The sequence below is a fragment of the Callorhinus ursinus genome, unplaced genomic scaffold (genome assembly GCF_003265705.2).
Source record: "Callorhinus ursinus isolate GAN/ISIS: 27379988/994484 unplaced genomic scaffold, GSC_fseal_2.0 scaffold15, whole genome shotgun sequence".
NCBI classification, from domain to species: Eukaryota; Metazoa; Chordata; class Mammalia; order Carnivora; family Otariidae; genus Callorhinus; species Callorhinus ursinus.
In genome coordinates, this window is record NW_027397077.1 from 45,400,900 (window position 1) to 45,542,302 (window position 141,403).

Below are 141,403 nucleotides of genomic sequence, written 5' to 3' on the forward strand. Positions count from 1 at the left end.
GACTGCAGCTGGCAGCCCGCCCCAGACCACTTTTGCTCCTCTCCTACGCTTGCCGGTCGCCTTCTGCGGCTCCTCAGCCAGCCGGCAGCTCGGGCTGCAGGCAACAGCTGATTTACTTGGAAACTCCTGTCTGGGGGAGCTCTTGCTTCAAGGGGCTCCGATATCATGCCTCTGCTTTCTTCTCCATGGGGCCCCCCCTCAGGAACGTGTTTCCCACAGGGTAACGATTGGCCCCAGCCACTCCAGGGCTCTTGTCCTCCCGGGTTCAAGTCTTTGTCTGAGCATTGCCTGCCAAAGTCCTGATCTTCGCCCTGGTTGGAGCAGCTTGGCTAGGTTTCTACCCTGAACCAGCTACTCTGGGGTGGGGGTGGGGAGCACAGGGTCTGGGGGTGGTGGGACCCCTGAAGGCAGACCGGGGCTTGGGAGGCGCTCAGTAGATGTTGCATGAACAACTGGATGAAGGATGGAACACGGGGGCCACTCAGCCTCAGACGCTAAGAGGAGATGGATTCCAGAGGCTTAGATCTGGTGTCCCTTGTGCTTGGGGCTGGCGTGGGGGAGCCAGGCCCGGGACAAGAGGCCAAAGGGGCTGCTGGGGAGCTGTTTCCTCTCTCGGGCAGATAGGCCCGTGCTGGGGAACCTGGGCTCTTTCTGCACCCTGTGCGTGTTCCCGTAAGGACCACCCCTGTGGCTGCTTCCCCTCAGAGGTAAACAAAGTTCTTGATTGAAGGACACTGTGGCAGAAGTTTGTTCCTATGTGACCTCGAGTATTGTAGGTACATGGGGTAGGCTGCTGGTATCTTCTTTCCTCTTTCCACGGTCACAGAGCTCTCGGTGAGGCACATGACCCCCTTCTGAAGTCACATCCCCACATCCCTTTAGCTGGGTGTGCTCACGGGATAGGCTGTGAGCCATCTTCCGCCCTCCCTCCATCCTGCTGCCTGGAAGGCCGCTGTGGAGATGGGCCATCTGGGACCACGCAGGGAGCCTGGGTCTCTGACACCATGGAGCTGCCGTAACAGCCCAGAAAGGCTCTGCCCGGACTAGTAGTGACGGAATAACAAACTTCTATATTGTTAATGCCGTTCTTACTTTGGGTTTCTGTCCTATAACCTAACTAATAGATCAAGGAGGCGCCTCCTGGGCTGGATGTCACCGGGACCAAGAAATCTGAGAGAGGGACTCCCCCATGGAGGAGCTGCTTCTCCACCCAACAACAGGATTCTTTGCCTGGGGATCTTTCCATCTTGACAACGCCACCCGCCCACGCTCCTCCCCTAACCAATTAAAGCCCCTCTGGCCTTCCTCTCTGTCCCCTTCTGCTCCAAGGACCCTCTTGGCCGAAAGTACATGTCTTACAAGGATCCCACCCCCAGTCACTGCCCCTCCAAGTCTGCCCACCTTCTCCTGTCTGTCCATGGCCACCCCTCTTGGAAGCCCACTGAGGAGGCGCCTATGACCTCTGTCTCTGTCCTCAAGCAGGAACTCTCCTGCCCTCCCTCCCCCACCTGTGCCCTGGCATGTGCCCGGAAGTGCCAAGGATTCCCCATCTCTGAAAGTGCTGTGCAGTGAGGCCCATGGGCTAGCCTGCCAGGCCTCTCCAGGCTGCCCTTCCAGAAACTCCCAGCCCCTTCCTGCCTGGCTTCCTGCCCAAACCCTTCCTGGAAACTGGGCCCACCCTGCCCCCAGTCCAGGGCGCCAATATTTCCATGGGGTAATTCAGCCAGCCTTCCCCCGGCAGGGCCCCTCCTTTTACTCACAATATTGAAAGTTTGGAAAACAACTTGGGGGATGGGAAGGAGAGTCTGGACAGCACCCCCTCCTCCTGAGGTCTCCAAAGAGGGGGTGAAAGACAAGGGAAGAGAATTGGAGAATTTTTATTTAAATGTCGTCTAAAATGAGGAATTAGTGAAGCTTTATTAATACATAAAATGCGAATAGTGTCGCACAATATGTAAATAAACATATAGATGTTGGGATGCTTGCTCAAAAGTGTTTTCCTGACAGGTGCGTGAGCCACAGTTTGGTGACCATCAGCCTAAGGCTATTTGTGCTCAGCCCCATATCCTGAGCCTGTGGCCCTCTGTGGGGAGACCTGGTCTTCATGGAAGGACAACTCAAGAGCCAGACTGGGTATCAAGGGAGGTGGGCGGGGCCAGCATTGCTGCTGGGGAACTGCCATGTTGTGTGTGTGTGGCGCGGGGAGGGGGTGCTCAGGTCAGGAAAAGGTTGGGCAAGGCCCTGGGAAGGCGCCAGAATGACTGGAATGATGGTTCTGGGTATGGAGGATTTTATTTGCTTACTTGATGAGAAAGGGGCCAAGTTTATGCCTTGCAAAACAAATGGAAGCCTGACTTGACTTTCATAGTTTATTGTGTTCAACAGGATCATTTGACTGCATGTGACAGAAGCCCAACTCAATGCAATGCCTTAAGGACAAAAGAGAAATTATTGATTTATGTAATTGAAAACTCTTCCAGGGGCACCTGGGTGGCTCAGTCAGTTAAGTGGCTGCCTTCGGCTCAGGTCATGATCCCAGGATCCTGGGATCGAGCCCCGCATTGTGCTCCCTGCTCAGCGGGGAGCCTGCTTCTCCCTTTCCCTCTGCCTGCCACTCTCCGGGCTTGTGCACTCTCGCTCTCTCTCTCTCTCTGTCAAATAAATAAATAAAATCTTTTAAAAAATTTCAGGACAAGAGACATTGGAGATATAACGCATTCCTTTAAAAAAAAAGAAAAAGGAAAAAGAAAACTTTGCCAGTTTCAGGAATGGCTGGCTCCAGGGCCTCTGTGTTGGCTTCTTTCCCTAGAGGCTTTCTCCTTATGCCAGCCAGCTAGTTCCAGTGGCTTTAGGCTCATCATGAACAAGCTCAGCAATTCCAGTGGAATGAGAACTTCCTCTTCCCATTAGTTCCAGAAAAAAACCAACAACACAGGGGTGACTGACCATTGGCTCAGATTGGGTCATATGTCCACCTCTGAACCAGTCATGTGGACTTTGATTGGCCAGGCATGGGTCACATGATATAGTCTTGGTGCCCGTCTGAGGGGTGACGTCAGCCCCCCTCCCCCTTCTATCCTAAGGGATTCTCCTTAGGAAAAGTCTGTTCTGCAAGCGAGGGGAAATAGAACTGGCAACGTCCCCACATTTATATAGCTGACTACAGGGACGTCTGGTTGTTATAGCATATTTCCAACAATTACACACTTGTTTTTCCTCTAGGAATTTGGAGGGAAGAATGTGTCCCTCTCACCCAAGGCATGTTTGTGGGCAGCAGAGGGGGGTTTGGTAGGGCCTCTGCAGAGGGCTGATTACAGGACCCAGCACAGGCATCCATGGCTTGGGCACAGAGGCAATGGGTCAGCATGGTCCTCCCTTGGCGTCCTGGTCCTCAGTGTAGGGACTGCAGAGGGTAGGTATAGGAAATGCAAGCCAGGTAAGCTGTCCAGCGCAGTGGGGGAGGCTTTCATATCCCTTTGATTTGGGTTCAAATCCCAGCTTGGTTAGTCTTTCATAGGTGACTTTGAGGAAGTTACTTCATCCCTTTGAGCCTTGGCTTTATCCCCTATAAAATGGAGTGTTCCCCCCACCTGAGGGGGTTTTGGGGATTGAGGGAGATGATATATCTAGACTGCAGAGCACAGTTCCAGGCACGCAGTAGGGCTGGTGACCAAGGTGATTATTATAGTAGGTTCTGGGCCTCGGGAGTGTGTGCTGGGGAGGGTGGAGGGGTCTGGCCAAGGCATGGGGGCTGCCTTGCCCCTGTTGGGGTTGGTTTGGGCTATAGCTGTGGCTGGCCTGAGTCAGAAGGTAGGAGGCCTCTGGTGATATGGCTTAAAGGAGCTGGAATTTGAGGCCAACGGGTAGGAGCTGTCTCTCCTCATGAAGCACCTTGGCATGAGTAGATATGAGTGACTGGTGCTCAACATCTCTGTCACCACCTTCTGGCATCCTTTCCTATACTGCAGAGGTTGGGAAGCAAGAAAAGAACCTTTTCCAGACTCCTTTGCAGCTAGAGCTGTGGCAGTGATTGAGATTTCAGCAAATACTCATCTGGCCCCTAACAATGACCCCTGGGGAGGGGGTTCCACGGGACATTTTCTTGACCAGAGCTTTGAGTAATACATTGGTGAGGGGAACATCGGAATTTTGAAAGGCCGTGTCATGGTTATTCTCTGCAGGATGGTGATGACAGTGGGAGACATCCCCATTGAAATGAGCTCCCTGCATAGATTGTAGAAATGGCCACAGATTCTTCCCACTGTATCCACAGCACTCTGCAGCCCTTCCCAGGTGGAGTCTGGTTCTCTATATCTTGTATCTGGGTTCCAGTGTTTAATCTGCTTTGGACAATGGAACAGTAATAAGGGTGGCCCAAGCCAGAGCTTGAAAAATGTTTGCACTTTGGAGTTTGTCTGCCCTTTCCTCCTGCTTTGGAACCTGGCCTCTGGTTAAAAATTCTGGGCTAGCCTGCTGAATGATGAGAGACATGTGGCCCATTTGTCCCTGTCTCTCTGGCCAACAGCCAGCCAGTTGCCAGATATGTGAGTGAGGATGTCCTAGGTCATCCAGCCACCAGCTGACTACAGGCACATGAAAGGCTCAGCAAGCCCACTCAGACCACAAGAACTACTCAGCTGATCACAGAATTGTGAGCAAAGTGAAAGGTTGGTGTTTAAGCCACTAAGTTTTGGGGAAGTTGAATGATTCAAGGAAGCAGGAGAGTATGGGTGGTGGCACCTAACCACCAGAGATAAGGTGGGCAGCAGGGCCAGAGCAATAAGCAGGATGCTTGGCCCACAGAAATCTTCAGTGGTGGCTAAATGATCATGGTGTCCCTGAGCTAAAATACACAAGCAGCCTAGGAAAGTCTTATTTGATCTGCATGCCTCAAATTCTGATATGCCATATTTTCATTTCTGTTATTCAAATATTTTCTAATTTCCTTTGTAGTTTCTTCTTTGACTCCTGGGTTATTTGAAAGTGTATTGTTTAGTTAGTTATTGACTTCTAATTTAATTCTATTGTGGGCAGAGAAAATATTTGAATCCTTGTAAATGTATTAAGACTTGTATTATCATGCAGAATACAATCTGTTTCGGTAAATGTTCCATGTGTACTTGGAAAAAAATGTATATTCAGATGTCCTTGTGCGGAATGTTCTAAAAATGTTAATTAGGTCAATTTGGTAATGTCATTCAAGTCTTTTATATCAGGAGATGTCATGTTTTTGGTCTTGCAGGCCATACCATCTCTGTTGCAACTACTCGACTTTGCCATCGTAGCATGAAAGCAGTCATCAACTGTATGTAAATAAACGTGCATGGCTGTATTCCAAGAAAACTTTATTTACAAAAGTGAGGCTGATCTGTTTGCTGACCCCTGTTCCATATCTGTACTGATTTTCTGTCTACTTTGTTCTATCAGTTATTGAGAGAAGTGTGTTGAAATCTGCAACCATAATTGTGGATTTGTCATTTTCTCCTTTTAGCTCATCGGTTTTTGCTTCATGTATTTTGAAGCTGTGTTATTAGGTCCATTAACATTTAGGATTTTTATGTTTTTTTGATCAATTCACCCCTTTGTCATTATGAAATGCTCTTTTGAATTCCTGGTAATAATCCTCGTTCTGAAATCTACTTTGTATGATATTAGTATAACCACCCAGCTTTTTTAAAAAGTGTGTGTGAGTGTTGTGTATATATATATTTCCATTCTTTTACTTTTCATCTATTCGTAGCTTTTATATTTAAAGTGGGCTTCTTATAGAGGACGTAGGTCTTGGCTTTTTACCCAATCTGATAATCTTTGCCTTCTAATTAGAATGTAAAATGTTTACATTTAATATGATTATTGACATGGCTGAATTTAAATCTAAGATTTTTTTTTAAAAATTTATTTTATTATGTTATGTTAATCACCATACATAGTTTAGTTGATTTCTATCTGTCTCATCTGCTCTTCATTTGCTTATCTTCTTTCCCTGCCTTCTTTTTCTTCTGCAGTGTCTAATGTGCTGTTAATCCTATCCAGGGTATTGTTCATTCATACAAGTTTGATTTTGGTTTCTTTAAAAAAGGACTTTATTTATTTATTTATTTATTTATTTGTATGAGAGAGAGAGAGAGAGAGTGAACACAGGCAGGCAGAGGGGCAGAGGGAAAGAGAGAATCTTCAAGCAGACTCTGAGCTGAGTGCAGAGCCCAATGCAGGGCTCAATCTCACGACTGAGAGATCATGACTAGAGCTGAAATCAAGAGTTGGATGTTAGCTGACTGCACCACCCAGGCCTCCTGACTTTGGTCTTTTTTATATTAATTTCTATCTACATCATGTTCATGTTTTCCTCTCCCTTCTTGAATATATTGAGTATATTTATAGTAGTCAACTATTATAAATATTTTGTTTTTTAAAAAGATTACTTATTTATTTATTTGAGAGAGAAAGAGAGCATGAGCGGGGGATAGGGGGCAAAGGGAGAAGAAGCAGCCGCCTCCCGGCTGAGCAGGAAGCCTGATGCGGGGCTTGATCCCAGGAGCCTGGGATCATGACCTGAGCCAAAGGCAGATGCTTAACCGACTGAGCCACCCAGGTGCCCCTCAATATCCTCTTAATTCCACTGTCAAATCATTCTGTCATCTGTGTTATTTCTGGGTCTGTTTTTATTGATTACTTTTTCTCCTTACTTTTTTTTTTTGCTTCTTTGTGTGCCTGGTAATTTTTGACTGGATGACAGGCATTGTAAATATTATGTTCTTGAGTGTCTGATTTTGTTTATTTTGTATTTCTTTAAATATTTTGGAGCTTTGTTTGGGATGGAATTTAGTTCTTTTGAGGCATGTTTTTAAGCTTTGTTAGGTTCAGAACAGCCTTTAGTCTAGGGCTAATTAGGCTCCATTACTGAGTTGGGAGAACTTCCCACTCTGGCTGGTGGGAACATAATCTGTGTAGCTGTGTAGGATTAGGAGAAAAAGAATGAGTAGAAGAACAGAAATGAGAAAAAAATGGTGTTCCAGTTATCTATTGCTGTGTAACAAACCATCCCAAAATATAGTAATGTGAAACAACTATTCTACCATGCACATGGATACTGTGGGCCATGCATTTGCATTTGGTCAGGCACAGTGGGCCTTTTCTGCTTCCGGATATCTAGGCCCTCAATTGGGATGACTTGAATGGCTGGGGGTAACTCTGACAGCTTCAGGGCTGGAACAGTTGGGGCTGGAGGATCCATTTCCCAGAGGGTTTTTTCATTCATGCATGCATCTTGCACCTGGGCTGGAAAGACTGAAATATGGGCTCAGGTATGATTGTCTACTAGATCATCTATACATGGCCTCTCCAGTGTGGCAGAGAGATAGTTGGACTTCTCACATGGTGGCTCAGGGCTATGGACCAAGCGTTCCAGCAACAAGGCAGAAAGCTGTATGACCTTTTATGACCTAGCATTTAAGATTCCTTTGTATCATTTCCACCATACTCTATTAATAGAACTGGCCAAAAGCCTTCCCATACTCATGGGGAAAGGGTTAAAGGGGGAGTGTGTCAAAGGATGTGCACTCATATTTTAAAACCACCACAAATGTTATCTTGGACCAGAGGTAGAGATGAATGATTAACAGTGTTAGATGATGCTGAATGAATAGGTACATTGAGGGAAAAAAGACAAATTGTTGGATTCAACAATGAGGCCATCATCATGGGAATTCTCTCAAGGGCCTAATAGGGCAATGGGAGGTAGGAGAGCCAAAAGAGCCAGTGTAGATTGCAGGAATGCTGCACACACACTTTCTACATTAGGTAGACCCAGCAGAATAGAGATCTTCAACAAACACCTCTTAGGAACTTCTGAAAAGAGTTGTCTACACTTCTGTCTTCCACTTCTTTACTACCTGCTTACTCCCTGAGCCTTAGAAATCTGGCTTCTGCCTCCACTATCACTGAGACTTCTCTGGAAAGTACCTCTCATTTGCTTGGACCATGTGATGTGTGGATCCCTCCCTCCTCCTTTGATTTTTTTTCTATCCCCTGTACTCTTCTAAATTCCTTCTGATTTTTTGGCTGTTCGTTCTCTGAGCCAACTGTTCCTTCCATCACTGAAAAGTCTTCCAAGGATCTTCCCTGATTCCTCTTCTCTTCTGACCCTCTCCTCCACCCCCATGGTTTCAGTTCTCACCTCTTTTTTGATAACTTTCAAATCTCTCTGTCCCCACTAGGCTTCTCTCTTGCACTTCAGACCTCAATATTGCATTGCCTCCTGGACATTAGAATGTCACACAAGCATTTTAAATACAGAATACCAATATTGAATTCATTATCTCCCCTTTTCATCATATGGTTCCTCTTCCTGGATCCCTGTCTCTGTGAAGGGCCCCACCAACCATGAAATTACTAGATCCAGAAACCCCCATATTGTCCTGATCTCTTCCCTTTTCTCACATCCAATCAACCAATCAATAGGTCCTGTTGATCCTACCTCCTAAATGATTCTTCCCCTCACATTTTCTTCTCCATCTTCATTGTTAACCACTGCAGTTTGTGTTTCTATCAATGGTAGATTATATTGTTCCAGACCAACCCTTCCTCTGAGAATAGCTAGAAAATATGAACTAAGTATCTAAAAACCATCTCTCTGAAGAGTTACCATGGCAATGAGGGATTGCAGAGTTAAAATATGGGAGGACACCCAGAGAAGTCTGTCTGGAATTTGGCTCCATTTCCTTGTCAAGGCAATAATTGATTCTCCCAGAGGCTGGGGCTAAAGGTCAGATGTATTTTGGGGCAAGTAGTTAAATTCTTTGCTACACATTATTTCCTTCAAAGAAGCCTGCATTTGATTGGATCAATTTGTGGAGCACTTATGCCCCAAGGCATTGAGGAAAACAATAAAACACTCAACCCTAAATAGTGAAGCTTGACAGCTGGATATGGTGAGGGAAAGAAACAATCAAAATGAAATCTGCCCACATGATTTTTATCCCAGGGTGACTGTGGGTATCTTCAAGGCTGCAACCCCTGAGGAGCAACATCAGAGGCCTCACACTGCAGGATGGCAGTGAGAGATGATTTCACTAATATAATTCGGTCCAACACTAAAAACACAAACACAAAAACAAAAACAAAACAAAACCCCCTCCCCAAAAAACAAAACTAAACAAACTCCAAAAAACAAATGAATAACAATATCAAGTCTGGGACAGTAGGGAGACCAGTACCACAGAGACCAGTACCCAGAATTGCTGTACTATGTCATCTAAAATGTCAAGTTTCCAACAAAAAATTATGACTCATGCAAAGAAACAAGAAAGTATGACCCATACACCAGGAAAAAGGAAGGCAACAGAAACTACCTGTGAAAGTCATCAGATATTGGATTTAACAAAGATTTCAAAGTGTCCATTATAAATAAGTTCATGAAACTAAAGAAAACCATGATTAAAGAAGTAAATGAAATTATGATGATAATGTTGCATATTGCATTAAGTAGAGGATATCAATAAAGAGAAATAATTTTTAAAAAATAAATGAAAATTCTGGAGTAAAAGAGTAAAATTCTGGAGAAAAGTACAAATAAGATGAAAAAATTCACAAGAACTCAGTAATAGATTTGAACTGGAAGAAGAAAGAACCAGTGAACATGAGGATAGATTGATAGAGATAATGTGATATAATGAACAAGGAGAAAAAAGAATGAAGAAAAATAAACAGAGCCTCAGAAAAACCATGTAAGCACACCAACATGCATATAATGGGAGTAGCAGACGGGGAGGGGAGAGGGAAAGGAGCAGAAAAAAATATTTGAAGAAGTAATGGTTGAAAATTTCCCATATTTATTGAAAATATATTAATCTATATGTCCAGGAAGCTCAACAAACTCCAAGTAGGAAAACTCAAAGAGATCTACAACAGACATATTATACAGTAAAAATGTTGAAAGTCAAAGACAATGATGGGATGCCTAGCTGGCTCAGTCAGAAGAATGTGTGGCTCTTGATCTCAGGGTCATGAGTTCAAGCCCCACCTTGGGTGTAGAGATTACTAAAAAAGATAAATAAGCTTGAAAAAAAAGTTGAAGACAAGGAGAAAGCCTTGAAAGCAGCAAGAGAAAAATGACATCACTTACAAAGGAATCACAATAAGAATAACATCTCGTTTCTCATCAGACAAAGGAGGTCACAAGGCAGTGGGATAACATATTTAAACTGACAGAGAAAAAATTGTTAACCAAGAATCCTATATCCAGCAAAGCTAGCTTTTGAAAGCAAAAATGAGGTAAAGACATTATCAGATAAACAAAATCTGAGAATTTTTTTGCCAGTAGACCTGCTTTACAAGAAATACTAAAGGAGGGATGCCTGGGTGGCTCAGTTGATTGAGCGTCTGCCTTCAGCTCAGGTCATGATCCCAGGGTCCCGGGATCAAGCCCTGCTTTGGGCTCCCTGCTTAGCAGAGAGCCTGCTTCTTCCTCTCGCTCTGCTGCTCCCCCTGCTTGTGCTCTATTTCTGTCTCTCTCTTTTGTAAAAAAAAAAAAAAAAAAAAAAAAAAGAATAAAGAAATACCAAAGGAGCTTCTTGAGACTGAAAGCAAGTTACCCTGGACAATATTTTTGAATCCACACAAAAAACAAAGATCACTGACAAAAATAATTATGTAATTACAAGAAACAGTATAAATGAGATTTCTTCTTTTTCTTCTCTTATCTTATTTAAAAAGCTATTGTATAAAACAATATGTATATAATAATGTATTGTTGGGACTATACCATCTTAAAATATAACATATAGCACAAAGAAGATGGGTGGAACAAAGCTATATTTGGGGTAAGAAAATGCCTCCAGATAGTAACTTAATCCACAGTTGAATGAAGGGAGCTAGAAATAATAAATAAGAAGAGTAATGCAACTAAACCTATAAATATATATTTGATCTTCTCAGTTTCTTTTTTTTTTTTTAAAGATTTTTGTTTATTTATTTGACAGAGAGAGAGACACAGCGAGAGAGGGAACACAAGCAGGGGGAGTAGGAGAGGGAGAAGCAGGCTTCCCACCAAGCAGGGAGCCCGACACGGGGCTCAATCCCAGGACCCCGAGACCATGACCCGAGCTGAAGGCAGATGCTTAATGACTGAGCCAGCTAGGCGCCCCTCTTCTCAGTTTCTTTAAGAGACATGACATTATATAAAGTAATAATTATAACAAGGTATTGTTGAATTTAGAAACTTTATAGATATAATATGTAACATAATACCAAAAAAGAAGGAAAAGGGAATAGTATTTTATAGAAGTAACATTTCTATATCTCACTGGAATTAAGTTAGTATAAATCAAAAGCTGATGGTAAGTCCTAGAGCAACCACTAAGGAAATATCTCAAAAACATATAGTAAAAATGTCACTAAAGATATTTAAATGTTACCTTAGGAAATATTGTTAATGCAAACAAAAGGAGGAAGAATACAGGAACAAAAAGATATGAGACACATAGAAAATAAAAAGTAAAATGGTAGATGTGAATCTGGCTATATTAGTAATAACATTAAGTGTGAATGAATTAAACAATCCAGTAAAAGGCAGAGATTATCAGACTGAATTAAAAATAAAAAACAACAAAACCCAAGCTCCAACTCTATGCTGTCTATAGGAGACACGCTTTAGATTCGGAGATACAGATAGATTGAAAGCACAAGGATGGAAAAAGATGTATCATGCAGACAGCAACCACAAGAAATCTGCACTGGCTCTACAAATATCAGACAAAATGGACTTAGAGCAAAAGAAGTTCTTAAAGATAGAGAGGGACATTTTATAACAATAAAAGGGTCAATCCATCAGGAAGATACAATAATTATAAATATATATGTACTTAAAAACAGAGCATCAAAACACATGAAACAAACACTGACATAAATGAAGGGAGTTGTAAACAATTCAACAATAATTGTTATTAGAGATTTCAATATCCCACTATCAATAGTGGATAAAACAACTAGGCAGAAGATAAACAAAAAGCCCAGAAGACAACAACACTATACACCAACTAAACCTAATACACATCTATAGAATACTCCCCCAACCAGCAGAATACACATTCTTCTCAAGTGCACATGAACATCCTTCAGTAGAGCCCATATGCTAGGTCATAAAACAAACTTCAGTAAATTTTAAAGGGTAGAAATAACATGAAGTAAGCTCTCTGGCCACAATGGAATGAAGTTAGAAATCAATAGCAGAAAATAATTTAAGAAACTCAAAAATATGTGGAATTTAAACACTACTCTCCTATATCACCAATGGGACAAAGAAGAAATCAAAGAGAAATTAGAAAATACTTTTAGATGAAGAAAAACAAAGACACAGCATATCAAGACAGCCAAAGTAGTCTTAGAGGGAAATATATGTTATCTCAAAAATGCCTATATCAAAAAAGAAGAAAGATCTCAAATCAATAACCTAACCTTCCATCTTAAGACACTGGGAAAATAAAGGCAATGAAACCTAAATCAAGACAAAGGAATGAGGAAGTGTCTGCCTTAGGCTCAGGGCATGATCCCAGTGTCTTGGGATCGAGTCCCACATTGGGCTCCTTGCTTGGCAGGGAGTCTGCTTCTCCCTCCACCTCTCCACCCTGCTTGTGTGCTCTCTCTCTCAAATAAGTAAATAAAATCTTTTAAAAAAAGAAAAAGGAATGATATAATGAAGATTAAAGTAGAAATTAAGAAAATAAAGAATAGAAGAACAATAGGGACGATCAGCAAAACCATAAGCTGGTTCTTTGAAAAGATCAAGAAAACTAGCAAACTTTTAGCTAGATTGACCAAGAGAAAAAATGAGAGAAGACTCAAATGACTAGAATCAGAAATGAAAGAGACATTACTACTGACCTTACAAAAATAAAAAGGATTATAAAGACATATGATGAGCAATTTCATGCTAATAAGACAACTTAGATGAACAAATTTCTAGAAAGACGCAAAGCACCAAAACTGACTCAAGAAGGAAAAGACAATCTGAATAGATCTCTAATAAGTGAAGAGATTGAATTAGTAATTAAAACAACTACCCACAAAGAAAAGCAGTCAAGGCCAGATGGTTTCACTGGTGAATTCTACCAAACATTTAAAAAATTAGTGCCTATTCCTCACAAATTCTTCCAAAAAATAGAAGAGGAGGGAATACTCTCCAACTCACTCTATGAGGCCAGCATAATATCAAAACGAAAAGCAATACATGAAAAGAAAACTACAGACCAATATCTCTTATGAATATCAGTGCAAGCATCCTAAGCAAAATGCTAGCAAACAGAATCCAGCAACATATATAAAAGAATTATGTACCAGATCATGTGGGATTTATCTGAGAATGCAAATTTGGTTTAACATCTGAAAATCAATCAGTGTAATAAAACTTATCAATAGAATGGGGGATAAAATACACACAGTCATCTCAATAGATGCAGAAAAATCACTTGACAAAATGCAACACCCTTTTATGATAAAAACACTAAACAACCTTGGAATGGAAAAGAACTTCCTGAACCTGATAAAGGGCATCTAGAAAAACCCCATCACTAACATAATACATAATAGTGAAAGACTGGATACTTTCCTTCTGGGGATAAGAACAAGACAAGAATGTCCACTATTGCCACTTCTATTCAACATTGTTCTAGAGGTTCTAGCCAGAGCAATTGGATAATTAAAAGAAATAAAATGCACTTATATTGGAAAGGAAGAAGGAAAATTATTTCTATTCACAGATATGACATTTTATATAGAAAACCCTAAGGAAACCACTAAAAGACTATTAGAGATAATAAACAAATTCAGCATGGTTGCAGGATATGAGATTAATATACAAAAATCAATTCTATTTCTATACACTTGCAAAGAACAATATGAAAATGTAATGAAGAAAACAATTCAATTGACAATACCACCAAAAAGAATAAAATACTCAGTAATAAATTTAATAAAAGAGGTACAAAAATTATGCCTTGAAAACTACAAAACATTTTGAAAGACAATAAGTAAATTCCAAGTAAATGGAGAGACATTTCATGCTCATGGATTGGAAGACTTAATATTATTTAGGTGACAATACTCTAAACTGATCTACAGATTCAATGCAATCCCCATCAGAATCTCAGATGACTTCTTGGTAAAAATTGAAAAACCAATTCTAAAATTCATATGGAATTGCAAGGGATCAAGAATAGCCAAAATAATCCTGAAAAGTAAGAACAAAGTAGGAGGACTCAGATTTTCTGATTTCAAAACTTACTACAAAGCAATAGTAATCAAGACAGTGTAGTAGTGGCATAAGGACAGGTGCATACAGAGCAGTGGAATAGAATTGAGAGCCTAGAATTGAACCCATGTGTCTATGCTTAATTGTTTTCAGACAAGTTTGCCAAGGTGGAAAAAGAATAGTTTTTTCAACAAATGGTACTAAACAACTGGATAGCCAGATGTAAAAGAATGAATTTGGGCCCTTCTATCACACCATATGAGGCAATAGATTCTAAGATGTGACACCAAAAACATGAGCGATGGTGAAAACAAAAACCATTTATATTGAACTCATCAAAAGTTAAAAATTTTATGTTTTGAAGTACACTATCAAGAAAGTGAAAAGACAACCCACACAATGGGAGAAAAATATTTACAAATCATGATTAGGAATTTGTATCTAATACATATATAAAAAAATCTTATAACTTGTTAGTAAAAAGACAACCCATTAAAAAAATGATCAAAGGATTTGAGTAGGCATTTTTCCCAAGAAGCTATACCAATGTCCAATAAACATGTGGAAAGATGTTCAACATTATTGGACACCAGGGAAACGTAAATTAAAATGACAAGATACCACCTCACCCCCATTAGGATGGCTATAATAAAAAAAAAATCAGACAATAGCATGTGGAGAAGTGGAAACTCTCATACACTGCTAGTGTGGATATAAAATGGAGCAGCCATTTTGGAAAACAGTCTAACAGTTCTTCAAATGGTTAAATACCATACGACTCAGAAATTCTACTCTTAGGTATCTAACCAAGAGAAATGAAAGTATATATTCACACAAAACACTCGAACACAAATGTTTATAGAAGCACTATTTATAATAGCCAAAAGGTAGAAACAATCCAGGTATTCATTAACTGATGAATGAATAAATAAAACGTGGTCTATCCATACAATGGAATATCATTCAGCCATAAAAAGGAATGAAATACTGATACATGTTACAACACAAATGAACCTCAAAAACATTTGTGCTAAGTGAAAGAAAGGAGGTCATACATAATATAGTTCCATTCATATCAAATATCCAAATAGGTAAATCTATGGAGACAGTAGATTAGTAGTTGCTTAGGGCTGGGGGGAGTAGGAGTAATAAGAGAGGTGATAGCTAAATCCTTTGGGATTTCTTCAGGGGCTGTGAAAATGTTCCAAAATTGACTGTATTGCATTTATGCGTGAATACTCTAAAAACATTGAATTTTACACTTTGAATGGGCAAACTGTGTGATACGTGAATTATATCTCAACTGAAATGCTGTTAAAAATAAGAATGGCCCAGGGGCATCTGGGTGGCTCAGTTGGTTAAGTGGCTGCCTTTGGCTCAGGTCATGATCCCAGGGTTCTGGGATGGAGCCCCACATGGGGCTCCCTGCTCAGCGGGGAGTCTGCTTCTCTCTCCCCCTGCTCTTGTGCTCTTGCTTGCTCTCTCTCTCTCAAATAAAATAGTAACAACTTAAAAAAAAAAAAAGAGTGAACCAGAAATAGACCATCCTTCATAGGGACTGATGCTTAGTTTTGAATCATCTCCATGGTTGGATTAGATGATCTGGGATTGGAAGTGTTCCTAGCTGTTCTCCAGAAGCAAATGCAAATTCTTTCTGAAGAAGAATAATGTCACCCAGAACCTTATATTATCTATGATTTTTCACATGCAATGTCTGGCACTCAATTAAAAATTGCCAGACATATGAGAATACAGGTGACTAAAAACCCAAGAGAAAAAACAGACAGTAGAAACATCTCATTATCCTTCAGGGTTCAGCTTAAACATCACTTTCTCAGGGAAGCTTTTCTTAGCCCCCTGGGCTTCTTAAATCCCTGGAAAAATTCAGCCCCATTTCAGCCTATGCATCTCCTAATTACTTGTCCAACATCTGTAAGCAAATTATTTCACTGTGTTCAGTTTGCAAGTTTTGCACAAATTAGGATTTAACTTGTGACAGAGCTTCAGTCCTATGTTGCTTTTCTAAGCAAAACATAAATATGTCCTTTTTTCACTTATTTTTGAAGTAAAATTTTAAGTTGTAGCATAACATACATACCGAAAAACGGATGACTTGTAAGTGTACATTTTTTTTTAATTTTAGAAAGAGAGAGAGAAAGCGAGTGTGCATAGTGGGGAGGGGCAAAAAGAATCTTAAGCAGACTCCAGGCTGAGCGCAGAGCCCAGTGCGGGGCTGGATCTCACGACCCTGAGATCATGACCTAAGCTGAAACCAAGAGTCGGTGCTTAACTGACTGCGCCACCCAGGTGCCCCATTAATGTACCTCTTGCTGAATTTTCACAAACTGAACAGTTCCACGTGTGCAACTAGCACCCAGATCAAGGAACAGAACACTGCCAGCACCCTGGAAACTCTTGTTGTGTCCCTTTCTAGCCACTGGCCTTTGCCAAGGGTAACCAATTTCCTGTCTTCTAACACCTGTCTTCAAACACTTCTAAGATTAATTTTGCTTATTTTGGTTCAATGTATTTTCAGAACACACAAAGATGTGTGTACCAGGGTATTCACTACAGCTTCATTTATGATAGCAAATGACTGAAAACAACCAAAATGTCCATCAATTGTGGACTAGGTAAGTTTATTATGATGCCTCTTCCAATAAAATTCTATGCAACCATTAAAAGTAAAGATCCAGATATGCATATGCTGATATGGAAAGATGTCCAAGATATGTCAGTAAAGTGGAAAATCAAGTTGTACATCCATCTGTCTATATCTCATTCATATAAAAAAAAAAGTCTGTGTTTGTTTGTGCTGTTTGTGTGTTTGTAAATGCAAAACAAATGACCTGAAGTATATATACCAGCTATTCACAACTGGGAGAAGGGATGGGATAGGAAGGAAAGGCACTTGCACTTAAAAAACAAACAAACAAACAAACAAAAAACTACACCTGGGTATCTATTTTTACAAGAAGCATGTATTCCTTTTGTATACAACTTTTTTTAAAATATTTTTTAAATTTATTTATTCATGAGAGACAGAGAGAGAGAGAGAGAGAGAGAGAGAGAGAGGCAGAGGGAGAAGCAGGCTTCCCACTGAGCAGGGAGCCCGATGCGGGACTCGATCCCAGGACCCTGGGATCATGACCTGAGCCGAAGGCAGACGCTTAACCATCTGAGCCACCCAGGCACCCTGTATACAACTTTTTAAATGCAATTTAAATATATAAGAAAAATCACAATGCCTGAAATTTGTCTCTGGGATTAAAGTAACTGAATTGAAAGTTGTGTTCATTTATTAATGAATTTTCACCCATCCATATATATTAAAATTACAAATGCACATACTCTCCTACATCAGGGTTCCACTTCTTTGGAAATGGAATCTTTGTTTATATACCCTAGAAAGCATCACTGAAGATGTTTACTGTTTGGAAGGGTGAAAAAATAGAAGTAACCTCAGTGTCCATTCACAGAGGAAGAGCTAAATAAACCATGGTATAATCATTCCCTAAATAATGCAAGAGAACTGGGTAGATTTATATTCGGTAGCATGAAGATGCCTCCAAGATATATTGTTGAGTGAAAAAAGCAAGGTGCAGAATAATATGCAAAGCATACAACTTTGATCACATAGCCCCTCCTCAGTGAGTATACATACATATGTACATAGGACATATGAAAATGTCTAGAAGGATACATTCCAACCTGATGTCAATTTTTGCCATCCTTGGAGGTGGTGATCCTTAAGAACATGGTTTCAGTTTGAGGATTTAAGGCAGCCAGGTGGTAAGATTGAAATAAAACCAACTATCCTTTCCTTGAACACTAACTGTGTGCGTGCCAGGGGCCCTTCTGTCCTTCATCCCACATAATCATCCGAGGGGCAACTGCAGGCTCCAGGAGCAACTGCAGCCTTGGAGAAGGTAAATGACTTCCCTGGGGTTACACAGAGGGTAAATAACAGAGCTGAGATTCATATTCAGGTGGGTTTGACTTCAAAGCCCATTCTCAGTCATTTCTCCATGGTGGAGGGAGATGTGGGGGCCAGGGGAGCAAGAGGGGTTTTGTGGGGTCTACTCCTCACCCGGTTCCCTGCTTGATTGGCAAAATTCTTTCCATTACTCTACTTCTCAGGAATGGCCGATGCTGGCCCTGTGCAGGGGAGTGGCACCTCCAAGATGGGATAGAGATGCTGCTTAGCCTACTTTTGTGATATCTGGCAGTTGGTTCTCTAGTTCCTTCCAGGATGATGACCCCACTCCCTTTTGTCATTCCATCCCATCCATGGGGAGCTCTGAACAGGAGGAAGTTCTTTTTGATAGGGAATTTGGCTCTGTCTCCCTCTGACTTCCTCACGGGCCCTAGCTTTGTCATCAATGCCCCTGAATGCCACCCGCTTTCCCCCTTGGGATAGCCCTGCAGAGCCTTAGAGTCACTGGCTAGATCCCCTTGTCCACAGTGAGCCACTTCAACTCCTTACAGGATGGAGTCTCCATTCTCCTCCCCATTCCCTCCAAAAACGTCCCCTCCAGACACCCTCTCAAGGTTGGCCCTGTCCCTTTGTAAGGTGGGACCTCCTGTGGAGGATCTGGGAGTCTGAGGGGCAGCTGATAGCCAAATTAGACTGTTTTCTGGACTTTGTAGAGTGTGAAAGAGAGAGTGGACTGGAGCCCCTCAGAGGAGAAGATGCCAGTGATGCTGGGTCTTGTGGCTCACATGCTCCCAGGTGGCTTCAGGGAAGATCTGTCACAGTTCTTGACACCCCACAGGCTGGGCCACTCCAGACCCCCAGTGTGGAACCCCAGCCTGTGGCCAGGGTGGCAAAACCAGGCGTCTCTCCTCCCAGAAAGCATCTCACGGTGGTTTCCGTAAGTTGATGGCGATTGCATAACTCTTTCACCAACTGCCATGCCGGATATATTTTGCAACCCAGGCTGCTGTGCCACACGTGTTGACTGGCATGGCCAAGCCTCCCACACAGGCCGGAGGAAGTCTGAGAGTGAAACACAACTGACAGTGCCTCCCAGGAATCTGCCAGCCACAGGACATGCTCCTCGTTCCCCTCCATGCACACAGTCTCCTGCTGGGCATAGCAGGAGGCTCTCGGGGCCCCACTCTCCTCCAACCAGAGTGGGGAGCCATGAATTCCACAGAGCAGCCAGATGGAGGTGTGCACCTCTGAGAAGCCACCATCGTATGCCAACAGCTCGTCTTGGTGTTCATGTGAAGATAAGCCCCAAAAGTTCCATTGGAAGGAGACCCCCACCCATCACTGCATGGGCAGAATCCTACTGGGGCATGTGCCAAGAGAGGATCCACAGGTGTATCATTCAGAGAAGGCATGGCAGAGGGTGAGTTCCAGAGTGAGTTCTAAGGATAGCGGAGGAAAGAATGAGGGGTCCACTGGGTGACAAAAGAAGGGTAAATCCCACCAGCCTAAGCACCAAGGACACCTGTGAGGGGCTGACTGAGCGGTCTTGAGGCTTGGCCATTTGCCCACAGTTCTTTGGGCACAGTGTTTCAGAGATTGGGGAATGATCCAGATGGCTTTACGGTGCTCCCAAGGTAAAAGCTAGGGATCTCTGAGAAAATGGAGCCAAGTATGGAGAGGACTAGGGACACTCCCACTTCCTGACAAGGTTTCTGGTAGAGTCAGGAGTGTAGTGGACACTGTAATGTGTCAGGGAGATCCCCAAATCACCCCCCAGCTGCCTGGAGAGCTGGCTGCTAAAGGCTCTCTGCTGAGTTCCTCTCCAGTAACCACTCGCAGTTAAAGAGAGTTACCTCTACCAAAGCCAGACCCCCTTCTTGGGGACAGCCTGCATCTAATGACTGGTCAGGGTAGGAGTCTAAAGGCTTAACCCCCTTGCTTCAACTTGGGACAACTCTGAAGGCCATTTCAGCCCCAGGGCTCCCCATGAGTTTGGCTGAGTCTTTGTAGTGACTGTGCCATAGCCCATCTTCTCTCTACCCCATCTTGCTTCCCTTGTTCGCTCACAAGATGCTGATTTTCAGAGCTCACCAATCAACCTCTTGGAACCTTAGGACCCAACCTGGGAGAGTATGTGGAACCTCCAGTCTTGCTGTACTCAAGGGTGGAGACCAGACTAATTTAGATATTTGCCATTCAAACTAATGGTTTCTCTGCTCTTTGGAGCTAGTCTATTCCAGCCAACTCTGTTCTCCTGGTCACCCTCGTTCAGGCAGTCTTGGGCCTGCCTTAAACCAAAAAAGGTACCCTCCGGTTGGCAAAAGAAAGCAATTGGCCATTAAAGAAAAGATTTGAAGACATAGCTGTGCCCAGTTGACTTTCTGTGTGTGGGGGGGTACTCAGAAGAGTAGAATGAACATTGAATATTCTTGGGTTGGGTATAGTCACTTGTGAATTACTTTATTTTGTAGAATCTCTAGAACATTTTTGGAACAAGGAAACCATCTTATTGCTTTTTTTTTTTTTTAAAGTAGGCTCCACACTGGGCATGGAGCCCAATGTGGGGCTTAAACTCATGACCCTGAGATCAAGACCTGAGCTGAGATGAAGACTTGAGCTGAGGTCAAGACGAGCTCAGATCAAGAGTTAGATGCTTAGGGCGCCTGGGTGGCTCAGTCGTTAAGCGTCTGCCTTCGGCTCGGGTCATGATCCCAGGGTCCTGGGATCGAGCCTCACATCGGGCTCCCTGCTCCGCGGGAAGCCTGCTTCTCCCTCTCCCACTCCCCCTGCTTGTGTTCCCTCTCTCGCTGTGTCTTTCTCTGTCAAATAAATAAAATATTTAAAAAAAAAAAAGAGTTAGATGCTTAACCGACTGAGCCACCCAGGTGCCCCCATCAGATTGCCTTTTAATTTCCACAGCGAAAGTGACCATTTACTGCACCATACCCAGGCAGAGCAAAGCCAGTACTAGCCATCAGCAGTTTTACTAAACCATCCAGCAGGAGTGATTTCATACACATATATGGGCTCACCTATTTACCAAGTTGTATTCTGTTATTCATCATAGCAGTTGCAAATCCCAAACCTTCTTAAGAAAAAAGGAGGAGGAGCTTCATGTAACCGGAAAAACCTAAGAGTGGTCTTTGGGTATAGTTTGATTCAGGGCCTTAAATTATGTTATCAAAACGCTGTTTTTTTTCTCTCTGAGATTCCACACTCAGACAGTCTTTCCTCTTGTGTGGCAAGTTAGCTGCAGCAGTTCTGGACTAACACCCTCTACAGTTGAGGAGTTGAGTGGGAAGTGAATCTAATTTCCAGCTGCCTAAGCAGAAGCCTTGGGATTCACTTTGGTTGGCCCAGTTGGCTTGGCTTCAGTCAATTCTGAACTAATTATTGTGTCTCAAGAGAACTGCTGTGCCCTGATTGGTCATATCTAAAGTTCATCTGTAAATATTTACTGAGTATCTGCTTGGTGTTAGACCCTGTCATAGGTTCTGGGGATTATACAGATATTGCCATTCATTTGTGCTCAAGAACTCACGTTCTAGTAGGATAAACTGACATATGACAAACTTTAAAAATAATCCATTACCTAATTTAATTCACACAAAGATCTTGTAAGAGGGGCGGTTAAATATATTAACTTATTTTGCAGATAAGGGAAGAGAGACTCAGGGAATTTAATAGCTCACGTACAGCTTAATGGACTGACGGATGCCTAATAAATCCTGATGTTGGGAGGGGTGGAGCCTTCACAGCGCTCGGCAGGTCTGGCCAGAGAGGGATATGATGAAGACTGGAGATCCTAGAAGAGCCACAGCACTTTGCACCAAGGCAGGAAGAATGCAAAATCCTGAAGCTCCCTCCAGCATGGAGCCTGGGAAGGTTTGGTTGAGCCCATGAGCTACTGAGGAAGCTCTCCAAATAGCTAGAATTTCTTTGGCTGAAAGCAACAGAAAAACTGGCTAGAGGTGGTTTTAGCATCAGACAGTCATTATCTCATGTAGCAGGCAGTCTGGAAGTAGGCATTCTTGGGTTAGTTTGTACAGTGGCTCAGGGACAGCATCCAGTACCCCTGGACTGCCCCCTCTTTCCCCTTTGCCAGCCTTGGCAGGATGGCTTTCATTCCTAGAATTGGCTTTTCAAGGTCAGAAGATGGCTGCAGCAGCCCCAGGATTCGTAGCTTTACACAGCAATGTCCAAAAGTCAGATGGAGACAGGGTCCCTTCTTATGCACCTCTGGAAAGAGGAAAACATTTTCCAAAAACACTCCAGAAGACCACCTCCCATGTCCAGTTGGCCACAAAATCATGGCACATATTCATGCCTAGTCAATATAGGACTCAGGTTTAGTGTTGTAACAAACATCCAAAATAACAGTAGCTTAAACAAGAGAGATGTTTATTTTTCTCTCAAGATAGAGTCCACGCAGGTAGTCCTAGGCTGATTTCTATGTCCACATGAACAGAGACCCAGGTTCTTTCTACCCTTTGTCCCTGCTATCTTTAACTTGAGGCTTTCATCTTGTGATCTGAGATGGCTGTGCCAACTTCTCCCAGCATGTCTTTGTTTCAGCCAACTGGAAAGGGAGGAGGTACTGGAGGCATTCCACTTTCCCTTAAAGGCATGACTCAGAAGTTCAGATGTGACTTTTGCTTATTTCCCATTGGTTCAACTGAATCATATGTCCACTCCCAGGTGCAAAGCAGGCTGAGTAATGTAGGCTTTATTCGGGACAGTTCTGCTACAACAGGAAGAAGAAGGAAATGGAAATTAAGGAACAATGAGCAGTCTCTGCCACAGAACGGAATTATTAGAGGATTAATCTAGGCTAGACTAAAATTCACCCCCTGGGACTGGAGAGAGAACCGGCCCCTCTCAAGTACATGGTTTCCCAATACGTAGGCAAATTTGGGACTTGATTGGAAGAAGAGATGGGAGAGAATGATGGTTCATAAGTATGGTAGCAGAATAATGGCCTCCTGAATATATCCATGCCCTAATCCCCAGGAACCAGGAAAGTTAACTTAAGAGGATGAGATTTAGAACTTTAGAGCTGATGAGACTTAGGTGAAATTTTGGGTTTGATAGTGGATTTAATGGGTTTAGGGACCTTGGGATGGGATGAGTATATCTTATGTGTGGGTTGCATGTGAATCTTTGAGGGCCAAGAGACTGTGATAGGCTGAATAATGGCCTCTAGTTATGTCCACATCCTCATCTCCAGAACTGTGAATGTTGGTTTTTATAGCAAAAGGGACTTCACAGATGTGATGAAGTTAGGGAGATTATCCTGCATTATCCAGGTGGACCTGAGTAATCACAACAGTACTTTAAGGGGGATATAAGAGGAGTCAGACTTAGGAGAATTAACATAGCAAGGAAGCAGAGATTGGAGTGACCTGCTTTGAAGATGGGACAAGGGAGAATACAGGAATACAACAAGGAATACAGGCATCAAAGAAGCCACTTAGAGAGCTTCAGGGAGACAGATTGGCTCCTCATAGCCTTCAGAAGGAATTGCACTGCTAATGCCTTGACTTTAGCCCAGAGAAACTCATTTCAGACTTCTGACCTCCACAATTGTAGGAGAATGAGCTTTGTGTGTTTTAAGCCACTGTTTGTTGTCATTTGTTACATCAGCAAGAGGAAACAAATACAGTAGGCAACCAACAGTGGTCCACCACAGCAGGACTGAGGAGCTGCAAGTCATCTGATGGCTCCAAGCTGAAGGGCAGGGAAGGAAGTGACAGGTGATGGTGGGGGTGGGGAACAGGAAGCAGTCCTTGGTGTCCCAATCCCATCCTGTAGTGAGGGCTTACTGTGTTCCAGACACTGTGAAAGGCAAGTTTTCCATGTCAATCTTCACAACTCGTCAAGAAGTAGATATTTGAATGACATGCCTGAAACCGCATAGTTACTAAGTGATGGAAACAAGATTTGAATGGAGATCTGTCTGACACCAACATCCAACAGTATACCCCGGCATCACATAGCTTCCCACATTTACAGAGATATCTTCTAGGTGTTCGAGTTGGAGGAGGAGTCAATGGACTAAACAATCTATTCATAATAACAGCTATTGTTTATTGAGAACCTTCTATGTATTAGAGACTTGGTATTATTGTTGGCATTACACATAGTTTTTCTGCAAATTCTTATTATTTTGTTCCATATTATAGAGGTGGAAACCAAAGCTCAGAGCAATTCATTGTCTTATCAAAAATCATACAGCTAGTAAATGACAATACTAGGTTTTGAACCCAGGCTTGCCTGACTACAGCGTCATTGTTCTTCCTGTGGCACCAGGGAAATTCATGAGATGGCTGAGAGTCACCAAATTTTGAGTTCCTTGAGGTCACAATCATTGTTTTATCCAGCTCCACATTCCTACTATCCAGCACTGGGTGTGGCAGGTCAATTTGTTGATTTAATCTGTATGAAAACCTTTCCCCCCTGTTTTAGTTTGTAAAAATTTTTAAAATACAGAAAAATATAAAGAGCAATCTAAAAACTCTCCACAAGGAACATTTTACTGTATTTTCTTCAGATCCTTTTTTTAAATAAAAGAAACAAAATATAACAGATAAAGTAGAAGAATATTTTGTCCTACTTTTTTCTCATCCTCGTGCTTTTTGCCTGTTATAAACAATACTATAATGAACATCTTCATATGCAGGGAAGCATTTCCGTGGGGTCTGTACCTAAAGTTATACTATGGAAATATTGCTGCTGGGTAGAAAGGCATTTCAATTTCAACTTTACTAGATGTTGCCAAATTATCAAAAACATTCCCATTCATCTTCCTTTTTTTTTCTTTCTTTAACATTAAAAATTTTAACCAAACTTTATATGTAGAAATAGCATTCTCTTTCCAAGTTGTCTCTTTCAAATGTCCCGACTTACTCTTTTGTTTAAAAAGATTTATTTATTTATTTTAGAGAGAGAGCACGCAAACAGGGGAGGGGCGGAGGGAGAGGGACAGAAGCGGACTCCTCACTGGGTGGGTCACCCACCTCCAGGCTGGATCTCACAAACCAGAGATCATGACCTGAGCCGAAACCAAGAGTCAGATGTTTAACCGACTGAGCCACCCGGGTGCCCCCTGACTTACTCTTGTAATATTTACCTCCATATCTCTAAATCACATACTTGCCATGCTACTTGAATATCAGCTTTTAAATTATTGTCATGTAAGGTGAGGATTTAACCCTCTCTTGTCCTCAACGCTCCACCCACCCCATTTTCTCCCAATCTCCCACTGCAGTTAGAGCATAACTTTGGTTAGATCATTATGATGAGTAAGCACTGCTTGAAATAAATTATGCTTATATTTTCTTGCTTATACAACTTTCTTTTTTTCTCAGAGTTGGTTTGTCTTGGGTTTCTGTTCTCTTTGTTTGGTTTTCAATGTACATTAACTACTAAATTAACTTCAGACTCTCAGCACATTGTCTAGCTACCCCATCAAGATGTTTAGATGCATCACACATTCTCTTAGCTTCAACTTCTTGGTAACGCATCCCCTGAAGCCCTTAGACTCACTCCAGTCCTCCTCCCCTGACTTGGTGCATATCTGGGGCGTGGGAATTCTCTTCATTTCTCTCAGCCTTCTGTTTCCTCTGTGCCAGGCCCTCATCTCTCTTGGTTTCCTTCTTCATTATGGTGACACACATCCTCCAGTAATTTCTGAAAAGGGCTAAGTGGAAGACAATTTTTAAAAATAACTTGCAGATCTGAAAATGTCTTTGTTTACCTCATACCTGGTTGATAGTTTGGCTGGGTATAGACTTTTAGGTAGAAAATAACTTTCTTTATATTTTTCATCCTTTTATCCCAAATTCCAGATTCAGCCAGTGCTGCTCCTTCCCATGCCCTGAGGAGTCTGTGGTTCGGTTGGGTGAGTTTTCAGCTTTCCCTGCTTCTGGTTTAAGATTCAGCTTTTTGGGTTTGCCATATCTTTGCTCTCAAGACTCTGCAGGGTTGTCTTGCTGGGGCTGTGGTCTCAGAAGCCAGTGGCAGAAGCTATAGGAAGAATTTCAGGAAGCTGGGTTCAACTTTACGTGAGGAAGACCCTTCTGAATCAGAGCTCTGAAGGGTCTTCTCAGAAGGAGGGAACCTCCCGGGTGCCTGGGTGGCTCAGTTGGTTAAGCGACTGCCTTCGGCTCAGGTCATGATCCTGGAGTCCCGGGATCGAGTCCCGCACTGGGCTCCCTGCTCAGCAGGGAGTCTGCTTCTCCCTCTGACCCTCTTCCCTCTCGTGCTCTCTATCTCTCATTCTCTCTCTCTCAAATAAATAAATAAAATCTTTAAAAAAAAAAAAAAGAAGGAGGGAACCTCCCATCAAAGGAGGCATACAAGCAGAGTCTAGAAAACCACCTGGTAGAGGTGTCAGTGAAGGACTCCCTGACTTTCTGAAGGGTTGTCCTTAAGGACCCTCTAGGCTCCTTCCAGCCAGAGTCTGTGAGTCCCTGAATTAATAACCTCTACATTCCCAATCAGGGTCCTTTCCAGGGGAGGAATGCTCCCCAGAACCCAGGAGTTGAGTTCCAGGAGTTGGAGTTGAAGGTCCCAACAATCTGACCGCAGAGATGGGCTTACCGATGGGAGCAAGGCCCATCCTTTGGGGGCAGCATTGGCCTTCAGCCTTCCTGAGAGCACTGAACATAACAGCCCTGGGTCACTTCCCCCAAATCCATCCCTTAAGGCTGGCTCTTTTGAGCATCCAATTTGCCTAAGGATCAGCTCACTAAAGGTCACATTTCTATTATCATATGTAAAGTATAGTTGCAAGAGGAACACACTCCTTAAAAGTGTTCCTTAGAGCAAGAAGACAAATTGCTAAGTTTGGTAAAATTGGTGAGATAATTGATTTAAAAAAATGCTTCTTTTTTTCTTGCTGGCAGATTGGTCTACTTCTGAGGGACATCAACCTGGCAAAGACAGCAGGGCATTTCTCTTCTCTACCCTTTCAGAGGTGTCCCTGGGTCCTTGGCTTCTTTACCCATAAAGGGAGAGAAACGCCAGTTCCACGATTTCATAACTACTTCCACACTTAGAAATGTCCTGTCTTGCTACGTCGGGGAGGAATGAAGTGTGAAGATGCAGGTTGCCCCTACTCACTTGTCCCAGCATGGACTTCTCTCTTGAGCTCCTGCGGGTCCGACAGCCTCAGGAGCCCTCCCTCCTAGTCTACTACACAGACCCTGGACCTCTGTCTCAGATCAGGTTTCCTAGAAGCAGAGCCTGGGACAGGGATTTGGCTGTCTGTGGCTGATTGAGGGAGTTCTCTCTGAAGAATTCTGGAAGGGAAGAGGGGAGCAGGGCCAGGTGGGGGAGAGAGGTGAGTAAAAAGGTGCTCTCAGGTGGAATAGGATTTCAGTCTGATCCCATGAAGAGCCTGGGGCATAAATGGCACCACACAGAGTTAGTCCCCCTTGAGTAAAGTCGCTGGCTTTTGGTACCTGTGTCCGGTAGTCATTTGTATCCTTCACAGGGAGGGATGGAATCAGATAAGAGCTATTCTGTGATGCTGCAGAGAAGGGACAGCAGTGAGTCTTAGCAGTTAAGGCTCACAGCAGCTGGGTGCCCTGGCTCAGGAAAGGGGGTCTAAGGCAGAGCCCTAAAGCATCCACTGCAACATCCAAAATTAATTCACCTCCTCTGTGGCCTGAATTTGCTTTCCTGGTGGTGTTGGCATCCTCCTCCCAGACTCTACCTTCCCTTCTGCGCAACCCACTCCCCCCCAGGCCCCAACTCCTCTCCCATCACCCCAGACATCCTTAGTCAAGGAGCTCCCTCAGCAGAGGGAACCTCCTAGAAGGGATACTCCCGGCTGCTGTAGAAGAAGTGCTTGGTCTTGAAGGGGATCTAGGTAGCACACCACAACATCTAGTCTACGTAGAGATCGTTTGCATTTTATAGAGGAAGAAACTGAGTCCAGAGAGGTTAAAGAACATGTCCAAGGTCACACAGTTACTAAACACAGAGCCATGACAGGTACCAAATAGTGAAATTTCTGAGTCATATGCAGTGGTGTGGTAGAAAATGTGTAATAGAATAAAAACCCTCATTTGTAGTGCTTGCCAATTTCCACAGCTGATTTTTTTTATTTTTTATTTTTTTTTTGCTTTGTAATCAGTATATTAAGGAGACATTCATACATTTCATTTGCTTAATTCTGATACCCATATTTAAGCTTTTGAACATGACTTTTAAACATACAATTAAAGCTATTCATCATAATTTGCTATACTACCAACATTAAATTACAGTTACTTCGGAGCATAAGTTAAATGGTTTAAAGTAAGCCTGTAACATACCTAAAAAACACCTTCCTATCTCATACATGCAAATTAACTTCTCCACATAAATGTCTCTTCACTCTAAGTTAACCTGCTCCCGAAGTCACTAGTCTGAAGCTTATCATGGTCCAAAGAGAAGGAAAAAAAGTGTAACCAGGACTGATATTAAAAAAAAAAAAGATGGCATAGCAGAAGGCAATGCAGTTCTACAAGTGCAAGCCCTCAAGCAGCAGTATTATGATAAACCCCTTCTTTAAAGAGGTATCCTTTCTGTCAATGATACCACAGGCCAAATTACATAGCATGCCATCTTCAAGTAACAGTTGAGGCAATAAATGCAGAGGCATCACAATAAATCCCACTTAACTATAGACCAACACTTCTCTACAAATGCTTTGTCTGACTGCCAATTAAATACAAGTTTTAACTTCATAGCTTAACAATTAAGGGTCATACACTGAAGTCAATACATACACCTAGCATTTCAGTCTGAGCTGTTTCATATACATAGAACTGAAATTAATTACAAGGTATGGCCTAAACAAATGCTAGGGGAGATTTTTTTTTAAAGTAGTTTTTACAAGTATTAAACTTTATCTTGCACACTGAAGTCATCATACGTACAGGGCAAAGTCAGAGCTTTTATATTTGGGTTTATTCTTCATTTAAAACACTACTATAGTTGAATATTAAAACAAAAACAATAGCAAGTAGTGAGCTATGATTATAGTCCTTCACTCATTCACTACTGCATATAAAATGCCAGCAGTGTTTTTCACTGGCCCCATTAAGAGGTCTGACACTGAACACCACCCCTGGGATGATGTTCATCATCCTCATAGGCTTCCCCATTGTAATGGTGCCGTCTTTCCTGATTTGGATCAAAGTCCACCAGTTCTACCTGGTCCATTTCATCAGTCTCTTCTACTTCCTTCCTCTCAGGTAGGAGTTTTTCCAGCAAAGAAAGTTTATCAGGAGAGAGAAAGCCATTCTCAGGAAAGTTTACCTTAAATTCAATGATTAGGCGACCCTTCTCATATGGTCTACGATAAATTGGCATGCCTTCATTTAGCACACACTTGATATCTCCATGCTTGACAATTAGACCTGGGTGAGAGGTGATGACGATGGTTTGGTTGTCAAGAGTAGATATTGGCTTTTGAAAGCCACACAGTGCTTCAACCAGCTGTATGTCCATACACATGAAGAGGTCTTCTCCTCGCCGAGTAAAAACAGCGTGGTCCTTCTGATCTAAAACAATGATAATATCTCCTGGTTCCAGTCCTGGTTCTTGGCCTCCTTCACCATGGAATGTTATCTCCTGGCCGTCCTTCATGCCTTTGTCATTATGAACTTCTAGAATCTTCTTCTCTCGAACTATCTTCCTCCCATTGCAGCTTTTACATCTGTCTTTGGGACTGATCCGTTCCCCATGGCCCTGGCACTCCATGCACACAGACTGAATTTGCTGAACCATTCCAGGTCCTAGCTGATGAATTCTTATTTGCATTCCAGTACCTCGGCAATTGGGACAACATTCGACTGCTCCTTTCTTACCACCTCGGCCTTCATATTTATCGCAAATCACATTCTTTTGCAGAGCTAGTTTTCGTGTTGCACCATTATATAAATCTTCTAAGGTTACTGAGAGCTGATGCACAACATTTTTACCTCTCCTTTCTCTCTGCATCCTTCCTCCTCCTCCAAAACACATATCAAAGATGTCCATGGGGGAGCCAAAACCACCACCAGCTCCACCTTCTTTAATTGCCTGTTCTCCTCCTTTGTCATATAATTCCCTTTTCTTTGCATCAGAGAGTACTTCGTAAGCTTGAGAAATCTGTTTAAACTTCTCTCCTTCATTTGGATTCTTATCAGGGTGGTACTTCAAGGCCAGTTTCCTGTAGGCCTTTTTCAATTCCTCTTGGGTGGCATTGGGTTTGACCCCCAAAACATCATAGTATGTGGTTTCTTTCACCATTTTCTACAACCGGTGAGAGGGCCGAGGCCGGTGTGGGGGAGCGGGAAGGAGCGTGTTGCTGGGCGCAGCTCGGGCAGCCGCCGCTCCTCCGCGTCTCACCGAGCGTTCTGGAAAGTTCCCCCACAGCTGATTTTTTTTTTAAAGATTTTATTTATTTATTTGAGAGAAAGAATGAGAGAGAGAGAGCACATGAGAGGGGGGAGGGTCAGAGGGAGAAGCAGACTTCCTGCCGAGCAGGGAGCCGGATGCGGGACTCGATTCCGGGACTCCAGGATCATGACCTGAGCCGAAGGCAGTGGCTTAACCAACTGAGCCACCCAGGCGCCCTCCACAGCTGATTTTAAGTGATGTGATGTCGCCGAGTGCAGAGTTGGGAAGAGCTATGCATCACTGTATGGCATTTCTGCCACACAGGCATGAAAAACATAAATGATCTTAAGACCACATGTAATAGTAAAAGGTAATAAAACAGGACTTGGTAAATCTTGAGTATTTTTACCTCTGTTTTTAATATAAGTTATTTAATTATAAGTTTATGTAATTTAATTTTTAATAGTGGTGTGTTTAACAATTGGCCCACAGATTTCCAATACATTTAACTATCAATCTTGTGAGCTGGTAGGAGCCAGCTATGGCATGCCACTGGATGGTTTCAATTTTATGGGGAAGCAGTCCTTCCAAAGCTCAAATCTGATCATGTAGCTCCCTCACTCAATTACTTTCCGTGGCTCCCCAGCACCCCAAGAGAAAGTCCAGAATCAGCTTAGTTTTCCAACCTCACGCCTATACCCATGTCTCCCTGATTCTCTTCTTGCCAGTCTGTGCCCCGAATCTGCTCCTTTGTTCATTGTGGTCCTCCTGCCCTGCTCTCAGCACCTCCTCTCCTCTGACCCATCCTTTGATGTCCAGAGTGGGCTCACATCCCTGAGCATGCCTCTGAACTCAAGGAGCACTTCCTTCTCTGAACACACACTTCCTTATTGATCTCTGATTTGTGCGGGTCACACTAGCTCGTCTTACAGATCTTACATTATGGGCTTAACGTGATAGAAGTTTATGGCTTCCATTCATGGCCCAGGGTGTGGAGGCTCAGCTCTGTGCTGCTATTTGGGGATCCATGCTGACAGAAGCTCAGCCTTCTTGGACAGGGAGTTTCCAAGGTTGTCCCAGTTGACCGACATCCAGCTGGGCAGAGAGAGTAGAGGAATGGGGGTCGAGGCTTTTTGAGAGCTGGCCTGGACTCCGCTGACATCACTTCTGTCCACATTCCTTTGCCCAGAACTCAAGCGCATGGCCCATCTGACTACAAGGGAGGCTGGAAAAGAGAGTCTAGCCAGTGTGCAGAAGGAAAGGGAAATCGTCTGGATAAAGAGCTAGCCTGTCTTTGCAGTACCCTCCATGCCACATGCCTGGTTTCATTCACTAACCTTCCCTGTGCCTCTGGGACATGCCTTCCAACAAGGGTGGGAGCTCTTCAGGCTGTAGAGACCGCACTTAATCGTTTGTACCCAGTAGATGCTCGCTGTGAGTGGCATGGAAATCATTAGTTGATTCTCATAACAACCCCACGAAATAGGAACTCTTATTCTCCTTCTACATGTGAGAAAACTGACTTTTGAAGAGGTTTGCATCAGAGCAGGGCTCAGCGCCTGGTTTCTCTGACTACAGACCTTGGGTTTTCTCCCTTGCACCACAGATGAATAAATGACCAAGTGCATTAGGTAAATTGGTGTGTGCGTGGCAGTTGTTATCCTTCCTCATCAACTCAGGGCCAGAGATGCACCCAGGAGTTTTGGTGGCTGGATTGTCTGTGTTGGTGGAGCCACCTCCCCCCACCCTCCAGCCGCTGGGGCTTCCCACTGTGCTCTCCACACCCCCTCTCAGCTCCCCTCCTCCTGATGGGTTTGGTGTGAGTCCCACAATTCAGGAAACCTTTTTTTTTTTTTTAAGCACCAACTATATGGCAACTTTGTTCTAGACTCAGAATCAACTTATATCAAACATATATTTAAATCATATGTTCATGGGACACCTGGGTGGCTCAGTCGGTTAAGCATCTGCTCAGGTCATGGTCTCAGCGGGAGACCTGTTTCTCCCTCTGCCCCTCTCCCTGCTCATGCTCTCTCTCTCTTTCTCACTCTCTCACTCTCTCTCAAATAAATAAATAAAATGTTAAAAAAAATAAATCATATACTCATAATGAAACTTAACAACAACCACCTCACCCATCACTACTGGAGAGCACTAGGGAACCAACTCTATTTTGAAAACTGGTTTTTGGGGCGCCTGGGTGGCTCAGTCGTTGAGTATCTGCCTTCAGCTCAGGTCATGATCCCAGGGTCCTGGGATTGAGACCCACATCGGGCTCCCTGCTCAGTGGAAAGCCTGTTCTCCCTCTCCCACTCCCCCTGCTTGTGTTCCCTCTCTCACTGTGTCTCTCTCTCTGTCAAATAAATAAAAAATCTTAAAAAAAAAAGAAAACTGGTTTTTAAAAAATGGAAAGAGGCAAGCATTTATTCTGTCTTTCCTATATAAACTGCCCCTCAGGGCCATCAAACGGTTAATGAATGGAAATGTGTCTTGATAGAAGTATGGCAGCTCATGAATGATGAATGAATGATAGAATTAGAATACCATCCATCAGTGTGTAATCAGTAATGAAGAAAAAGATCTAGGCAGCCATCATCAGTGGCTACTAACATCAGAAAAGAAGAGACAACCAGATGTTACACGTCCCTGAAGGAAGGAGACATCACCATCTATGAAAGAATTTTGCCCCCCAAAATCAAACCTGAATCTCATCAGGATCTAACAGGAAATAGAGAGAGGAACATGGTAAAAGACACCAGCAGGAATGCAAATTAGCAAAATGTAACAAGTAAATTACAAGGCACAAAAGAGGAGCATCACAAGTTAAAAGAAATCTGAAAAATATATCAATCCACTGCAATAGACAGATCTTATCTGGGTCCTTATTCAAACAAATAAAGTGTAAAATAAGAATTATGAGACAATCAGGAACACCTGGGCCTAGATATGTCATATTATTAAGTAATTACTGTTGGTTTTTTAAAGTGTGATAACTTTATTATGGTAAGGTTTTAAAAGCCCTTATCTTTTTATAAATACACATTGAAATATTTCCAGATAATAAAGATGATGTGATGTCTGGGATTTGCTTCAAAATAACCCAGGGGAGAGAGTGTGTGGGGTGGGGTGTTCAGGCTGGCTGTTTGTTGATCATCGCCGAGGCTGGGGGAAGGGTACAGAGGGGAAATTACTTTTCTATTGTTGCTGTAACAGATCCACAGATCCACAAATCCAGTGACTTAAAACACCACAGACTTATTATCTCATAGTTCCATAGGTTAGAAATCTGACAGGTCTCATTGACCTAAAACCAAGGTGTCAGCGGGGTTGTGTTCTTTATGGCGGTTCTGGGACAGAATCATTTCCTTGTCTTTTCCAGCTTCTAGAGGCTGCCTGCATTCCTGGGCTCGTGGCCCCTTCCTCCGTCTTCAAAGCCAGCAACGTTGCATCTCCAACCCTACTGTGACTTCTCTTTCTCTAACTATAGCCAGACAAGGCTCTCTGCTTTTAAGGATTTCTGTGATTGGATTGGGCCCGTCTGGGTAAACCAGGATAAACTCCCATCTCAAGATCCTTAACCTTAATCACATCTGTACAGCCCCTTTTGCTGGGTAAAGTAACATATCCCCCAGGGTCTGGAATTAGGATGTGGGCATCTTGGAGGTGGGGTGGGGCATTGTTCTGTCTACTATGGGCTGGAGTCATTATCTTATCTCTACTCTTGCGCGTGTTTGAAATTTTTCACAGTGATAGTTTAAACAGAGTTTGCTAGATGTCGCTGCCGGGGGTCTGCTATTTGAGGAAAGGAGGGAAGGCAAGTCTGGCTGAAGCAGTGACATCTGAGCTTAGATACGATGCACAAGGTGGAGGGGGCTCTATAAACAGCCCATGTAGCTCGGGTGAGCAGCGGGGAGCAGGTGCATCTGAAGGATAGTGAGACCCTGGCTTTGTCACTATCTCAGCTGTAGAGTCACTGGGCAGCCCAGGAGCCCCATCCAGTTGGAAACTCATCTGCTCACTTTATCTGGTAGGATGGGAACTGACAGGTGCTAACAGGCATGAACGCTTGCCCCCAGCTTAGGGTCTGTGTTCTACATCCCACTGGAGCCAGCCTGCTGTGGCATCTGAGTGGGACAAACAGAGCCCTTGGCTTCACCCTCTGAGCAGAAGCAGATTGGGGCAAGGTCTGACCTGGGCACCAAAGTCATCATAAAATGTATGCTCTGTAGCCTCTTTGTACTATGAACAGTTTCCTAGAGCTCACTTTAAACCAGGCAGGCATAATTTTAGACACTTTATTTATATCAACTCATTTACTCTTCACCACTGTCCTGTGAAGAAGGTAGTACCCATGGTCCATGAGCCAGGATTCAGCCAGAGAAAAACCAGTGGGAGATCTTCAGTAAGAGATTTGTTGCAAGGGACTGGCTTATGTGATGTTGGGGCTGGCTGGGCAAGTCCCAGATCCTTGGGGCAGGTGGTCAGGAAGGACAGGCCGGAACAGCAGCTGCTATGCACAGGTGAAACTTTTAGAAAACCTTTGTTCTGCTCTCAAGATCTCTCAACAGATTGAATCAGGCTCACCCCGATTATCGAGGATAACCTCCTTTACTTAAAAGTCAACCGATTATGGACCACTTTAATCCCATCTCTGAAACACCTCCGTAGCAACACCTAGATTTGCATTTGATTGAATAACTGAGACTGCAGCTTTGCCAAGTTGGTATGTCAAACCACCATCACAGATGGGGAAACTGAGGCATGGGTTGGTGAAACATCTTGGCTAAGGTCTCACAGTATGTCAATGACAGACTTGAACCAAAGGGTGCTGGCTCTGGGGTCTATCCTCAACACTCTTCCGCATGTTTCTCTTAGCCACTTGCTGGTCATGGAGTTAACCTTGGCGCTGGCTGCCTTCCTCTATCTTGTTACGTGGGGAATGATGGCTGTGCTGGGGTAGGAAGTATGTCAGATTTTAAGATGTGGGGGCTTGGGGCAGGTGGCACCATGGTTGGGAGGACCAACTCTGCAGCAAGACTTTCTTGTCTTAAGAGCTGTGTGATATTATCAGATAGGTTTCTTAGCCTGTCTGTCACAATTTCCCCATCTGTAAACTTTGCATCAAATAGTATCTGGCTTATAGAGTGTTGAGGAATTAAATGAGAAAACAGAGGTAAGATACCTGGAATAGTAAGCAGTCAATGAAGGTCAGCTCTTAAATTCTGGCCGAAGAGCCCATTGTGCCCCCGACACCCAGCTGCTGTGGGCTCAGCCTGAGGGCTTCCCCAGAGCTGCCTGCTTCTGAGCCCTGCAAACCTTTGGCCCATCAGGGGCCTGCTAACTCTGTTTCATGGGAGGCTGTCCTCCTGGAGGGCAGACAGGTGGAGGTGGCTCCCCTAGCCATAGAGGCTTCTGAGAGACGTGTGGCCTCTGGTGCTGCACGGTACAGAGCTGTGTGCTGGCAAGAAGTAACACACAGTAACCTGGTCCAGGCCCGTCCTGCCCTGGGGACCAGCAGGTGTCCCAGGCACAAGGGAAGCCTAAGGTGCAGGAGAAGGTCCATGGCGGGAAAAGCAGGCTCTCAGGAAGTGGGACTGGCCAGGGAACCACAGGTGTATCAGAGATGGGGTGCTGCCCAAGTATGCAGAGGCCAGGGACTCTGGTAGCGTGGGCTCCAGCAGCCTTTGCTGAGGGAAGGAGAAACAGACTGATCCCCAGGGCTGACCCCGAGCCTCAGGAGCTATCTGCTCCCGCAATCTTGGGACAAGATTGGGGTCAACCTGAGCCCCCGAGCTCATCCTAAGTCTCCCTCCACCCCCCACTGCTGAATCAGCCTGCTTCTGCTGGGTAAGAAACCACCCCAAGACTTAATGGCTTCAAGTGACAACCATTTATTATTGCTCACAAGTCGGTAGGGGCAACTGGGTGGCTCTGCTGATCTGGACTGGGGTGTGCTAATCTTGTCTCTGTCCCTGTAGTTTTGCCAGGATGTCATATAAATGGAATCACATAGTATATGACCTTTGAGTCTAGTTTCTTTATTGTTATTATTATTATTTATTTATTTAAATTCCAGTTAGTTAACATACAGAGTAACATTAGTTTCAGTTGTACAATATAGTGACTCCACCCTTACATACAAGACCTGGTGCTCATCCCAAGTGCGCCTCTTAATCCCCATCACCTGTTTCACCCATCCCCCACCCACCTCCACTTTGGTAACCATCAGTTTGTTCTCTATAGTTAAGAGTCCGTTTCTTGGTTTGCCTCTCTCTCTTATTTTTTTCCCTTTTGCTCAATTGTTTTATTTCTTAAATTCCACATATGAGTGAAATCATGTGGTATTTGTCTTTCTCTGACTGACGGATTTCACGTAGCATAATACCCTCTAGTTCCATCCACATTGTTACAAATGGCAAGATTTCATTCTTTTTTATGGCTAAGTAAGATTCCATTATATATATACACACACACTACATCTTCTTTGTCCATTTATTGATTGATGGACACCTGGGCGGCTTCCATATCTTGGCTATTGTAAATAATATTGCTATAAACAGAATTGCATACATCTTTTTGAATTAGTGTTTTTGTCTTCTTTGGATAAAAACCCAGCAGTGGAATTACTAGGTCATACGGTGATTCTGTTTTTAATTTTTTAAGGAACCTCCATACTGTTTTCCAGAGTGGCTGCACCAATTTCATTCCCACCAACAGTGTAAGAAGATTCCTATTTCTTTTAAAAAAAAATATATTTATATATTTTAAAGATTTTATTTATTTGAGAGAGAGAATGAGAGATAGAGAGCATGAGAGGGAAGAGGGTCAGAGGGAGAAGCAAACTCCCTGCTGAGCAGGGAGCCCGATGTGGGACTCGATCCCGGGACTCCAGGATCATGACCTGAGCCGAAGGCCGTCGCTTAACCAACTGAGCCACCCAGGCGCCCTAAAATATATTTTATTTTTAAATAATCTCTATATCCAACGAGGGGCCCAAACTCACAACCCCGAGGTCAAAAGTTGCATGCTCCCCCGGCTGAGCCAACCAGGCACCCTGAGTGTTCCTATTTCTCCACATCCCCACCAAGAGTCTAGCTTCTTTCATCCAGCATAATTGAGATTCATCCATGTTGTTGTGTGTATCAGTAGTTTATTCCTTTTTATTGTGTATTTGTTTCCTATTGCTTCTGTAACAAATTGACACAGAGGTTTAAAATAACACAAATTTATTATCTTAAAGTCCTGGAGTTTGTAAGTCCTAAAATCAAGGTGTTGGCGGGCTAGTTACTTCTGGAGGCTCTGAGGGAAGAAGTCACTTCTTGGACTCTTCTTCTAGTAGTCACCTATACTCCTCGGCTCATAACCCCTTCCTCTATCTACATTCCAGTCACTGCTTCCAACACCACACAGCTTTCTCCTCTGACTGACCCCTCCTGCCTCCCTCTTGTGATTACATTGGGCACATCCAGATAATCCAGGCTAATCCTCCCATCTCGAGATCCTTAACTTAATCACATCTGTGAAGCCCATTTTGCCCTGTAAGGTAACACATTCACAGGTTCTGGGGATTAGGATGTGGACATTTGTGTGGGGACCATTATTCCATTATTCTGCCGACCACAATTGCCCAGTAATAATCCATTGTATGCTTATACCAGTGTGTTTATCCATTCAACAGTTAGAGGACGAAAGCATATATTTATAGATTCTCTCGTTGACCAACTTTAGGAGAAAAGTGAGAAAAATATATTTCACCTTAAGGTGAACTAAAAAGATTTAAAAAAAGAAGAAGAAGAAAAAGAAGAAGGAAAACTCTTTTATTAGGTTTAAAAATTTTTAAGTTTAAAAAATAACTTTATTGAGGTATATTTACATACAATAAATTTCTTTCATTTTAGATGTACTGTTTGATGAATTTTGGTAATTGAGTAGTTACGTTATCGACCATACTGGAGATCTATACTGTATTGTTTCCCAAAGTGACCAAACCATTTTGCATCCCCACCAGCAATGTGTGAAAATTCTAGTTGCTCTATGTTATCTTCAAGACTTGGTATTGTCAGTCTTTTTAACTTTAGTTATTTCAGGGGGTATATTTTTTAAATTTTTTATTTAAATTCAATTTAACATATACTGTTTAGTATACTGTATTATTAGTTTCAGAGGTAGAATTTAGTGATTCATCAGTTGCATACAACACTGATGAATAAAACCTATCTGATAATATCACAGTGCTCATTACTTCAAGTGCCTTCCTTAATGCCCATCACCCAGTTACTCCATTACCCCAGCAAACCTCAGTTTGTTTCTTTTTTTTTAAGATTTTATTTATTTATTTGAGAGAGAGAGACACAGCAAGAGAGGGAACACAAGCAGGGGGAGCAGGAGAGGGAGAAGTAGGCTCCCCGCTGAGCAGGGAGCCCGATGCGGGGCTCGATCCCAAGACCCTGGTATCATGACCTGAGCCAAAGGCAGACGCTCAACCGACTGAGCCACCCAGGTGCCCCCAGTTTGTTTCCTATAGTTAAGAGTCTCTTATGATTTGCCTCCCTGTTTTCATCTTATTTTATTTTTCCTTCTAGTAAGTATATTTTTATACCTCCTAAATATTTTCATATTTTATAAAATTTTTATGTTTATACAAAAATATTTTTATATTTTAAAGTGCCTTTAATTTGCATTTCTTTGATGACAAGTGATGTTGAGCATCTTGTCATGTTCTTATTGACCATTTTCTGAAGTGACTGTTCAAATTGTTTTTCCACTTAAAAATAATCAGATAATTTGTTATTATTGAGTTGTAGGAGTTTTCTTTAAAAAATAAATTCTGAATACCCAAATCCTTATCAGATATAGATTTTTCTAATCTAGGGCTTGATCGAAATTCCAATCTTAAAAAATTAGAAAAAGAATAAATTAAACCCAAAATGTTGAAAAAAGGAAATAAAAAAGAGCAGAAATCAATGAGGTGAAAAATAGAAACACAATAAATCAATGAAAACCAAAATCTGGTTCTTTAAAAAGATCAATAAAATTGGTAAGCCTATGACTAGCTTGATCAAGAGAAAAAGGGGAAGGATACAAATTTCCAGCATCAGGAATGAAAGAAGAGGCATCACTATAGATACTGACAGAGGAAAAGAAGGGGCGCCTGGTGGCTCAGTCTGTTAAGCATCTGCCTTTGGCTCAGGTCGCAATCCCAGGGTTCTGGGATCGAGCCCCACATCGGGCTTCCTGCTCCACGGGAAGCCTGCTTCCCCCTCTCCCACTCCCCCTGCTTGTGTTCCCTCTCTCACTGTGTTTCTCTCTCTGTCAAATGAATAAAATCTTAAAAAAAAGAAAAAAGAAACAATTTACCAAAACTTGATCCAAGAAGAAAGAGAAATTTGGAATAGCTCTATATAAATTAAAGAAATTGAATTTATCATTTAAAATCTTCCTACCAAGAAAACATTTAGTGAAAAAGTAACATAAATCCTACACAAACTACTTTAGAAAATAGAAGATGGGAGAACACTTCTCAAATAATTTTATGAGGCAAATATTACCCTGATGCCCAAAACAGACAAAATATCTCAAGGAAAGAGAAGTATGGACCAAAATCCCTCATGAACATAGACGCAGAAGTTTTTTTTTTTTAAGATTTTATTTATTTATTTGAGAGAGAGAATGAGATAGAGACAGCATGAGAGGGGGGAGGTTCAGAGGGAGAAGCAGACTCCCTGCCAAGCAGGGAGCCCGATGTGGGACTCAATCCCGGGACTCCAGGATCATGACCTGAGCCGAAGGCAGTTGCTTAACCAACTGAACCACCCAGGGGCCCTAGATGCAGAAGTTTTTAACAAAATTTTAACAAATTGAATATGGTGACATATAAAAAGGATAATATATCATTACCATGTGGGGCTTATCCCAGGAATGCAAAGGTGATTTTCATATCCAATATCAATTCATGTAATCTTCTATATTAGTAGAATAAGAGGGGAAAACCTTATGATTATTTTGAAAGATACAAATAAAGCATTTGACAAAGTTTAACACCGATTCACAACAAAAATTCTCAGCAAACTAGGAACAGAAGGGAACTTCTTCAGCTTGACGGAGGACATCAGGGAAAAAACTTAGTTAACATCATACTCATCTGTGAAACACTCAATGCTAAGATTAGGAACAAGATACAGATGTCTGCTATCACAACTTTTAGTCAACATTTATACTAAAGGTCCTAGCCAGTGTAATAGGTAAGGAAAAGGAATAAACGGCACACAGATAGAAAAGAAAGGTGTGAAATTGTCTTTATGTGCAAAAGCATGATTGTGTACACAGAAAACCCTAGGGAATAATAATTTTTTGAAAAGCCACTAGAACTAACAAGTGAATAAAAGCAAGTTTTCAGGATAAAAATCAATATACAAAAATCCACATATTTCTTTTTTTGTAGGCTCCACGCCCAGTGTGGAGCCCAACGTGGGGCTTGAACTCACAACTCTGAGCTCTTGAAAAAGAGGAACAGGGTCAGAAGATTTGCACAGTCTGATTTCAAGACTTTCTATAAAGCTATAGCAATCAAGACAGTGTTTTATTGATGTAAGGATAAACCAATGAAATGATCAATGAAAGAGTCCCAAAATAGATCTACACTTTTACGGTCAATTGATTTTTTTACAAAGGTAATTACCAAAGTAATTCAGTGGGGAAAATCCTGCTTTTTAAACATGTAGTAACAAAGTTTTAGTGCTTAAACAATTGAATATCTTTATGGGAAAAGGGAACTTCGCTGTACTGAAAAATTAACTCAAAGGGATCATAAATCTAAGTGTAAGAGCTAAAACTCTTAAAAGTCTAGAAGAAAACATAGGGAAAAAATCTGTGTGACTCTGGGTTAGGCAAAGATTTCTTAAATAGGACACAAAATGCACCATCTACAAAAGAAAAATAATAAAATAAACATCATTTCATTTTATTATTTTTAAATCACAGACTCATTACACATTCTTTTTTAGGTTAAGAGTCCTTATTTTTTTGGATTATGAAAGAAATATGTCTTTTATTATAATTCAGATGCTGCCGCTCATAGACGACCTTAAGGAATACATGCACACATTATCATATAGGGTTTTAAAAAAATAGTAATGGGATTACATCTATTACTCTATAACTTGTTTTTCTCTACTTGAAATAAACAGTGGAGGATGTTCCCTATCAGCACGTTGATACTTTTGCTAACGATATTGTACATTTATTTTCTCATGTGCTACTATTTCTGCATAAAATATTACTAAGTGTGTGATTGTGGGTAAACACACTTTAAATTTAGATAGATCCTAGCTAATTGCTCTTGCTAAAAGTTGCATCAGTTTGTATTCCCACCAATAGTGGAGGAGGGTTTGCTTTCTGATAGGCTTGCTATCGATGGATGTTATCACTTTTGTTACTTGTATAATTTTTTGTGTGTGACCCATCTGCTAAATGAACAATGGTACCTCATTGTTATTTTTAATTATCATTTATTTGATTATAGATGAGGGCATGCTTTCCTTTCATATGTTTATTGACCATTATATATCTTCTTGTGCGAATTGCCTATTTTTCTGTTGGGTTGTTTCGCTTTTCCTTATTGATTTTTAGGAACACCTTGCATATTATAGATATTGACTGTTGCTTCATTATAAGCATTGCAAATGCTTCAGTCTATTGTCCCCTAAGTCTGTGTGTAGTATCTTTCACTATAAAGAAGTTGGAAATTTTCATGTAGTTCAATGAATCAGTCCTTTTCTTTATATTTCCTGCTTTCTGTGCAATGCCTAGAGAATCTCTCCCTACCCCAACTGTCCCCAAAAAAGCTGTACTTTTCCAAGTATGTAGTGAATTCCTGTGCTTCAACTGTATTGGTGCTGTTTTAATGCTTGATCCGGGTATTGGGGACATTTTTCATATTTTTCTGTTTAATCTTTTGTGTGCCTGACATCCTTTACAATATGTTTTTGTAAAGAAATAAAGAGAGGGGAAACCTGATACGTTTTTGATGGGGTTGCACTGCCAAAAAAAACCCTCCAAGTCTGGCAAAAACAAACAAAAATAAACAGTACAAGACTGTGATATTATCACAGAGTCTAAGCAACCTCCAACATCTGGAATCCGCACCCTCAGGAACTGGCTACTAAAGAGATGAGGGCCCCAGTGCCCATCTCAGACACGGCCACAAAGAAGGATGGGCAGGAAACCGCTTTCAGAGAGCAGAACTGGGGCAACTAACTGAACTTGCTGTCCAAGCAGCTGGCAAAGGCGTCGTGATGCATGCTACACATGAACAACCTTGCTAACATCATGCCCAGTGAAAGATGCCAGTCACAAAAGACCAGAGTGTATGGTTGCATTTATATGAAATGTTCATAAGAGAGACAGAATGCAGATTCGTGGTTGCCAGCACTGGGGGGAGGGAGAGATGGAGAGTGACTGCTAATGGGTTTCTTTGGGGGAGTTTTTAAAATCTTCTCAACTTAGATTGTGGTCGTGGCTCTCTTAACTCTGTGAATATACTAAAAACCCTGGTATCCCATTTACTGCTAATCTGCTTTTCCATGTTGTAGCCTGAATCAGTATTTCATTCCTTTTTACGGCCAAATAATATTCCTTTGTTGGGGATAGACTAGTTTATCTGTTCACCAGTTGATTGGCATTTGGGTTGTTTCTACCTTTTGGCCATCGTGAACAATGCTGCTTTGAACGTTGGTGCACGAGTGTCAGTGCCTCGGGTACATATATTGGAGTTGCATTGCTGGGTCATATGGCAACTCCATGTCTAACAGTTTCCAGTAATCTGACTTGTGCTATGAGCTAGTGCCCACTGCGGTGGTCATGTACTCTCCCCTTTCCCACGTGGGAGTTGATACCATACTTCTCCTTTCCTCTCTGCACAAGTCATGTGGGGGTGGCGGGGGGAGTTAAGATCTCAACCCGGGGTCACTGGAATCCTGGTCCTGGGGCTGGACGTGTGACCAGAAGAGACAGTGTGTTGCCTCCAGTATACCTTTCCATTGCTGCTATCACAATTTACCACAAACCAAGAGGCTTAAAACAGCCTCCCTGCAGTGTCTCACAGTTTCTGTGGGTCAAAGGTCCAGGCAGGGCATGCCTCCACTGGGTTTTTTTCTTAGGGTCTCCCAGAGCTGGTCAAGGTGTCAGCAGACTGGACTCTTTTGCCAAGGCTCTGGAGGAAGAGCCCGTTGCTTGCTGAGGTTTTTGGCAGAATTCAGTTATTTGTTCTAAGACTGGGGTCCCCACATCTTTTTTTTTTTAAAGATTTTATTTATTTATTTGAGAGAGAGAGAATGAGAGACAGAGAGCACGAGAGGGAAGAGGGTCAGAGGGAGAAGCAGACTACCTGCTGAGCAGGGAGCCTGATGTGGGACTCGATCCCAGGACTCCAGGATCATGATCTGAGCCGAAGGCAGTCGCTTAACCAACTGAGCCACCCAGGCGCCCCTCCACTTCTTTGCCAATATTTCTCTGTAATCATGTTTTGGACCCTCCGCTTGCTTTGCATCTCTCTTCCCCTTGCCTACCCGACTCTAACCTCCTCTTTGGCTTTCTTCTTTGGCCACCTGCTAGAGAACACTCTGCTTTTAAGAGCTCATGCAATTACACTGAGCCCACCGGGATAAGCTAGAATCATTTCCCTACTTTAAGGTCAATGGATTCATAACTCTAACTACATCTACAAAGCCCCGTTAGCTATGTGAGGGACAAATTCAGTTTTCAGAGATTAAGATGGGCATCTTTAGGGGCCGTAATTCTGCCTACTACACTTCCCTCAGGAATGAGCATGGAGTGAAGGATGTTTATGGATATTGGATGGTCAAGATGTGAGCTGAGTGGACTTCTGTGTTTTTTTGCCATGCAACATCCATTCCCGTTCTTCTGAAGTCATATCTTGATCTTCCTCTAGGGTCACTGCCAGGCCCCCTATCAGTTGCTGAGGGTGGGTTCCTGGCTCAGGCCGGGTCAGTCTGGCCACTGTGTCCTACTGGCCACAGAGGCCCCTTTCAGGGATGAGCACATGACCGAACTAAAGTTAATGAGAATTTTCAGAAGCTTCTGGAAAGAGATCCCATGTTCTCCCCACTGGGTTTGGGCATGAAGGGATGTAGGGGCTGGAGCTGCTGCAGCCATCTTGCAGCCATGAGGATGGAGCCTGTCTGGGAAGGGACCCACCGTGGAAGCAAGAGAAGCCTGTGTGGAAATAAGGATGTGATCTCTGTCCTGATTCAAGCCACCCAAAGCATTCCACCTTGGGATTTTCAGTTCTGCGAACCCATGAATTCCCTTTCTTCTTAAACATATACAATCCAGTGAACACCTAAAGTGTGTGCTTGATGATATACATCTGTGGAAATATATGGTCTTTGAGTAGTGGATGTTAAGTGGAGCAGACAGATAAGAACCAGAGGCATGGGCCCAGGATATCCCATATGTGGTGAGAGGTTGTGCTGGGGGAGAAAAATTGGGGGGCTATTTTTATAGAAAAGATTTTTTTCATGTTGGATAACTCTTAACTTTAATATAATTTCCCATATACTTTTTTAAAATATTTTTATTTATTTTATTTTTTCTTAAAGAATTTATTTATTTATTTGACAGAGAGAGACACAGCGAGAGAGGGAACACAAGCAGGGGGAGTGGGAGAGGGAGAAGCAGGCTTAACGACTGAGCCACCCAGGCGCCCCTACTCTTTTTTTTTCTTTTTTTAAAGATTTTATTTCACAGAGAGAGACACAGCGACAGAGGGAACACAAGCAGGGGGAGTGGGAGAGGGAGAAGCAGGCTTCCCGTGGAGCAGGGAGCCCAATGTGGGGCTCGATCCCAGGACCCTGGGATCGTGACCTGAGCTGAAGGCAGACGCTTAACGGCTGAGCCACCCAGGAGCCCCTCCCATATACTCTTTACCTAGATTTACCAATTGTTTATATCTTGCCCCTTTTGCTTTATCATTCATCATTCTGTATTAACATGTACATAGACATATGTATATCAAAGGTGAACCATTTCAGAATATGTTGGACACCTGACGCCCCTTTCTTATTATATATTTCAGTGTGTGTTTCCTAAGATGAAGGATATTCTCTTAACATAAATGCAATACACTTATCAAAATCAGGACAATATGAGACAGGACAAGACTATTCTCTAACCCACAACCATATTCAAATGTCATCACTTGTTTCAGGAATATCCTTTATAGCTATTTCTGTCCTGGTCTAGGATCCAGTGGAAGGTCACATGTTGCTGGGTCCCTTGTGTCCAGGAGATGATATATATATATGTTTTTAAAGATTTTATTTATTTATTTGACAGAGAGAGACACAGCGAGAGAGGGAACACAAGCAGGGGGAGTGGGAGAGGGAGAAGCAGGCTTCCGCGCTGAGCAGGGAGCCCGATGCGGGGCTCGATCCCAGGACCCTGGGATCATGACCTGAGCTGAAGGCAGACGCTTAACGACTGAGCCACCCAGGCGCCCTAGGAGATATTTGAACTCAGCTTGACTTCCCCAGGAGAGGAATCTGTGAGAAGAGTGAGAGCCTCCGTGCAAAGGGGTTCTGCGGCTAGCCATCTGTGCGCCACACGAGCGGAGACCCCGGCTGCTTTTAAGGCAACCAGCAGTGGCTCAGGCAACACAGACCTTCAATTTCCTCAGAGAACAAGGAGTCTGAGGTGGGAGTTCCAGGCACAGCACCGCAGCTTCGTGATGTCATCGGGGGACCCAGGCTCTTCCTGTCTTTCTGATTAGCGTGTGTCCTCCAGGCAGCTGCCACACGCCCGCATGTCATGTCCTCACACGAGTTTGTTCAAAGAGCATGTATTCGTTTTCTAGGGCTGCCGTAACAGGGACCACAGACCGGCCGGCTTAAACAACAGACGTTTATTTTCTCACTGTTCTGGAGGCCCCAAGTCCAAAATCAAGGTGTCGGCAGGGCTGGTGTCACTGAGGCCTCTCTCGTTGAGGCCTCTCTCCGTGGTGTGCAGATGGCCGCCTTCTCCCTGTGTCCTCATGTGCTCATCCCTCTGTGCGTGTCTGGGTCCTAATCTCTTCTTTTTATAAGGACACCATCAGAATGGATTAGGGAGCACTCATATGGCCTCATTTCACCTCAATCACCTCTTCAAAGGCCCTGTCTCCAAATATAGTCGCATCTGAGTCCCTGGGGGTTAGGACTTCAATATATGAATTTAGGGGGGACCCAATGCAGCCCATAACTGGGAGAAGGGAATGATCCTCCTCATGTTTCTTTCTTGTCTGAGAGGACAATTATCCCAGAAGTCCTGGGCCAACTTGAAATGCATAGATTATTAAGTTGCAACTTTGAGGGGTGGAAAGAGCCAGAAGGCCTGGGTCACTTCCAGCTTTGTTATCCACGAGCTGCCAGTCTCTGTGCAGCCTGCTTCCCTCCCCGCAGCTCTGTCCACCTGTAAGATGAGGGGCATCTACTAATGGCAGTAATAATATAGCTACTATTTATGGAGCTCGGTGTCAGACAGGTGTTGCTTCATCCTCTGAGCCTCACAGCTGCTGGCCACGAGGGCATTTCATGCGGGTGCAGGACCCGTTCCCCTGCTGCAACCTGCCCAGGGGGCGAAAACACCACTCTTGGAAGATCCCTTCGGTCATCCGCAAAGGGCCGCATTCCCCAGTTTTATATTCACAGTCCTGAGCACAAACATATGTGCAAAAGCATAGACTGTCCAAAAGTGCTTTCCCTGTTTTCAAACACTGTTTACATGGAGTCTACATGTGTGCTTTTCCGTGACCTCCTTCTCTCTCGCTGTGTCCTTCGTGAGGCTCGTCACGTTGATGATGGTGTTGTCCTCTATGTTCACGGCCGTCGGGACTCCACTGTTTGGCTATAACATGATTCCTTTCTCCTCCCTCCCCTGAGGATTGTTGGATTGGGCTGCTTTCAGGTGTGTTGTTACTTGCATTGTGGACATTTCAATATCCTTTGGTGCCGCAGAGAACCTTGCCCATGACAAGCATCTTTTTTAGTATTGCCATCTGCTGCCAGGACTCTTTCTGCTGGGCGTCTGGGACCCGCCCCGACGAGCATAAGGATTCCCAAGGAAACGAGCCAATCCGATGTGTGTCAGCAGCCTCACCTCTCTGTCTCGCTTCTCCATCCAGTAAGTGTATGCGGCAGATAACTATTGTTCCATTTATCTATTGCTGCGCTAAAAAAAACTGCCCTGAAACTTAGTGGCTTAAAACAGCTCCTTATTACTGTACCCGTGGGTCGGGAATTTAGACAGGATGCAGCAGGCAGAACTTGTATCTGCCCAATGACATCTGGAGCTTCAGCTGGGACGGCTCAAACACCAGGCGACTCACAGACACACAGTCTCACCACCTGGTTGGCTCTGGCTTCATGGTGGCCTGGTGACCTCAGGGTAGCTGGACTTTCTACGTGGCAGCTCAGGACTCCCATGGACAGGGTTTCAAGAGGCACGGGGTGGAAGCTAATAATCAAAGCTCTGGACCTGGAAACGTAGTGTCCCTTTCACCATCTCCTCTTGTCAAGTAGTCACAGAGACGGCCCAGAATCAAGGGAAGGGGACGTGTCTCTCAGTAACAGAGAATTTTTGGTCATCTTTCATCTATCACAACTCGGGTTACTGGACTCTTTAGTTCTGAGAGACAAAAAAAAAAAAAAAAACCCATCTCAGACTGGCTAAAGAACGAAAATGAGAGGGGCTATATTGTTGGCTCATGTAATTGAGAGGCCAGGGATATATCTGGCTTCAGGTGAAAGGGCTTAGGCATCTGGGGGAGGCGTGGCTCTAACTCCAGGCTCTAGGGATGCCTATCTGCCCAGATGCTGCACAGAGCTTGCAGGTCCTCTAGGACCCATCTGTACCCTGGCTTGGGCTTCACCAGAAAGGCCTCTCGGGGAAGGCAGCATTTGAGCAGAGACCTGAAGGAAGGGAAGAAGCGATGTGGATATCTGGGCACAGGCAACAACAAGTGCAAATGTCCTGGGGTGGACATGTGCCAGATACGTTTGAGAAACAGCAAGGAAATGAGTTGGGCTGTAGTTGAGCAAGCAAAGGGAAGGAGATGAGGGAGACAAAGAGGGAACAGATGGCCTCTGAGTGAGGCGGGAGCCCTGAGAGGGTGTGGGGCGGAGCAGGGACAGGGCCTGCCTGACATTTTCACAGGATCCCTCTGGCTGCTGTGTTCTAGATGGACAGGGGGAAGCTGGGGGACTTTCATTGAGAAAGTTAGTCCAGTAATCTGAAATGATGGCGGGGCAGTAGCTGTGTTGATGCTGGGAGGTGGTCAGATTTGGGAATGACACACTGAAAGTGGGTGTGGGAGACGGAGAGGGGAGGGTGTGGCCGACCCTGGCTTAGACCTCACTATCTTCTAGGGATTATTGCTCTGGTCACTTCCCCATCTTACCCCCTCCAGTCAGTCCCTCCTGCCCACAAGGTGGCAGAGTGATTTCCAAACTACAAATTTAACCCATCTTACCAGGGTAATTCCAGACTTTTTTTTTTTTAATCATAATAGCCAACCTATTTATTTCTACGTGATTCAAAAAATACATAACGAGCTCACTGAACCCATGATTTTGGCAGTAATACAAATTTACCTTTTAGAAACAATTTGGTTTATAAAGACAGGAATTGATTTAAAGTAAAAAGATTGGGGCGCCTGGTGGTTCAGTTGCTTAAGTGTCTGCCTTTGGCTCGGGTCATGATCCGGGAGTCCAGGGATCAAGCCCCGCATTGGGGTGCCTGCTCAGTGGGGAGTTTGCTTCTCCTTCTGCCACCCTCCCCCCCCACCCCCTGCCGGTGCTCTTTCTCTCTCTCAAATAAATAAATACAGTCTTAAAAAAAAATAAAGTAAAAAGATTAACGAAATAGCACAGGGCTGAAGAGATGTGACAAACAATTCTGCAGATGGTAATGGATGTGATCAGGTTTTGGGGAGGCTTCCCATACACCCGCGCCTCCCCCCCAGCCATCTTGAGCCCTTTCACCCTCTGCTCCCGCAGCAGAGTGTCGGTCCACCTCAAGTGTTGCCTCCAGGAATTTCTTTGCAAGTCATTTATTTTTCACATTAAAATTTGTAATCCATCTGGAATTTATTTAGATATATGAGGGGTCCAATTTTATTTTCTTCCAGATAGATAGTCACCTATGTCAGCACCAAGTATTTCACGATCTACCCTTCCCCCCACTGACTTGAAATATTACCTTTGTCAAGTATTACATTCTTACTTATACTGGAATCTATTTCTGGGTTCTCTCTTCCTTCCCATTGTCTATTCATGCCAACACCATGTTGATTTGATTATAGCAGCTTTATAATATGTTCTTATTTTCAATAAGGTGAAAACCCCATTTTATTCTTTTTCCAGTTTTCCTTGGTTATTCTTGGGCATTTATTTTGCCATGCAATCTTTGAGGTCCATGTTATCCAGTTTTTTAAAAAATCACCCTAATCATATTTTAATTTGAATTACATTAAATTGATACAGAAACTGTGGAGGAATTGGCATTCTGTGGCATTAAGTTTTCCCATCCAGGAACATGGCATGGCTTGCTCCCTTCCAGATCTTATTTTTAAATCTTCCAGAAGATTTAATTCCATTTATGTTCATATGCTTCATTTCCATAAACAACATACCGTACTGTTTCGTGTTTAAAATTCTGCCAGTTCTTTCTTTGACTGAAACATCATGTGCTTTGCACCTATCCATACAATGTGACTGCTTCCATTCCATTCAAAGGACTTTCCACTATTTGTTTATCTAGTACCCTCAAGATGAGCCATTAGCTTGCATCCAAAGTTTCTTTTAAATATTTTTCTTTCCTTTTTAATTTTTTTTTTTTTTTTACAAATAATGCCCCCTGAATATCCTTGCCCCACATCTCTTTTATTCATGTATGAGATCCCTCATATGCCTAGAAAAGGACTTGCTGGGTCATGTGGCATTTCTCTCTTCAACTTTCTAGGTGCAACAAAATTACCCTGCAGGATACGTATACCAGTTAACATTTTGGCCAAGAGGGCAGGAGAATTCTTTTTTCTCTACATTCTAGTCAGCGATGGGAAATTTCTTTCCCGACTTTTCTTGGCAAAGTTCTGTTCTTCTCCCTCTTTATTTTTTTAATAAATTTTTTTTCATTTTGGTTTTTAATCTTTAGTTTTTTGTACGGGATATATATGGATATACATGTGAATATGTGTAACTGTATATATCTATCTCTATCTCAACCTCTGAATCTCTGTCCTTCTGTGGAGTTTCAACAGTAACTGAAGCTTGCACAGTGAAAAGTCTTCTCTGATCCCTAGCCCCAGCCACGCACACCTCCATCCTTTTGTGCGTGCCAAAATTGTTCATGGTTTCTTTTGTTTTCCATCCAGAGAAAGTCTATAAATATGTACACAAAAAAAGTCTCCTATCCCCGTTTTTAATAAAATGGTAGCATACCACACTTAATCCTGTGCACTTTTATTTTTCCACTAAATCTATTTGGGGATCATTCAATATCCTTACATAAAGAGCCCCTTCCTTCTTTCCTTCCTTCCATCTTCCCTCCCTCCCCCCTTCCTCACTTCTTCCTTCCTCTCTCTCTCTTTTTCTTTCATGATAGCTGCATAACATTCCACTTTTTGGTTGTATGACAATACTTTTACCATCTCTTCTACATGAGCATCTTTTGTTTCCAATCATTTGCCACAAAGTACAAGGCTACAGTGAATTTCCTTACAAATTTCACAAGTGTAAGGGCATATCTATACCCCATAAATGGAATTATCGGTTCAAAGCATAAATGCGTTTGTAAATATGATAGTGTCACATTGCCTATCCCACCCCAAGAGTGCATTTGTTGGCACTCCCACCAGCCTGTCTCCCCATCCCGGAACATAGTATGTAATCAAATGTAATACTGGATAGATAGAAAATGGTATCTCAAAGTGTTTTAGGATTTATTTTCAAACAGCACTACGTGGTATAATTTACACACCATGAAGTTTATTCATTTTAAATGTACATTTCATAAATTCTAGTAAATTTATGGAGTTGCAACCATCACCACAGTCTAATTTTAGAACATTTCTCTCTTCCCAAATCTTTCAATGTGTTTTAAATTTTCATTTCTCTTGGTGAGACTGAGCATGTTTTCATCAATCTAAGAGACATTTCTAGTTCCTTTTCTGTAAATTTTCTGTTCACACCCTTTGCCTATTTTTTCTCTTCTATTTTTGTCTTATTGATTTGTAGGCACTCTTTATATATTATGCTCTCAGACTAGGATAAGTGCCTCTCCCCCAAGCACCCTGTGCTTCTAATTCTCACAGGCTGGAATTAACCGAATCTCTTAATGTGCCTGCACCTCCACCACCCTGTGAATTGTCTGCCCACAGTGACCGTATCGGGTTTCATTCCATGCCCTCACCTCTCAGCACAGGACCTGACCAGAGTAGGTCTCTGCAAATACGCTTGGATTCAATATCTGTAAATATATGTTCTTTGCCCCTCAGAGTTCCTGTCACAATTTGTGATGATGTATTAATCTGTGTGGTTATGTCTGACTGTCCCCTGAGGACAGGTACCATAGCTGTTTTATTCAGTACTGTATACCCAGGGTCCAAAACAGTGTGGCCAAACACATTATTTTAAAGTGTTGATTGGATTTATTAATTAATTTATTATTAAGTGGTTTACAGTACCTGGAGGGAGAAAGATATTGGAAATTCCAGCAAAGGATACAGAGAAGGGAGGCCAAAACCAACATAGCCACAGCACACGTTATTTCTATGAGTGACACATCCCTGACCCGTGGGCCTGAAGTGGGTGGGCAAAGACCCCAGCGCACAGGGGGCTGGTGATACAGAACTCCAGCATTACATTACCATACAAGAATGTGGGCCCAGGGTAGCCAATCTTCCAAATTTTCAAGAGAAGCTGCAAATGAAGTTCTTTATGTGAAATCTCCCACTTTGAAATGTTGGTGACAATTAGTCACTGCATGGGTCCCTGAGACTTGGATTGCCAATTTTCAAAGCCTGGATCACAAAACTCCTTTTAAATACATGCTTATGAGTAATTCTCATAACCCTGGAGGGAGGTTTGCAGAAGCAGACCTGAGGCTCAGAGTAGGAAAGTGACTTGCCTAAGGCCACCCAGCCAGAAGGGGTGTAAGTATATATGTTGGGGGGAGTCCTGGCCCAAGAACCTGCATTAACCCACAGCTCCTCTCCTGGGAGGGAATTGGGGCACTTCTGAGGGAACAGGGAGCTTATTCTCCGAGTCCCTGGGCAAAGCCTCTCAAGGGGTTTGTCTCAAGCCCACCTGAGCGGGGTGAAGCTTGGCCTGGCGATGGGCTGGCTGGACTCCCACCTGGAAGCCCAGGCAGGCTGTGGCCTTCTCTAGTTCTAGTTACTTCACTGTGCATGCCCCATGCATAGCAATTAATCATCACCACCTCATGACAACTCGGGTATAATTATCTTGTATTATGAGTGAAGGCTCACCTGGCGGCCCAGGCCTTCCCAGAGAGGCCACGGCTCCCTGAGAACACAGGATGAGAAGTGTTCTCTACCCCCACTAGCAATGCAGGCACGCCTTGCAGAGGGGCCTCCATGGTGCTCTTTCCCTTAAGTCCCAGGTCCCTCTGGACTTGCCAGCGTGGGCAGGTTGGTGGAGCCAGGCATCCTGGGGCCAAGTGAGCACAACACAGGGGCAGGGTAGGGGGGAATGGTCTAACGATAAGGAGAAATGATCATGATAGCAGGGCACAGTCTGACCCACTTGCTCTGGCCTCCTCTTGTCCCCATTCACTCATTCCCAAAGTTGTGCCTGATGCCGACCAGTTATCAGAGGAGATTCCAGGCTATCGCTGGGGAACAAGACAGATTCCCTTTCCCCAGGAAGCCTAGCATTCCAGTGGGGCAAGAAAGCCAGCGAATTGCACAAACAGGGAGGAGACTAGTTCACATTGAAAGTACTTACTCTAAAAGAAAAGTCTGAAGGCTCAGTTTTGCTCTCTGAGGGGTGACATTTGAACAGAGGCAGCATACACTCTGCGTAGAGGGAATAGCAGACACAAAGGTCCCGGGGTGGGAGGAATGTTCTGGCTTGTTCAAAGAACAGAAGGAAGGCCACTGTGACTGGATCAAGAAAGGGCGAAAATAGGTCTGAGTGATCAGCAAAGGCTATTACACAGGTTCCAGAGGAGTTTGGCTTTTATCCTAAATTCAGTGGATACATTCTAAGAAATGATTTCTTGTTGCCAACTAAGCTGTGTGACCTTTGACAGTTTGCTAGGTCTATAATTTCCTGCCATCCATCTATCCAAGAAACACTTATGGAGCATCTACTGTGTGTCAGCCCAGCCCTGGAGACACGGCAGTGACAAAACAAAGCCCCTGCTTCTGGAGAGTCCACCTCCGGGAGGAGAGGACCCCTACCCCAGCTCTTCTGCCTGATGCCTGGGGTTCAAGCCGCTGGCTCCCCGGGACCCCGCTCGGGACACCGGCGGCCGCCAGGTGGCGCTCTGCGCCTGCGCAAGGGCCGCTGCTCTGGGGGTCGCCGGGCCGGGACCGGACCCCCCGGCGGGGGAGGGGCGGCCGGGCGGGGGGCGGGGCCCGCGCCGCAGGTTGTGTGACTTTGGGTTTGACCTGCCTGGAGATGAGCTAATCCCGCGGTATAATAGACTCCGGGGAGATAGGGAAAATGGCTGCGGCGCTATCTGCGTCGCCATGGGGACCATCGCGGGCGCGCGCGGGCGGGGCTCGAGCCTGGAAAAATACAGCCTTTGTCGGCGGCGCGTGTCACTCACGGCGCGGGGACCTCAGGCGGCGGAGCTCGGGTCTCTCTTTCCTCAGGTCCGGAGCGGGGAGGCTCTGGGGCCCCTGGCGGGGCGTGCTTGCTGAGGCGGGTTGGGACCCCTGGGTGTTCCCGAACTCCTCGGAAGACCCCTCTCCCTTACACACCCGCACACCCCGTTTTCTGTCACTAGCACATCCCATTCCTTCTACTGTGGCGTCTATCACACCCGCACACACCTTTCCCTCCCTGCTGGCTGGCTCTTCCCCAAGCTGGAGAGGGGTCCCAACTCCCCAGCTCTTGTGTCCTGAGCCTGCACTTGCAGGCGCAGGCACAGGCCCCAACAACTGCCCCTCCCTCTTGACCCTCCGCAGCACACCCGGGCACTCCCAGGCAGATAGATACACAACAACACAACCACCCTCACGCAGATCCGTGCACCCTGAAGGCACACACCGGGGTGAACACCGACACCTTGCACACTCACTCCTGGCAGTCACAGGTATGCATGGATGCACATGCTTACAGGGCTGTATGAACCCAGAACACTGAGGAGGGTGGGACACCTGCAGGCACACAACACTCAGGAGAGTAACACACCCATGTCCGAATATACACATACACACGCGCCCTAGTGGCAGATGACACCACCTCCTGTGTGCACACTTAAACACCCTCGTCGAGGGCAGATACATTGAGGCACTCACAATACACCCATTCACCACACTGTACACATGGATTTGCACACCCACCCTTTCACACACGTGTCTACCCATCCTGAGTAACATGCATACCTACACACTCACGTGCAACATCCCTTCCTCTGTGCACCCTCAAACAGCCTCTGCTGGGCCATCTCCAGGCACTCACGGCACACACGCCCACCACGCATGTGCGTGTGGGCTTGCACATCTGCACTTTCTTGTAGCACTCTTCTTTGACATACCCGCATGTACACCAATACCCTTTCTTGTTCAGTGCCCATCCACTGGCACACGCGAATGTTCATCCAAACATGCCGGGCACACCCGGGGGCGCACAGGCGGGTGCCCCCGGCAGGCAGGCAGGCAGGCAGGCAGGCAGGCAGGCGGCGCGGGCACAGGGCGCCCGGCGTGCCCCCCGCGGACGGCTATCTGCCTGCCCATCAGCGCGCGGATCTGCGGTGGTAAATGATGCATTCGATGGCGGGCGCATTTGTTGTGCGCGCTCTGAAAGGGCTCCGATAATCTGGAAGGCAGAGATAAGGAACACCATTTATTCCGCGGCACTTTGGAAACAATTCCCAGCCCTGTACAACCCCATTCTCGGGCAGCCTCCGGGAGCAGGGCAGATAACGATTGGCTATTCATTATCTTCGCCGGGAACAAAGATTAGCCGGCCGAGATGAAAAATTACCCCGGACAGCGGCGCAGCCCCGCGCGGACCCCCCTGCCCGCCGCCGCCGCCCGCGCCTCGGTGCCCCGCCCGACCCGCGGGCTCTGCGCTCACGCCCTCCGGGCCCGCGGGCCCGGGCGAGCGGCCTCCCGCGCTCGTGTCGGGCGCGGTGCTCGGCGTTGCCGCGGTCCCTCCAATCCATCTGTCCATCCTGCCCAGCCTGTCTGCCCCGTCCCCACTCTTCCCTCAGTCTGTTTGGGGCCCTTCCTGCTCTCCCTCTTCTCCTGCTGCTCTCAGAGCCGATCCGGGTTCCCTTCTGTCTTCCATCTCTCTATTTTTGATTTGTTCTGCTCTCTCTCTCCTCTCTCTATCTCTCCCTTGTCTCTCTGTCCCTGTCTGTCTCTGGTTAACACTTTTGCTGCTTTTGTTCCCTTCTCTCTGACCCTTTTACCACTTGCTGATTGGTTGTTTTTGTTTGTTCCTGCATGTCCCCAAACTACCCCCTCCATCCCGTACTGGTGTCTCTGTTCCTCTATGGCAATTGCTTTTTAAAATCTGTTCTCGGGTCTCCCTGTTTCATCCCATCATTCCCTGTCTCTCTGAGTCTTGCCGTCCCTGGGCCTCCATGTCTCTCAATCTACCCCCACCAAAGGGTCCCCCCCCACCCTGCATCAATGGGCCTCACACCCCCTACCCTCTTAAGGCTGTGTTCCTGACTGCAGACAGGGGCTGGGAGGCTCCAGCAGGCTCTGGCCAGCCCAGCCCAGCCCAGCCCAGCAGAGAGATGGCAGGTGGGTGGGGGTGTAAGACCTCGAGCCCCCCTCTGAAGAAACAAGACCGAACTAGAAAAGGCCCAGTAGACATTCAGGCCCTGCTGGGTTCATGGGGATTTGCCCTTGTGCCCCAGCACTGGCTCCCCCATGCCCCTCCCCAGTGAGGCTGGGGGCCTTGGGAGCGGGTGGTCCCAGCAAGGCCACCTCATTAGAGCGGTTATTCAGCATGGCGCTGGCGTCGGCAGATAAGCCTTATCAGCTCATCGCCCCCTCCCATAGACAGACAGAAAGTGCCCTCGCAAATGGCACCCCGGAGCTCCACTGGCCGCCTGCCCTGCCAGTTAGGGATGGTGGGTGATCTGGGTAGACACACATATTGTGTGTCACCCAGGGACACACTCCTCCCCAGAAAACAGACACAGGGTAATACTGGGTAGAGAAACACACATAGTTCAAAAATAATTCATACACACAGATACCCACACCCTAGGTAAACAGACATAAACACCCAGCCCAACACATATCAGTTCATACATACAGTTATACACAGATATGCAGACACACTTGGCTACACTTTACACTGTCCACAATCAGTTCAAAGATACAATGATACACACCCAATACCCAGTGCTGGTAAAGACAGACAGACACACACCATGCACACACACCCCAATTCATAGACACAGGATACCCAGACACACACTGCCACCGACCCACATAGGGACACACACCAATTTATAAATAAACACTTGGAAATACGCATTTCCCATCAAATGATTCACGGACACGATGATCACACAGATACACAGCCACAGGGACACACATCCCAGTTCCAGAGAGACACTCTCCCACACGCACTCTGGGAGTCATGCTCCGAAACAGCCACACATAATATACAAACTCTCAGGGACCCACAAGAAGAAATGGGCATACTAATATACTCAGTTTTGCAGACTTTCCATGCGCTCACAAATGCACAGACACACAGGGGCGCTCAGGATAGATATCCTCCTGTGTGCACACACCAAATACATATGCAACACAGTCACTATCAGCGTCAAAGAAAGACCCACAGATAGAAGATGCCCACAGAGATGGGGGCTAGACACTCTGGGACACACACTAGTTTTCCCAGTCCTTCCAAAGCAAAGCACTTTCTCTTTGGGCCCAAGATCACCAGGCCACTTTCACTCCCCCAGGGCAGCTGGAATGGGACCAGCCCTCCACCCCTGCACTGTGGAGTTGAATTTTGAGGTAGGGACTTTGGAAGTTCAAGGACTATATTTCCCTAGTTCACAAACCCGAAAGCATTCTCGCCTGGAAGACTCCCACACCCAACTCCTCTGCCTAGCCTTCCAAAGACAAACCCTCTACTCCCTAGCCCCCTCCTGTGAGAGGGTTCCTTGGGGATGGGCCAGGGAGAAGCCTCACATCCCACTCCTGAAATGCTCTGGTCTGCTCTGGAGTTGGGGAATTCTAGTAGGGGTATAGATGGGGAAGGGAGAGGCCATGTGTCTACATCTAGCTGAATCAGCCTGAAGTGAGGGGTGTGTGTGTGTGTGTGCTCGAGCGCGTGCATGCCGCGCGTGCCAGATTCTTAAGCTACATTTGGGTATGTGCACGTGTGCATGCCGATGTGACCCACATCCCCCCGCTGAGGATGTCCACGCAGCCACAGCTGTGTGCGCTAACGCGTGTGCACAGATGTGTGTCTGCGTGAGCACTGTTGGAAGAAGGTTGGAGGAGGAGCAGGCGGCTGTGTACGTGTGTGCGCGCTTGTGGCCACGGTTCGTGAGGGTCCCCGGGGAGAGTCTCCAAAAAGAGACGTCCCGGACTTTCTGAACATACACCCTTGAGAGCAGGGGTGCTCATTTGTGCGCCCCTGCGAGGGCGGGAGTAGTTTGGAGTATGGGCGTGTAGGGTGTTGTGCCTTGAGTGCCCACCGGCCCTCAGCCTGCCGCCCCGCGGCTGGACCAGGGAAACGGGGCGCAGAGCTCTGGGCACCCCCCTGCCCCCTGCGGCACTCCCGCCCCCTCAAAGTGCTGTCGAAATAAAAAGCAGCGGCCGCTGCGGCCGGGGGAGGGGAGGGAGAGGCAGCGGGAGCAGAAGGAGGTAACAAGGCCAGCGCCGCCCGGGCTCGCTGCTCAAGCCTCTATCTCCTGGCTGCCTTCGCCCCCACCCCAGCCGGCCCCCGTCGGCCACCGGGCGAACAAAAGCGGCCCGCCGCGCACCATGCGGCCACTCGGCGCGCCGCCCGGGCCCTGCTGGTGAACGCCGCCAGCCCGCGCCCGGTCCTCTGGGCCCACTTAGCCACGCACCTAGCTGTGCGCCCCGCTCCGCTCCGGCCCCGTCCACCCGGGGGCGCAGCCCGCCACACCTTGCTCGGTAAGTCCCCCCACCTCCGCCTCGTCAGGGCCCTTCCAGCCCCCAGGTTTAGGCCCCCTAAACGCGGTCCGCCTAGCCCAGTGGCCCCTGACATGTGGCTTTCGGGGTTCGCCCTGGTCCTACCAGCGGCTCGAACCCCAAGTCATAGGGGCCTAATCCTGAGGGAGTATTTGCGGAGTTGAGGAAAGCAAGCCCGCGTCCCGCTTCCCGCTTTCCCATTTCTCGGATGCAGCCATACATAGGCCGCGAGCCCCGGTTATTCCCAGTGCCTCGCAAAGCGCCCCACCTCCCGGCCCCCGAGCTGGGGTCTTTGTCTCGGCCGCCCCCACCTCCGGGCCACGGCGGCGGAGGCGCCCAAGCCCGGCAGCCGAGCCGCGGCTGCACCTGCCGACTGGTCCCGTGCGCCGGCTTTGCGCGGCTTAACCCGGCTCGCTCCTGCGTGCGCCCCCGCGCGCCGCGCCCCGCGGCCCTTTATCCTGTGTGGCTGGGGTGCGGGTGGGGGAGAGCGCCGGGTCTGGAAGTCTCCCCCCAGCCCCAAGCCGGAGTCGGAATCTGTTTAGTGGAATTTCAATAAGAATGGGGCCGCCGCGGGCTTCGGGATCGGCCGCCGGGAGGCGTAGACGGCGGTCTGGGTCTGTCTGGACGCCGGGCATTTAGAATCCTTCGGCGGTGGCCAGGCTTGAACTCCAGGTTGCCCCAACCGCGAGGGGAAAGATCCGGCGTTCAGGGCCCCCGGGAGTGGCGGCCACTCCTTTCCCGGAAAACACGCAAGGAAATTCGTTGTTTTGGAAAAAGCTACTTCTCCCGGGAATCGGGAACATCTGGCGGTGAGCTCCGGGTCTACACGGGCACCTAGCGATGGGATTCGTTAATGAGTAGGCAGGATTAGAGAAGCAGGTAGGGCCAGTGCGGCTGCCCAGGCGTCTGGAGAGCGTTTCCCAGCCGGGTTGACAAATTGCAAACAAATTGCGTCTAACGAAACGGATTTACCAGTTGTCATGCTGCCGGGCCGCCGGGCCGCCGGGCCGCCAGGCGCTCTGAGTAAACCGTGGCTGTTCGTGAAGCACGGAAAAACGCTGCCGGATTGCTGCAGGTCTCAGCAGGGCCCATGGGGGAGGCTGTCCGGCTTGGAGGTGGAACCTGATAAGGAGATACAGGATCTCCCAGGCGCCTCGACCCAGGGCGCCAAGACTTCTCGGTCGTGGGCCCCGGGTTTTACGATTCAAAAAGGCCCAAAAGACGTAAGAGGTGGGAGAGCCATCATCGAGGACACAGGAGAGGGAGGCTTCACAGTTGGGGGACTGAAAGTGAACCCCAACGAGCAGAAGGGGTTGTTGGAGCCCTGGAGCCTCCAGTGAAGAACCCCTCTGGAGGGATGGCTGCAGGCCTGAGCAGATCTGAGGCCTTGCCCTTTGGGGACTTCTGAACCCCTCTGGCTAAAGCGGACCCCAGTTCCTACTCAGTACCCCTCAAGGCACATTGCCAGCATAGGGCTGGGAGGTCGCTGGGTTGACAATTAAGTTTCCCTATGGAAGGTAGCCCCTAAGCAAACTGGTTTCTTTGAATCTCCCCTCCACTGCGGGCCAATTCGATGTCCATAGGAAAAGGTGGGAAGAATTAGGTTACAAAGAGAGGGCAACCTTATATGGTTCCAGAGGGGCTACCTTGGATGACGGAAGTTTAAACAAAGGGCGCGGAGGGGAGGGCCATGTAGGACGGGGAAGACGGGGCAGCTGAGAGCCACGGCCCAGGCCGGTGAGGCCCCCGTAGAATCGGGCCTCAGGATCCCTCCGCTGCCAGCTCCCGGGAGAAAGCATCCTGAGCCACACCAACGACCCACGCTTTCTCGGGGAATCTCAGGCCACTTGAAAAAGGCAGTTAGAAAATTCAGTTTCTCTGCGGCCCTTCCCCAGTGCTTCCTGAAGTCTTGTTCTTATGTAAGGAAAGTGACAGCTTCTCGGTGCGATCAAAAGGCAGCACCCGCATAAGCAACAACCCTTGGAAATGAACAAAAACATGAAAAAGGGAACGTGTCCCTCTGAAGGTGTTCCCGAGACCCGGAATCCCGAGGCTGTAAACTGAAATAAATCTGCTCTTCTCAGGCTCAAGGATGCCCCCCACAATCCCAGCCGATTTGCCGGGCCACGCTGATCCTCCCCCCACATTTGTTTGGGTACAGGTGACAGGATGGTCTCCGTTGCCTACTGGGCAAGATGCCCGGGTAGTGTCCCTTGGTCTGTCTGGCATACACGTACACTCATGATTGGAGTGGGGGGTGTTTTACTGACCAGCTGGGCCTTCTCCTGCCTGGCGCCCCTCTTTTCTCTCTCAGGCGGGTTCGTTCCTCCGGGAGAACGCAGCAGTCCCGCGTCCAACGCAGGAACTCCAACCATAGTGGAGGCCTCGACAAGCCGGCTGCCTGCCTGCCTTTTGGAGGAAGGCAACCCCGGGGGGCCTCAAGAGACCTGGGGGAGCTCCCTCCTCCCCTTTCCTCTAGGCCCGGATTGCGGGAAGGGAGACTGGTGCGGATCTCCCGAGGCCCCTGCTCAAGCATTGCTTAACTGCCCTGCTAAGCTCCTCTGCGCGGCGATTTTCTGAGCCGCCGAGCGGGGTAATTAAATCCCCGCCCGCGCTCGGTTCTGCGCCAGGCCAGCGGGCAGCTCGGGGCTGCTGTTCAGGCAGGGGGCCGGGCCAGGCTGGTCACCTCCACTCCTGCGGTGGCCCAGACGCTGCCCCGGAGAGGCTTCAGGTTGCCCCGGAGGAGCTTTTAGCCGAGTTCGGAATGATGAAACTGCAGGCCCACCCAGGATGGCGGTCGTTTGAACCACGCCTTTGGGGGAAATAAAGCGAATTACCTGTTTTCCCGAGGGCCCGGAGCGGCCACGTCCCTGCGAGTCAAGGCGCAGATCGCAGCCCCACGGAAAGCTTCCGCTCGGCTCCGGCGTTCAAGGCCCCGGGGCCGGCAAGCGGCTGGCTGCCTCCTGCGCTGGGTCCCAGGGTTCAGGCTGACGGGGCGGCCTTGCCCGACACCGGGGATTGTCCCCGGGGCCGCGGTGTCTTTGATAAGCTCTCGCTGGGCTCCAGGGACGCCAAACACTTTCGAGGCTCTGACGATCGCATTTTACGCGTTGATGAAGAATCGTAAGCTAAAGGCAGGGAGGAGAGACAGACGAACAGAGAGGCAGCGAGTCTGGCCCAGACCGCGCGGGTTGCGGGGAACGCGAACCGGAAGGCACTGAGGCCAATCACCTGCCCGGCCCGGCAGTGGAGGCCCGGCGCCCGCGGCCTCGCGCTCCCACTCCCCGGCCCCGGCTGGCGCCGGCCTCCTCTCATGCAGAGCGGAGTTCCGAGAAGCCCGGGCGGGCCCGGCGCGCCCCGGAGTGGAGCGGAGCGGGAGGCGCAGCGGGCCGCCGGGGCAGGAGGGTCCCTAAGCGCCCGGGACGCGCTGGTTCCCAGCCAGATGGGGCCCCGCGCCTCCGGCCCCGCGTCTTTACCTGCGCCAGGGCCTTGGACAGATGAACGGACAGCCGAACGGACAGTCGGACGCAGAGGCAGGAGGAGGCCCCTGGCCCGTGCCGGCACCCCCGGCGCTGCCCAGAGCTGGCCTGGGAGAGGGTGACTGGGGCGCGCCCGCGGAGCTGGGCCTGGCCGGGAGCCCCCCGAGCCGAGGGGACCGAGGGCTTTCCTCCCTCCTCGGATTATTAAAAAGTTCATTTCCTGGCGAATCGGGTGACGTCAGGGGCCCGGCGTCGCGGTGGCGGGGCCGCCCGGCCGGAGAAGCCGCCTCCAGTTACCCAATTACCGACTGTCAATCCCGCCGCCCCTCCCCCCACCCTCCCCGGGGGTGGCCCAGACCCCCACCCTCTCCCCTGTCCCGGACCCACCTGGGATCCCTCTGGGCTCCTACTCCGAGAGCTGTAGACTCAGCTAAGGGAGAGGGGCTGGAGGACGACGATTACTCCCCCTTACCCTCGCACCTGTCTCAATCCCCCCAAAGTTCTTTGTTTCTGACCCCCCCCCGCCTCCCTCGTTGGCCATAGGCTCCTTTCGAGCCTCGGTCTCCCCAGTCTGTATAATGGGAGAGAGCAAGGAGATGTGTGCAAGGGGCCCACTCCCCCCACAGAGCTGGATCTCTGCACTGGAGGTGTGTGGAGAGCAGTTCCAGGTGACTTAGGGGACGGAGTTCCCAGTCCACCGCCTTCCTCTCCCCAGGGGCCGCCTTAGGGACCCCCGGGAGGGAAAAATGCCTCCTCCTGCCCAGAGGCGTCTCCTTCGAGCCGGCGCCGGCGCCAGTCCGGGTCTCCATGGCCTCGCCCCAGGCAGTTCGGCCCGCTGGTCTGCGAAGGCCACGCCCGGGAAGGGGACGCCCCCTCCCCCTCTCTGGAGCCGCCAGCCAGGCCACCTCCACCCGGTCAAGCACAGTCCTAAGCGGCCTGTTGTCCGAGGCCCGGGTGCCCGCTCGAGCCGCGTAGTTCCTGCCCCTCACTGCTCCTGCTGTCCCGCGGCTGTCCTCCCAACCCCCTGCCCAGCCAGAGCCCGAGTCGGGGGAGGGAATGGTCTGGGTAGGTAGCTGGGACTTCAACTGGCCACGTTCAGTGGTAAAGGAGGTGGGATCCGAGAGTGGAAGGGCTGGGGTCCCGGGGAGAGGACACCCAGACACCCAGAGGATGCACGACCCATGCTCCCGGGGAGGGGTCCCCAGTTGGAGGTTAGTCACTGGGAGGAGGGCCCTGAGGTTAGGGGGATCCAGGAGTGTCCGCAAGAGGGGGCGCAGCAGTTGGCCAGTGGGGTGAGGGTCCTGGCGGGGGGTGTTGGCAGCAGGGGCCGCCGGGAGGGCGCTGGGAGGGGGCCCGCCGGCGCAGGGGGGCAGGCCCGCGGGTCAGTCCGGGAGTCCGGCGGACCGGGAGTTGCGGGCTCAGCCAATGGGGGGCGGAGGCTGGGCGGCGCGCGGCGCTGATTGGCTGGCGCGGGCTTCTTAGGCGTGCACGGCCCCCGCTTCATGTCTGTGCAGGAGTCGCGAGCTGGCGCCAGGGCGGCCGGAGGATGCCGAGGGGCCGGAGCCGGGCGGGCCTGAGGCCGAGGCGCGCGCTGTCCCCTGCTCCTACCCCGTGAGCCCAGCCGCCCGAAGCGCGGTTCCTGAGCCCGCCACTCCCGGGGCTCCCGCCGGTGCTGATCCCCCGTTCCCGAGGCCGCGCCCCCCCTCCCCGCGGCGCTGCGTGTGTAAGTTTGGGGTGCGAGAACTGGCCGGGGGCCTGGGGCGCGCCAAGCTCTGAGAGGTCTCTTCCGGGGCTCAAGGCCGGGGCCAGGCTGCGGGTGACTGCTTTGGTGTGCGGTGGTGAGAGGTCCTGATTGTGCCGCCTGGGAGTGCGCGCAGGGGGCTGGCTCCTAGCCGCTGGGGCTGCGTGTGCGTGTTGTGGGGGCGGGGGGGGGGGGCGGAGGTCGTCAAGTCGGTATGTGTATCTGGCGCCAAGTGTAGGTATGTGCGTGTCGCTGGGATCATGTGCCCCGGTGGGTGCTCAGGCGCCTGTCTCGAACTTTTAGTCTGTGTTTATGTGTTTGTGTACCGGGAAGGAGGGGGGTCGGTGTGATTGTCTGACTTAAAGTGAGACTCTGTATGTGTGTGTTGGGGTAACTGCTGTCGGGGCTTGTCCCGTGTGTGACCCGGCGTGCACGACTGTGGCTCTGGGACCGGGGGTCACCGTGTGAGTGTGTGCGGCTGAACCCTCTCCTCCGCCTTCCTTTCGTTTTGAGCTTTGAGCTTTCCTCCCACCCGGGTCTGTTCCTCGGCTGAGCTCGGCTGAGGCGCAGCGGCGTGCGGGACTCCGCGTGGCGGGACTTTGGGGGTGTCAGGCCGTGGCGGCGCCCCTCACGCCCCCTTCCGTCGCTCAGGGACGCCGCCACCGCCTCGGCCCAGATCCCGAGCCTCCACTGCGGGCCATGGAGGTGGCGCCGGAGCAGCCGCGCTGGATGGCGCATCCAGCCGTGCTGAATGCGCAGCACCCCGACTCGCACCATCCGGGCCTGGCGCACAACTACATGGAGCCCGCGCAGCTGCTGCCTCCCGACGAGGTGGACGTCTTCTTCAACCACCTAGACTCGCAAGGCAACCCGTATTACGCCAACCCAGCCCACGCGCGGGCGCGCGTCTCCTACAGCCCCGCGCACGGTGAGCCCCCGGCCAGTGGGTGACTGGGAGTCCAGGCGCCAGGCGCGGGTGGGGAGGAGGGCCCGGCTGCCTGCTTCCCGGATGTGAGATCCGCAGGAATCGGAGCAGCTGAAAAATTGGGGCGGGAAAGGTGGGGGCAGCAGCCTCTTGGGGAGGGTTTGGGCACCCTAGGTTTCTGCCCATTTCCAGCTGGCCTTTGGGGGTTCCCTCCAGGCCCTGATCCAGTGGGGTTCCTTCTGTGCCACTTGTCCGTCAGCTCCGGACTGACATTCTTGATTATTGCCGGTTGGGGTGTTATGTTTCTGGTTTTCTTTGGGAAGAAGGTTACTGCTGGTTGTTTTGTGAGTTGTCCTCCTGTGTATCCGAGCCCTAGCGCGGCTCAGCCTCTGCCCACCCTGACCCCTCTCCCTCCTCCTGCAGCCCGCTTGACCGGAGGCCAGATGTGCCGCCCACACTTGTTGCACAGCCCGGGGTTGCCCTGGCTCGACGGGGGTAAAGCTGCCCTCTCCGCTGCTGCAGCACATCACCACAATCCCTGGACCGTGAGCCCCTTCTCCAAGACACCGCTGCACCCCTCAGCTGCTGGAGGCCCCGGAGGCCCCCTCTCCGTGTACCCAGGGGCAGGAGGTGGGAGTGGGGGAGGCAGCGGGAGCTCTGTGACCTCCCTCACTCCCACTGCAGCCCACTCTGGCTCCCACCTCTTCGGATTCCCACCCACTCCGCCCAAGGAAGTGTCTCCGGACCCCAGCACCACCGGGGCTGCCTCTCCAGCCTCCTCTTCCGCAGGGGGTAGTGCAGCCCGGGGGGAGGACAAGGATGGCGTCAAGTACCAGGTGTCACTGACCGATAGCATGAAGATGGAAAGCGGCAGTCCCTTGCGCCCAGGCCTGGCTGCCATGGGCACCCAGCCTGCCACACACCACCCCATCCCCACCTACCCATCCTATGTGCCCGCCGCTGCCCATGACTACAGCAGTGGACTCTTCCACCCAGGAGGCTTCCTGGGTGGCCCTGCCTCCAGCTTCACGCCTAAGCAGCGCAGCAAGGCACGCTCCTGCTCAGGTAAAGGCAGGTGCCAGGGACCTAGTGGAAGTGGGGATGGTTTGTGCTTTTGTGTGTGTGTTTTGGGGGAGGAGGGCTGTGATATGGGAGATGGGGCAATGTCGGTCTTCCAGATCTGGGGGTGGGTGGTGTCCCCTTCCAAGAGCCTCCAACAGATGTTTGAGACTCCAGAATGGGGGAGAGGGAGCCATAAAACTTTTGTCCTTTTCTTAACCGTTCCCAGTGGCCCCCAAAGTTCATTTCCCTTCCCCCCTCCTCGCCCTCCCTTCCAAGGTTGGCCACTGCAGACCAACACAGGACGGGAATTCCCCCTTCCCTTCCCTTAATCTTAAGTGAAAATTTGACCCTCTTGACTTAGTGTGGGAGAGAATGCAGTACGCAAGTGACAACCATGAGGTTGTGTGTGCGTGTGTTTGTGAGTGTGTGTGCATGCTGTGGGTGTACTGTAGGTGCTCCAGACCCTCAAGGAATCTGGTTCTCCAACGCAATCAGTCCAATCTTGGGATTTCGATGTTTCCCAATCTCCTTGAGAGATTTCCCCCAAAGCAACATTCCCAGGACTTGTTCCTGCTCCCTGCCCCCTGGCGTCCTTCATTCTCCCTGAAGGCTGGAGTGAGGGGGATGAAGTATACGTGCCTCTGCCCCTTTGCCGCCGGAGGAGACGGCTGGTGCCAAGCTGGTTTGTCCAAGAATCTGGCCATAGAGCAGAAACCAGGGCTAGTGCGGGACTTTAGCTGTCAGTGCCTCCTTCCCAGTGCCTCTAAGTGGAGGAAGAGGAAGACTTTTTAAACTTTTACTCCTGAGTCTGGGAAACTTTTCATGCCCGTATATAAAGACAATTTAGTTGAAACTAAATGGGGAAATATTTTCCTGGACTTCGTGATGCCAGGGCATCTGGCTACCCTGCCTGATTGCTGCCGCCACCTCAGGCACCCACCTCAGCCCCACCTCGGGGCGGGGGGGGGGCCCTGTGCTGCTCAGGCCAGCTATCTTGCCTTTAATTAGCCCCTTCTCCCAAGTTTGTTTTACACATTCTATTTGAATTCCAGATGGTCTTTTAGCAACAACAACAGAAAACAAAAACAGAACCCAAAAAACCCACCCTCGACAGAAGACCAAGGTCACTTAGTCTACTTGGCTTAAAAACAAAAGGGCTTTTGGTTAATTTTATTTTAAAGAACACCACCTTCGATCTGGGTCCGGGACTGAATTCTAGGGCCTGAGCGGAAGAGGGGGCAGCTGGGGAGAAAGAAGGAAATCCCCCTGCTTGGAGAACAGAAGGAGGGTAGGAGCTGAGGGCAGAGAATTGGGAGGTGGCAGACGCAGCTGGGGAAAAGGGGGAGACAGAAGAGGAGAAGCAGAACTAGAAAGCGAGCCGGAGCCCTCCCAGGCCCGGCCAGGTCGAGCGGGGCCACTCCTGCCACCGCCCTGCCCTCGGCAAAGTTTTCTGTAAATACCCTTTCATTGTCGCGCTGAGAATCCCTGGGGCCCTGGCCTCACTCCTCCCTCCTGCCCCGCTTCCCCTCCTTCAGGAGAGGGTTTTGAAGAGGGAGCTTTGGCCTTAAAGCTACTCTCTGAACTCCTCTTCTGGGGGGGAAACCTCCTCCGGGTCCCTCTTCCTGCCCAGGGTTGGAGCTAAAAGTCACCGCCCGAAGCAGCCCGGGCTGAGGCCGACCGCTGCCTGCTCGGCGCCCGCCTACCCCTGGCTCTCTCCCATGACCTTGTCCGTTAAGCAGGCCCTCTGTCTCTCCCTGTCCCCCTTCAGAAGGCCGGGAGTGTGTCAATTGTGGGGCCACGGCCACCCCTCTCTGGCGGCGAGACGGCACCGGGCACTACCTGTGTAACGCCTGTGGGCTCTACCACAAGATGAATGGGCAGAACCGGCCACTCATCAAGCCCAAGCGGAGACTGGTAGGCACGGGGCAGCAGGTGGCTGGGGGGTGGGGGCCGCTAACCTGGGCCGGGCAGCGACTTACTGAAAAAAATAGTAGTAACACCACCAAAACCTTTTGAGGCAGCTGCTTTGCCTCTTGAAATCCTTTTATCATTAAAATCACTTGGGGTCACCCTTCTTTTAGGTCAGATTTTTTTCGGGCCAGATTTCCCTCTCTACAGCCCACCAGGTACCCTCACCGCATGGAGCTCAGGAATCCCCAACATGGAGTGTCCAAGGGCCCAACTCCTGTCCCCTGGCCTCTGTTTAACTCTTTTTAAAAATAGGGCCATGAAGTAATTTTCCTTGTAGCCCAGCACACAATCTCCTCACACTTATTTAAATAAAACACACACTCACACCAACCACCAAAAAAACCTGCCCTTTATTATTTTTCCATGGAGTCACCTATACTGTGTATTTTCATTTGAGTGATTTAAAAAAATGCCCTTTCGGATCTCCTGCCGGAGTTTCCTATCCGGACATCTGCAGCCTGAAGATAAGGAAACTTCGCGTATCTGTTTCCGGACCCCGCGAGTTTTAGAGCCTCTCCTCGGCTCAGTCCTGCCTCTCGCTGGGCTGTTTTGAAATTTCTAATACCCTCCGCTCTGCAAATAATGCGTAAAATGCTAAGAATAATAAATATATTTTTTTCAGGGCGAAGTGATTTACGAGGCTTAAATCGCTTGCCTCTTTGGGGGCCCCCCTCCCCCCCATCCCCCAGTGAGGGCGGGGTGAGGGCCCGGGTGGGGGTAGGGGCGGAGGGTACGGTGTTGGCCCCTGAGTCAGAATTCCAGCTCCAGGCCGCTTACTCACCCTCACCCTCCCCGCCCCCAAGGCTGCAGTCCCGCAGGTCCCTCGGACTGAGAGAGCGAGCTCCGGCCCCACCGTCCCAGCCTCTGCTGGTCTCCTTCCCCCACCCCCTGTCTTGCTGCCTGCGGTTCTTTGGGAAATAGTTTGGGGGGCGGGTGGACAGACATGTTCTGTCACTGTGGGGCTGGCGCGGGTGGGCGCTAAGAGGAGATCTGCTTTCTCGGTCAAGACTCTCTTAATTTCCCTTGTTAGGAGCCTTCAGCTCCCTTCTCCAGAAACCAGACCCTCATTTCCAGACTATCTCTGGCCTGCATTCCCTGAGGGGCTGCGGGGCAGTCAGCAGTCTGTGGTTTGGGGTACAGGGTGCCGGACGGACCAGCCTTGTGCTGATGGAAATGTTCTGGCTCTGCCCTGTCCACTGTGGTCGTGACTGTTGATTCCTTGAAATGTGGCTAATGCCATCGAAGGAACTGAAGTTCTAATTTTATTAAATCATAGTTCAGTTGAATTCGAACAGCCCCACGTGGCTAGTGGCTATGGCACTGGACGGCGCAGCTCCAGACCTCCCTAAACATTTGACGTCCCTGCCTGGCCTCTGCGGGGCGGTCACACCCAGGATGGTGGATTTTGAAAGGAGTCACGTGGGAGTGCAGCTCCAGACCCAGGGGTTCCAGGGGGACTGAGTCAGCCGCCTCAGGGCCTCAGTTTCCCCGTTTGATGGTTGGGGGCAGTGGCTAATTTGTCCTTTGAGCTCTTGCAACCCCGTGGATTCTGAGATCAGGCTTCTGAGCATTCTTTATTCTAAGTTCTGCGCTGGTTTAGGTCTCAAATTCTAAAATTCCACGGCTTCTGAGATGCCTGGATTCCCCTGTGAGCTTTCCCGCTCCAGGGCTCAGTCGGCAGGGATGGGGTGGGAGGGCGGTGAGGGTTGCGGAGGGAGGTCGAGGTGGGGCGTGGGAGCCCAGCCTGCTGACGCCGCCCCTCCCCTCCCAGTCGGCCGCCAGGAGAGCCGGCACCTGTTGTGCAAATTGTCAGACGACAACCACCACCTTATGGCGCCGAAACGCCAACGGGGACCCTGTCTGCAACGCCTGTGGCCTCTACTACAAGCTGCACAATGTGAGTCCGCCCCTCCCCGGGGACCGCTGCTCTTTGTGCGGCCAGGCGAGGGGGGCCCCAGCCACAATCTCCAGCGTGGCTTGGCTTGGGAGGCGGCTGCCGCCCGGCGGGGAAAGCCCCAAGTGCCAGAAGGGCTTCCCATAAGAGGGGGCAAGCCGGCTGGAAGTGTGTCCCCCACAGCGGGGGGCCCTGCATGTCCGGGGGAAGTGGTGCCTCTTTAAAACAAAAGGTGGGCATGGAGTTTGGTCGTGTTGATGGGGGACGGTGCTGGCAGTTAGTGGGCTCAACGCCCTGCCCTGCGGGTCCCACACAGTGAAAAGCACCTTTCTTGACAGGGTAGCATGCTGGCGGGAAGACTGCAATGGGCGAGGGGGTTTGCAAGTGGGGTCCCCAGCCCAGACTTCCCTTTGCCCCGTGCGGAAGCTGGGGGTCGGGGTCTTGTTTGGGGAAGGGAACTGGACCTCCTGAAGGTTTTGTTGTTGCCCCCAGGTGAACAGGCCGCTGACCATGAAGAAGGAAGGGATCCAGACTAGGAATCGGAAGATGTCCACCAAGTCCAAGAAGAACAAGAAAGGTGCAGAGTGCTTTGAGGAGCTGTCCAAGTGCATGCAGGAGAAGGCCTCCCCCTTCAGCGCTGCTGCCCTGGCCGGACACATGGCGCCCGTGGGCCACCTCCCACCCTTCAGCCACTCGGGACACATCTTGCCCACCCCAACACCCATCCACCCCTCCTCCAGCCTCTCCTTTGGCCACCCCCACCCATCCAGCATGGTGACCGCCATGGGCTAGGGACAGCCCCCCAGAAACGGACGGACAGATGCCAAGGAGGGTGGCGGGCAGCTCAAGGCTGGGCGCCCCTAGGCAGGGTGGGCCAAACTCTTAGCAGCCTGCCCTTCCCCGAAGACTGATGCCACTCCTGTCAGCCTGGCCGGAGCCCCAAGCTGCCTCTCCTGTGGGCACTCCACTTGGCCGTCAGCGGTCACGGTGAAGATTCTAACCCAGGCTGGGAGGCAGGCTTGGCCCGGCTTACTGCCCAGGTGGGGTTTCCATCATGGACGATTGTTTGGAGAACAGAATGGACAACTTTACAAAGAGAAGAGGGGGGCAGGGGACAAACGAAGAAAACCGTTTTTAGAAGGAGAAAGGAGTAGGCAAAAATAATTTATTGTGCTCTTGTTTCTAACAAGGACTGGGGAGACATTCCCAAGTTCTCTTCTGGGTCTTCTGTGCCAAGTGCTGCTTGGCCCATCTGCTTGCTGGGGCCCTGGGGGCAGGTGTGCGGGTGTGTATGTGGGGTGGGGGGGCGGAGGCCCTCGGCCCACACCTTCTCCTCTGGCTTCCTTTCCTGAAACAGCTGAAGCCCAGGTTGGGCTGAGCCAGAGCAGCGGGGCCACCAGCCTGTGGAGGCTGAGCGGTGCGTGCGCTGGCGGCCAGGCCCTGGAGGGCAGAGACAATCATGGGCGGTCCTGCGCAGATTCCCAGGCCAGGGCTGGGTCACAGGAAGGAAACAACATTTTCTTGAGAGGGGAAATGTCTCCCAGATCGCTCCCCTGGCTCTGAGGCTGAAGCTGGTGTGACCCGTGTCCCCTTAATGAGCCTGAGCCACAGCCTGACTCCAGCCAGGTGAACCCCTGTACATACATCCTTTTTCTGCGAAACCCCTCAACCCTCTCCCCTCCCATTCTGAGACAAAAGAAAAAAAATATATATATATATATAAAAGACTGCATAAGCTTAACTCGCTGAGGAGTTAGTTGTTTTATTTTTAAACTCATTTTGGGTCCAGTCAATTGTACGTTGCCACGGAAGCCCTTGCTATGGAAAGGAATAAAACCTACAAACCAAGGCTGTAGCTTCACAATTATTTTTGGAAAAGTACTTGGATCCCACAACCCTAGGACGGGGAGCTGGGGGCCTGGGGAGGGGCCTTGGCTGCTCTTGGCTTCCCGGGGCTGGTCTGGCAGGTGGCGAAGGCAGGAGTTAGGGGTGGGTCAAGGGAGAGGCCACGACCCTGCTGGGGTCCCTGGAGACGCCTGAGTTCTGCTCTGTTTTGCTGTGGCTGTCTGGATCCTTCCCAAGGTACAGCTGTACATAACTGTGTCTGAGCTTAGATTCTGTATGCGGAGGTGGTGGGGTGCGGTGGCTGGCAAGGGCCCGGCCCGGGAAGAGGATCGTGCCGATGTAGTCGACCAAGTGCAATAGGGGCCGGCGATCGCTGCGGGGGACGGGGGGGCGGGGGGGGCACCACAGCCAGAAGTAACTTATTTTGTACTAGTATCCGCATAAGAAAAAGAATCCGCAGTATTTTCTGTTTTTATGTTTTATTTGGCTTGTTTTATTTTGGATTAGTGAACTAAGTTATTGTTAATTATGTACAACATTTATATATTGTCTGTAAAAAATTGTATGCTATCCTCCTATTCCTTTAAAGTGAATACTGTTAAGAATAATAAAATACTTTTTGTGAATGCCTCTGGCCGGTCTTGTGGGCTCCTGCGCTGCCGAGTCCTGGGTGTGGCGATGGGCAGTCAGACCTAGCGGGTCCTCTGGGCCCAGCGATTTGGAAAGAAGGGCTCCTGGAATAGAGGATGGGGTCCTGTCTGGGGTCGGAGGTCCTGAGCCCCCTCCCCTGCATTTCTCCCATCTGAATTTCCTCACTGTCACCCCACTGGGGGTCCTGGTGGCTGGGTGGATACTGGGGAAGCACGGGGAGGCCGTGGTTTCTCCAGCCTTTGGTCTACACACTGATCTTTTTCCTGGGGCTCCTGTAGAACCCAACAAGGACCGACCCCACCCCAGCTCCCATCCACTTCCTCCCAGATCCTGATCAGCTCTTGTTTCTGAGCTATCTGGTCATTAATATTCCTGTTCATTGACAAATATGGTCACCAATGTTTTTGGTCACCGATGTCATCGATTGCTGCCATCTTCAATCAACGAGGCTGGTCATTGGACATAGCTACCATGACTGTTATTCTTGGTCAGTGACATGTCTGATTACCAGAGCCTATAACCATAGACATCTGATTACTAACAACTGATCGCCAACACTCAATCACCAATATTTTGTCAATGCCTCTGATCAATGAAGTGTCTGGTCACTGACAGCCACAAAATGCGATCACCAGTGTCTTCAGTGACTGTCCTGGCTTACTAGTAATATACCTGGTCATGAGTATCTCCTACCACCGATATTCGTGATCAGCACCTCTATTCATAAATTTTTAATATTCAGTGTGTGCGGTGCCAACATCTCTGATGACCATTGTGTTTCCTCAGTATTTCTTTCTATTCACCATATTTGTGATCACTGGAGCCTCTTACCATTCATGTTCCTGATTTCCAATGTGCTGGTCCCCAGTGCACCCAGTCATTGATGTCCTAGTACATTGAGAAGCATGATCACCAATGTCACTGATCAATGTTTTTCTAATCATTGATAATCTGATCACTCATATTTTTCTCCAGTATCTCCAATCACACTATTTTCATCACCAATGTCTCCTTGACAATGACTTTGGTCACTTGTCTATAGTCACAAACATCTCTAACCAACAATATGTCTAATGACCAATGTCCCTAATCAAGGGATCCTCTTCCCATCAAATTTTCTGTCGATGTGGTCACCAGTGATTCTGGTGACTGACATCCCTGACTCCCCAGTGCTAATCACCCAGCTTTCTAGTGTCCAGCATAGACATTGTGGAGTCTCATCTTCCAAGTCCCCGCTGACCAGGGTCCTTATATCCTGATTGCCAGGAGCACTGACTGCCAGCCTCCTAGTCATCAGTATCACCAGCCACCTGTGTCTCTGGTCACTAAATTCTCTAACCATTGCTGCCTTTGGTGCCCAGTAGCTCACCTACCACCAGGATCTCTGGGTGTCTCCAGCCATTGAATGTGATCACCTATGTCTCCTCTACACTCAGTCATCAAGGATATGGGCACCAGATGCTTCCTTCACTAACACTCCTGTTGCTCACATCCTCAGTCCCCCATGTCCCTGATCAATGATGAATGATATATCCAATCAGTGATCATGCTGATCACCAGAACCTCCTGGTCCTCAGTGTACAGCCACTACCTCTCTGATCATGTGTTTGAATGAGATCATGTCCCATGACACCACTGTCTCCAATTACTAGTCATTCTATTCCTATGTTCCTGATGGATGACTTCTTTTGGCCCTAATCACCATCTCTGGTACCCTGGGTCCACAACAATTAGGATTTCTAATGGCCAACCTGCTTGCTGCTTGGCAGTCCTGATGTCCACGTGGTCCAGGGGGCCCTTCCTTTCATTCTTCCCATCCCAGACTGCTAGTGCTGGCAGGGTGCTTGCTTGGACCCAGGGAAGCAAGGGTCCTATGGAGGGCAACATGCCTCCTGTGGGGTCCCAGATACTCCAGCCCATCAGGAGGAGCAACCCTGGGACTCTGACTCAGGAGCCCTCTGTTCCTGCTATGCCATGCTACCACCCTACCTGCATCCTTTTCCTGTAGAATAGAAACCTAGAGCAGGTAGGAACCAACCTCGTGTATAGCTGGATGGGCACTGGCTTGTTCATCTCAAGGCACAGTGGTCCTCTCAGCCTTTCCCCAGCTCACGGCATTCTGGCCTCCCCTCCCATCAGCTGTAGCCACAGTGAGGGCAGGGATGGTCCTATCCTTCCATGCCCTGGCTCTTGACTGCAGGATTGTGTCTGTATGATCATGTACTCAAGTGTGCATGTCTGCCTGCCTGTTGAACACCTCCTACACACCAGGAACTCTTCTAGGTATGGGGGCTTTATCACTGAATGAAACAAACAGGAATTCCTGCCCTTGGGGAGCTTACCTTCTATGCAGTAAACACAATAATGACTCTACCTGGCCTCTGGCAAGCCATCCTATTACCTGGCCCGAAATCCAGAGCCCAGAGCCAGAACCTGGAGTCCAGAGCTTTGAGGGCACAACTGGTCCCCCAGGACTCAGGAACCAGACCCAAAACACAGAGCACAGAGCCTGTACCCCCAAAATCCAAAACTTAGAGCTTGGAGCTCAGAATCTAGAATTTATATGCAACTGGGGTCGAGAATCTGGACTTCAGAATCCAGATCTCAGACCATAGAGCCCAGAACTCAGGGCCCTGAGCATGGGCCCTCAAATCCACAGCCTAGAACTTGGAGCTCAGAACCCAGGACTTAGTGCCAAGGATGTGGAGCCCAGGGCCTAGAATCTAGATCCCAGAGCTGCAGGTGGCTGGACTCGAAGGCCAGAATCCAGAGCCCCCGCCCCCTGTTTCTCTATTACTACCCTGGTCTTAGCTCCTTCCTACTACCAATCAATATTTTTGGAGCACCCAATGGCAGGTACTGTTGAAGGTGCCAGAAGCTGCCAGGAAGAAACAAGTAGATGAGCGGATCCCCTCTCCCTGCAATGTCAGGTCCAAGAGGGAGGGGACTGGCTCTGCTGTTCACTCTCCGGTCTCCATTGCCTCTAATGGGCCCGCGTAGGTGCTTCCCCAATGTCTGTTGGATAGATTCATTCACATATCCCACGTATGTTTGTTGTCCCTGTTAGTTGTTGGTGCTTTGGGGTGGGGATGAAACACATACCTCTTGCCCTGATGGACCAGCTCTCTCTGGCTGCCAGGAAACTCTTGGAGAGAAGGGATTGTTTCTGACAAAGGCAGCGGCCAAAGCTGGGGAAGGCCGTGGTGGCGGTGGTAGGGTGTCGAGTGGGTGACCACCAGGAGCGGGGAGGCAAGTGGCTTTGGAGGCCCTAAGTTCAAGCCCCAGGCACTCCTGCCCCTGCAGCTTCTGTTCCCTCCTCCATAAAATAATCAGCTCCTAACAATGACTCCTGCTGCCCAGAGGCATTGTGCGGGTAAAGAGTTTCGATTTTGTGGCCTTAAAGCTCCCAGGCAGGGCAGGGCAGGGCAGGCAGGCCAAGTGTCGCAAGTGGCCGCCTTAGCAGGGAGAAGGTGCCTTTATGATTCCACGGGGGCCTGGCGCCAGGGCGCCTGGGGTGGGTTGGCCTTTGTTCCACTTGTTTGCACCCAGGTGGGGCTGGCCAGGCCCAGGGCCCCTTCCTCCCTTCCTCCTGCAGGGATGCCTCCAAGCCCAGCTTCTTATTCCCATTTTCTGTAGGAAGAAACCAAGGCCCCTTTGTAATTTGTAGAGACCATCTCTGTTCCTCTCCAAAGGTCCCTCCCGCCTCCTGGTGACCACTACTAGAAATAGGGAAGGGGGAAGGAAGGAAGGAAGGAAGGAAGGGGGGAGGAAGGAGAAAGGAAGGAAGGAAGGAGGGGGGAAGGAAGGAAGGAAGGAAGGAAGGGGGAAGGAAGGAGGAAGGAAGGAAGGGGGAAGGAAGGAAGGGGGAAGGAAGGAGGAAGGAAGGAAGGAAGGAAGGAAGGGGGAAGGAAGGAAGGAAGGAAGGAAGGGGGAAGGAAGGAAGGGGGAAGGAAGGAAGGGGGAAGGAAGGAGGAAGGAAGGAAGGAAGGAAGGAAGGGGGAAGGAAGGGGGAAGGAAGGAAGGGGGAAGGAAGGGGGAAGGAAGGAAGGGGGAAGGGGGAAGGAAGAGAACAGCCTTCCCAGTCCCCAGGGCCACAGAGTGACACTGCCCCAGGGGAACAAGATTTGGGAGGAATGTCTGCCATCTACCTGATGGAAGGGAAGGACAAACTCCCCTGAGAGGCAGGGAAGCAGGCAAACACCCAGGGAGCTCCTCCTAAGGAGAGTGGGCTGCTTCTGTGAGTTTATAGCACCAGACAGTAGATCAAACGTCCACTATGTGTGAGTGTGTGTGTATGTGGCGGGGGGGGGTGTTAGGCAAAATGATAAAATGATTTCAAACTTTACTTATAAAAACTAACAAGACCAGCACAAGTCAGAAAATTAAGGAAAATAAAACGAGGCGTGTGTGTAACACGTTCCAGTACTAAGATTCTATGATCACAATCTTTCAAACCTGCGGTTCTACTGTAAGAATAAGGAGATCAATGGCTCAGAGTCACGTAAGCCCGAAATAGACCCTATTATTTACAAGATAATGGATGATAAAGGAGGTATCCTGGATCAATGCAAGGGTGGAGGGTTATTCAAGCAAGTGGAGTTGGCACAACCGACTGGTTAGCATCTCACTTGGTAAACACCTGACTCCGGGATCTGAAACCAGCGTCATGTGGCCTTATCCAGCCAGCAGACAAATTTTGATTTGGCTGCATGATGTTTTGCAAAAGTATGGATGAGTTGCAAATGATTTTCAATTAGGAGAGTCACTTAAAAATAGGCAGAAGTCCTGGTCCCAAGGGGCCATTTTTGCCTCTCTCCCTTCAGGAAGCCCCGCCTCTATCTCCACCCTCCCCTTATGACCACACCTGCCTGGGTCTTGGGGATGCTGCTGGAGTCCTGACACCATCACACATATCCTAGCACACATTCAAGACCTTTAAAGAGTTAGTCTTGAAACCAACCACTGCAACCCACCTGGATCACTCAGGTTGGTTTCCCCACAGATAACTTGGCAGAGGGACCCCAAACCTCAAGGTTAAGTTCAGCCTTCTAGGAACCAAAGAGGGAAAAGGAAGTTGTTGATATTGCAAGATGTAAAAGCATCTGCAGCAGGGAGGGAGTGGATGGATAATTTGGGATCGTGCTTTTGAAACGAGCTCCAAGATAATTCCAATGCTACGACTCGAATGTTGAGTATTCATCCAAATACCTTTTGCAGGAAGCTCTGACATGAGATGTTTGGGATATTATTGTTTATAAACCAGGAGATTGGATACAATCTAAATGCTCAACAAAAGGGAGAGTATGTACCCAAAAGAATTGGAAGAAGGGACTCGAACAGATAATTTGCACACCCATGTTTACTGCAGCATTATTCACAACCGCCAAGAGGTGGAAATAATCTGAGAGTTCGTCCACAGGTGAAGGATAAACAAAATGTGGTCTAGACACACAATGGAATATTATTCAGTCTTAAAGAGGAGGAAAATTCTGACACATGTTACAGCATGGACGGACCTTGAAGACATCATGTTCAGTGAAAGAAGCCAGTCCCAGAGAGACAAATACTATGGGATTGCACTTATATGAGGCACCTAGAGTAGTCAGATTCATAGAGACAGAAAGTAGGGTGGTGGCTGCCTGGGGCGGGGCGGGGGGCGGGGAGGGGACTGGCGAGTTCGTGTTTCATGGGGACAGAGTTTCCGTTTGGGAAGATGAAGAAGTTCTGGATGGTGGGGCTGGCTGCACCAATGCTACTGAACTATATACACTTCAAAATGGTTAAAATGATAAATGTTATGTTAGGTGTATTTTACCACAATAACCAAGGGAGGGAGAAGAGGGACCTATAGGATTTCAGCTAGAAAGCCTTTCAAATGCTTCCTAAAGGTTAGGCCCTTAGAGCCAAGTCACGGAATAGAGGTGTATGTGTAACATGATGACGACAGTGATTACAGCATCTAAGGGGAGAGAACTGTCACCAAATGTTGACAAATGGTGACATCTAAGTCATACTTTCCCCTTTCTTCTCCCCATTTTCCAGCTATTCTGTAATAAGGTTTAATAGCTTTAATGATAAAAATAATATTTAACCATGATTATTGCAGAATGGGGGGATAATTTTGCAAAATATGCAAAAACCCAAATACAAAAACACAATAAATAATAAAAAGACCAACTGCCACCTCAAAAAAAGAGAAAAACAAGTGAAAGACACAGCAAGAGGTCCTTCCCTTTAGAAATGTAAATAACCATTCCAACATTCCGACGGGTACTCTACCTCAGAAAGAATCAAGTACATGCAAATCATACATGCAAACTACCATGGGCTGCTTCTCTTAGCAGAAACGGAAGAGGCTGCCGTTGTGTAGACTCTGGCACATGCCGTTGACGGGAGTGTCGATCAGAATTCTGCATGCTCTCTGGCCCAATGAGCCCTCCTCAGGTGCACCTCACAGAAACACTAGGAAAAGAAAAAATTAAGTTGCAGGGGGGTTTGGTGGGTGGGGAAGTAAACTGCAGAATATATAAAGCATGGCTCTTTTGGGCTCTAAAAATATTTGTGTAGATATAGAAAATAATCAGGGAAGACACATACCCAATGAACAATAGCTGTTAGTTTGGAGAAGTGTGATCATCTGGGGTGTCGGGGGGCACTTCTCACTTCAGAAACTTGTGCTATTATTTTAACATGTTGTGATCATGTGATCATGTGCTGCTTTTGTGACATAAAAAATAATCATGACAAATAGCTGTTTTCTTTTCTCTGCCTTGTTTCTGACTGCCCTCTCTCCCTGGGATGTTCTCCCTTCAGATTGGCCTGGAGAACTCCTCTTTAGCCTTCAAACCCCAGTCAGAGATCCTAGAGGAAACCTTATTTGAGTTCCCCTTTCCCTGAGCCCCTCAGGGCCTCCCCAGTCCCTAGCCAATGTCACTCAGGGACAAGGACAGGCTATGGTGCAGACACACCTGCCTCTTCCTTGCTGTGCAGCTCCGAGTAAGGGGTTTAGCTTCTCTGAATCCTGACTTTTCCCCAATGAAACAGATCACATCCTGAAGGGTGTTCTAAGGATAATATGAGGAAGGCAAAGGGTCCTCAGTTCTTGGAGAGCCCACCTAGCAAGGAGACCTTCTTCTAATGCTATTTCAGCCCACTGGGCTTCAAACTGAGCCCCCACAAGCTTCTCCACCCCTAGAGCCCAGGGTGTGTAGGGGCCCCGGGCAAGCTGCCTGCCCTTTCTGTCCTCCTTTCCCACGCATCCCTTAAGGCTGTCAGGGTCCCTTAGGAAAGCTGGTGGGTACCTGGCTATTTAGTAGGTGCTTTCAGTATTGTCCTCCATCCTGCCCCCAACCAGTCAGGGTCCCCACAGATCATCCCTCCTGTACAGCTGGGGAAACTGAGGGCCAGGCAGGGATGGGGGTCTCATTTCCTGGGAGGGGACAGAACAGGATGGCTCCCACTGGTATGCAGGCTAGAGCTGGGGGGGTTTCCTCCTCAAAGAGGGGACTTGGCGGACCCTGCGCAGCTGCTTCCTTCCACCTCCCCATCTGTCCCTCCCCAGCCCACAGAGCAGGGCTCCCTAGAGGACTCTGGGAAAACGCTGTCCTCACTCCTTCTCCCTGCCCCTCCCACCCAGGTTCGGCTGTGCTGATCTGGGGTGCGGGGCTGGGATCCAGGTTTCCCGGGCTTTGAGGGGATGCCAGGATGGGCCCCTACCTTTGCTCAGAATTTAGGAATGGAGGGGACATTTTTACCCAAGCCCACACCCCACCATACCACCACTGGTACCATCCGGACTTCACCCCTGGGCCCTCTTCTCTACCGCAACACCACCCAGCTCCATCCCTTCACCTGCTCCATAGCTCTGGCATCCTACAACCTGTCTCTTCCACCATAGGGATCTTTCTTAAGCTTTTTATTTCAATTATGAAATATTTCAAATATCCAAAACTATAGCTAATACTATAACAAACGCCCTGGTACCCCTCAGTACTGGTTTTCTGGGCTGCATAAGAAATTACCACAAGCTTAGCCACTTAAAACCACACGCATGGATCATCTTACCATCTCTGTGGGTCAGAAGCCCAGGCATGGCTTAGTGGGGTCCTCGGCTTAGGGTCCCACAAGGCTGCCGTTAAGCTGTTGACCAGGACTAGGTTCTCAACAGAGGCTCGACTAGGGAAGGGTCTGCCCTGCTACTAAGCCTCCTCGGGTTTGAGCACAGGCGGCTGCCTTGCAGCTGTGGGATTCACGGCTGCTTGCTCCTTCAAAGCCAGCCACAGACAGACACTCTTCGGAGAGTGGTCAACACATGCGAGTTTTAGGTAATGTCCTGCAATCCCGGGAATGACATCCTATCACCTTTGCCATATCCTACTGCTTATGCACATCACAGTCCCATGTCCCGCCTGCCAGGAGGCAGGAGAAAGGAGGCAACTCAAGGTCCCTCTGACACCCCCTCACCTCAAGTTAAGAAAGAAAACATTATGGAATCTTGAACCCTCGTAGTCCTATGGCCTGCCTGCCTTCCTCCCCAGAAGTAGGCAGGGCTTTATTACTCCCCTGTACGTTATATGTTGACTACGTATGTATGAACCCTTATGCCACGGATCATATCATCCTGCATGTTTTTACATTTTGTATAAATGGTATCGTAATGGTTTTTTTCTATGACTTACTTTTTTGTTGTTGTTTGCCATCACGTTTACGATATTCTTTCACATGAATATATGAAGTTCTGGTCCATTCATTTTTCGCTACAGTATATGCTATTCCATTGTATAAAGACAACGCCATGTATTTGCCCATCCTCCTGTGTTCCCTTATAAACAGGGCCCAGGTGGCTGCTCTCACCCCTCTGCCATGTGCAAGTGTTTCTCTGGGAGCATAAGCCCAGAGGTGGAGTCACTGAGTCAAGGGACTTGGCACCCTCATGTCTACAAGATAAGGCCAAGGAATTTTCTGAACTGGTTGTTCCAGTTTATATTCCCACCAGCAGGGTATGGGAATTCTGGTTGCTCCACATCCTTGCCAACACTTGGTAATGTCAGACTTTTATATTTTTACCCATTTGTTGGGTATGAAGTGGAATATCATCATTGTAGAGAGATCTCTCTAGAACATGCAATTGATCACGTTCTCCCTGTGCCTCAAATGCTCCCAAGTGCTCCCCAGCTCGGGACCTGATCTAAGCTCTTGGGTTTTGCATGACCTTTGCAGTCCCCGGCCCTCTACAACTCCCCCCCAGCCCGCCACTCTCCTCAGTCCCAGACTACAGACAGGTGCTCTCCCACCACGTGAGACTTTGTGCCCGCTCTTCCCTCTGCGTGAAGCCACCCCAATGTCTCAAGGCTCCTGCTTTATTAAGAAATAAATGACCAAACAGGTCACCCACCTGTTTGTTTTAAACATTCACATTAAAGAAATGAATGCCTTAGGCATATTAAAAACAAATGCAATATAACTGTGCTCATCAAATGATGGTTTCAGGGTTCAGACCAGAGTTTTCCACCTCGACACCACTGACATTTCGGACTGGATCATTCTTTGTGGTGGAAGTTTGTCTGGTATATTGTAGGATGTTTGGCGGCATCCCTGACTTCACCCCATGAGATGCCCATAGCAACCCCCACCCGCCCCTCCCTGCCAAGTCATGACCATTAAAAATGTCTCCCATCATTGCCAAATGTCCCCTGGGGAGGGAGGACTGACCCCGTGGAGAACACTGATTTAGAAAGAGATTCATTTATAATGCACCCAGTCTGAAATTGCAGCACGTTTTCAGTCCCATGACAAACATCTTCCCACCTGGAAACACTTTTTCCACGACGGAGCAATTTACGTCATTTGGAAAGGACATCCAATGTCTAAATCCAAGGACCTTCACGTGTATGAGGTCACAACCAAAGGCTAATGTCACCCCTCCCAGTAGACCCTGCCCAGGTGTCACCTCCACTGCTCAGCCTTCCCAGATACCCCCAGACAGGTGTCGCCTCTCCCTCCAATGCTTGTTGCAGTTGCATTCACGTGTTTATGTGTGTCTGCTCCCTTTCCTGCAGCCTGGGATTGGGAGGGCCCTCTGGGGGGGGAGGGTAGGGGATCACAGCTGAAATCAGCTCTGTTTCCAGCTCCCACCCAGGCCAGCGCAGGAAAGACTCGTGGATCTGAATGGCAAATTGTGTAGAAATCACCTAGGCCCTTCTCTAGTTGACCCAGTGAAACCCAGATGTGTGCTGGGCTCCAGGTGAGCAGGCCTTGGGGAGGGGCCTGGGGAGGCCAGGGTGGGGAAGAAGGAAAACAGTTCTGGCCAGAGATATGGGCCAGACCTCCCCAGCTGGGTTGGGTAGGGGCATCTCTGGAGACATCATATCCCAATGCCCAGGCACAGTAGAGCTGCAGGCCTTGTGGGAGGCCCGGATGTGTTCATGTGCACGAGTGTACGTTTGTGTTTGTGTGTACAGGCATGCACGTATGTGCAGGGACATGGATGCCTGACACACGTGTGGAGGTGTGGGGGGCCCTATCAGCCTACCCTGTCTGAAAGAGAAGCCTTGTCACTCTAAGCCCTCCTTCTGCTTTGTTTTTCTTCATGGCATCTATCACTACCTGACATTGTATTAGATGTTTATTCGTTATCAGTTTCTTTTGTCTTGCCCACTAGTTGGCAACTCCATGAGGGCAAAGCCCTGGCTAGTGTGTTCACTGGTGTATATACCTGCAGCACCCAGAAGAGCTCCTGGCTTATAGTACATGTATGCGTAGGAGCTCAAGAAACATGTGGAGTTAAGTGGATAGATGAAGGGCTGGCTGGCTGGCTGAGTGGCTGGGCGGATGGATGGATGGACGGACAGATGATTGGGGGGTAGATGGTTGGATGGGTGGATGACTGCTAATAGGAATGTGTGCATATGCATGTAGGCCTTGACTCTGGAAGATACTTCAGGCTTCTTTGTTCTATACTCTTTCCAGAAAGACCCAGGAAGCCCCACATCCCAGAAGCTGCAGAGGTCCAGGGGTATTTGTGGAGGCTGTGGGGGTTGAATCTTCCTGGAGGCTTAGGGCCGGCTGTTGGAAGTGGGATCAGAGCCCTGCCCAGAGTTGCTCCCTGCGGGGGTGTGCTGAGGACTAGGGCACTATGGGTGGGGAAAGGAGAGTGGCCACCCTAACAGGCTGGTGCCCTTTGGAACTCAGCAGTCCCACAAATGATGCCTTTGCTCAGGCAGTAAACCCCCACCAGAGGATAGATCTGAGCCTCCAGACACCACATGGGCCACCACCAGGAAAGGTGTTACCTGGGTTGGGGTTGAGGGGAAAGGACCTAGTGGGCACCCATTTCCACAGGCTGGAAGGGTTGACCAGGAAACCGTCCTGGATGTTCTAGGGAGGGAAAGCAGGTCTGAGCCACGTCTGTGTTAAGACTTGAGCTGAGATCATCCTGTTACCTCTGGAGAAGAAGTCAGGTTGTCCCCACTTCCCATGCCTCACTGTCTGGCGCTGAGCACTCACTGTCCCTTCTACCGGTCTAGTAACCCACCACCTGACCAGCTCTCCATCAGCCTACCAATTTATATGTCCATCTAGCCTTCTACCCATTCTTCTCTGGACCTGTCCATCTACTGCTCTTTCCCTTCACTCATCTGTCTGTCTGGCCTTCCATCCGTCTGTCTAGCCACCCATTATCAACATTGCCATCATTAGGCTAGCAAACCCATATACACAACGTTTCCTCTGTTCTAAGCTGTCCTCACAGCAACCCTATGAGGAAATGCTATTATTATTCCCATTTTACAAATGAGATGTGGAAAATGAGACACAGAGAGGTTGAGTGACTTCCCCAAGAACACACAGCAGAGCTGTCTGACCTGACGGGCTGAGCTCTGAACCTCCCAGTTTTCTGTTCATCCATCCATCTACCCTTGTAGCTGTCCATCATTCAGTCCCTTCACTCACCTGTCACTGTCCATCCAGTGGCCCATCCATCGCTGTCGCCCATCCATCCTGAAGGTAATGCAGTTAGAGAACCAGGGGCCCTGAGGGGAGAGAAGGCCCGGACTGCCCATCTGGCTGGGCCAGGCTGGACTGCGGGGGTGGGGTGGGCTGCCCCAGGCTGGGCAGGGCGGCATGAGGCTGGAGGGAATTAGCCGAGTGACTGCCAGGATCATCTAATTAGGAACGCTAGTGATAAGCAGATAGGATCGAGGGTGATTAGAATCCTTTTAAAAAGCCACTCCATTAATTACAGAGACAGAGAGGGGCCTCTGGCTGCTCAGAATACCAATTGGCTGCCTAATCGGACTCCATCAGCTCGCCCTGGGGAGGGTTCCTGGGACCGCTGTGTGACCTTGGGTGTGCCCTGCCCTCTCTGGGCCTCCCTGTGCCCTGGATCAGGTTCTGCTTGAGATCACCTGGTCACCCAAGATCCTCTTCCTCCAACCCGGCCATGGCTCAGGGGGCAGGCTTCAGGGTGGGCCTGAGACTGGGGACCCGGGACATCAGAGGCTGCAGGCCAGGGAGCCTAGCCCCCAAAGGGAGGACTTTCCACACCCCACGGGCGAATAAGGACAGAGGCTCAGAGAGGGAAAGTGACCAAACAGCCAGTGTGAGTCAGGAGCAGGGGGGCCTGAGCCAACGTCATGCCTGTGCACCCCTGTCTCCCCGTGAGGCCCTGTGGAGGGACCCCAGAGGCCCCGGCTGCTAACACGTTCAGTGTCGGATTGCGGAGGACACTAGGCAGAGCCATTTGCAGAAGGGAAAATCACCTCTGCATGCTGCCTTTGTGGGAAGCGCACCCTGCCTCGCCCTTGTGAACTGGAGAGGGCCCCCTCTGTTTAGAGCACCTTCGGCAATGAGGAGCTGGGATCTGCCTCCCGGGAGTACGCCCGTCCCATGAAGCCTACTGAGTGCTCTGCTCTCTGAGCCCTGGGACAGCTGGGAACCTAGCAGGTCTCCAGCCCTGTCTCCAGCCCTGTCTCCAGCCCTGTCTCCATCCCAGCTACCTCCTACAGACCACCCCAGGGTGGGGCCTCAGGCTGAGCATGGGGCCTGGGGTCAGAGCAGTGCAGAGATCCAGCTAGGTGGCCAGGAGAGTTCCTCCCTGGAAAGACAGTGCGAGGGGAGCCTGGGGTGAGGGGAAGTCTCTGGGGATTTGAGGGCATCTCATCATCCTGGGTCCCGTCTCTTAACCTGATGTAACCACCCACACACTGCCTCAATTACATTGTTATGGGACCTCAGGCTTCAAGTGTAGTGCTGCCATTGTTGCCAACCCCCTCCCCCGACCAGTGTCACGCTACCCCATCACCAGAAACACACCAGCTTTCCTCCCTTTACCGTCATCACCACCACTACTCCCCTCATCCCCACCATCACTGTCACCAACAGCACCACCATGACCGTCCCTGCCTCAACCCAGTATCATCACGACCACACCACACCCCCGCCACCACCATCACCGCCGCCACATCCCGCCTAACATCACCTCCATCACCTAGACCAGGATCACCGTCCTGTGACCTCCAGGATGCCCAGCACTGCCGTTGCCATGACCAGCGTCATCACCATCACTGTCACCGCTGCCACCATGCCACCTCTGACGGGCCACCTCCACCATCACCATAACCGCCTGTCTCCGCCTCAGTCAGGCTTCACGTTGCCTTGACCACCAGTATGGCCTTCATCTCCACCGTCACTATGGTCCCCACCACAGCAACATCCCTCACCGCCACCAATGCCATCGTTACCATGACGACCATTCCCAGCGTCACCTGCAACACCACCATTTCCACCTCCCCTCTCATTACTACTATCATTATCTCCTCCGTCACCTCTGCCACCTTCACCGCCAATGCCGCCTCTGCCACACAGTGTCACCACCTTCTGCACTGTCACCATTATCATGAGCCCACCTGCGCCACCACCACCACCTCCCCCGGAGCCGCCGTCACCATCGCCCCGTGCAAGCACTTGCTGACTGTAACAGGCATGAAGATATTTAATATAAGTTTTCACAACCGTAGGATGACCTGGGGGCATAAAGATCAGGGACAAGTCATCGCTGAGGGTCTGCCTAATGCTCCAAAGTAAGTGGATCTCAAGAGCTCTCTCCAGGAAGCTGCTGGAAGCTCATGTTATTCCAGGAAGCTCCCTGGAGTATCTCAGCCTGCAGCCTTGAAGCCCAGGTGTCTCAGAGGATGGCCGGAAGTTGCTGCAAACCTCCGGTTGTCATCTGCTTTCAGCTTCTTTCTCTTACACTTTCCAAATCGCATGCATTGGCAGACTCCACCTGGGAACCACATAAGGGATTCTGGAAAATCTTCCCTAACTCTCTAGGATGCAGAGGAGACCGTCGAGGAGGGTGGTGGACACCACATCTGCCAGGTCATCACCCTTGGCGTCAGCGCTGTTGCTAGAGCATGTCGTGACTCCTCCTGTTGCCAGCACCCCTCCATGGCTGTCACAGCTCCTGTCAGCCAAGAGGCACTGCCATCAGCACCGGGGCCGCCAATCCCACCATCTCCATCACCCCCACGATTGCCGGCAGCATACTGCAGTATTGCCCACTTCCTCAGAGGATCATGCCTCTCCAGCTGTTGCTGGAGACTTGCAGAACCTTCCTGAAGGGAGTACCATTCCCCACCCCCCACTGATACTGGCCTGGGCCATGTGGCATGAGCACGGGTGACGTACATCACATCCCGGGAGAAGTGTTCAGAGGCACTCCATGTTTCTCGCAGCTCCCACTCACGCCCTCTGCGCCGTGAGAATGGTATATTCCAGACCAGAGCACTCCCTCATCCAGGATCTGGAAGGAGAAGACATGTGAGTTGGAGCCCCTGCAACATGGGTAAGGGCTAAATGTCCATGGTAAGACTCCAAAATGTGGGGGTTGTTACTGAAGCAAAGCCGTGTGACACGCAACTTGCATTAGCCCACTGCCTTCATCCCCATCGTGGCCACCAACGTCACCACCTCCAGGACAAACATCACCACGACCAACTCCCCGATAGTGCCCCTAGTAGCCTTTCCATCACCTCCCTGTCACACCTCCACCATCTCTATCAATACCACCTCTACCACTACCGGTCCCCAGTCACCATCCCCTCCATTGTCACCTCCACATGTTAACTATCCACCACAAGCATGACTACGGTCCCCACCACCAGCACCTCTTCTGCCATTATCAACTCCACTCTCACCACCATAATTACTCCCACCCTCACCACTGCCTCCACATTGACACCACTACCCTAATCACTTCTACTGTCTTAATGATGCCTTTTCACCACCGCACCATCCCCACAATCATCATGGAGAATTGCGTGGGGAGGCAGCTTTCCCCAGCTCCAGTGGACAAGCCTGTCGAGAACAGTCTCTAACTACAGTGACAGAAATATAGTTACGAAAACGCAGAAACATTTTCATCTGTAGCTACATACCCAGTGAACTTACTCCCTGCTCTTCATTTCCTCTACCAAGCGATATGTGTTAGGTATTAGCCCATGGGGTGGATGGACAGGGGGCACAGTGGATAGGTCCTGCTCCTGGTAAGGCGGGAGGCAGTGACCATGTCTGTCACTCTAAGTCAGGCTTGCAAAGTGTCTCTAGGTTCTGCTTTCATTCCTCCTGGCACTGGGGACTGGCTAGAACCTGCTGTCCCCTGCTAGGTTCCTGATGAGTACGGAAGGAAGAAAGAGAGAGAGAGAGAATACAGAGAGGGGTAAGGACCATAGAAAGAAGAGAAGGAAGGGAGCGGGGGAAAGAAATTGGGGGAAGAGAAGGAAGAAGAATGCCCTCCTATGTGACTTAGTGATCCCAATAGCTCTGCTCCTCATTGGTGCAGTTACTAGGTAGTTTAGCATGTGTTCCATCTTAACTGGAGGGGGGTGAGGGGAAGGGGGGAATAGATGTCAATCAACATTGTTAATTGCTATTTCCAAATATGATCTAACATTGGAGCAAGAATTAAAGAAATGTAAATGCCTAAGAACATCTGGTTCCTAATTCACTCACCTTACTAGCTTTCCAGGGCTGCCAAGGCAAATTATCACACACTGGGTGACTTAGAACAACAGAAATGTAACCTCCCACAGTTCTGGAGGTCAGAAGTCCAAGATCAAGGTGTCAGCAGGGCTGCACTCCCCCCTTCCAGCTTCTGGTGACTGCGGGCTCTCCCTGTGCTGCATTGCCATCCCCCTTTTCTGTGTGGCTCTGTAAGGACGCTTATCATTGCATTGGGGACCCACCTACATATAATCCAGGATGTTCTCATCTCAACATCCCTAATTTAATTACATCTACAAAGACCTTGTTTCCAAACGAGATCATATTTGCAGGTTCCAGCGATTAGGACAGGGACATAGCTTTTGGGGGGCCACCATTCGCCCCACTACATTCACTAGTCACACTTACCTGGGTTTTTCTTACCAGAATGGAGTGGAATGCTTCTTTTAATTTGCTGTCCTCAGACAGTGCTGGGTTTGCATCTCTTTCTCTCTCACGGACATACTGTGTGACCTTGAGTACATCCTACATGTCTCGGAGCCTCGTTCATTCAACAAATATTTACTGATTTCCAGGCATGGTCTTAGACACTGACGAACACGCCTGCCTTTGTGGGGCTTACCTCTGAGGATCTGACCTGATAAAGGGGCACAAGAAGAATGAACTCCTGCTCCCACCTCCTTGTCTGATTTTCCACTTGGGGTCCCCTCACTCCATCCCAACAACCCAGCCAGCAGGCTAAGTGGACATGTCCCAGGAAGCCTGCCCTCCCCTCCCCGGACCACGGTCGCCAGGTCGCCCACCTAGGCCCGATCCTGTAGCTGATCCTTTCTCTGCTCCTTGGCTCCTGGGAGCTCAGCCCACAGGCCCAGCATGACCAAGCTCCAAATTCTCAGACCGCCAAGGTGCCGACCTCAAGGGCAGGGGCAGGCCAGTGTGCCCTGGGGGTGCTGGTGCGGAGCTGGGGGTGGCATTTGCCCCGCCCAGGGTTGATGTCACAAAGGGCCCAGCCTCCGCTCTGCAGGGGGATCTGTCCCTGGCCTGGCCCCACTGTGGCAGTGTCCCCCTCCCCCCACCCCTCTCAGTGGAGGTGCCCACTTGTCCCTGAGAGCTGGTACTATGAAAAGGTAAAGTCGCCGGGCAGACCCGCGCCCGGAGCCAGCAGATTCCAGCAAGGCCCCTGCTGAGGGACCCACACCAGCTGCTGCCTCCTCCGAGTCCATCCCGGCCCCCGGGGCCCCAGTGCCCACCTCACCTTCACCCCCGCCTCCGCCCCCTCCCTCCCCTCGGCATGGCCAACTACTACAAAGTGCTGGGGGTGCAGTCGAGCGCCTCCCCGGAGGACATCAAGAAGGCCTACCGCAAGCTGGCCTTGCGCTGGCACCCCGACAAGAACCCCAACAACAAGGAGGAGGCCGAGAAGAAGTTCAAGCAGGTGTCTGAGGCTTACGAGGTCCTGTCCGACTCCAAGAAGCGCTCCGTGTACGACCGCGCGGGCTGCGACGGCTGGCGGGCTGGTGGCGGGGCCAGCACCCCCTACAGCAGCCCCTTTGACACGGGCTACACCTTCCGGAACCCTGAGGACATTTTCCGCGAGTTTTTCGGCGGCCTGGACCCCTTCTCGTTTGACTTCTGGGACGCCCCTTTCAACAGTGACCACGCTGGCCGGGGCCGCGGCCTGAGGGGGGCCTTCTCGGCCAGCTTCGGCGAGTTCCCGGCCTTCCTGGAAGCCTTCTCGTCCTTGGACACCCTGGGCCGGGCCGGCGGCGCCAGCCGCACCACCTTCTCGTCCACCTCCTTCGGCGGCTCGGGCGCTGGCAGCTCAGGCTTCAAGTCGGTGATGTCGTCCACCGAGATGGTCAACGGACACAAGGTCACGACCAAGCGCATCGTGGAGAACGGGCAGGAGCGCGTGGAGGTGGAGGAGGACGGGCAGCTCAAGTCGGTGACCATCAACGGCAAGGAGCAGCTCAAGTGGGTGGACAACAAGTGAGCGCCCGGCCGCCCGGGGCCGCTCACCCGCCGCCCACCGCCCACCGCACAGGCCGCCAGAGTGGCTGATGGTTAATAAATGTGCCAAGTGAGTTCATGGAAACAGCTGGCCCGGATGTGTGGGGCGCAGGCACCTATCTGCTGGGCCGCTGGGGCCCCAGCCCCCATGCGCAGGACTGTGTGCGCTCAGGCCTGAGGGTGCCACCTCCATGCCCGGCCTGCTTTAGTGAGAGGTGCAAGGGTGGTTCTGTGGGTGGTCTGTGAGCTCTCTTGTCTATGTCGTCAGGGCTGGTGTCTGTCCATCTCAACCCAGCCCTGTGCCTCTGCGCTTGCTCTCTGATGGGAGAGAGGCATCATCATCCATCTCCATGTCTCGGCCCCCTGCCCCCTCAGTGATTCATCTCACAGCCATCTTGCCAAACCCAAGTTACATCACATCACCTGCCTTGCTGTTAAACCTGCATGGCTCCCTCTGCTCTAAGCATAAAGACCTCAGGCCTTGTCCTCACCAGAAGGCCCTGGTGGCTTAGCCCCTGCACACCTTCCTGCAACCTTCACTCTCTGAGCTCTGGATATACTGGCCAACCCTCTATTCCTCCACTGGACCAGATGCCTTACAACCTCAGGGCCTTTGCATATGCTGTTCTCCCTGGTATTTGCCCACTCATCTCGAGGCCTTTGCTCAAGCATCACTTCAAGGAGGCCTTCCCCAACACCACTATTCTGAATTAGTTCTCCACCCACCCTACTCTAAAGGCCCCTCATCTGTTTCACCCTGGCCCTTATGGGTTGTCTATGTGATTACTGAGAGATGGGTGCCTCCGTGACTACACTGGAGGTCCAAGGGAACAGGGCCTGTGCTTGTCTCATTGCTCACTGTATCCCCAGAGTCTAGAGCAATGCCTGGCACTAAGGGGCAAGGCACATTATTTGTTAGAAGAATGAATGTTTCTAGGCGTGTGTGTGTGAGTGTGTGCGTGTGTGTGTTGGGGTATTGGGGGATGTGTGCTGATCCCAGGCAGGCCAGAGCAAGACTGACTGTCTGGGAGGAAGTGGGTGCTGGAGCAGGAGATGGGAGATCTTGGGTCCTGTTCAGGACTCAGAAATGCAGTTCGGGGTGAAGTCTTCTGCTTGCCTCTGTAGTGCTCATGGCTGGGCCCCCAGGCTGGAAGTCAGGGCAAGCTATCAGTGTGATGCTCTTGTGGTGGGCACCACCAGCCAAAGGGGTGGTGGGCCTCTTTTGAGCGGTTTTATGGACTGTGGACAGAGGGACACATAGGAGAGAAAGTGAGGCCAGCTATAGGCAGACAAGACCATGGACACATAGAAGGTCCCCTGGCAGGTGTTCTGAGGACTGGGACCGTGTTGTGTGATTTCCCAAATGACCCCGAAGTCGCCCTACATGGGTGGGGGGCTGTGTAGCTTGAGGGTCATGTGTACGGACACTGTGTGCATGTTTTTGACTGTATCTGTGTAGCATAGAGAAGTGGAGGATGGTTTGATTTCAGTCTGCTGCCCCAGTAGACCATAAGCTCCACCAAAACAGGAGCTCTGATCCTGTTTTATGCTCATCTCCAGCCCCCAGCCCAAGGCATGAACATAGTAGATAATAAATATTTGTTGTATTGAGGTGTTTGTGTGGGCATGAGTGGATGCGTTTGTCTAGGAGCCTGAGCAAGGTCTCTACAGCTGGGCCACAGGGCCCTGTCCTCGGCATTGTGTCCTCAGTACAGCACTAAGGCTTTGAAGGAGCCACAAAAGGCACAGACCTCCCATTCTCAGACATACCCAGCTGGGAAGGGAGCAGATGCAGAACTGTTGCCCGCATCAGAAATAAGATGACCCAACCCTTGAGACTGGAGTGAATATCATAATTATGCTCTAAAGAGAAGAAGGAAGTCGGGCTGGGGAGACCTGGCTATGTCAGCCCTGTGTGGACATGGAGCTAGAGATCTTAGTGGACCACAAGTTTGTATGACCAAAGGTGTTAATGAGGAAACGCCTAGGAAGTTGCACGTGCCCTCAGGGAATGGATAGCTCTTCTGTTCAGAATTCTGATCCCACTTTGTGCTCAGCTCCAGGCCCTGCCCTGGGAGAAGGACAGGAGCAGCCTGGAGTGGGTCCAGAGGGGGTGGCTAGGGTGGAGAGAAGGTTGGAGACCTCATCCTAGGAGGAGCTGGGAAGACTCACCTTGGAGAAAGGCAGCCGCGTGTATTCCAGTTGCTGTCCCCAAGTCTCTGCAAGACTCCTCCAGGCCAGGAGAGCAGATGGGTCTGAGGCCCAGGGATCAGGCCTAGGAGCCAACGGAAGGGCTGGGTGTCACGAGGGAGCAGGTCCCGGCCTCATGGAACTGGAGCTTTCTCTAAGTCAGAGCAAAGCAGACTCTCCTAAGGGGAGTGAGCTTTCCCATCACAGGAAGGGTGACAGTGCTGAGTCTTGATTACCTGTGGGCAGACGGAGTGCCAGTCTTTTAAAAATATTGTTTAAGTATATTTTTATTTTGAAACAATCCCAAGTTACAGATGGGTCATGCACTTTTAATTCAATGCAAATCAAGAAATATGTATTGAGCACTTATTATATGCCAGGCACAGTTCTAGGTTCTGGGGATGTAGCAATGGGCGAAACAGATCCCTGCCCTGATGGGGCAGATGTGCTACTGGAAAGCCAGAGAACATTGTCGCGAGTTGTAAGGAATGCTGGAGAGGAAATACTGGCGGGTAAGCTCATAGATGAAGGATGGGGTCAAGGGCATGAGCACAGTAGTGTTTTGTCGGGTGCTTCTGGGAGGCCTTCCTGAGGAGGAAATGGGAATGAAAGTGAGATCACGGACCATGTAGTTATCTGGGGGAAAAGCATTTCTGGGCCGAGGGAACAGCAAACACAAAGACCCTGCTCTGATGAGAAAGAGGTGAAGGTGGATACACACAGTCCCATTTAATGCTCACACTGTCCCAGACTGGTCACTGACCCATGTCACATAAGAGGAAACTGAGGCACAGAGCGGCGAGTCACATAACTGGCAAGTGGCTGAGCCAGAATTTCATCCAGGGTATTTTGACTCCAGAGGATTTACCTTTCAAATAATAATAAGGGTAACAATAACCATAATAATTGCAGCAACCAAGGTCAGTGTGCCTCTGTGTGTATGCGTGTGCATGCACATGTGTGCATGTGTGCCTGTGTGTGTACATATGTGCATCTCTGAAGGATTGGCATGCTGGCAATTCCTTGTTCCTTGGGGGCTGGAGTGGAGCCAGAAATGGAGGTGATTCCAGGTGCCAGGGTTCAAGGCTGATTAATGACAAGGTGTCTGGTTCCCAGTCTGGGAAGAGGGGAGTGTGGGCATGGCCAGGAAAGGTGCTGTGAGTGCCGATCTGGCTGGGACCTGAGCAGATTTTGCTCACCTATGCATCTCAATTCCTAGCCTGGAAGGTGTTAGGTGTCCAATAAATGATGTGAAATGAAAGAAGGTGGGAGCACACTGATCCAGGGAACAGCAAGAACCAAGGGGTGTGCTCAGAGGATAGCCTCTGGAGATCATGAGAGGAGAAGCTGCTGGGAGGCCATAAACCTTGACGGGAGGGTGGGACCTGGTCAAAGATAGACCTGGGAGGAATTCATCCCCATTTCCAGATGCACAGCTAGGCCGAGGGACACCCATCGTGGCAGTGGGGGGGCAGTGCTGGAAGCCTGGAGGTGGCCTGGGTGCTTTTCTCCAAGGGGAAACTTTTGAAGGCTTCTTCTAGGAAGTCAAGGGGCATCACCCCAAAATCTCTAGGGGTTGCAAAGCCCCTCGGTGCTGCAAGTGCCCTGGCCAAGAGGACACAGTAGGTGACCCGGCTGTTGGCCGCACCTCCAGGCTCAGCTTAGCCTGTGGTTTCTTGAGTCCCGCCTCCAGGAGCCCCTGGGACAGGCCAGCAGCTGGAGGTCTCCTAACCACGTTACCAGAGGAACAGGAGAGCCCCATGACGCACAGAAGGTTGCACCCCAGCTCCCAGCCCTGCAATGGGACTAACTTCATCAAAGCCCCCACTACAGCATTAACCACCTGACCTGTGCCCCTGCCGACCTGCTAATTTCACCAATTACTGGTCAACCGTGGCTGCATCAAGTGGGCCCGCTTAGCTCCAACAGCTGCTGGGCAAATCCAATTACGGCCCAGCAGCCCAGGCGGTCGCATGGTCCTGGAGCTGGGTGCATGGCAGAGATCTGGGTCCTTGCAAGACACTGGTGTCTAAACGCCCTCAGGATCCCTGGGCCAAGGCACTGTCTGCACTCCCTTCCTTTCACCAAGCCTGGCCCATGAAACCAGTACTTTCCCTCTCTAGCCCAGACCTGTGATAGATCACAGCATTGCCCTCCCTAACTCCTCCCGGGGCTGCTGAGCATGGCAGCTGCTGTGCCCGGTGAAGCATGTGCTGTGCCCTGGACCGCTTTGCGGAATCCTGTCGCAGCCCTTAGCTGCCTTTGCCACACTGAGAAGCTGAAGCCTGGACAGGCTGAGGTGCAACTAGGGATGTACACCCAAGATCAAGTCCAACTCCCTAAACGGGCATTCGAGGCCCCTGCGGCCTTTCCAGCTACACATGTAACCCACCCCGCGGGCACTGACTGCCCAGCGTCCACGTTTTGTGCTTTCTGTCCCTGCACCTGAGCCTCCCGTCTCATCTCCTTTGGGCCTGTTAAATGCCTCCTTGGAAGCCTCGCTCCAAGTCACCTCCTTGGGGAGGCCTCACCAAGCCCCGCTGGAGCAGGACATTCTGGCCGAGGGAACCTCGCTTTCTGGGCCTGGTTTTGTGCCAGGTGCAGAGACTGCAGTGGTGAGGAAGCCCAGGGAGGGCCCACAGAGCCCCCACAAGCCAGCACGCACACCCTGGCTTGGACCAGCTGGTTGGGTCCAGCTCCATTCCACTTCTCATGCAACAGTGCCCCAAGAGGGGTGGGGGTTACATGGAGGGCCCTCTCCTGGCCCAGCCTCAAAGGGGCTCCTAAGGGGTGAAGGGCCCACCTTTAGAATGTAGCTCCTTACCCCCATTGCTGCCTCCTGGATCCCCCCCATCACTCCCCTGGGCATTGCACCAGCCGCCTCCTTGGTCTCCCTGCCTCCTCTTGTCCCTTCCTTCATCCTGTTCTTATCCCAGCAACCAGAAGGATCTTGTGAAAAACAGTTTGAGGAGATACTCAAAGTAAAAGTTAAAGTCCTCATGGCAGCTACAAGGCCTTGTGCCATCTGGCCCCCAGGACATCCCTGGCTTTCCCTTTGCTCCAGCCCCACCCACCTCCTCACCATCCTGCACACATACCTGTCATGCTCCTGTCTCAGGACCTTTGCACTGGCTGTGCCCTCTGCCTGAAACCCTCCTCCCAGAGTTCCATGGGTCACCTCTCTGCACACCTGCCTTCAGGTCTTTGTGCATCTCCCCATGTCCCCCTCACTCTCTGTGCTGAAGTCCTGCCTCAGGACTCTTGCACATACTGACCCCATTGCCAGAAACACCCCTCCCCGCTCAGCCCCACCCAGCAAACTCCTACCAACAGCCTCCCCACCCCCGTCTCTTCTCAGATGCCACTTCTGCAGGTAGACCTCAGACTTAGGCAGGCTTTCCCTCCTCCACCCTTCACTCCAGGGTCCCCACATCCCTTCTGGGCCCCTGGCTGCCTGAAGGGACCCAAATCCTGTGGGGAAGGAGTAGGTTCTCCATCGCTGGCTGGACAAGATGGCATCCCAGCATGTCCTTCTGGCGCTAGGATCCAGTGACACTGGAGCATTTTATAAGTCAGGACACCACAGCCCTGGGGAGGGATGCTCCCTGGTTCACAGAGCAGGTGGGGAGCCAGGTCTGCAACCTCTCTGTAGGAGTAGCCTCAGGCCTGGCCAGAGAGCATCACCCCCCATAGGGGTGTTTCCACCAGAGTCTGGTTTCTGCATGGACTGGGGGCAGGGACAAGGTTCTCAACCCTACCGAGTCCCTACTTTGTCTGCACATTTCCCCGACGGAGTTGCACCAACAACAAGAAAGGTACGGCTATTTGCCCCCATTTTACAGATGGGGAAACTGAGGCTCAGAGGGTTAGAGACTTGGTCAAGGTCACACAGCCACACTGGAAGCCGGTTCTGCCCTTCTCATCCTCTCCCCCTGCACCCAGGGCCTGGGGCAGGGTGGGTGGGGCCCAGGCAGTCTCTGCCCGCCCTCCCTCCCTCTGGCCAGTCGATGTTATCGCAGCTGATTTAATTTCAAAGACGGATTGAGCCTTGGCGGGAGGGAGAGAGGCTAATCGCAGCCGCCATCTGCCCCGTTGTCATGGGGATGGGCTCCCAGCAATTGTGCAGGGGCTGGACCCAGATAAGGGCAACACAGTGGGCTGGAGGGGACTGCAGTGGGTGGGGTGGGGATGGGCAGGACGGTGGGGGAGCAGGGTGAGGCACAGAAGGAAGGAGAGACCCACAGACCCAAGAGATGCAGGGAAACAGAAGCACAAGGGCACAGAGGTATCAAGAGGCTGCGGGAGAGAGCTCAAGGGTGCCTGAGCCCGGAGAGACACGGAGACCAAGAGACACCAGGAGGCAGCTGCCCAGTGATGGCTGAGCAGAGCCTTGGGGCAAGGCTGGTGATTGCGACACGGGTGACAAGGTGTCCTTGCCCACCCACAGCCCTCCTGGCCAAGCCACCCAGACTGTAGCTCCGGGGCCCCACTGAGCCAGGCTGCCTAGCCCTGCCATGGCCTCCCACGGCAGCACCACCACTGGGCCAGGGCCTTGGCGGGACATTCAGACCTCCCCGGCCTGCCCCTCCACCACGACAGGGTCACAGACCCCAGAGTTCTTCCCTGGCCAGGCAGGGTCCCAAGCTCGGCTCAGAACTGGCATAGCAGCTCCTTCTACCAAATAGCTGCCGGAGCCAGTAGTCTAGCTTTTAGGACATAAACTTGCCAAATCAACAATGGCCTCGTCTTGGGGATGGAAGGAAGGTGCTGAGCACCTACCGTATGCTTTGTTCTCCAAACGTCAGCCACATTGCCGTATGTCCCTGCCTGTTTTACAGGACAGGAATTTGGAAAGAGAGCTCCCTCTGTAACTTATTCAATAAATATTTATCCATCACCCCCTATGTGCCAGGTCTGGGAAGGTGCCAGAACAAGATATCGGGGCTCCGCTCTGCCACCTTCACTGCCTGTGCTCACCTTCCCCGGGCTCAGGGACGGACATGTCTTAGCTCCATGCTCAAGGTGCCCCTGCCCTGCTGAAGCTCTAGCACATTCCACCCTGGGGGTGTGTGCCTTTGCAGATGTTGGCCACTCTCTGGGAACCCACGGCGAATCAGCAACTTTAAGACAACAGTGTCCTGTCGCATCTCAGACCCCAGCCAGGTCTGGGATCTCCCTCCGAGGCAGGCTCAGACTTTAGATCTGTACACCTACTGCATGCAGGACGCCCTTGGTGGCCCCCAGGCATCCCACGATGACCCGGGGAGCTTCCGCAGTGGACCGCGCCCTGGCCTCCTCCCTGGGTTTTGGGCTGCCAGCACCAACCTGCCAGAGGTGGCCCCTCAGGGACAGCTCCTTTGACCTTGTCACTCCCCTGCTCCCGCCCTCAGAAAGAAGCAAGGCATTTTGTGTTTCACTGAAGGCCACCATCATTCCTAATTCGTTCTCCCATCGTCTGTTGCTGGAAATCTAAAGTCCAAACTCCCCAAAGTGGCTCACAGGAAAATATCAAAATCTCTCCTGACTTCAGGACAAATTGTAACTTCCCACTGTGCCCGCAGGTGGAGGTCTCCAAACTCCTCTTCAACACCCAGGACAAAGTACCAACACCTGCCGAGACCCCTGGTTCCAGGCCCCTCCTTACCATCTCCCACTTCCCTCTTTTAGCTGCAAGAGGTGATTCTTTGTTAGCTAGCTCGCTCGCTCTAACTCTGAAATAGACATAACATAGAATTTACCATTTTAACCATTTTAAGTGCACAGTTGTGCGGCGTGAAGTACACTCAGATTGTTGTGCAACCAACCCCAGCATCCGTCTCCAGAACTTTTTCATCGCCCCAAACTGAAACTCTGGCCCCACTGAACATGAACTCCCCGCTCCCCTCCCCCAGCCCCCAGCAGCCATCATGCTGCTTTCCGTCCCTGTGAGTTTGGCGACCCTAGGGACTGCACGTGAGTGGAATCGTGCAGGATTTGTCCTTCTGTTGGGCTTCTACTTATTGCTTGGACTTGCCCTCCTCTCTCTTGACCCCAGTGGGTGATTGCGGGCGAGACTGACCCCTCCCCCGGGGCGTTAGTGAGCAACAGCATTTGGGAACAGCCCCAAAGACGTCCACCACCCTCTTTGTACACGGCGATTCTCTATGGACGAGTTTGTATGACAAATCTGAAATTTATTTTGCAGCTCATGCTTATTATAACAAATTAAAAACATATTATAAAATAAAAACACCCCCGTAGACACACCCCACAATTGGCTCCCCAGAGGGTTCACTGGTGGCAGTTTTCCGAGTATCATTGCCAACATTATGGAAAACTGTACGGTGCATGTATCTGGTTTTCCTTTTTAACCAAAATGGGCACCATTTTACTCATGTCATAATAGCTCTTTTTTTTAATTTTTATTTTTTAAAAAATTTTATTTATTTATTTGACAGAGAGAGAGAGCAAGAGCAGGAACACAAGCAGAGGGAGTGGGAGAGGGAGAAGCAGGCTTCCCGCTGAGCAGGGAGCCTGATGTGGGGCTCGATCCCAGGACCCTGGGATCATGGCCTGAGCCGAAGGCAGAGGTTTAATGACTGAGCCACCCAGGCGCCCCATAATAGCTCTTGTTTTGTGCACAAAACAGTACATTGTGGACAGTGGCCGCCCTCCATGGCATGCAAAGCAGGCTCCAACAGGTGGGGAGCCTCACCCCATCTCACAGAAGGGGAAGCTGAGGCCTTGTGGGGGAGGGAGTTGCTCAAGCTCTCCCAACAGGAGGGAGAGGGGTGTGGCCCGATCCCGGGTCGGCTGGACCACCAGCCTCCAGCAGTCTCTGAGCTGAGTCTTCTCCCCTGGAGAAGGGACCTGCAGGGCCTCAGCCCCATCTCAGCTGGGCTACCTATTTTCATTACCAGGCCTGCCAGAACTCAAGTGGATAGAGTGGGGCTACCCCCTTAGGGGTGGGGGGGGCGGGCATTCACACCTCCAGCCACAGGTGAGATGCACACCAAGTTCTGGCAGGAGGGATGGAGTTGGAGTCACACAGATGGGAGTCCAGCCTGGGCCAAGTCACCTTACCCCTCTGAGCCTCAGTTTCCTTATCTGACAAGTGAGGCTTTACTACCCACTATGCGGTTCCCCTCACACTGGCATGGCAGGGTACAGGGATACGTGGGCAATGTTCACATACCCCTTTCTCCCTTCAGTGTGCCAGGGGCTGGCCTGAGGGTAGGGGCAGTGGGCTTACTTCCTGCTGCCCCACAAGCCACCCTCCCAGGTCCCCTCTGGAGCTGCTCATACCTCTCCTCACTTCTAGATGTCTCTTCATTTGCAATCCAGTGCTTTCCCTTTCCCTTTCTTTAGGATTGCTCAGGGAAGGAGCCTGGGATGGTTTCCTCTTGCTGCTGTTAACAGTTTACTTGGGGGCTTAAAACAGCACACATGTATTCTCTTACGGTTCTGCGGGCCAGAGTCCCAAAGCGGGTCTCACTGGGCTAAAATCAAGGTGTCGGCAGAGCTGCGTTCCTTCTGGAGACTCTGGGGAGAAACTGTCTCTGTGCCCCTTGAGGCTGCCTGCATTCCTGAGCCCGAGGATGCAGCCTCCAACTTCTGTAACATCTCCGATCGCTCTGACTCTGACCTGCCTGCTTCTCTGTGAGTGTTGTGTTTACACTGGACCAACCTGGATAATCCAGGATGATTTCTTCATCTCAAGACCCTTAACTTAATCACATCTGCAAAGTCCCTTTTGCCACCTAAAGTAACAGGCAGGTTCTGGGGTTTAAGACGGGGACATCTTCAGGGGCTATAACTCAGCCCACCACAGGGCCTGGAGAGAGAACAGGGGACAGAGGGGTTGGTAAGAGGCCGGCTCATGTTCCTCCCCCTGTCTGGGACTTGCTTCTCTGTCTCTTTCCTTTCCCCTGGCACTGGGAGCCCCCCGCCCCAAGTGGGTCACCCCCAAGGCCTTGCTGCTTGCCCCATAAGCCCAGGGATTATTCATCCCTTCGATTGGACCCTGTGAATGGTCTGGGCACAGGTCTTGGTGAAGGCCCAGGATCATATTACAGAGCTAGTCCCGGGTGGGCATCCCCGGATGCCAATAGACTGTGGGACGTGCACAGGGGCAGTGTGGCTTTAAGAAAAGTTTGGGGCATAGCCTCCATTAGCATCTCAGAGGGGTCTGGGGTCCAACCAAGGTTGACCATGATCTCAGATGGACATCTCCAAACCCCTCACTGCCCCCCCCCCCCAGAGCTGCCTGACTCCATGTCCCCTGCACCTGGCACTCCCTGGCTTGGTGAGATCTGGCCAGTGGAACAGGCCTCTCCTACACACGGCTTGGGAGGCATGGGAGTTGGGCAGCGCTGGGCCAGGGCCACCCTGCCCGCCAACCACACTGTGCTGTCACACCCCAAAGCAGGAACCTGGTACCGCCAGCCACTTGAGCCCCCAGGCGCCGTGGTTATGCCTGCGGTCACCCAAGCAGCTGGTCAGGAAACCCCTGGGGTCATGGGGTTCTGGGGTGGCAGCAAGGGTATGTACAAGCCATCTTCTTCAGATGCTCCGGCTGCCCTTTGCCGCCTTGAACCCTCGCCACACCTCCAGCCATGTGGCTCCCACCCCCAGAGCATCCTCCCAACCCTTCCTCATCATGGCCAAGTAGAGCTGCCTTCTTATGGCCCATGGTCCCCCCACCCCATCTCTCCCTCATTTGGGACCACATGGATCAGACTGTCTTCACTTGCAGGTCCCTGAATGTCTTCTGTCCAGCACCTGGAGTGTGGGGACAGTTTCGGCTCTCGTCTCCAGCTTGTCCTGCCTGGTAGTGACTCCTGAGTGGAGAAAGCTTTCCCTTGCATGGCTAAAGGAGACAAGGCTGGTGTCCCAAGCGTCCCTGTGGCTAGGGGAGGGGGAGGAGTGGGCCAGGTCGGGGTCCCTTCCCCACTATTGGTGTGGCCCTCCACCCATGTGGCCCTGGAGCTTGGGCCTTCGACAGAGTCCCTTTTAGGAAAGGAAAGCAAGTACTTTAATTGCAAGTGACTGCTTCCCATACTGTTTTAAATTAATATGTAATTAAAAAGTTAATTATTAATCGGGCTTATTGATTACCTGCCAGTTGCTGGCTGGGAGAGCCGGCCTGTGGATTTGTTCACGCAAGAGGGTCCGTGGCTCTTGCTGAGCCGGGTCAGTGGCACTGTCTCTGTTCAGATTTGTTTGGCCACTGCTTTTGCTGCTGATGGGCTGGATCTTCTCCCAGAAAGCCTGGCTGATGCGGCAGTGTGGGTGCTGCTCAGATCTAAGGGTGAGCCTGAGGGTGGTGGTCTCAGGCTGTCCATGGCAGCCGCTGCTGCCCAGGTGCTGCCTCCCCGCTCTCCTTTCTGCCTTGGGCTCCGGAGCATGAATCTGTTGGGTGGCACCCCAGTAGTGTCTTCCTGGACTGCCCACAGGTGCTGCTCACTCTCAGTGCCAAGCGTGAACTTGGGACTTTCCTTCCCAAATCTGATCCCCATTCTGTGTCCCTTCTAAGGGGTGGTCCCTCCGGCCAGTTGGTGGCCCACCCACGCACCTGGGAATTACCCCGAGCTCCTTCCTCTCAGGCTCTGCGTCCTGTGGATTCTTCCTCTCTGTGCTCTCTGCCACTACTCTGGTCTAAGCCGTCATAAGCCCTGACCTGAAGGAGGTGAGGAAGCAAGCCAGGTGAAGGTCTGGGGAGAGCATTCCCTGCAGAGAGCACAGCAAGTGCAAAGGCCCTGAGGCAGCAGCATTCACTAAAAAGTAAAGAATGGGGGCACCTGGGTGGCTCAATCAGTTAAGTGTCTGCCTTTGGCTCTGGTCATAATCCCCAGGTCCTGGGATTGAGCCCTGTGTTGGGAATCCCTGCTCAGCGGGGAGCCTGCTTCTCCCTCTCCCTCTGCCCACCCCCTCCCCCCTGGCTCATGCGTGTGCGTGCGTGTGCAAGTGTGTGCTCGCTCTCTCTAATAAATAAAATATTAAAAAAAGAAATTTTAAGCAAAATGTACTCCACATTAAAAATTAAATAAAAAGCAAAGAATGGAGTGAGGAGTAGTAGAAGAGGTAGCTAGATCATACACAAAAACTCATAGGCTCTTCTAAGGGCTGTGTTCTTTGTCGGGTAGATGGGAAGCCATCACAAGGTTCAGGGCCGGGGAGGGCCCAACACATTTCCAACAGATGACTCCAGCTGCCATGTGGAGGAGGCTGTGGGGGCGTCAGAGTGGAGGCAAGGAGCCTAGAAAAGAGCCTTTGCTGCTCTCCAGGTAAGAGAGGATGGTGAGCAGCATCAGAGGAATAGTAATGGAGGTGGTACAATTGGTAGAATATATTTAAAGATGGAACTGATGGGCTTTGCTGATGGATTGGATGTAAGGGTGAGGGAAAGGGTCAAGGGTGACTCCAAGGTCTCTGGTGCGGTAAAGTGGAGTTGCCATTCACTGAGCTGGGGAGCACCATGGGAGGGCAGATTTGTGGAGGGAAGTCAAGAGCTCAATTTGGGGCAGACTCAGTTTGACATGCATGATAGAGGCAGCCGAGTAAGAGATGCCCAGTAAGCAACTGCTTGGAGACATGGTCTGGGGTTCAGGAGAAAGGTCAAGACCTGAGTGAGATCACCTGGGGAGTGATTAGATATGGAGACAGGTCCAAGGATACCCCAAGGCCAGAGAAAGGAGGAGGAAGAGCAGAGGAGAGTGAGAAGGAATGGGCTTCATCTCAGTTCACTGCTTTCTATCCCCTTCTGTTCCAGTTCCAGTTAACTGGTTACAAGAGACAGAAACCAATCATGGCTAATGGCAGCTAAAAGCGGGGAGAGGCACTACTGAAGGGGGTACAGGCTGGCTCAAAGGAACAAGAAACCCCAACGGCTGTAGGAAGGCCAGGAGCCTGGGCAGCTCCCGGATTGAGGGGTGGTCTCTCTGGGTTACTGCCCCTGGAGCAATCAGCTCTGACAGTGCTCCAAGGATCTATTGGCTAAGTGGCACCATCATTACCAACACCGCCATCGCCACCATCATCCCCTCAACCACCACCAACACTGCTGCCGCCTTCACCAGAGCGTCTACCACCACGACTGTCACCACGAACCACAGACCACCCCCACCGCCATCACCATCACTGCCATCACCAGCACCCAGAGACCATCGCCAGACTCGCCACTACTTCATTGACATCCTCGAAGAAAGATTTGCGTGCCTGCTATGTGACAGGCAGAATGGTGGGCTCTGCTGATACCATGATGAGCAAAGGTTATTCCCACCCGCAAGTGGATTACACTTGTAATCCCTGGTGTGGGAGAGAGGTTTTAACCCAGTAGCCACGATGGAAATTTAAGACTACAGTGGAAAGAGGTGCCGCAGGAGACAGACAAGATGCTGGGAAAGTCTGGAGGATCTGATCCAGATAGGAAGGTGAGAAAAAGCTTCTCTGAGATCAGAAAGGTATGAGCTCATGGGGTGGGGGGAGGGAAAAGTGCATCAGGCATGGGGCCCCTCATGTGCAGAGTCTTGATGGCAGGAGGGACATGTGAGTACAAGGGCCAGGAGAAGTCATGGGGTGCTCTGCTCCATGCGGTCACTCAGGGATCCAGGCCGATAGATTCCTCCAACCTGTAGCGGCACCCCTGGAGCAGTTGCCTCCTCAGTTGCCACGGTAGGTGAAAAGAGACTCAATATTCTTTTTTTCTTTAAAATATTTATTATGGGGGCGCCTGGATGGCTCTTGGTTTTCGCTCAGGTCGTGATTTCAGGGTTGTGAGCTCCATTCCCACGTCGGGCTCCAGCCTCAGCTCGGAGTCTGCTTGGGATTCTCTCTCTCCCTCTGCCCCTCCCCCCACTCTCTCTCGTGTGTGCATGCACACACACACACTCTCTCTCTCAAATAAATGAATAAAATCTTTAAAATGTTTATTATGAAGGCTGCCAGGCATATGTAGAATGGGAGAGAGCAGTATCATGGGTCTCCATACGACCATCCCTCCGCTTCAACAATTACCAGCATCCGGCCAATCTCATTTCATCTATATCCCCATCCACTCCTCCAACCTGGGGCTATTTTGAAGCAAATCCCTGCTATCATATTCTTTCATCCATAAAGATACGATAAAGACTTAGAAAACATAACCACAATACCTTTATCACACCTAAAAAGCAAAAAATCTTAATATCATCAAACATCTACTTATTATTCAAATTTCCCTAGTTACTTTTGATTTGTTCAAAACAGCTTTCAAACAAGATCCACACACTGTGTTTGACAGATATGCCTTTTAAGATCTTAAGTTTACAAAGCCCCCTTCCCCCTGTCTTTCCTTTCACTTCATTTGTTGGAGAAACTGGTATTTGACTATAGAATGCCGTATTTTGGAGTTTGCCAATTGTACCCCTGTGGTGTTAACATGTTGCTCTGAGCCCTGTGTTTCCTGTAGTTCTAGAGGCTTGAGATAGGTCTAGAGGCTTGATCAGATTCAGGCAAGAGTTTTTGGCAAGGATGCTGCATAGATAGTGTTGTGTCCTTCCTAACCTATTACTCCAGGAGATAACTATGGCTGATCACTTCCTTTTTGTGAGATTATGATTGACCAATGGTTTGGGAGTTCTCAGCTTGGCCCATCCATTATAAAGCGCCCCACATGCTTTTCACTAATAATTTTGGTAACCATTGATGATCATGCCTAATTCCACTACTAGAGGTTGCAAAATGGTGGTATTCTATCATTTCCTATTCATTTATTAGCTAGAATTTTCCTAAAGAGAGCTGGTTATTCTGAGAAATAGTTCCTAGAAGAGATGGAAGATAGATGATTATTTTCCCTTTATTGTAAAATTTTGGGAATAATAAGTTGGTTCCTGGCATGCCCAATATTGACCAATAAAGTTTTTTAGCTACCCTTCCATGCACATGGATTTTTAGCAGCTTTGTTATATTTCAGTCTATTGCAGACTTTCTTGATGTTCAAATTGTCCCACCTCTGGCCAGTGTGGGAGCCTCTGCAAGTTAGCTCCTGAGTCCCATCTTCACAACCCCACAGACTTTGATCACTCCCCTTGCATTGTGCATGATAAGACCCCCAGACTCATCTAGAATATTTCCTGCCCTGACCTGGAGCCAGACCTACATCCAAGGAGTCCTGGCTCCTGTGTGTGGGACATGATATTGAGAGGCCATGGGAATGAAGACCTGCAAAGGGGTCTGCAGTGTAAAGGATAGAAAGGGGTATCTGAATGCCACTGCCCCTGCCACAGGGTTCAGGGAGGGCAACAGAAAAGTAATGGAGGCCTGAGGATGCTTCAGCTTTGCTGCGAAGAATACAGTTGCATGAAACAGGAGTGTGTGGCAGCGAAGGGAAGGAGGAGGAGGGCTTGGGCAAGGGCTGGTTGGTAATGCAATTCCATTTCATTGATAACTGATAATTGTAATGGCCCTTGGAAAGGAGAGGGGCCTGGGTCCAAGGCCCAGGGACTAAATTGGCCTTGGGTGGAAGTGACAATTCCTCTGTTGCAACAGCAGGGAGGAAAGATGGACATTTCTGAGCTCGGCTGCTCTGGAGCAGGCAAGAGGAAGGTAGATAGCTGTGGGAACCGACATCTAAGATGGCCTCATGGTATTCAGGCCCCTGTGTGGTCCCTTCCCACATGGTATAGGCCCACACACAGAACCCATAAACTATTCTGGAAATAACAGAGTGTGACTCCTGAGGGAAGGTCATGAATGATATGGTGGCTTCCGTCTTCTGCTCCTGGCTCACTCACTCTGGGGGAAACCAGCTGTCATGTCCTGAGGACACTCAGGTAACCCCATGAGCCAGCATCGGCTTGCAGCCAGGTGAGTGAGCCAGCTTGGCAGCAGACCCCCAGCCCCGTCAACATCTTGGTTGCGACCTTGGGAGAGACGGGAGGTGAGAACCACCCAGCTAAGCTCCCGGGCTCCTGACCCACAGAAACTGTATGAAATAATACATGTTTGCTGTGGTTTGAAGCCGCCAGCTTCTGGGGTGATTATTTATTTATTTATTTATTTATTTATTTATGACCACCAATAGACATCTAATCACATGATTATGATAAAAGATGGTGTGGCAGAAAGGAGATAGTGGTCATGGTATGGACTGTTTGAATGAGGGATCCGGAGAAGTGTCTAAGAGCCCCACGGGAGGAGGTCTTGCAAGTTGAAACGGTCAAGGAACTGACAGGCCAGATATGGGATAGGCTGTCCAAGTGGATATTAAAATCCTCCAGGAAGACAGCATGGCTTGGGATCCAGGGGAAGTCTGTGAGCTGGGTTCCAAATTCTTCAGCAAACGAGGAGGAGCTCAGGAGATGCGACATCATGGTGGCAAGTATATGGAGGGGGGTGGGTGGTTTGGTTCTCAAAAGGGAAGCTTGGACTTTGGGGGGTCTGTTTTTGCACGAGGAGGACAAATGCTGGTCAGAATGGGGTGAAAGGGCCAGGAGAAGACCAGTCCAACCCCTAGCTCGGGCACAAGCGTGCATCAAGAAATTAGTCATCACCTGCACTGTTGGCATCACTCTAGCACGGCCACTACCCCCATCACCACTGCAGGCATCATCATCAGTGTCGGCGAGATCCTGACCGCCATCAGCAACATCAACGTCACCACCAGCACAAGGGCCATCAGCGCCCCCAATGCAAACCCCACGAGAGCCATCACAACAACCACCTCTACCCGTATGACCCCATGAAGCACCACCACCATCCTTGTTGCCACAAGCATCAGCCACCACCAACACTGTCCCCTGCTGAGCGCCAGCACGGCCATCCCCATCACCACAGACATCGCCATCCCGTCCACCACTGCCACCTTCACGATCACTTCACAGTCACCACCCCCAGTTGGGCCCCCACCTTCCCCGTCATTGCCCCACCATCAGGAACATCACTGTGCCCTCCACAGGCATGGTTACCACCTCCACCATCACCTATAACTGACCTCCGCCACCACCATCACCACTGTCGATTCTAACCTCACAGGCGCATCCCTGCTAGATGCCTGCCTCGATAATATCCGTCCCTCCTTCCTTCCTTAGAAGCAGGGCGCCAGACTCTTCAGTGCGCATGAGGTCACATGGGACAAAGATCACAGTTGCCAGGCTCCCCCATCGATGAGCCATGAGAAGAAGTGTGGGGGACTTCCAGGAAATCTGCTCCAAGGAGGGGCAGCCTCTCCTCTCGCTTCTCATCACTGTGGGCCAGGCAACCATTGTTTCTCACTCACTTTACTATAATAGCCCCCTGATGAATCTTTCTGCTTCTCCTTTGCCTCTTGAGTCCATATAGCACCAAAGTGTGCCATGAAAAGGTAAATCAGACCATGTGATTGCCTTGCTTAAAACCTTCCAAAAGCTTCCCAATGCATTTAGCATAAAATCCAAACTCTTTATCCTGGCCTATGAGGTTCTAAGTAATGGCGTTCCTGAGCACGTCTTGGTTCCCACCTCCTACGAGACTCCCTCTTGCTCACACTTTCTAGCTATTTTGCACCCCTTCCAGAATCTCTAACAAACTAATCTTTTGCTCACGACAGGGCCCTTGCACATGCTGTTCCCTCTGCCCAGAATATTCTCTAACTCCAGACTTCTATATATTCTTCATGGTCCAACTAAAATGAATTTTGTTCCAGGACCCCTGTCCTGACCCCCGAGCCAGGTCAATTTCCTGTATACCCTTGCTTCGTGGCAAGTATCATTGTTTGTGACAATATGCTTGTGCACTTACATGTTGAATATGTATCTCTTCAGAGAGATGGAACATCTCTCTGGAACATCTCTCTAGACTGGAACATCTTTCAGTCTAGAAATGTGGGGTATGTGCGGTATGTGGGGTAATGGGGGTATGTGTTCGCTAACTTAATGTTTCTTCAATACCAGACACAGCACTGGGCACATGGAAATATTTGTTAAAAGAAAATAAATGCATGAGTGCATTCATGCTGGCCCATCTCTAGAGCTACACTCCTACCTCAATTTCCTTCAGGCAAGCTATTAAATTGTCCCTGGAGTCAGTTTCTCCAACTGTAAAGTGGGGATAGCAATAGACTCTTCCTTCTAGGTTGTTTGGAAAAGGGACTGAGTTAATATGGATAAGGTGTTTAGAACACTGCAAACACTAAGGGCCATATAAATGTTTGCTACGGCTATTTTCATTCCTCCTGCCCACTGAGTCTGCCTTAATGGCACTGGAGCCTTCTTCCACCTCCAGGCTGCTTGGCTGGATGTTGCCCTTCCTTGGGGCCTGGACCAGTTCCCTACATCCCAGCTCCAAGAAGGTTGTCCCAATGCGCGCCCCCCACACCTGATCATGCATCCTTGGTGTAAAGCTGGGCCCAAAACATGGTCAAGTTCACCTCCAATCCCCCTCTGGGGCATCCTTCCCTGTGCTCAGTGTTAGTCTCTATAGTCGGAGCTGGCTCCACCTACATGCCCCTGATTGCAGCACTAAGGCCTACAGGATGCGTTTAGCAGTGTTTAAGGAATTTTTAAAAAGTTACTTAATAAAAATTTAACATGACAGAAAAATTGAAAAGCAAAATTAAATAATCATTCCCGAGTCCTACCACTCAAAGCAATCGTCACCAACCTGGCAAGGAGGATAATTCCAGACACCTCCCAGAGAGGCTCAGAAATATGGAGCTGGGTGACTGGTGTAGAAATGGACCATATTATGCTGGCAGTTTAACAGGGTTAAAGGATTGCCTTTAGTTTCACTTGGATTTGATCCAAGAGAGAAAAGCTTGACATGCCACTGAAGGAACTGCTGGTCTGGATATGTGCCAATTGTCATGCTGGTCCACTCTACTGATGACGTCATGGTACTCAGACCCTGGGGCAGGTTGTGCAAGCTCCCTTGTTATCCTCCTGAAGCACGTGAGGCTTGCCATATCAGTGAAGAATGTAAGGGTCCCAAGGCCTGGGGCATGCTGGGAGCTGCCTTTTGGGGGGGTGAGGACAGGTTCTTGTCCCTCACACCTCCCACCATGAAGAAAGGGGCCCCAGCACCAAGGGACCCCAGGATGCAGCAAACATCACACTTGGGAATGCGGCCCCAACACACTCATCAGGTGACTCTGTGGGTGGGGCCCAGGGCAAGAGAAGTCTCTCTCTCCAGAAGGTTCAGACTGTGGTCAAGCTGCTCCGCAGTCATATGACCTGCAGATCTGATGGTGGTAGACATGGCCCCAGGTGGAGCTGCTGGCCAGCCCTGGTAAGAGGTTGCTATGTAAAGGCTTGGAGTACTGCAGCAAAGCTATGTCAGGAGCCTGGCTTCTGGAATGCTACAGGGCCCCTGCAGGGCCTGAGCATCTGGTGATGAGGCATCATGTGACCGTGTGACTGGACAAGGCCACCATCAGGTCCAATCATCATAAGGCGGCCAGGTCCGGCAGCGATCCATGGTGTGATAGACTGGGGCACTTGGGCCTGGGCTGAGCACGTCTGTGCACAGGCCCACAACAAGGTGGCCTGGACTCCCACATTCCCGACCCCTGTGGTCCTGATGCCTCTTCCTCTGCCCACCTGTAGCTCCGTGGGAGGGGGTCCTCAGGTCAAAGGGTGGAGGAGAAAATATCGAGGCCAGGCTCACAGATAGCCCTGCAACCATGTATGGGCCTCTGCCACCCTGCAGTCCCCTTGGGAGATCCCTCAAGGAGACTGGTGGGGAGAGATGGTCCTGGGCCAGCACCGCGAGTGGGACCCTGGGTTACTCGCTGAGGAGGAGGGAAAAGCAGCCGGACCAATGGGGATGTGGGGACTCCGGGCAACAGTCAGGAGCCTGGCAGTCTGGTCACGCGCTTGGAAGAAGGGAAGCCCCAAGACAAGGAAGTTTGGGGAGTCGATTACTGGGTGGGCATGGCATGTGTGCATCTAGCCTGGAGGAGAGGGGTGACAACGAGGCCAAGACTGACTTGCCCTGGGGCCACTCGAGCATTTGCATGATGGGTCTGTGAGCAGAGCAGCCTCGGTGGCAGGGCAGGCTCCATGTGTGGGCCCCAGCGGGCCGCTGAGGTTGTGGCCGACGCCTACCTTCCAGCAGCAGAGATCAATGCCGGTTCCTTCGTGGGGTCACCCCTTGAGGAGATTGGCCAGCCAGCTGACAGCAAGTTGGTTACATTGGATCCTTTCCACCCTGGAGAGGCCACCAACTTATCTTTACTGGAACAAATACCCTCTCCGGGTTGTCTCCCAGGCTGCAACCTGTCCCCCAGCATCACCGCCTGGGGCGCACATGGGTCTGATGGCCATATTTTTTCAGCCAGGGCAGATGGCTTCTCAATAGCTTTCCCATCTGCACCAGGCACAGAGGAAATGATTGGAGTGATTATTGGCTCAATTTACCCAAGGATGGTACAGGGGACCATCTTACCCTGAGGAGGTGACAATGGAATATAACCACAGGTCCATCAGTCACATCCTAGCTCACATCACTCAGGAGCAGCCTACCTGAAAGGACTGGCCCATTAAGGGCTTAGCTCCGGTGCCAGTCCGGGACATCCCGAGGGCTGGGGGCTTGTCCTGTGCCACACGAGAAAGCCTGGAGCCCAGACGGACACGTGGCACAAGACCCCACAGCAGACCCCTGGTGAAGAGCTGGAGCATCCCACCAGGCAAAGAGGTGCTGGCTGAAGGCGAGAGGAATCCAGAAGAGGTGGAAGAAGGAGATGGTGGATGTCAGCTGCAGCTGCAGGACCAAGCGCAGCACAAGGGACCATAGCTCATGCTATTCCCTGTATTAAAATCTGACAGGGATCGAGGCCGGCTACCGCTGTGAATTGGACTCTGGGACACACTGGACCTAACAGAGGCCACAGGTGGAGCTGAGAAGGGGCGGGGGTGGGTGGGTGGATGGGTTTTATTTTCTGTGTCTGATGCCCTGACCTCTGGCCTGGCTGACCCTGGAGAGATTGCCCCTCCCAGAATTGGCCAATTCCTAGAGAGGAAACCACTGGCCCCTGTGTGCTTTTCAAATGCAAACCAGCCAACCCAGAGCCCACAGCCCCAGCCACCTCTAGTGGGCTCTCACACTCGGGGCCACTAGCCCCCCGACCCTATCTCCGAGGCCTGGTCCCAGACAACTCAGGACTGCCCTAGGCTCCAGAGGTCACCGAAGTGATTCAAACCAGCCAACCCTAAGCCTGCTTACCCAGCTTACCTGTTCTTTCCTGAGGAAGCCACAGTAAAGCCTCCTGCCACAGAGGCCCCATCACCACTGCCCCCCAGCGCTTCCCCAAGTGGCCCCTCCTCTGGCAACTGAGACAATCTTTTCAATGATGGGCTTACTGAGCCTCAAATTTTCTATTAAAAACCGTGGACTGTCTTGGACGCCTCTGCGGCCCACATCAAGCGCTCCTGCCCTGGCGGATCCCAGCCACGGCACTGTGGTGACCACTCCCTGGCGTCTCCGACCAGCTTCGCGCAGGTGCCGGCTGACGGCCCAGGTTGCTCTGGCCCACGGCTTCTCTGCCGCAGCATGAGGACCACCCACCGGACCTGCTTGGCACCCAGCTATATGAACCCAGAAGCGCAGGGGCCAATGGGCCAGCCCCAAGCAACGGGGTGGAAGCCTTTGGCTATGTATCTCCTCTTGTCCCTCTCGGGTGTGGACAGTTTTCAGTACTGTCCTCGAGGTGGCCCGGTGGAGTCGGTATCTCCCAGATGGTGGTCCAGCAATGCCTCTGTCTGCTGGCTTTCCCCCCTTCCCTGCCTCCCCTGCCCCTGGCTCCCCCTGTTCCCTGGGACCACCTCCCTCAGAGACTTCCTGCATGCACACAGACCCCATTCTCAGGCTCTGCTGTCAGCCCCACAGGTCTGCCTTTCCCGAGGTCTGTGCTGAGAATGAGGGAAATCTGTGCTGAGAGGAACTGAGGGCCCCACAGGGGGCTCCTCCTTATAAAATGGAGCAACCACAGCTGCTCCCTAAGGCTGTGAGGATCCCAGAAATGTACTGGGCAGGGTCCTGGCAGGAAAGAGGTGACGTTCAAACTAGGTGGAAGGGTTTTAAGAAGGGGCTATTTACAGGGACTACTGAGGACACGATGAAGTTAGAGACAGCAAGAGGGCCTTGGCCCATGAGAACCAAGCCCATGAGGGCCAGCTGGTCCAGTCAGACCCTGGCGACTTCCGGGAATGTCTGACAGGCACGGAGGCAACCAAAACTGTGCCCACCTAAAATGCAGAATCCTGAACAACCTCACATCCGGGAACCTCAGTCCATACTGCCTCTAGAACCTCATCATGTGCCCCTACAAACTCTTACGGCAGTACGGCCTGCCTGGGCAACCTCAGGCCTCTACTGCTCCACCCCAGGATGGCCCCATCCTGTGCCACGTCTCACTGCTGGCAGGTGCGGGAGGTGCAGAGAGGGTACCCGGGTGGCCCCCGAAAGCTGGTGGCAGCTGGGACAAGATGGGTGAAGACCCCGTCCCACCTCTGAGCCAGGCTGTGCCCGGGCCACCCCCTAGTCTTTGCCCGGCTTGGGTCTCCTGCCCAGCCCAGCCGATCGGCACAGGCCTTATCTCGGCCGTCCATCGAGGGCCACCTGGACTAACCAGTCCTGCCAGAAACTGGATCTGGCCATAAAGGCCCCTCCCTGGAGGTGTGTGTGAGATAAACCCCCACGTTCCACTGGCCTTTGCTGGAGCCAGAGGGCCAAGGCCTGGGGTGGAGGTGGTGGGTAGCTTGCTTCTCCTCCCCCTCCCCTGCCCTCTCCTGTAACAGGCAAGCTTGTGTGGTGTCTCTCTTCCCACCAACCTCTCCCGCCTGAGCTGGAGATGCCTGGCTCAGCTATCAGAGCTGGGGAGAGGGAAGGCAGGGGTCGGGGGGGGGGGGAGGGCCACTGGGGAGAGCCTAGGAGCCACCCAGTGAGCTCCCAACACCAATTTTTCTTTGTTCAAAAGGGAAACTGAGGCCCAGAGAGCTTTTCAGCTCTATTTGTCAAGACTGCCAATAACCCACCACATCAAAAGACTGCTTTTCCTTCATGTAAATCTGTCCACTCTGGGCTCCTCATGCGCCTTGGGGTGAGGGCCCTGCCTACTGCGGGCTGATGCAGAGGGGACCCGTGTGGCTATTATCCCCAGCTTCCAGATGAGGAAACAGGCCAGTTGCCCAAGGTCATAACGTGGCTGAGCTGGGACTGGAGCTCCCTCCCATATGCCTACAGAGCCACACTCCAAGGGAAACTCCGAGTCTTACCACCATAAATAAGTGTGCTTACCCACTTGTCCTCTTGGCTCCTTTTAACAATAAATTCCTGGGAGTACAGTCACTGGACTGAGGCTCCACAGGATGTTAAGCATGATTCCCACTGACAAATGGTCTGCGAGCGGTGGTGCCCACGGGGACCCGTCTGTCGCTATTCTTGCTTTTGACCTGTTGGTGGGAAACGATGTTACTCTGTTTGCACACCCTGGACTCCAAGCAGCTTGTCTATGCATGTTGGTCTTTCTGTATCTTCTGGTAGGAATTCCAGGCCTCCATTCTTTGCAGGCAAAGACAAGGGCTGGGAAGCCATGAGTTCCCGCTGCTCTCTGGCCTCAGGCTCCTCATCTGCAAAATGGGGGGACAGGGTGCTCCAGGGAGGATGCCAGGACAACAGCCCCTCCAGGCCCGTTTCCAGCTACAGGAATGCTTCTTTCCCCGAGTCTCGCCCCAGGCCTGACTCCTGATACCAGGCAGTAAATAACTTTCCATTTGGTCACGTCTGTTTGGTGAATCTTTTGCTCTGGGGAAAGTGGGCGTGTCCCTAGTCGAGGACCCACACCAGCTACCACTGGAGGGGCCAGGAGGGGTAGGGAGTGGGGGTGTAGGCAGTTCTGCCATCTTGAGCTTCTGTGCCATTACCAAGGGTGCCCACTGTGCATTAGACATTGATACCCCACCGCAGTCAGCCTCCCTGCGGCTTGTGAGCCCACAAGCCTCACCCAGTCCTCCTCCCTGCCAGTTCCAGCCCTCAAAGTACAGGTGGGAAGGCTGAGGCCCGAGTGCGCGGGGATGGAGTCCCAAACCCACAGTGCCGGCAGAGGTCTAGATGGCAGGGGGCCTGCTCTGCTGGTCTGGCTGGACTGTGGGCACAGGAGCGAGGGGGCTGTTCCCCAAATGTGCTTCACACCGCAGCAGTGGGAGCTTCGGCCTCTGCTCCCCAGCCTCCAGGCCCGAGTGCCCGCAGATTCCTTTGCCTGGAATGCAAGGAAGCAGACAGGCCCAGAGAAGCCCAGTGACTTGAGCATGTGGCCCAGCATCAAGGAGCTCCGGTGTCCCGGCGGCGGGAGGAGAAAGCAGGTCTTCCCCGTTTGCCTGGGCCAGATTCGGGCGCCAAGACGCGCACACCCAACCCCACCCCCACCCCCCCGCCCCCCCAGGTCAGCTGCGGGTGCGGAGGCGCTCGGCCGATTACGGAGCGCGGCCGCCAGCGGGCTATCTGCATGACAAAGGCGCGGCCGGCGGCCCGGGCAGGAGGGGCGGCGCGGGGGGCGCCTGGCTGGGCTCAGCCCCGGCCCCGCCCGCAGGCCCGCAGCTGCCCCGCTAAGCCTCCGCCCCGCGGCCCGAAGATTTGGGGGGCGGGGGCGGCACGCGAGCCCCGGCGCTCAGCTGTGTTTGCTCGGGGGGCGCCACGCGGGGCGGCGGCGCTGCGGCGCGGGACAAAGGCCCGGATCTGACCGATCCCGCAGGTGGCGAGGGGGGAAGGGAGGGCGCGCCGGGGAGTGAGCACGGGGCGGAGGAGGGAGGGGAGGCCGCAGCGGCGTCGGGGAGAAGGGATGCAGGCCCGCCGGAGTCCTCGAGACCTGAGACCCCCTCAGGAGTCCCGGGCCCCGGGATCAACGGTGTCGCCTCCTCTGGCCTGCGTTCCGGAGCTGCCTCCAGGCCCCCTTCCTTCCCTGGAACCCAAAATGACAACCAATATGAGCGTCCATCCATTCTAGCCTGCTGTGGGCCAACGGCGACTGGGAGCCATTTGTGCTCACTTCCGTCTACACTAGCTGTCGTGGGCACTTGCTCCCTGTGACTCGAATAGGCCCACTGTTATGGCCCTCTTGGACCCTCTTCCCCCAGCCTCCTCTGTCCGGCTGCTCTCCCTGCAGCTCCAGCCCAGCCCCATATCCACCCCAACCGGCTCTTTCTCCACCTGCCCCATCCCAAGAAATGGCACCGCGGTATTCTTGGTGCCTGGACCAGATCCGGGCATCGTCCTTGACCTGGCCTCCGCCCCCCCCCACCAGCCCCCTCTGCTGGCTTGACCTTCGAAATCTATCCAGAGTCTAACCAACTTCTGCCAGCCCCACTGCTACCCCTTGGTCCAGCCCCCATAACCTCTTGCCGGGACTATTCCTTCCTGTTCTCCCAGCTTCCGCCCCAGCAGCAGCCAGAAGGATCCTGTCAAAACCAAAGTCAGACGTCAGCCCTGCCTTGCTCCACACCCTCCCATGGCTCTCACCTTACTCAGAGGCAAAGCCAAAGTCCTCACAGCCGCCATGAGGCCCCACCCGATCTCCTCCCAACCCCCACCTCCTTACCTCTCTGACTCCATTCTTTCCACTCCAGCTACTCCAGTCTCCTGCCTATTCGGCCAGCAGCCAGGCCTCAGGGCCTCTTCACCGGCCACCATTCCCCGTGCTCGGAGCACACTCCACCCCATAGCTGCGTGCCTCACTCCCTCATTTCCTTCAAATGCCACCTTTTCAGTGAGGTCCTCCTTGGCTGCCTGATCTAAAATGTCAACCCTCCCCTTCAACTCTCCTTGTGTCCTTCCTCGCCCTGTTCCTTCCCCTTGGCCCTTCTTGCTCTGTGCCGTTTCTGCGCATGCACCTGCTCCCATTGCTGCTCATTTTCTGTGTCCCGTGGACTGTAAGAGGCACCAGGGCAGAGACTTCTGTGTTTTCTCTTTGCTGTTGTGCCCCCGTCCCCCAGACCTGGCACTGTCCCTGGTGCACAGTAGCTGCCCAATAAATGTTTGCTGAATGAATGAAGACATGCAAGCATCCAGGTCCCCACAGTAACCCCGTCAGGTGGGCACGATTATCTCCATCTTACAGGTGGAAGCACGGGAACACCCAGAGGAACAGCAAGTGGCCCAAGATCACACAGCTGGACAGTATGGGGTGGGGCGGGATTCGAATCCAGGCCCTCACTTCCTAATGAGGTCTCCAACCAGAGGCGCAGGGGCTAGTTTGGGCCCCTAGAAAGGCTCTGTGGGGTTTGAACAGTTTCAGAAAAAGTTGGCCATTTAAAAAATCAGAAGGTTTTATGCAAAAACCTAAACTTCCAGCTTTTCTGGCAACATTGAAACATCTGGCCACACTGTCCTCAATCCCACAGGGCTAGAGCCGAGCAGCAGTTGCCCCTCATATGGGGGTGAGGGCTGCCTTATTTGCCCCGGTCTCCACCAGGCTGCTTCCTGGCCAGGCCCTGCCGAACTTCGCCCTGCCCAGGCCTCCTTCCCGTGAGCTTTTGGTCCTCCGGGCCTCTGCCCTTGGTGGTCCCTCTGCCTGAAATCCTCTTCCACAATTCATGGCTGAGCTGCCTCCTTCTTGTCACTCAGGTCTCAGCCCAAATGTCACCTCCTCCAAGAAGCCCTCTCTGATCACTCTGGCTAATGATCATGATCTGAAATGACATCATTACTCTCTTTGGCGCCTGCATACTGTCTGTCTGCCCCTGTAGAATGGCAGCTCGAGGAGGGCAGGGCCTGGGTCAGTCTTGTCACACTGGTCTGGGACAACACCTGCACCTACAGGCACTGGGCGACCAACTGAATGAGCAAATGAGTGAGTGGAGGACTCGCCTGTAGCAGCCTCTGCTCTGAGTACCTCCCAGGCATCAAACCGTCCCATTTAGACACAGGGGCCCTCTGCAGGGTTCATGGGATCGGTGGGGCCAGGTCACAGTTCCCTTGCCCCCGGGGGTGGGGGACAAGCCTCAGTGGTTTCCAGCTCTGTGACAACCTTGAGAGGCACGGGGAACCCCTCCTCATGCCAGCTCCCTGGGGTCTTACCACCGAGCTGGGGCTCTGAGTCTTCCGAGTCAGCGGAGCGATGCTGCCCCGCGGTTGCCCCCCTTGTGCTCCAGATGCAGCCCTGCCTCTACTTGCCTGTCAGCCTCGCCCCAACAGGCCCCCTGCAGGTCAGTCTTTCAGGGCCTCAAGGGACAGCTGCTGGGCTGGCTGGGGAGGCTGAGTTCCAGGCCTGGCTCCATTCATTTCTCCCTGTGTGACCTTGAGCAGCTTCATTCGCCTAAGCTTGTGTCCCCCTCTGTAAGCAGGGACCCCTGCCCTCCCTGAGGGCAGTGAGAACTCCTGGAGCTTGTACACAGGAGCATTGTGGGTGCTCGGGGCAAGGGCGGCTCCCACCCTGCACGTGGCCTCCCTAGCTGATGGCCCTGGTGGAAGAGCAGGTGGATGGGACTTCTGGAGCTCACCCCATGACTGTCACTTGTCTGTACGGACCAGCCGGCCGGCCGGCCGGGACCCTGCGTGCTTACTGTCGTGGGTGGTCTTGGGTGACCGCGGGATCACGTGTGTGAAGGTACGTGTGAGTGAACACACGTGTCTGTGACAGTGCAGTTGTGTGTGCATGCGTGAGACCACGTGGGGTGCGGTGCCCGAGGGGCCTAGCCCGTCCTCACTGGCCAGTGTGCAGTAGGTGGGAGCAAGCTTGCCTGCCCCCTCCAGGCAGCCCTTGGGGCAGGAGTCCGCTGGGTCCTGGCTGACCAGGGCTGGCTGGTCGGCCTGAGCCAGAAGGGACTGGTTGGTGTGGAGAGAGGGGGAGCCATACCCCAAGGCAGTTAGTTCCCAGGACCTGGCTCTACTGCTCCTGCTCTAAGTCCCAGGACCAGGGCCCGGGGCTGGAGGCGGGACCATACGCAAGGGCGGTGTGGGGGTGGGGTGGGGGGGAGGGGTGTGGGGTGGGGGGAGTGCAGAGCTTGCACGCTGACTCCCTACCCCCGCCCCTGCCAGGGCTGCAGCCCAGCTCCCCCCCACCCCCAGTGGGCTCCTGGTGAGCTCAGGGACACTGACTTCCCCGCTGTGTGGCTGCAGGGCTCAGAAGGTTCGTTCAGCATGCACCCACCCCGTCCATGCTTGCTGAGCCGGTGAATAAACCAGATGTGTGGAGGAAACTGGAGATGTGCCTGCTTCTAACCCCAGGGGGGCGGCCTCAGAACTGTCCCTGGGCCCCAGGGAGGAATGAGTAACCTGTCCCCAGCTTTCAAAGGGGCTCCACAGGACACACCGACCATCCACTCTGCCACTGCTCTCCACTGAGCCATTTCTGACTTTTAGCTTCAGAACCAAATGAATCTCCGCTTTCCCCTGCCAAGAATCCAATCTCAGCAGGTGGGGTGGCCATGTACCCCCTTTCTGCCTAGTTCCTGAGGGCCTCAGGGCCATGGAGCAGAAAGCTTCCTACCCGACTGACCTGTTGGAGAAAACGAAGGCTCCACAGGGCCTCAGTTTCCCCACTGGGCACTCTGGGGCCACTTACCCGAGGAAGGCCTCCTTCCGCCTGTCTCTGATCAGAGGAGGAGGCCTTGGCTTGCCGGTGGGAGGCGAGGCAAAGACCCCAGGAGAAAGCCGTCCTCCCTGCCTGCTCCTCAGGAGCCAGGAGGAGAGCCAGGAGAGCGAGCTGGGGCCCTGAGCACAGCGGGAGCAGGACCAGCCGGTGGAGCAAGCTGGCCAGTGGAGGCTGCCTGCCTGGTTCTGTTTCTAGAAGCATCAAACGGGGGGTAGAGGCACAGAGACAGACAAACAGGGAGAGAGACACACTCCCACACGTGCACACACTTGGGAGCCAGCTGGAGATGGGATATGGGCCAGGCAGGCTCTGGTCTTCTCAGATTCGGACTCCGAATGCAAATTGTTAACCCCAGCCCAGACCAGCTTCAGTTGTCAACTTCCAAACCATCGTGCATGCGTGCGTGCGTGCGTGTGGATTTGCACATGCGCACCTGCAGGTGCAGGAAGTGTCCGTGGGAGCTGATCTGTCTGGAGGGCCTGGCCGTGTGAGCACAAGGACAGACATCTCAGGGTGTGGAGTGCAGGGCCAGGTGTAGGAGAGGCGACCTGTGGGTGTCTGTGAGCAAGTTCAAGTGTCCCTGTGCACACGAGTGTGATGGCCACACCAGAGCCAGCCCAGGGCTGTAGAGAGGACCCTGGGCAGTCATGACCCCAACCCTGGCCTAAGCCCTGGACCCCCAAGCCAGGAGCTCTGGCCTGCCCACCCGGGTGCTTTTGTCTGTTTCTGAAGTGACAAGAGACACACAAAAGGGCTTTTAATTAAATCAAAGGAGGGGGAAACGGGCCAGCCGGGCCACTATTATGTTACCCAACGTGAAAATGAAAACTTATTTTTAAAGCTCTGGCATTAATTTGAGATTATTCAGATAGTTAATTAAAAGTGCAGCATGTGTTAAATATTATTTCAACAAAGATTATCATCGGGCCTCCATGTAATGCGATCCTCGGGCTTGGGGAGCTTTATGCAAATGCTCTGCAGCCGGGAGGAAGGGCCTACAGTGGCCTGGTGGCAGGCAGGGCGGGCAGCAGAGGGCAGGGCGCTGGGCAGGCCCACCCGCTCACCTCGGTTCTGGCTCTTGCAGACACAGGTGGAGGCTCAGCCAGGCCCCCCACATCCAGGCCTGGGTGAGCAGGGAGACCATCAGGCCCACCAGCAGGACCCCAAAAGTCCTCCAGATGGCACTTGGGGTGTGCAGGTGTGTGTGTGTGTGTGTGTGTGTGTGTGTGTGTGTGTGAGCCGGAGGCCGTGCACAGGAGCGGGGACATGTGTGCTCGTGAGGCTCTTGCAGGTCTGGATGCACGCAGTACCATTTGCACGCGCACGAGCTGGGACATAGGTGGTGTGTGTTTGTGCCCTGGCCCATCCATCTGTTATACATTGGGGACTTGCATGTGTTATGCGTGTGCATATATGTCCCTGGGCATGGGGCAACCAGCCTGGAGCCAGTCATGTCACCTCTTGGCACCCCAGTTTCTCCATCTGTAAATTGGGGATAAGAAGAGTACAGGCCTCATAAGGAGGACGAGATGAACATTAGATGGGCTAACAGATGTAAAACATTTAGACAAGCATGTCCTATACGAATGGAACACAAGCCACAAATGAAAGCCGTGCCCGTAGTTTTCAATTTTCAACAGCTACATTTGAAAAAATACAAGTGAAATTAATTTTTATCTTTTATTTAGCCCAGTATATCCCACATACTGCCATTTCGACATGGGATCAATATAAAAAATGATGAATGTGATGGTTCAGCTTCCGTTTTTCATCCACAGCCTTTGAAGTCCGGTGTGTATCGGACATTCAGCTCATCTCAGTTCAGCGGGCCACATTTCAAGTGGACTTCACAGGCTTTGAAGCTGCTGAGAGCCCTGCGAGCGGAGGGCCGTTTTCCTGGGTTCTGCAGGCGGCTTTCCTGGAGGAAGCCTCCCCCTCGCCCCATGCAGGGAGATCAGGGGCCTGCAGTGATGTCGCCTTCCCAGGACTCAGCTGCACAAGTGGGAGCAGCCCAGCGCTGGGTGGGTCTGAGAGCAGAGTCTTTCAGGCCTGGGAACACTGGCACCGCTAAACGCCCTCTGCGCCCCTACCCCTGTCCTTAACTGGGTGCCTGTCCCTGGGTCGTCCCTGTCTTATGTAACAGGGGTGGCCTGCGTCCTGAGAGTACACTGAAGCGCGACCCTGTGCAGTGCCGCACGGGGCTCTGGTCCCAGTCCCCAGACCAACGGCGCGCCGGCGCCACTCCACCGTGCGCTCCCGGCCGGGCCGTCGAGGCGCGGGCCGCTCCTGCCCTCTGTCGGCGCCCAGCGGTAGCGCAATGCTCACCCACCTTAGAGGCCGGGCCGCTTCTGTCCCTGCGATGGGGGAAGAGCCGTGTGCCCTCTGCCCACCACCGGCACTAGCGTGCCAAGACGTTTCCTACAGCAGGCTTCTGTCCCTGCGATGGGGGAAGAGCCGTGTGCCCTCTGCCCACCATCGGCACTAGCGTGCCAAGACGTTTCCTACAGCAGGCTTCAAGGCAGGCAACCCTGCTCAGTTTTACAGATAAGAAGGCTGAGGCTCAGAGAGGGCCAGTGACCCATCGGGGTCATACAGTGGGACTGCAGGGAGGGACTCCAGTGAAGGTCGGAATCCCAGAGTTAGGCACACTTCTGGGAGTCTCACCGGGTTCAAATCCTGGCTGTGCCCCTCATGGCCCTGAGGCAGGTGACAGCTCTCCGAACCTCATAGCTTCTTGGCTGTAAGCTGGGGATGACAGCGGTCCCTTGGCTCTGGGAGGCCATGAGGATTGAATAAGAAGATGTCTTTAAGGTACTTCGCACATTCCCGGCATACAGTGAGTTCCAATAAATCTATCATAGTCACAGCATCCTGACCTAAAGGCCTCAGGGTCTTTACACCTGCTCAGTCACCTGCCAGGAACCCTTTGCCCTGGATCTTGGGCTGAATGGGTCCTCCTCATCCCTAGCCTCAGCTCAAAGTCACCTCCTAGGGGAGGCCCTCCCAGATCATCCCCTCCTTCTTGTCACCCTCCTGTATGCCCTCAGAGCCCTTACCATCCGACGTGATCTTCTGTGTTCGTGACTTTTCTTGTATCTTCTCTGCTTCCCCCACTGGACTGGCAGTCCCAGGAAGGCAGGGCCTTGCTCATCCTGGCCGCTTGCATCCCTGGCCTAGCTCAGTGCCTGGCCCTAAGGGGGTGCCTGATAAGAATGCGTTGATTGAGGGGCGCCTGGGTGGCACAGTCGGTTAAGTGTCCGACTCTTGGTTTTGGTTCAGGTCGTGATCTCGGGGTCTTGAGATCGAGCCCCTGTGTCAGGCTCCATGCTCAGCAGGGAGTCTGCTTGGGATTCTCTCTCTCCCTCTGCGCCTCCTGCTCGTGCTCTCTCTCTCTGTCTCATTCTCTCTCTCTAAAATAAATAAATAAATCTTAAAAAAAAAAGAATGTGTTGACTGAAAGAATACAAGTGCCAAGTCAGGTGGGACTGCAAAATGGGACAGCCCCATTGGAAAACAGGCAGATACTTAGAAAGTCAAACATACACTTACCATACAGCCCAAACGTTTACTCAAGAGAAAGAAAAACTTAGGTTCACACAGAAATCCATAAATGAATACATCCATAAGCTTTTTCATAATCACCGCAAACTGGAAACAAGCCACGTGTCCCTCAGCTCGTGAGCTGACGAACGGGCCGTGGTACACTCATGTGCTGGGATGCCACGCGGCCACGACAGGAACCAACGTGGACACACACGGCGCCCGGGATGGAGCCCAAACTATCGCCAAGCTAAAGGAGCCTTACTCAGAAGGCTACACAAGGTGCGATTCCATTTGTGTGACATTCGGGGTGACGTAAGCCGGGGCAGGAAAGAGCCCAGGGGCGGTGCAAGTGTGGGACGGGATCTAGCCCTGCGACCCCCGGGAGCAGGCGTGGGGCGCAACAGCGCATGAAGGATGTTGGGCAGCTGCTGTGTATTCTGACTGTGGTGGGATTTGCACAACTCTTTGTGCTTTTCAAAACTCACAGAACCGTATGTTTAAAAGGGTGATTTTTACCGTGTGTCACAAGCAACACGTTTTGAAACCCAGAGTTGTAGACTTTCAGAGTCATGGAGCCTCTGGGTCCCACATGCCTTCTGGGGAGGAAGAAGGAGGAGGGGAGCCCTGGTGGGGGCCAAGTTTCCATCTCCATCAAGCTGGGAATCAAAGGAGGGACGACAGGTCCCCACCTCCGAGCAGGACCATCTCCCCAGCGAGCCCCCCAAGCCCCACGGCAGAGCTTATTGGAGGCAACATACGGACGGGCGGAGGGAGGCCAGGACCATGGGGCCTGAGGGTTCAACGGCCTCTGTCACCTCTTATTTCTCGAGCTGGTGTTGGGGCATGGGTGTTCGCTGTTTTATGCGCTGTGCATTTTTTGCATGTTTGAACTCTTTCCTTAATAAACACGACAAATCATAAGCTCATTTAAAAACGAGAACAAAATGGTTTCCAGGGTAGGGTCTTGCCAGCCCCTCCTGCAGCCCTGGGAGGACGTGTGGGTCCACCCACTGGACAGAAGCAGAGACTGAGGCTTGGAGGGTCACCCAGACGGCTGGCACAGGGGGCCGGCAGGGAAAGAGGCCGGGGGGGCTGTGTGAGCATCTGTGGTACTGGGCACCACGGCTTCCCCTGACCACTGTCCCGTTCTGCCCCTCATCCCCCAGGGAGATCCAAACTGTGCAGGGGTGTCCCCGGAGTCCTGTTTACGTTTTAAAACAGTTTTATTGAGATAAAATTTACATGCCATAAAGCTCCCTTTTTAAAGTATACAATTCAGGGGCTTAAGTATATTTACAAAGTTGTGCAACCATCACCACTGTTTAGAACATCCCCCCAGAGGGACAACATATGTACTTGCAGTCACTCCTGCCCCAAATCCCCCTGCCCCTGGCAACCACCTAGAAACTTTCTGCATCTATTGGTTTACCTGTTCTGAACATTTTGTGTAAATGGAATTATACAGTATTTGACCTTTGGTGTCTGGCTTCCTTCACTGAGCATGATGTCCTTGAGGTTTGTCCACGATGTAGCATGAGTTGGTACTCCATTCCTTCTTACGGCTGAATAATAGTCCATCGTATGGGTGGTTTTTTTAAATAGTTTTGCCTATTCTGGGCATTTCATATAAATGAAATCATATAATCTGTGGCCTTTTATGTCTGGCTTCTTTTTTTTCTTTAAAGATTTTATTTATTTATTTGAGAGAGAGAGCACAAGCAGGGGGAGTGGCAGGCAGAGGGAGAGGGAGAAGCAGACTCCCTGTTGAGCAGGGAGCCTGATGTGGAGTTCGATCCCAGGACCCTGAGATCATGACCTGAGCCAAATGCAGACGCTTAACTGACTGAGCCACCCAGGCTCCCCTGTGTCTGGCTTCTTTCACTCAGCATGATATTTTCAAAGTTCATCCATGTAGAATGAGTCAGTACTCCCCTCCTTTTCAGGGCTGAATAATATTGCATTGTACAAGACAGACCACATTTATCCATTTGTCATGTCATGGACACATTTTGTTCTGAATCATGCTGCTATGAACACGCATGTACAAGTTTTTGTGTGGACGGATGTTTCCAATTCTCTTGTGTAAATAAATATCTAGGAGTGAAATGCCAGGTCATAAAGTAACTTCATTGTTTGTTTGTTTTTTTAAAGCCTTATTGAGATATAATTCACATACCGGGCCACTCACTCATTTAAGGTGTATAATTCAATGGCTTTTCGTATTTTCAGGGAGTTAGACATCTATCAGCACAATCGAATTTAGAATATGTTCATGACCCCAAAAAGAAACCCTATACCTCCTCCATCCCACCCTCTCTCCGCCCTAGGCACCCACTCAGCCACTTCTTGTCTCTGTGGGCTGGTCTTTTCTGGGCAGTTCATATAAATGGCACCACACACTATGTGATCTTTGCACCAGGCTTCTTCCACTTAGCACAGTGTTTTCCAGGTTTCCCCGTGCGACATGCAAAAGCATCTCATTCTGCTCTATGGTCGGATTATTGCTGAATACAATTCTAGTTCGTCAGTCCAGGGGTACACGGGTATACTGTATGCCATGCTTTGTTTATCTATAAACATTTGGGTCGCTTCCACTTTTTGGCGGTAACTCTGTGTTTAATTTTTTAAGAAACACCCAGACTGGTTTCCCAAGTGGCTGCCATAGAGCATTTAATGAGTACCGGCTGTGTACCCCTTTCATGTTCACCCCTACCCAGTAAGGCAGCTCCAAATATTAATTTCATTTTGCTGAGGCATAGAGAGGGTGAGACACTTGCTCTGGGCTTCACTGGATCCCAGGTCTGTCTGTGCTGTTAAAGGCCGGGCTGCTGTGGTTGGTGTGGGCTCTGGGAACCAGCCCCTTGCTCACACGACCATTAGGGTGCTGGTGGCCTGCAGTGGGTGCCCTGTGATTTCTTTTGTCACCCTGTGCCCCTGGCAGATCTGGCGGGTACAGAAGGAAGAAACCGTAGGAAGGATCTGGGCCTCTGTCCTGGGCTAGCGCTGGGCCCAGTCTCCCTGGGGGCGGGCCCAAGACTCCCAGACATGATGGTGTAGAGAGTGGGACAGGGTAGAGGGTGGGCTAGGATCTATGGGCCTCTGGCCAGGGTAGCAACTCTCCCAGCCCTCCTGGGCGCCCCTCGTCAGGGGACGGGCTGTTCCAAGCTGCCCCAGGTCCTTGGCAAAGGTTCAGGAAACTTTGGTCCAATTTTTGGTCAAAGGACTGAATGAACAAATGAACAAACCTAGCAGCCAGCAGCGGCCTGAGATATTTCAGGGCTTACAGGGCGACGGCAAGGGACCCAAGGGCCCGGCTGTTTGGAGGTGGCAGTCCTGCTCTGCATGGTTCTGCTCAGAGTTCTGGGGAGTCAGCAGGGAGGGGGTGAGATGCCAGCCTGGGGGCATTGTCCCAGCACTGCCCTGTCCCAGGGCCATGAGGACAGGTGGAGCCGCAGGGCCAGAGGGCAGAACCGAAACCCACCAGAGTGTCTCCGAGAGACAACCGCGGCCCCGGGCGCTTGGCCCTGTGCTGGGCATCTAGTCTTTGTGACTCTGCAGAGTGGCTGTTGACTCTCAGCTGTCATCAGCCGGGGTGGTGTGGAGGGAGCGCCCTGTGCCTGGAGGTGTGTAAAGCGAGGCCCGACCGGGAGGGATACGCCAGCAGTGGGACCCGGCCCACTCCAAGTGACCCAGGCTCGGAGTCGCCATGCAGGCTGGGGTTCTGAGCACATGGGGTGTGCAGGTGGGCTGGGAGGGGAGGGCTGAGGCTCCCGTCGGGTTGGGGAGAGAGGCCTAGGCCGCCAGGCAGCCCAAGAGGAGCGCGCTGGTCCCTCTGCTCATAAACGTGCTCTCCCTCCTCCCGGTGGGCGCCGGGGGTCGCCCAGAGGTTACCCCCAGGAAGAGCCAGAGGCACGATGGCCAGATCCGGGCCATTCGTAACCAACGGGCTGCAGCCGCCCTCGGCTGACGCGGGCAGAGCAGGGCCGGGCGCAGACGCAGGACCCTGGGGGCTCTCAGAACAGGGCCCACAGCACAGCATGGCTGGTCTCAGAGGCCTTCCGGCTGGGAGCCCCATCCAAGCACCCGGGGATCCTGGAGGCCCTGCTCAGGGCGTATGGAGCACAGCCCCTGAGCACTTGCCGAGACAAGATCTCAGAAGACCATAGGCGGGACGGCATGCTTCCTCCCAGCTCTGCTGTGGGGCTGTTCCCATGGGGCCCCTGGAGTCAGGAGTTGCCGCACCTGCGTGAGCAGGGTGTGGTCCTGGAGAGGGCAGAGGCAGTGCCCCGCCCCCCCCACAGTGCACCCTGCTAGGGACAAGGCCTGAGGACGCCACGCTGGCTCCTGGGGGCACACGTGTGGGTGGGCTCACTTGCTACCCTCCTCTGGCTCTGGCTGGTGTTCTGACCCCCCCAGGATTGGGCAGGCCTCTCCGAGGGGTGGTCCTAGCGCAGCCAGGCCTGGGGAGGCACCAGGGGCTCCTGCTTTCTGGAGCCTTCATTTGTGGCTGTGCTTGGGAGTATCCCCAGGGAGGAGCCCAGAGTTGGGGGTCTGTGGGGGCCCAGGCCGAAGAGGACAGGAGCATCTCCTGAGCTCCAGCATGTATATCCCCCTCCAGGGACGTCCTGTGTAGGTTCCGGGGGCTCAGTTAGCTTTGCTGCCTGGGGTGGCAGCAAGAGGCCAATGGCTCTGAAGAAGGAGCCACCAGGGAGAAGGGAGGTGTGGGGGCTTCCCACTTCCCTGCTCAGGGACTCTCCTACCGAGTCTTTCTGTGGCTATCTGGACACCAGACCCCGTTGGGGACCAATGAGTCATAGTGCACACCCACCCTGCTTTGCAGCAGGGAGTGGAGGTGCTCTTCAAAGGTGGGCTAAGGCCTTCCAGGCTCCACAGCACCATTGCAGAGCCAGAAGCCTGAGGCTCAGAGAGGCTCAGAGAGGCCCCGAGTCCAAGAAAGGCAATTTGGGCTGCTCCTGGGCCGGGGTGGGCGCACAGAGGCCTGGAGGCTGTTCCCTCGGGGCTGAGCCAGCCCCTCTCCCCGCCAATGGAGGCTGTGCACAGGTCCAGGCCCCGAAGGCCACCCCACCCCCAGCCCACCTGCCAGGGCTGAGATTTCTTCCCAGCAGGGGCTGTTCTCCTGTGTGCAGTGAGGAAGGAAATTGCAAATTAATCTTTATTTCCATCTTGGAAGAAAACCTTAATTCTCTGCATTGAAATGATCCTCGTCATCCCAGGGAATCAATTATGGGCTTTAATTGCAGCCAGTCCTAGCCAATCAGAGCAGGACCCACCCGGCAGGGGGGGGGGTTCCCCCCCCACCTCTCTCTCCTCCCAGAGCTGGTCTCTGTCGCCGTTGCCCCTCCTCCAGGGCCTAGGAGCCTCTGGGACTCTATCTCTTTGTCTCTCTCTCTCTGTCTCTCTTGGTGTCTGTCTCCCTCTTTTCCTCTGTGTGTCTCTCGCCGTGTCTCTGTCTCGGTCTCAGCTGCCCCTCCTCTGCCCCCAGCACCCCCAGGTCTGACAAGCCCCATGGGGGCTGGCTGGCCCCCCGGGGCCTCCTCCTGTGATCAGTCCCTGGCCCCAGAGCCGCAGCTTTGAGGGTGGGGCATGAGGGTGGGGTGAGTTATTGGCCTGGCCGCATCTCCCTGGGGCCTACACTCACCCGGAGTGACCATCCCTGGCCCCACAGGTCACAATATCCCAGGCCACCCTTCCAGGCCAGAGTCATGCTGAGCTCTGTGCTTGGGGATTTGGGTGGGGGTCCCGAAATGGGGTGGGGGCCGTGGGGCCCCAAAGATCTGGGGCCAGGGAGATGCCTGGGTCTTCAGGGCTGGTGCTGCTCCCGGTGAACCTGGGGGCAGGGTCCAGCAGGGAATTGGTGCAGCCACAGAGGAGTGTTGGGGCCTCATCCTTCAGACTCAGGACCGCCCGGAGAGCTGGTCTTCAGGAAAACAGGGCCACGTGGTGTGTGTGACAAGGAGCCTGAGTGACTCCCGACCGCCACACCTCTGGGCCTCACAGAGCTCTGTCCCTCGTTCATCTTTAATTCATGGCTAATACGCCACATGATCTCTTTGAGCAAAATGAAAACCTAAAAGGTAAGGCTAGAGTGCCCTTTCCAGCGGCCTCTTAGGGACAGCCACTGGTTGTTGGTTTGGAGTGCATCCTTGCTTGCCTTTCTCCATGCACTTAAATACATAGACCTGTGTTCACAGGGCGCATGGCGTGTTGCTTTATGGCATTTCTTTTAAGTGTCAAACGGCTCATTCTGCAGGTATCCTATTGCAACTTTTCATGTGTTTGGGGATCAAGCCACAGGATTCTTGGAATTCATTCCACCCTATGCCACCCACCACTGTCTGGGGGGGCCAGTCCACGCCGATGAGTATGTAGTTTGCTTTCCCTGCTCTTCCTCCTATGCACACGCACGGGTGTGTGGTCACGCCCACCGGGCACTAATGTGTTATAGTTACTCGATGCAGCAGCAGCGATGCGGATGTCCTCTCCTAGGAACACGGGTAAGTGTTCCCATCACCCCACCTCTTCACCCCCACGCTATAATCAAACTTTCCCGTTTTTATCAGTTTGACCAATGCTAAATGGCATTTTCTTGTTGCTTTACTTTGTATGGGATGAAGTCCACGGCTGCCTGGGATGTCATGGGGGAGGGCCACAGGTCTGGGGGCCCAGATATGGGGTGGGGAATGGCAAGGTAAGAGGAGGGGATGACAAAGGCCGTGAAGTAACCCTTGACTCAGTGCCTACACATGTGGCCTTCCAAATTCTTGCAGCAGCCCCGAGGCAGCGATGATAAGATCCTGTGTTTCAGGAAAGCCCGCCAGAGAGGATGATGGTCAGAGTGGGCAGGATAGGGAACCACGTCTGGCTGACTCTAAAGCCCTCTAGGCCTCATTCAGGCTGGGTGTGAGGGACACACGTGTACACAGCCTCACACACGTACACCACACACCTGCACACAGACTCCCCAAAACCCATGCACGGGGCTTTGCGGCCACCATGTGTAAGATTCACCCACACCTTTGCATGCTCCAGAATCACCCAGTGTGTACCAGAGGGCACCTGCCTGTGCCTTTACATAGACGTGTGCACGCGGCCTGGCCCAGAGATGGGCTCAGACCCCCTGAGCAGGTGACCCGGGCTGCCACACGCACGTGTGTGCAGGCCTCCCCACGGGTGCCTCAGCCTTGCGTCTGCTCCAGCTCCTGTACACACTCAGTTGTGCAGATGCCCCTACAAACCCTGGCCCATTCAGGACGGCCCGGTGGTCAGGTGGAGACCTCCCTGCACACATCCCCTCCCAGGTTCACCAGCCCTCGTTCACAGCTCAGCCTCTGAGCAACTATTAACATATTTGTTCAGGGATCTGTGGTCTTAACCAGCAGCTTCCGAACTGCACTTACCAGGTTTGCCTGGGGAGGGGGAGGGACAGGCTGAGGGCCAGTGGTGGTGGTGGGGGGAGGTTTGCGGCTGTGACTCTCTGACTCCATTTCTGTCTTCTGTCTTCTCCAACTCAGGGACCTTTCTCTGTGATCCTGGGGGGCTCCCGTCCCCTCAAGAAGGCCTGGGGACCAACTCTGAGTGCACTTAGGGCCCCATGCAAGGCCTGCATCAGCCAAGGGCACCCCCCACCCCCGCCAGGTCATGCCTCCCACTGATGAGCTTGCTGTGAAGGCTGGCCTCATGCATTCTTCCAACAGAGTCAGCCAGCACTTATGGGGCACCTACTTTGTGCCAGGCTCTGTTCTGGGCTCTGTTCACTGGACATAGCAGTGAAGCAGAGACAGGCCCGTGCGGCCAGGAGCCTCATGCTCTTGTGGGGGAGCCTGTGATAACCAGGGAACCAATGAGAAATAGCCCTGCAGGTAACTAAACGAGGGGCCGTGGATGAGAGGGAGGTCACTGGTCCCTTCTGAGATGACACCTGAGTGGAGAGAAGGAGCCAGTAGGGCAACGTCGGGCAGAAGGGCGCCCCTGGCAGAAAGAACACCTGGTCCTAAGGCAGGAGAGGCCTGTGTGGGTGACAGCGGCAAGGAAGGGGTCGTGGGGAGTTAAGGAGGGGGAATAGGGGACAAGGTGGGAGGGCCATCGCCCCACTTCCTGCAGGGCAGCAGTGCCGGGATGAAGAGCAACCCTGATGGGCCGTGGGTGGCTCCCTGGCTCTGAGGGAGCAACTCCTCAGAGGGACATCCCCACTCTCAGAGCCCAGCCCAGTGATTCGTGAGGACACAACTTTATTGGTACCTGCCCTTCCCTCGCTCACTCCCTCTCCTGCTGGTGTTTCCTGGGGCCATCCCCACATGACCCACCCCCGAAGGTCAAGGTTGCCGGGGACATACAGGCCGGGCCAGTAAAAACAGCAGCGACGGAACCAGCTCCCTTTCTTGGGATGTGCTCCATGGCAGGGCCCCATGGGGATTCGATAGGGACTAACCCATCCAATCCCCGGCAGCCACGAATGCACGAGGGTGGGGTACCCGGCCATGTGCTCTAGGTGCTGCGCCAACTGCTGGGGATGGCGGTGAACAAACGCACAGAAACTTCTGTCTCTGGAGCTCATGTTCCCGTGGGGGACGCTGACAACAAGGGAGGTAAATAAGCAAGATATTTGGTGTGTTAGAAGGTAGTAATCATTAGGGAGAACACTAAAGGAGGGATGGGGAGTCTAGGCGGTGACCTTTGCAGAGGTACCCAGACAGAGCCTCAATGAGCAGGGGGAGGAAACAGGCTGACTGGCATCAGAGGGAACAGCAGGTGCAAAGGCCCTGAGGTGCGAGGCCAGTGGAGCTGTGGGTGTGGGGAGGGTAATAGGACAGGAGGTCCAGGAGGTAACAAGGCAGGCGTGTAAGCTTTATCCTGAGGGAGGTGGAGATCTGGGAGGGTTTTCCACAGGAGAAAGGCCTATGACAGGTGTGAACAGCAGTCCTCTGGCTGTCCTCTGGCTGGTGTGAAAGCAGACCACAGGAGGGAGGGCAGAGCAGGGGACCAGTGAGAGGTGCGGGCCTCTGTCCGAGCCACTGGCGTAGGGTGAGGAGGGACTGACTCTGGGTAGGTGCTGAGGCTGACTCCATGGGACCTGCCAAGGAGGGTGTGAGACGGAGGGCCGCTCTTGCTATCACCAGGTTTCGGATGGGAACACAGGCATGAGTAAGTAGCTCAAGGTCACGGTTAGTAAGTGGCAAAAATTGGTATATTTTTATATGAAATCTGCCTTTCGAAAATGCTGGCAGTAAAAATTTTTTATGTCAGGGCCGTGTGGAAGAGACAAGAGCTCACCCCCAGCCACTGCAGGGGTGTACTCCATTGGCATCGAGGAGCCAGGTCTCAGGGGGCACAGCAGGTGGGCAGCCGTGGGAATCCATCCAGATCCAGGGTGCTGATTTGTGCTGCACCCTGCTGGGCTGCTGAGGGAGGCAGGCAGAGGTGGCTCGTAGAGCATCCCAGGCCGGGGGTAATTGTGTGTGTGTGTGGTGGCGGGAAGGGCTGGGGGGTGCACAGAGGAAGTGCAGTTGGAGGAGGAGGGAACTGCCCAAAGCCCCACAGCTGAGATGCGAGTATTGGCTGTGGGAAGACTCCCAGAGGGGGCAGAACTGGGATCCATGGGTACACATGGGCATACATGGGCTCCTGTATGTCTACAACTGGGCCCAGGACCCAGAGCATGTCCCAGACTGGCGAGAGTCACTGCTGACTGATCCTGCCCATGTGCACTTTATGAGTCATAAACAGCAACCCAACTGCAACAGCCTTCAGCATCAAAGAGAATTTATTGCCTCACATAACGAGAGGATAGGCTTCAGGCAGAGCTGGATCCAGGTGCTCAGTGGATTCCTTCAGGTATCTGTTGCTCTTCGTCTCTTTGTCAGTCTTCCTCAGTGTAGATGTCCCTCTTTTGTGGTGTAAACTTCACTCCCTTCATGGTGACAGGATGATAATAGCAGCTTCAAATTAATATCAACCAACTCAGCAATCCCAGCTGGAAAACAGGACCTTGTTCCCAAGGGCTGCAGAAAAAAACCCAGTGACATGCCCAGCCCCCGCCACCCCCACATTTTGGAGGTGTGGAGGAACCCTGCCTGGGATCCTGGAACCAGTGAGACCTGGGCTTCTGTGCCTATGACCTGCTGAGTGACTGTCCCCTCCCTGAGTCCCCTCCCCTATAGCTATGAAGTAGGTACAGCCACAGTGCACAGAGAACAAGGACAAGATGCAGGCATTGTCTTGGGGGGCGATGGCACCACCCGGGAAGGTGCCTCAGTCACCTAGGGGAAATGAGGGTGAGGATTCGCACCTTGTGGGTGTCACGAGAGAAAGCGTGTGGCACACCCTGCCACGCCCACCCCACTCTGTACCAGCCCCCGCGTCCCAGAATCCTCTCTTTTTGGCTGGATCGTCACTCTTTTAGGGGCAAGCTGGGCCTGGAAGAATGAGCAGGAGAGGAGAATCGTGGGACGGGAGCTCCGGGCGGACCACAGCGTGAGCTAGGGTGTGGCAGCTAAGGTGTGGCGGTGGGAAGAGGCTGCCCCGAGGCAAGGGAGCCCCAGGGAGCTTGTTTGGAGCTGTCTTGGGCTGCGGTGGGCCTGGTGAGCGGGCAGGGGAAGCGGGGGGGGGGGCGGGGGGGGCGATTGGGCTGGCAGAAGGTCCTGCAAGGTGACCTCAGGCCTGGCCCTCCCTCTCCAGGTCACGGTCTCCCCCGGCTGCACCGTGAACAGCAGCGGCCCAGATGCCTTGGTGAGGGCTGCTGGCTGGGAGAACAGTTGCGGGGGCCCTGTCCAGAACCAGCAGCCTCAGTGTTTCCACCCGAGATGTGGGCACCCCCAGGCCTGGGCCTCTTTCCACTGCCTTCCGGCCACCGGGAGATGCTTGTCTGTTTTATCAGTGGCACCCCATGACTCTGACAACCGTCTCTCCTTATCAGCAGTCCCCCCGTCTGTCCATGGGGTGACAGGCGCCCCACTGGCCAGTGTGTCCACACTCAGACCCCCAGTTCCCAGGGAACTGCACCGGGCCCAGCAATGCGCTGGGACCCGGGCTGGGCATGTCACTGTGCCCAGGGCCGGGAGTTGGCAGAGGCCATGTCCCCCCCAACAGGGTTCCTGGTGCTGGGGGGGCTGAGGCAGAGGACCAAAGCCTCCCCCTGCCTCAGTTTCCCCTTTGTGAAGGAAGTCCAGGAAGCAGGGGTTCCCAGAGCGGTTCCTTGCCTCCCAGCCCATCCCTGAGCCAGGGGGCAGCGGTGCCAGGAGGGCCAGGGCACCACCCTCTGAGCTCCGGCCTCCTGTTGCAGCACCACTGTCCTTTGAGCCTCTTCCTCCTGCTCCGGCCATTGGCAGCCATCTGCGAGGGGAGCCCTGAGGCATCGAGAGAGGAGGGGCTTTGTTTGACGCCCCACAGGGAGACAGGCAGAGCATGAGTAGACCTGACACCAGGCGCTGTCAGGCAGAAGGAACACTGAGGGCAAAGGCCTGGAGAACGGGCGGACCCTCAGGGGACACTGGCCAGGCCTCCATGAGCTTGGACTCAGCCCAGGGGAGGCTCTGGAGCCCGGCTGCTGGGGGACCCCGAGGGCCCGGGTGGTGGCATGGCTACATTTCCCTGTGGCCTGCTGGACACAGAGAACTAGCGAATTGTGACTGGTCGGTGCCTGTCACCTGCCCCACCGGCCCGCGGCATGTCTGATGAGGGCGTGAGCTGCTTCATCTCAGCACACCCATTACACAGCAGTCCTGCCTGGTGCCCACCTACGCACCCCTGCCCTCAGAGCTGTCTGGCCCACTTCTGCCGGGACCCTGCCTGCAGCCCCCTCCCCAGCTGCCCCCCCATCTGGTTTTCCTCCTCCCTCCCCTGCTCCTCTGCCTTCTCTCTGGTCTCCCCTGCCACTGCCTGAGCCTTAGGCACACCCCCCCCTCCACCCAAGGGCTGTGGAGGGCAGACTCGGGGGTCCACACCATGCTCATCAAGGTGTCTGGCCCAAACCCAGCCCTGCTGCTGGGATCCCCTCTTGGTGGGCCCACGGTGGGCCCAGTGACCCCACAGAGAGGCTGGCCAGGCCTCCTGGGTCCCCTTCCTCTCGGCTCCCACCTGGGCCCAAGCAGTGCCAAGGCCAGCAGAGGACTTCATCTCGCGATCACTCCTGCCCTGCCTCCTCCTCCCCAGCTCTACTGAGCCCCCGCCCCATCCCCTCACCTGGCCTCGCAGGGCACGCCCTTCCTGGCCCGTGACCTCATGCGTCCTCCCCCTGGATGCAGGTCTCCCCCACATGGATCTGAGCAGGTCCCTCGTGATGCTGGTGGAGGTGGAGGCGGAGGTGGTGGTCTTGGGTGGGGGTGAGGTTGGTGGTCGTACAATGGCAGTCTAGGGACAGGGTAAGGAACTGGCGCGCGACATCCTGCTTGGGTAGTGACCTGGGAGGACACAGGATGGGTCAGCACTGGCTCCTGTGGCCTGGCCTGGACTCTGGCTCTGGAACCCTTGGGAAATTTGGAGCTCCGGGGGGAGGCCTGGCTCCTGCGCCCCACCTGGCCTGCCCCCCACCTGCCTTTCTGCTTTCAAGCCAGGAGCCTCTCAGGGCCTTGTCAGCCTCTGAGGGAACTTAAGAGGTGGGGTGAGGAGGGGGCCCTGAGAGGCTGCAGGGTTGGGGGGGCGGGAGGGTGTGATCGCAACTGGTGGGAGCAGACACGGGTGGACAAGGCAGGGAGAAAGGATTCGAGGAGAGGGCGACCCGAACTCCACTGGTGCCCTTGGCAGGGACCGGCCCACGGAGCCGCACTTCCAGCCCGCCCCTCCAATCTGCCCCCACCTCAGTGCGCTGCCCAGCAGGGCCTGTGCGCGACAGGCTCAGGGCCCCGGCCTCGGGCTGTGGCAGCTGGGAGGAGAGAGAGTGATGCGGAGACCCAGAGACAGGAGACAGGTGGTGCTGGAGGGAGCGAAGGCAGACCCTGCGGGGAGGCAAGCGGCCTGTGTGCCGCCACAGGGGCCACAGGGGCCATCGGCCTCCCCCAACCCAAATGGTCCGGCCACAGGCACCCTCACCGGCCACCTTCCTTAGCTCGGTGGGGCTCAGTTGGGCCCCGGGGAAGCTGACAGGACCCAACCTGGGGAGAGAGTGGGCGTGTGCAGGTCAGGGGAGGAGAGGCTTGGCCCCCTGCAGAGCAGGGTGGCAGTTAGCCCTGTTTGCTGGGGACTGTGCTGGAAGCCTGGAGGCTGAGGGCTGAGTCTGTGGGGTGTCCCTGGAGGGGCCAGGCAGGTGGCTGAACCTGGCCCCTTACCCCAGCCTCCCCAGGTCAGCCTGGGCTCCCAGCTGGCCTTTATCTGGAGCCCCAGCTGTGGCCACGGGAAGTGGCCGTTTCTCTCTGCTGTGCTGTCTCCCCACCAGACCCGGTGATGGTGATAACATGGGAGAGTGTGGGGGGGATTGAGCAATCCCTCCTGGTGGGGCACACGGGGAGGCTCCGGGGTGCATGACCTCTGACCTGCTGGCCCTGCGGGGGGTGGAGCGCAGGGCAGCCTGTCCTGCCTGATGGCTGCGCTACACACAGGAGGCCGCTGAGGGGCAGGGGTCGCAGGCCACACTGCATGGGCTCCGGGCTGCCTGCACCCACTGTATCCAGGGAGCACCGGGCGGTGAGCCCAGGGCCCGGCACATGGGAGGTGCTCAATAAATGTGGAATGACCAACTTTGGGCCTCTTCCCAAATCTATCCCTGTTCCCAGTTTTCACTCCCCTACGCTGGATCCCCAAACCTTCCCAGAAGCCCTCTTCTTCCTCCCAGGGCTCAGCCTCACCCCTCCCCTGCTCCTAGGCCAACTGACAACCAAAACCAATCCTGGGAGCCTTCCTCCAACCCTGTGGTCTCTGCCCCTCTCGGGTGAGGGTCCCTGACGTCCAGGCCCTGGACATTCAGAACTGGTATGAAGTTGGGGCCAGAGGGGTCTCTTGAAGCCCAGATCTGATGCACTCCCCTTGCTTACACCCTGCAAGACGACTGGCAGCAGGCTTCAAGGCCTCTGGCCCCACCCAGCCTGCCTCCACAGCGGCCTCCTTTGCTTCCCCTACCCCCACCACTGGCTCTCAGTGAGGGAATGGGCCTTGGACAGAGGAGCCCAGGGTTGGGGTCAGCTGCTCCCCGAGGGAGCACAAAGCACCCCCCACCCCACCGTCCCCTAGCTGTGGGCTGCTGCCTCCCCACGATCAAGCCCCAGTGCTGGCCGAGCATGGCTAATTAACGGCACGACTCTGTTATCAGCCAAGTGCTAATTACTCTTTTGAATCAGAGCTGCCTGAGTGGAGGCTCCTGGAGGCCCAGCAGGGGGTGGGGGGAGCCGGGGAGCTGGGGAGCCTTGACCTCATCCCTCTTCACACAGGCCCTATCTAGTGCTCTCCTCGAGCCTCTGCTGGATGGCACCGCTCCTCCTGGCGGACTCCTACTCTCTCTTCAAGACCTTGCCCCGGCGCCCCCTCAGCGAGAGGCCTCTTCTCACCTGTCATGGCCACGGAGGACGACATGGCTAACGTAGGAGCGGAGAGGCTGTGAGCAGGACTGGCCGTGGTCTCCAGAAGGGGCGCTGGAAATGCTAAATCCCAGGTAAAGGCAGAGGAGGCGGGGAAGGCCCGATGCCTGGATCAACCCGAGGGTGAGCTGGCACTGAGAGGGTCCTGGCTCAACTTGAGGGGGCCTCTGAGTCCCCAGAATGGGGGCAATGAGCCCCATTCCCATCCCACCAGGTCCTGGGAAACCAGGCCCCACCGACTCTCAAGCCCCTGTGGCCCAAGGGACAAACGTGTCACCACCCTGTGCACACTGGGCCCAATACCCTTCTTCTTCACCCCGTTCCCACACAGACACACCGGAGAGCCACAGCCTGACAGACTGCCCTCCCTGAGCACACACGGAGATACACACACACCCAAGACACCAAGGTCCATGCACACACCCAGCTGTCGACAGCCACAGATACCCGGAACACAGACCCACGCCCAAACACGCACCCCCACACACACACACGGGCAGGGCAGGAGGCCTGGGAGAACAGAAGCTGCCCCTTCTCCTGCCCCGGGCCCCCAGGGCTTCCCGTTTACGAGACTTTATCTATCAAAAATATATTAACCCAGAAGCCTGTTTCCATCAGAGTCTTGATTCCAGGGACATTTCCAGATAAGCCTTATCTCATTGCTGGTGCATTAGCCCCGCTGGTCGGGGGCCTGCCAATCATGGCCACCCCTCCTGCCCCAGCCCGTGGCAGGATGCCTGCCCATGACTTCATTCTGTATGCGCAGGCGGGCAGGCGGGGGCGAGGGGAGAGTTGGGCGGGGCACTGCTGCCCCTTGCCCCCCACCCCATCCCTCTGCCCGAAGCAGGGCCCCAGAAGGCACCTCTTTCCAAGGACACACCCAAGGCCTGAGGCGAGGGACGTGGGGATGTCTGGAATCATGCAGAGCCTGGATTCAAGTCCCAGCTCTATCTGAGGCAATGGCTATGGTCAGCCGAGCCCCAGTCCCTGCCACCTCCCACATCTACAGTTGAGGCAGTGCTTCCCAGACCACCCTTACGGGTAGAAGCGCAGATTCAGCAAGCTGATGTGTGTGAGGACGGCTGCAGGGGGCTTGCACTCTTTTCTGTAGCACCTAGAGCTGGCTGGGGAGCCAGGGGAAGGGGGACACTGCTGTGGGGGCGCCCCTGGACGCTGCTGGCCCCCACCCCTGCCCACCCACCCTGGCTGCACTTCTCCTTCAAGGGCTGTGTCCCGGCCTAGCCCGGCTAATGGGTGCTTGGGTTTCTTCTGATGCCAGGCCTGATAGAGGCCTCTCCCCGAGCAGGCTGCAGCCCGCACTCTCTGGGGGCCCCGAGGCTTCTGGGAGTCACACACGGGGCGGCCCCGCCTGTTCTCTGTGGCTCAGTGTCCTCCGCCTGAGTCTGCCTCCTCTCCTGTCTGCAGGCGAGATGGGAGGCAGGGAGAAAGCTGTGGGTGGGTGTGGGCATGTCAACAGAGGTCCTAGAAAAATGGCCAGTTTGGAGCAGAGCTGGGCCCTGGGGCTGTCTGCACCACTCCTGAAGGGCTCGTGGGCCCCTCACCTCCCAGTGGTGAGACCATGTCTGCTGGTCCCGCTTCCAGGGCTGCAGGTAATACGATGGGCAGCAGGGTGCCCAGTACCCGAACAACCCCACAAAGCAGCTGCTTTTGTTCTCATTTTTATACATGGGGGGACTGAGGCACAGAGGTCAGGGGACTTGCCCAAGATCACACAAGCAGAGGGGCCAGGATGAACAGGTGGTGGCTTGCGTGCACTCTGTTTCCCCTCCCCCATGGATCTGCTAGTCCCTGCTTAGTGACCCCTCTATGCCTGCTGGGCAGTGGAGTGGGGGGCTCTGCTGGGTCACATAACCCCTCATTTGGAGAGAGGGACAGTGATATGCCCAAGGGTAGGGCAGGACCCTGCCCCTGAGGCCAGGGCGACTCTCCATCTCAACTGGCAGGGACCCCCAGAAGGGGCCCAGAAGGAGGGGTCAGCCTCACATCCCTTGGTCAGGTAGGACTTGGCCTGGCTGGGGAGTACCCAGCACTCTGGCCTCAGTTCTCCACACATTGAGGATGATGCTAGAGGGAGTTTCCTCATCTAAGATGCAAGGCCTGGGGAGACCCCAGCTCCTCCCAGCTGTGTCCACTCCAAAGGGTTGATAGCCACGGGAGGTGACCAGCCTGGGACCTGTGCCCTGAAGCCCTGTGGGAAACCCTAGCTTTCTGCCTCACTGGCCTGGAATGGCTTCAGCCACATGGCACCACCTCCCTGGTGAGATGGTCTGTCCCACAGGGGTGGGGGTTAAATGAGAGTGGGCCTGGAGCCCGGTCCGCAGAGGGGTCAGGGCCAGGCAAGAAGTACCACTGCTGACGCTGGAGAGGGCCCCTCAGGCAGTGGCAGTGAGGCTCCAAGGGGCCAAGGGACAGCCGGCTCGAAGCACCCCCCACACCCGCCCACTCCCAGTTCATTCCCAGCCCAGGGGAACGTGGGGGCCGGGCCTGGACTCGCCCTGCCTACCCAGGCCCCTACTGCCACTCTCTGCTCTCAGCTCCAGGAAGGAACCACTCCAAGTCACTGGACTGCTACTGCCCCGCTAATACTTTCTTTGCTTTTAAGATTTTATTTATTTATTTGACAAAGAGAAAGCACACAAGCAGGGGGAGCAGCAGGCGGAGGGAGAGGGTGAAGCAGACATCCTGCTGAGCAGGGAGCCCGATGATGCGGGGCTCGATCCTAGGACCCTGAGATCATGACCTGAGCTGAAGGCAGACGCTTGACTGACTGAGCCACCCAGGCGCCCCGCCCCCCCGTTAATATTTTTGATGCCACTTTTGCAAATTGAAGCATAACGCACCAGGATGAAAGGGCAGCCTCTGCGTCTGTTTGGAGGCCAAATAAAGAAGCGCTGGAACATCTGTACATCCTACAAAGCTTTGATTTCTCTCATTCAGTTAGTTTCGCCATCGCGCCCTTTTCTGAGCATCCACAGCTCAGGCTGCGGGGTGGGGTGGCCTGTGGGCCAGGGCGGAGGAGCAAGGGTAGGGCTTCCTGGGCTTTGGAGGGGGCTGTGCTCATGGTCCCTGGCCCACAGGGTGCTCTGCACAGTGTTCTGTCACCTGCCCTCACCTCCACACCTTGGGGAGTATGGGCCCCAAACTCGAGGGCAGAGGCCTAGGGACTGCTGGTGTGGGGCCGGGGAAGCAATCCCTCCAGCCTGCCTCTGCCCTGATGCCCTGGCCGGGCACCTTGTGGCTCCCCAGCACTCCATGGATCCCCGTCCTGGCAGAGCCCTCTCTGGACTTGGCTGTCCAGAGAACCCCCCCACCATGTCCCTCAAGGCCCAGGAGACCCCATGGGCCACCAGCCTGGCCTAGGGGCCTGACACCCTGTGGACTCCTCAGCCCACTCCCACTGGGCTCTGAGTTCTGGTCCCTCCAGCTCTTCTCTGGGCGGGAACGCTGCTGAACCCCTTGACGTTCCCCTTGGGAACAGGCATGGGGAGCCCCTCCCAGTGAAATCACAGAGACCAACAGAGTGGGCAGACACCATGGGACATTTATTTGCAGCTGGTTAAGGGCCAGGCCCCACCTGGGGCAGGGTGTGGACTGGCCCTCCCATGGCTACCAGTGGGGCGGCCTGGGAAACACTGGCCCCCAGTAGGTGCGAGAGTGCCGGGACAGACCCTCTGGGCCCCAGCCCTGGTGTCACTGCCACCGCACCCCCCCAGGCTTTTCACCGGGGCTTAGCGCCAGGCCTAGGGCTCGTGTCTGCAGGGTCATGCGGAGGGACATACTGAAGGAGGTTGAGGCACATCTGGTCGGACACTTGGCAATGCAGCCCAGCCCAGGGCCTGGGCAGGGTCACTGGAACACTCAGGGAGACTGGACCATGCGCTTGTGGGTATCAAAGACGTAACGCTTAAAAGACAGGCTTAGGGCCACGTGCTGCGCAGGCTCGGACCGCTCAGCCAGCTCCTCCAGCTTGGCTGCTTCTCCTCGGCCGGCCCGGCCCCGCTTCTTGAGGGTGGGTGTTAGAATCTTCTTGGACTCGGAGCTGAGGCCACCTGCAAGCACAGAAGGAGAGCCTATTACTCCGCCACTCCCTA

General features: G+C 51.6%; 3 protein-coding genes, 3 long non-coding RNA genes and 1 pseudogene across 12 annotated transcripts in view; 2 read left to right on the forward strand and 5 right to left on the reverse strand.

Moving 5' to 3' along the window:
• Positions 1–29,054: 29,054 nt before the first annotated feature.
• Positions 29,055–30,482, reverse strand: LOC112834258 (dnaJ homolog subfamily A member 1 pseudogene; annotated as a pseudogene).
• Positions 30,483–51,537: 21,055 nt separating this feature from the next.
• On the reverse strand, positions 51,538–62,637 carry LOC141374225 (uncharacterized). Of its 3 annotated transcripts, XR_012380976.1 has the most exons (4): positions 62,418–62,637; positions 61,779–62,069; positions 59,914–60,063; positions 58,930–59,775 (listed from the first exon to the last, which is right to left on the reverse strand). It is a non-coding gene; the product is annotated as an uncharacterized lncRNA (long non-coding RNA). The 3 variants fall into 3 exon arrangements; XR_012380975.1 differs by lacking the exons at positions 58,930–59,775; positions 59,914–60,063 and adding an exon at positions 51,538–55,618; XR_012380977.1 differs by lacking the exons at positions 58,930–59,775; positions 59,914–60,063 and adding an exon at positions 60,499–60,920.
• On the forward strand, positions 57,391–71,862 carry GATA2 (GATA binding protein 2). 2 transcript variants are annotated; one of them, XM_025885560.2, is made up of 7 exons: positions 57,392–58,923; positions 63,935–64,143; positions 64,813–65,089; positions 65,510–66,151; positions 67,917–68,062; positions 69,891–70,016; positions 70,506–71,862. In XM_025885560.2, the coding sequence occupies exons 3-7, from the start codon at positions 64,861–64,863 to the stop codon at positions 70,803–70,805; spliced, it is 1,443 nt and encodes a 480-aa protein (XP_025741345.1). In that variant the 5' UTR covers positions 57,392–58,923; positions 63,935–64,143; positions 64,813–64,860; the 3' UTR covers positions 70,806–71,862. The 2 variants fall into 2 exon arrangements, with proteins under 2 accessions (XP_025741346.1, XP_025741345.1); XM_025885561.2 differs by lacking the exon at positions 63,935–64,143 and having other exon boundaries at positions 57,391–58,923.
• A 6,867-nt stretch (positions 71,863–78,729) lies between these two features.
• Positions 78,730–89,452, reverse strand: LOC112834125 (uncharacterized). Of its 3 annotated transcripts, none has more exons than XR_003210786.1 (5): positions 89,312–89,452; positions 88,932–89,145; positions 87,195–87,309; positions 84,459–84,538; positions 78,730–78,971 (listed from the first exon to the last, which is right to left on the reverse strand). It is a non-coding gene; the product is annotated as an uncharacterized lncRNA (long non-coding RNA). The 3 variants fall into 3 exon arrangements; XR_003210785.1 differs by having other exon boundaries at positions 88,917–89,145; XR_003210787.2 differs by lacking the exons at positions 78,730–78,971; positions 84,459–84,538 and adding an exon at positions 86,491–86,790 and having other exon boundaries at positions 88,917–89,145.
• A 91-nt stretch (positions 89,453–89,543) lies between these two features.
• Positions 89,544–90,592, forward strand: DNAJB8 (DnaJ heat shock protein family (Hsp40) member B8). The gene has a single exon (XM_025885462.2). The coding sequence runs from the start codon at positions 89,800–89,802 to the stop codon at positions 90,499–90,501; it is 702 nt and encodes a 233-aa protein (XP_025741247.1). The 5' UTR covers positions 89,544–89,799; the 3' UTR covers positions 90,502–90,592.
• A 41,952-nt stretch (positions 90,593–132,544) lies between these two features.
• Positions 132,545–137,652, reverse strand: LOC112834059 (uncharacterized). Its single transcript, XR_003210779.2, has 3 exons — positions 137,262–137,652; positions 134,968–135,185; positions 132,545–132,788 (listed from the first exon to the last, which is right to left on the reverse strand). It is a non-coding gene; the product is annotated as an uncharacterized lncRNA (long non-coding RNA).
• Positions 137,653–140,833: 3,181 nt separating this feature from the next.
• EEFSEC (eukaryotic elongation factor, selenocysteine-tRNA specific) overlaps positions 140,834–141,403 on the reverse strand; it is a 257,514-nt gene continuing 256,944 nt past the window's right edge. The window contains exon 7 of one of the 2 annotated variants that reach the window (XM_025885449.2): positions 140,834–141,361. In XM_025885449.2, the coding sequence (XP_025741234.1) occupies positions 141,171–141,361 (191 nt within the window). In that variant the 3' untranslated portion in view covers positions 140,834–141,170. The remainder of the gene's footprint in view (positions 141,362–141,403) is intronic. The other variant, XM_025885451.2, reaches the window with a different exon arrangement.

Coding starts and splice junctions, on each gene's coding strand:
- GATA2 (XM_025885561.2), top strand. CDS start 64,861: ATGGAGGTGGCGCCGGAGCAGCCGCGCTGGATGGCGCATCCAGCCGTG. Junction 65,090..65,509: donor CTCCTACAGCCCCGCGCACG/GTGAGCCCCCGG, acceptor CTCCTCCTGCAG/CCCGCTTGACCGGAGGCCAG. Junction 68,063..69,890: donor TCAAGCCCAAGCGGAGACTG/GTAGGCACGGGG, acceptor CTCCCCTCCCAG/TCGGCCGCCAGGAGAGCCGG.
- DNAJB8 (XM_025885462.2), top strand. CDS start 89,800: ATGGCCAACTACTACAAAGTGCTGGGGGTGCAGTCGAGCGCCTCCCCG.